The sequence below is a fragment of the Rhinopithecus roxellana genome, chromosome 6 (assembly GCF_007565055.1).
Source record: "Rhinopithecus roxellana isolate Shanxi Qingling chromosome 6, ASM756505v1, whole genome shotgun sequence".
Lineage (NCBI taxonomy): Eukaryota > Metazoa > Chordata > Mammalia > Primates > Cercopithecidae > Rhinopithecus > Rhinopithecus roxellana.
In genome coordinates, this window is record NC_044554.1 from 45355828 (window position 1) to 45481427 (window position 125600).

Genomic DNA, 125600 nt, shown 5'->3' on the forward strand with positions numbered 1-125600 from the left:
ACATGGATGAACCTTGAGGACATTATACTCAGTGAAATAAGCCAGTCTGAAAAAGACAAATATTATATGATTCCACTTATATGATGTCCCTAGATAAAGCAGTCAAACTCTTTTTTTTTTTTTTTTTTGAGACGGAGTCTTGCTCTGTCGCCCAGGCTGGAGTGCAGTGGCCGGATCTCAGCTCACTGCAAGCTCCGCCTCCCGGGTTCACGCTATTCTCCTGCCTCAGCCTCCCGAGTAGCTGGGACTACAGGCACCCGCCAGGTCGCCCGGCTAGTTTTTTGTATTTTTAGTAGAGACGGGGTTTCACCATGTTAGCCAGGATGGTCTTGATCTTCTGACCTCGTGATCCGCCCGTCTCGGCCTCCCAAAGTGCTGGGATTACAGGCTTGAGCCACCGCGCCCGGCCAAAGCAGTCAAACTCTTAATCTTTTTTTTTTTTTTTTTTTTTTTTTTGAGGCAAAGTCTCGCTCTGTCACCCAGGCTGTAGTGCAGTGGTGCAATCTCAGCTCACTGCAACCTCCGCCTCCCAGATTCAAGTGATTCTCCTGCCTCAGCCTCCCAAGTAGCTGGGATTACAGGCTACCGCACCCAACTAATTTTTGTATTTTTAGTAGAGATGGGGTTTCACCATATTGGTCAGGCTGGTCTCGAACTCCTGATCTCGTGATTTGCCTGCCTCAGCCTCCCAAAGTGCTGAGATTACAGGTGTGGGCCAGTAGTCAAACTCTTAGAAGCAGAATATACAGTGATGTTTACCAGGAGCTGGGAAGTAGGGGAACAGGGGAGTGGTGGCAGCTCAGTGGATACAGAGTTTCCATTTTTCTGGCTGAATAAATTATAGCGATCTCTCATTCAATAATGCACCAAGAGTTAACACTATTGTACTATACATACACTTAGAAATGGTTAAGATTATATATTTTATGGAATGTGATTTTTACCACAGTAATTAAAAAGAAGAGCCTGGCACAGTGCTGGCCATATAAAGGCTCAATAAATGTTTGCTGAAAATTAAAAAAGAAAAAAAAAGGCCAGGCGCGGCGGTTCACACCTGTAATCCCAGCACTTTGGGAGGCTGAGGTGGGAGAATTACTTGAGACCAGCAGTTCGAGACCAGCCTGGGCAACGTGGCAAAACCCTGTCTCTCAAAAAAAAGTATATTAAAAAAATTAGCCAGGCATGGTGGTGTATGCCTGTAGTACCAGCTACTTGGGAGACTGAGGTGGGAGGATCGCTTGAGCCTGGGAGGTCAAGGCTGCAGTGAGCTGAGACCGTGCCACTGCACTCCAGCCTGGGCAACAGAGAAGACCCTGTCACAACAGAAACAAAATCTTGAGTTGTCTAGTCCTGGCCTCCGCCTCAGAATATTTTTTTCCGAACATGTTAGTTTTTTGGGTTGGAAATGCTGGCTTGATTTCCTCCTTTTTGCCTTTTGAGTGTGTGCAATTTATGGTATAGCTGGGAAATGTCAAAGTCAAGACATCTGTAGGAAAATCACATCACTTAGCCCCATCTCCTGTCCCGGACGAGTCCTGTGTGTGCGGTTGGTGACAATGGCTTTGAGTCTGTCAACTCCAGACTGAGGTCAGCCCTACACACCCAGAGTTCCCAAAGCTGAAAACAGGCCTGCCCCAAACGGTACCCGCTAACATCTGGGGAGCCTTTTCAGCTTCCGGAGCACCCCTGTATGTGTTTGTCTTAGTTCAGGCCACCATCTCCACCTTACCAGGCATCCAGAACCTTCTCCACACTTTGCCAACAGAGTTCGTTTGCAGAATTGAGACCTTAGTTAAGGTTTGTTGAGGTTTGTGGTTTTGTTTTGTTTTGTTTTTTACAATCGTCTGTTCCCACCGACATTCCCTTGAGATATAAATAGAAAAAAAAAAAAAAAAAGAGGTTTCATGAGTAAGACAAGACATTTGAGCTACATCCACTTGATCCTTGAAAAGGAAATCTAAGAGGTTGTAACTATCACTTTTTCTAGCCTATATAAGGTAGGTCAGCAAGGTAGCAAAAGCCCATCTGTTGTTTTGCTCCTTCAGCTCTTTTTCCTGATTCTTCTTGGGGGGAACCTAAAACGGTGAGTAACTGGTGGGCCCACCAGACCCCAGACTCTTCTTCACTGCGTGCGGTGAGTAACTGGTGGGCCCACCAGACCCCAGACTCTTCTTCACTGCGTGCGGTGAGTAACTGGTGGGCCCACCAGACCGCAGACTCTTCTTCACTGCATGCATTCGTATTAGGCTTAGATGCTTAGACTCCTCTTTTCCCATGGCTTTGACACCTGGAAGGATTTTAATCTCTGGGAGATGGGCTTTTCCTCCATCTGCTTCCACCTTTCAGGACAGATAGCATGCCTTCTTCCGCAGAATGTCTGCAAGCGACCAAACTGTATCCCTTCCCACATGGAAATTGCAACACTGCATCTCTCAGGCTGGTGTAGGAAAATGCCAGTGCATTTGTAACATGGTTTGTAGCTGTCTGTGGAAATGACTGATTATGTCAGTATAATTTTTATAAGAAAACAATTGAATCCTTCTTTAGGTCATGTATTTTTGTTTTCATTTTTGGCATATATTCAAAAGAAGGCTCTGAGATAAAAAGGGCTGGGGTCTTTTTGGTATCTGGTTTTAATTTGGATATTCTGTCCTGTCACTTAATACAAAACCATGCTTATCACATTTTAAAAATTCTAGACAGGCCTGGTTCAGTGGCTTACGCCTGTAATCCCAGCAACTTGTGAGGCCGAGGTAGGCAGATCACCTGAGGTCAGGGGCTCGAGACCAGCCTGGCAAACATGGCGAAACCCCGTCTCTACTAAAAACACAAAAATTAGCCAGGTGTGATAGTGCGCACCTGTCATCCCAGCTACTAGGAAGGCTGAGGCAGGAGAATCACTTGAGCCCAGGAGGTGGAGGTTGCAGTGAGCAGAGATGGTGCCACTGCATTCCTGCCTGGGCAACAGAGTGAGACTCCATCTCAATTGGAAAAAAGAAAATCTAGACACACATGCAGTTTCAGTGGGCCTGAGAAGATGTGTTTCCCCTGGATATGCACATTCCTGCTTGTGGCTTATCGCATCTCGTTTATTCTGTGTGAGTAGGTAGAAAATGAGCATCACGGACGTGCTCAGTGCTGACGACATTGCAGCAGCCCTCCAGGAATGCCAAGGTAGAGGGGACGTGGGGCGGGATGGGATTTCCTCACAGCTTTGCACCTTCAACGAAGCAACACAAAATCAAAATGTAGGCCAGGCAGCCAGATGCAGTGGCTCACACCTGTAATCCCAGCACTTTGGGATGCCGAGGCGGGTGGATCACAAGGTCAGGAGTTGGAGACCAGCCTGGCCAAGATGGAAACCCCATCTCTACTAAAAATACAAAAAAATTAGCTGGGCGTGGTGGTAGGCACCTGTAATCCCAGCTACTCGGAAGGCTGAGGCAGAAAATTGCTTAACCCAGGAGGCGGAGGTTGCAGTGAGCTGAGATCGCGCCACTGCACTCCAGCCTGGGAGACAGAGCAAGACTCTGTCTCCAAAAAAAAAAAAAAAAAAAAAAAAAAAAAATGTGGACCAGGCATGGTGGCTCACATCTGTAATCCCAACACTTTTTGGAGGCCAGGGTGAGAGGACTGTTTGGGCCCAGGAGTTTGAGACCAGCCTGGGCAACATAGCAAGGCTCCATCTCTACAAAATAAAAATAAAAACTAGCAGGGCATGATGGCATGTGCCCGTGGTCCCAGCTACTCGGGAGACTGAGGTAGGAGGATCACTCAAGCCCAGGAGGTTGAGGCTGTGGTGAGCTATGATCACTACACTGCACTCCAGCCTGGACGACAGAGTGAAACTCTGTCTCTAAATAAATAAATAAATAAATAAATAAATAAATAAATAAATAAATAAGAGCTTGGCTGGAAAGTTCGTGGAATTGGAGAAGAAAACTACTATTTATTAGATAACTAAAATTATAGAGATCTGGGATCTGAGCACATAATTACACTTCTGTAAGACAAAAGAAACCTACAAAACATGAAAGCAAGAAATCACTGAAAGGCCAGGTGTGGTGCTCACGCCTGTAATCCCAGCACTTCCGGAGGCTGAGGCCAGTGGATCACTTAAGGTCAGGAGTTCAAGACCAATCTGGCCATCATGGCAAAAACCTGTCTCTATCCAAAATACAAAAATGAGCTGGGCATGGGGGTGCACGCCTGTAATGCCAGCTACTTGGGAGGCCGAGGCAGGAGAATCACTTGAACTCAGGAGACAGAGATTGCAGTGAGCCGAGATCATGCCACTGCACTCCAGCCTGGGTGACAGATGAGACTCTGTCTCAAAAAAAAAAAAAAGAAAGAAAAGAAAAAACAAGAGAAAGAAATCGCCAAAGGCCGTTTAGCCTGTTGAAATCCAGTGATTGCATTTCCCCTACCAATTAGACCAGGGATGTTGCGGGCTGGGCTACACCGCCTGTAAAGTGGGCCAGGGGGAGGGGGAGGCGCAGAGGAGAGGAGAACGGAAAAGGGAAATGGACAAAACCAGCTGGAGGAGGGAAGGCTGGGACAGAGGGGACATGGGATGCCATCACAGAGGCATCAAGTCTCGGCTGTCCCAAAATCTTGGACCAGTTGAGTATCCCCGTAGCTCAGGGATATTGTTGAAGTATTTCTAATCATCTGTGTTTTCAGTACCTTGGTCCCAATATAGAATGTGATCCAATGAGTGTCAGAATAACTCATTCTCTGTTCTTTAGACCCAGACACTTTTGAACCCCAAAAATTCTTCCAGACGTCAGGCCTCTCCAAGATGTCAGCCAGTCAGGTGAAGGACGTTTTCCGGTTCATAGACAACGACCAGAGCGGGTACCTGGATGAAGAAGAGCTTAAGTAAGCTTTGTCCTGAGTCTGTCTGGTACCCAGCACTGCTGGGTGGCCTTGGGGTGCAATGGGGGCCAGGATACTGAGTATTTCTTCAATGGCCAGCCTCAGTGTTGGTCATTCAGCCAAGCATCATTAAAGCAAAGGACATGAGTCAGTTGACCACACATCTACCCATGCAAAGCCCTCAACATGGGCAGTGAAGACTGCAGGTGCAAAGATTCTTTTTTTTTTTTTTTTTTTTTTTGAGATAGGGTCTTGCTGTGTCACCCAGGCTGGAGTGCAGTGGGGTGATCTCAGCTCCCTGCAGCCTCCGCCTTCCAAGTTCAAGTGGTTCTCATGCCTCAGTCTCCCAAGTAGCTGGGATTACAGGTGCATGCCACCACGTCCAGCTAATTTTTGTATTTTGAGTAGAGATGGGGTTTCACCATGTTGCCCAGGCTGGTCTCAAACTCCTGGCTTCAAGTGATCCTCCTGCCTTGGCCTCCCAAAGTGCTGGGATTACAGGTGTGAGCCACGGCGCCCAGCCGCAAAGATTCTTTGGTGTAAGGGATTTCCTTTGGGAAATGGACTTTAGAAAACTAAAACTTTGGCTAAACGTGGTGGCTCATGCCTGTAATTCCAGCTACTCAGAAGACTGAAGCACAAGAATCTCTTGAAATCAGGAGGCAGAGGTTACAGTGAGCCGAGATCATGCAGCTGCACTCCAGCTTGGGTGACAGAGACAGACTCTGTCTCAAATAAATAAATAAATAAAAATTAAAAACACTAAAAGCTTAAAAATGGGCCAGCCACTGTGGCTCACACTTACAATGCCAGCCCTTTGGGAGGCTGAGGTGGGCGGATTGCTTGAGTGAGCCCAGGAGTTCAAGACCAGTCTGGGCAACATGACAAAACCTTGTCTCTATAAAAAAATACAAATTTTGGCCGGGCATGGTGGCTCAAGCCTGTAATCCCAGCACTTTGGGAGGCTGAGATGGGTGGATCATGAGGTCAGGAGACCGAGACCATCCTGGCTAACACGGTGAAACCCCATCTCTACTAAAAAATGCAAAACAAAACAGAAAAACTAGCCGGGCGAGGTGGCGGGCACCTGTAGTCCCAACTACTTGGGAGGCTGAGGCAGGAGAATGGCGTAAACCCGGGAGGCGGAGCTTGCAGTGAGCTGAGATCCGGCCACTGCACTCCAGCCTGAGCAACAGAGTGACACTCCGTCTCAAAAAAAAAAAAGTACAAATGTTAGTGGGGCATGGTGGGGAGCACCTGTCGTCCCAGCTCCTTGGGAGGTTGAGGCAGAAGGATTGATTGAACCCAGGAAGTTGAGGCTGCAGTGAGCCATGATGATGTCACTGCCTTCCAGCCTGGGTAACAGAGCAAGACCCTGTCTCAAGAAAAACCCAAAAACCAAACCAAAACAAAAAAAACCCTTAAAAATGAAATGCCCACCATTGGTTTCTACAGCTTAAGGAAACCTCTGCTAAGACCTTGGCTAATTATTGCAAGTGCTGGAAACAGATGATTTACTTAAAGGAAAAACAAAAGTGTAAACACAGAGATGCATGATCTTTCAGAAAATCCCCATGGATCTTTATTATCCTGTAGGTTTTTCCTCCAGAAGTTTGAGAGTGGTGCCAGAGAACTGACCGAGTCAGAAACCAAGTCCTTGATGGCTGCTGCGGATAATGACGGAGATGGAAAAATTGGAGCAGAGGGTACGTCCACGCCTGTACGTAGCATAAAACACTCTAGCTCAGGAAGCATCCGTGAGAGCTTGGGCTGTGAGATCCAACCGATGTGGCTTAAAATCCCTTTCTTAACCTTACTGAGCCTCAGTCTTCTCATCTGTAAAATGGGACTAAAGTAAGGATGCAAATGATGTGTGTGAAAACCCTGGCATAATGCTCGGGAGGTGCTATAGAAGCTGGTCACACTGGTCATTGTCTAGGAGCTGCAAAATATCCTTCACCTGACTAGGGGACTAGCTAGCCACCTGGCCAATTATTTGCAAGATGCCATAATGCACCTGCATATAGCACAAGGAATTTCCACCAGTGGGGTTTGAACCTCTCAGAATAAGGGGAAGATTTACATCTTCAGACCAGGGTCCACTGGCATGCGTATGAAGGCCTCTTCGTTTTCAAGGGTTTAGACAAATATTTTTTATTGGACATTAGCCCGCCAAGTGGATAATATTAAACAGAGAACAAATAAGCCAACCTCATTTACTGCATCTTCCATAGGCAGAATCCTAGGTTTGAGCTTTAGAATACACTAGCACAGCTGTAGGACTATTTTCACTTGCTTTTGTCACGTTGCTAGCGTGCTTTTTAGCTATGTGCCTGCCAACTCAGCAGAACGTATGGTGGTCCTTCCGGTGGTGCCAATTTGAAATTTAAAACTGCTACATTAGATGCTTATTTAAAAAAAAAAAAAAAAACCCTGTTCAAAATTATACCACTATTGCTTACTACATGGGAGTTAATGCAGATAGATAGCTCATAAAAACAGATTAGGTAAGGGGGGGGTTGACTTATTTAAACATAACCATGGGCTGGGCGTGGTGGCTCAAGCCTGTAATTCCAGCACTTTGGGAGGCCAAGGCGGGCAGATCCCCTGAAGTCAGGAGTTCAAGACCAGACTGACCAACATGGTGAAACTCCGTCTCTATTAAAAATATTAAAAATTAGCCGTGCGTGGTGGTGCGCGTCTGTAATTCTAGCTACTCGGGAGGCTGAGGCAGGAGAATCGCTTGAACCCAAGAGACAGAGGTTGCAGTGAGCCGAGATCATACCATTGCACTCCAGCCTGGGCAACAACAGCGAAACTCTGTCTCAAAAAAAAAAAAGATAAACATAACCATGAAAGATTTCCAAATAAACAAAGTTTATCGATAAATATAAAGCAAATCCCCAGTTTTTTATATCAATCTGTAACATCCATACCTTGTTATTATTACTGTTATCCTTCTTTCAGTAACAGAAACTTGTGGAGGTAGGTTCAATGGAGGAGAGTCCGTTCAAAGTCCCACCCTATCAAATATATCCTAAAAATGCGATACCCAGCTACAGAATAGAGAAAGAAAACCTCCCCTTTCTGTCTGCAATTGACCAGACAACAAGTTAAATGTTCACAGATGGCCACAGGTAATTACACTGAATTCATTCATTCATTCAAAATGAACGAATAGAAGTGATGGGCTTGACAAGTTCTAATTCAAAGGCCTCTATCGCAAAGCTGAAGGTGTTTGTTAAATAAGATTATTCAGAGAAAGGGAACCCTGTGGACTCCCTGGAGATATAGTCATTGATACCCAGGTCTCCTCTCCTTCCCTCCCCTCTCCTTTTTTTGAGATGGAGTCTGGCTCTGTCATCCAGGCTGGAGTGCAATGGCACGATCTCAGCTCACTGCAACCTCCATCTCCCGGGTTCAAGCGATTCTCCTGTCTCAGCCTCCTGAGCAGCTCGGATTACAGGCACGCGCCACCACGCCCAGCTAAGTTTTGTATTTTTAGTAGAGACAGGGTTTCACCATTTTGGCCAGGATGGTTTCAATCTCATGACCTCATGATCCACCTGCCTCGGCCTCCCAAAGTGCTGGGATTACATGCGTGAGCCACCGCGCCCGGCCGGTTTTTCTTACTTTTGTCCCCTCCAAGGGGGCCATGCCCATCATCTGACAATTTTCTTCACTTCCTTCCCTCTTTGGAATTCTCATTGGCCACAGCATGTCTGTAAAGAACCAAGCCACCTCCACTGACCCTGTTCTCACCTCCTGTGTTCTAGAATTCCAGGAAATGGTGCACTCTTAAAAGCCCCAGTCTCTGGAGAAAAGAGAGAAAGGAATAATCACCTGGAAGGACTCCAAAGCCCTGGGAATGGGGAACCCCACATCCTACCCCTACCTAATTTGTTAATTTCCCCGGAAACCTTCTGCAGTTTGCTCATTGTTTCAGCGAGGTCATGAGAGAGTCACTCATGACTTTCTCCGTGGTGGATATGCCCTGACGACTTCTGTAAGCCCCCATCCCCCGACAGGCAATGCCTCTAAAAATCACCCAATAAAGGCAGGCTTCTCATATCTGCCGATGTGTGGGCGTGTTTTTTTCTCAGCAGGATATTCAAGCAAGCTGGGACCAAGGGCTTTTCGTCAGATTTCTGGTCCCATCAAGCTTGAAGTGGGCCACGCTGGTGTTACGCTTGAGCAAACAAGGAAATCAGGTTTTGGAGGATTTTTTTTTGGTTGTTTCTTTAAAGTTACAGATAAATGCCATTGTCAAGCTAGGATTTTTCTCAGCAACTCTTCTGAACACTGAAATTAATAGAAAGGGATTTTCGCCAGCATAAAATCACTCTTTTTTTTTTTTGAGATGGAGTCTCACTCTGTCACCCAGGCTGGAGTGCAGTGGCTCAATCTTGGCTCACTGCAACCTCTGCCTTCCGAGTTCTAGCTATTGTCCTGCCTCAGCCTTGCAAGTAGCTGGGATTACAGGCGCCCACCACCACACCTGGCTAATTTTTGTATTTTTAGTAGAGATGGGGTTTCTCCATGTTGGCCAGGCTGGTCTCAAACTCCTGACCTCAAGTGATCAGCCCACCTTGGCCTCCCAAAGTGCTGGGATTACAGGCGTGAGTCACTGCGCCCAGCCAATCACTCTTACCGGTGTGTTTTCTGCCATGCCTTAGTTAGAAAGCCACTTTGCTTTTAATTAAGACAAAACAGAATGCGTGTCTGTAGCGGTCTGTAAAGCTCAGGAGAGACTTGCGCTTCCAGGTTAGTACAAACGGACCCATTTCCTCTTTATTATATATTTATTTATTTTGAGACAAGATCAGGCTCCCTCGCCCAGACTGGAGTGCAGTGGCATGATCTCAGCTCACTGCAACCTCTGCCTCCTGGACTCAAACCATCCTCCCACCTCAGCTTCCTGAGTAGCTGGGACTACAGGCGTGAACCACCACACCTGGCTAACTTTTGTATTTTTGGTAGAGGTGAGGTTTTTGCTATGTTGCTTAGGCTGATCTCGAACTGCTGGGCTAAAGCGATCCTCCCACCTCAGCCTCCCAAAGTGTTGGGATAACAGGCGTGAGCCACCGCACCTGGCCTTACTTTTTATTGTTTATTTATTAGAGATGGTGGGGGAGGTTCTTGCTATGTTGCTCAGGTTGGTTTGGAACTGCTGGTCTCAAGTCATCCTCCCACTTCAGCCTCCCAAAGTGCTGGGATTGCAAGTGTGAGCCACCACAGACCCATTTTCAAGTCTTTTTTCTTCTTTTTTTTTGAGACAGTCTCACTCTGTCACCCAGGCTGGAGTGCGGTGGCGTGATCTCGGCTCACTGCAACCTCCGCCTCCTGGGTTCAAGCGATTCTCCTGCCTCATCCTCCCGAGTAGCTGGGATTACAGGTGCCTGCCACCACGTGGTGGCTAATTTTGTTTTGTTTTTTTTTTTTTTTTTGAGACGGAGTCTCGCTCTGTCGCCCAGGCTGGAGTGCAGTGGTGCGATCTCGGCTCACTGCAAGCTCCGCCTCCCGGGTTCACGCCATTCTCCTGCCTCAGCCTCCCGAGTAGCTGGGACTACAGGCGCCTGCCACCACGCCAGGCTAATTTTTTTTGTATTTTTTAGTAGAGATGGGGTTTCACCGTGTTAGCCAGGATGGTCTTGATCTCCTGACCTCGTGATCCGCCCGTCTCGGCCTCCCAAAGTGCTGGGATTACAGGCTTGAGCCACCGCTCCTGGCCTGCTAATTTTGTATTTTTAAAGACAGGGTTTCACCATGTTGGCCAGGCTGGTCTCGAACTCCTGATCGCAGGTGATCCATCCGCCCACCTAGGCTTCCCAAAAGATTCCAACCCAATCTTAGGTATGACAACCATACCTGGCCGCCGCCTCCTCCTCCTCCTCCTCCTCCTCCTCCTCCTCCTCCGCTCTCAAAAAAAAAAAAAAAAAAAAAAAAAAAGAGCGAGAGAGAGAGAGAGAGAAGCAAGCTCTCAGAGAGCCTCACCTGCTCTCACCCATCCTCTGACAGCTCCCCCTTCTCTTCCTCAGCCACTGGTTTCCTGGCTCTAAGGCGATTCACCTCAGCCCAGTACACCTAGACTCGCCTTCGCATTTGAGGCTAGCCTCCGGGGTTCTGTTACAGGGCTGTCATTAGGGCTGGGCAGTCTCAAGCCAGGAAATTCTCACCAGGCTGGTTTCCAGGTGGCACATTAAAGCTCTTCTCTCTGGCTAACCCTGCAAGTTGAAGACTCCTGGGAACAATTGAGGCATTTTCTGGAGAGCTTGTGTAAAAGCTCACACTTTTTACTAAACCCTCCAGCTCACAAGAGACCTTGGGGCTCTTCCAGATTGCTTCTGGCACACTAACTAGCTTAGTGGCTTTTGAACTCTGTTTTGCGGAGGGTCATGTTAAATGTAGTTCCTCAAAGTATGGGGCACATACTAGTAGGGGGCCTCAAGATGACTTTAGGGGGACAGGGACAAACTTTTGTTTGTTTATTTATTTATTTTACAGTATCACTCTCAGCATAGTGACTTTTTGTTTTGTTTTGTTTTTTTGAGATAGAGTCTCACTGTTGCCCAGGCTGGAGAGCAGTGGTTCACTGCAAACTTTGCCTCCTAGGTTCAAGCGATTCTGCTGCCTCAGCCTCCTGAGTAGCTGGGATTACAGGCATGCACCACCATGCCCAGCTAAGTTTTGTATTTTTAGTAGAGAAGGGGTTTCACCACGTTGGCCAGGCTGGTCTCGAACTCCTGACCTCAGGTGATCTGCCCACCTCGGCCTCCCAAAGTGCTGGGATGACAGGCATGAGCCACCACACCTGGCTGAGCCTTGATTCTTAAAACAATCCACATTTTGCCTTCACCGCCACACCATACACTGGTATATTCTGATCTGCTATTTTCTTTTCACTGCACCAGCCATCCCCAGCTAAGAATTCTTTGTCTCATCAACAGTTCTAAACGGGTGATTCTGTCATTCCATGGGGCTTCTGACCACCACAGACACCTCAGAGAAACAACGTGGATGATAACGCTTTTTTTTTTCTTTTTTTTTTTTTTTGAGACGGAGTCTCGCTCTGTCGCCCAGGCTGGAGTGCAGTGGCTGGATCTCAGCTCACTGCAAGCTCTGCCTCCCGGGTTCACGCCATTCTCCTGCCTCAGCCTCCTGAGTAGCTGGGACTACAGGGGGCCGCCACCTCACCCGGCTAGTTTTTTGTATTTTTTTTTAAGTAGAGACGGGGTTTCACCGTGTTAGCCAGGATGGTCTCGATCTCCTGACCTTGTGATCCGCCCGTCTCGGCCTCCCAAAGTGCTGGGATTACAGGCTTGAGCCACCGCGCCCGGCCGATAATGCTTTTTAAATCACAGTTGTGAGTTTTTCATGGACCAAGAACTCCTTACCCACTGCAGCTGCCAAGACAACCTCACCCTAATCTAGGTTAAGAGCGTGGATTTCTCTCACTCTTTTTTTTTTTTTTTTTTTGAGACGGAGTCTTGCTCTGCCACCCAGGCTGGAGTGCAGTGGCCGGATCTCAGCTCACTGCAAGCTCCGCCTCCCGGGTTTACGCCATTCTCCTGCCTCAGCCTCCCGAGTAGCTGGGACTACAGGCACCCGCCTCGTCGCCCGGCTAGTTTTTTGTATTTTTAAGTAGAGACAGGGTTTCACCATATTAGCCAGGATGGTCTCGATCTCCTGACCTCGTGATCCGCCCATCTCGGCTTCCCAAAGTGCTGGGATTACAGGCTTGAGCCACCGCGCCCGGCCTCACTCTCTTTTTTTTAAATAGAGACTGGGGGTGGGGGGGGTGTCTCACTATGTTGGCCAGGGTGGTCTTGAACTCCTGGCCTCAATCAGTCCTCCTACCTCGGCCTCTGAAAGTGCTGGGATTACAGGCATGAGCCATATGCCCAGCCTAATTTCTCTTATTTCTTTTCTGTCAATCAGGAGGGCACCTGAATAGGAAAAATGACTAAAGGGGGGGGGGGGGGTTATATGGAGCCCCCAGGGGACACTGTGTCATTAAGTCTTATATAGCAAGACCCATCTCTACAAAAATAAACTAGTGCCCCAAGAGGTTGCCTCCTAGTCACAGGTGGAATTAAATGCTCCAGGAGCGTTCCCCAAATCCAAACAACACAATTAAAAACTGCTGTGAGTAAAGCCAAGCTCATCAGGATTGGATTAGGTCAAGACTATTAGGCCTGACTGTCTCAGGGAAAATGCTTAGATGTATACAAAGGGATAAATACCCAGAAATTTTGTTTTTTTTTTCAGAGTCTCGCTCTGTTGCCCAGACTGGAGTGCAGTGGTATAATCTCAGCTCATGCAACCTCCACCTCCCAGGTTCAAGCAATTCTCTTGCCTCAGCTTCCCAAGAGCTGGGATTACAGGCGCGCACCACCACACCCAGCTAATTTTTGTATTTTTTGTAGACACGGGGTTTTGCCATGTTGGCCAGGCTGGTCTCAAACTCCTGGCCTCAACTGATCCACCCGCCTTGGCCTCCCAATGTGCTGGGATTACAGGCGTGAACCACTGCACCTGGCTGGATTTTCAATAGGTAGAATTATAGTTGGTTACTCATAAATTTTATTCATTCTACTGTTTCAAAAGTACAATGTAAATGGACTATTATTTTTGTCCATTTCAAATAACATTACACTACTTTTTCATTCTTCCGACCCAATCTTAGGGACTCATTTCAGAGTCTCTGTCAACAGCCAATAAGCAGCAATAATGAATCACTATCTCTAACACCCGAGAAGTGCCAGGTGGTACGCTTACATGAAACCTGATAATCTCATCTATACTCATACTGAATTTTAATTCTGTTATTTGGATTCTAAGCATGCTCTGCTGGGGTTGAGGGGGGATTTACTCCACCTGTGCATACAAGTAAAACTCTTTGGGGATTAGAAAACAATTTTTTAGAGATGGGGTCTTGCTGTGTTGCCCAGGCTGGAGTGTGGTGATGCAACCATAGGTTACTGCAGCCTCCAACTCCTGAGTTCAAGTGATTCTCCTGCCTTAGCCTCTCAAGTAACTGGGACTACAGGTGGTCACCACTGCACCCAGCTAAGTTTTGAATTTTTTGTAGAGATAGGGTCTTGCTATGTTGCCAGGGGTAGTCTGGAACTCCTAGCCTCAAGTGATCCTCCCACCTGAGCCTCCCAAAGTGCAGGGATCACAGGCATGAACCACCATGGCTGGCTTCTTTGCACATCTGAGCATATTCATTAATTAGTACATTTTTATTTAGTTGTTATTTTTCTTTTTTTTTTTTTTTTTTTTTTTTTTTTGAGACAGAGTATCGCTCTGCCCCCAGGCTGGAGTGCAGTGGCCGGATCTCAGCTCACTGCAAGCTCCGCCTCCCGGGTTCACGCCATTCTCCTGCCTCAGCCTCCCAGTAGCTGGGACTACAGGCGCCCGCCACCTCGCCCAGCTAATTTTTTTGTATTTTTAGTAGAGACGGGGTTTCACCGTGTTAGCCAGGATGGTTTCGATCTCCTGACCTCGTGATCCGCCCGTCTCGGCCTCCCAAAGTGCTGGGATTACAGGCTTGAGCCACCGCGCCCGGCCTAGTTGTTATTTTTCTAAGTTTGCATTTTGTTTAAAAAAATTAGCATTTCCAAGTCTTTGATGGGAAGTATAATTTGAAAATAATTTTTTTAAGTTACCCGAGTTGAGTCATTACATAAATTTCATACACATTTCCTATTCAACATGTATCTCACAATGAAAAGAATAAAAGGAGATGTAGTAAAATGGTAATACTAGTTATCGCCAGCTGGGAGGAATACAGAACAGTGAGAGAAGACTGGAGCCTTTATAAAAGTGCAGCATGGGCCAGGTGCATTGGCTCACGCCTCGCCTCCCAAAGTGCTGGGGGCTGAGGCAGCCAGATCACCTGAGGTCAGGAGTTAGAGACCAGCCTGGTCAACATGGTGAAACCCCGTCTCTGCTAAAAGTACAAAAATTAGCCAGGTGTGGTGGTAAGCACCTGTAATTCCAGCTACTTGGGAGGCTGAGGCAAGAGGGCAGGAGACTTGCTTGAACCCAGGAGGTGGTGGTTGCAGCAAGCCGAGATCACACCACTGCGACTCCAGCCTGGGTAACAGAGATTGACTCCATCTCAAAAAAAAAAAAAAAAAAAAACGTGGTAACTAGAGAAAATGAAGGAAAAAAGTCAAATTTTAAATTTTAAAAAGACCAGTCTGGACAACATAGGGAGACCCTGTCTCTACAAAAAAAAACTTAAAAATTAGCTGAGTGTGGTAGCATGCCCCTGTGGTCCCAGCTACTTGGGAGGCTGAGGATCCCTTGAGCCTGGAAGTTGAGGCCACAGTGAGCCATGATCATTCCAGTACATTCCAATCTGGGTGACAGAGCGAGACCCTGTCTCAAAAATAAATTAATAAAATAAAATAAAATAAATAAAATGAAAAGAGATGCAGAGTTTGCCCAATTATTATCACTAAACCAAAGTAGTAATAAATTTCTTTTTTTTTTTTTGAGACAGAGTCTCGCTCTGTTGCCCCCAGGCTGGAGTGCAGTGGCATGATCTCGGCTCACTGCAACCTCTGCCTCCCAGGTTAAAGTGATCTTCCCACCTCAGTTTCCCAACTAGCTGACATTATAAGCGCCCGCCACCATGTCCAGCTAATTTTTGTATGGTTACTTGAGATGAGGTTTCACCATATTGGCCAGACTGGTCTCAAACTCCCAGTCTCAGGTGATCCACCTGCCTCAGCCTCCCAAAGTGCTGGGATTACAGGCATCAGCCACTGTACCTGGCCCAAAGTAGTAATAAATTCTGATCTCAAAAAAATTCTTTCATGCCAAGAGTGTGTCCCACACGCAAATTAATGAAAGCTTGGCATGCCGTTCTGTTCCCAAAATTTCTATTCATTGTTTGACTCATTTGTATGTATTTTTATGTACTGAAGGAAAATGTTAAATATAACATACCCAAAATGAAAACAAAACTCTAGAGAAAATTATAACAATCCAGAAAAGGGATTGACAAACATACAGCCAACTTTATCTTTGTGCTTGCCTTCTCTATTTTTACCTAATTTGCAGATGACCACAGGTCTGCCTCAAGAGAGCTTGTTCTCAGCACCCAAACGATGCATGTCGACTTTGCTGTTGCTGAGACAGAGTTTCGCTCTTGTTGCCCAGGTCAGAGTGCAGTGGTGCAAGCTCGGCTCACTGCAACCGCCGCCTCCCGGGTTCAAGCGATTCTCCTGCCTCAGCGTCCTGAGTAGCTGGGATTACAGGCATGTGCCACCACGCCTGGCTAATTTTGTATTTTTAGTAGAGACGGGGTTTCTCCATGTTGGTCAGGCTGGTCCCCATCTCCCGACCTCAGGTGATTCGCCCACCTTGGCTTCCCAAAGCGCTGGGATTACAGGCGTGAGTCACCACGCCCGGGCATATGCTGACTTTGAAATGAAAGTCTATGGCCAGGTGTGGTGGCTCACATTTGTAATCCCAACACTTTGGAAGGCCAAGGTTCAAGGATCACTTAAGCCCAGGAGTTTGAGACTAGCTTGGGCAACATAGCAAGATCCTGTCTCTACAAAAAATGTAAAAGTTAGCTGGGTGTGGTGGCGCAGCTGTAGTCCCAGCCATTCAGGAGGACGCCTTGGGCCATGGAGGTGGAGGCTGCAGTGAGCTGTGATCGCACCACTGCACTCCAGTCTGGATGACAGACCAAGACCCTATCTCAAAAAAAAAAAAAAAAGAAAAGAAAATAAAAAAGAAAGAAATGAAGGTCTAGAATGCAACGTAGGTCACAGAGCTGAAAAAACAAGCATCCTGTTATTTTTCCCTAATTGCTTATAAAACAGGGCTGGAACTGTGGCTTTCATTTTGACTATTTTTACTTAATTATAATTTTGGCTTATAGTTTGGGAGAGTAGTTCATATTTTGGTAGAACATGATTTTTTTTTTTTGTTTTTGTTTCTGTTTTTGTTTTGAGATGGAGTCTTACTCTATCACCAGGCTGGAGTGCGGTGGCACAATTTCGGCTCACTGCAACCTCCACCTGCCAGGTTGGCAATTCTCCTACCTCAGCCTCCCAAGTAGCTGGGATTACAGGTGCCTACCACCACACCTGGATAATCTTTGCATTTTTAGTAGAGACGGGTTTCACCATGTTGGCCAGACTGGTCTTGAACCCCTGACCTCAGGTGATCCGCCCACCTTGGCCTCCCAAAGTGCTGGGATTACAGGCGTGAGCCACCGCGCCCATGCAGAACATGATCTTAAAACCAGTTTTGTGTGTTTGCTTTGGCAGCACGTATACTAAAATTGGAACAATACAGAGAGATTAGCATAAAAAAATAAAATTTTAAAAACCACCTTTGTGAATGTTTAGTGGTTGAGAATTATTAAAATACTTCAAACGTTATCTAGTATTTTGCTTCAGCATCTGTATATTATGAAGTATTTATAAGATTTTGTATTTACAAAATACTATGAAGTAGGATTTTATAAATACTTTTTTGTAAATACTATTTTGTAAGTACTACTAATTAGTAAATACTTCAGTAATTTGTAAATACTTTAGTATTTTATAAATACTAAGTATTTTAATATTTAGCACCACTACATAATTGCACAAATCTGTAATTAATTGGTATTTTGTAATAGTTATTTGCTAAGTACTGCTACTCAGTAAATATGTTAGCATTTTGTAAGTAGTCATTTGCTAAGTACTGCTACACAGTAAACACTTCCATATTTTGTAAATAGTCATTTGCTAAGTATGGCTCTTCAGTAATTGTTTTAGTATTTTGCAGGTAGTCATTTGCTAAGCACTGATACTCAGTAAATGCTTTAGTATTTTGTAAGTAGTTATTTACTAAGTAGTAGTACTTAGTAATGATGAGCACTCAGGAATCCAATTGCAAGCAAAAACGTATCTTATATCTCTTCTGCTCATGTTAAGGTATAGGGTTACTTTGCAAACACTAAGAAGACAGATGAAATTGGTATCACCAGGATGGTTTCCACCTGGCCTGTTAATTTATTCACTGGAAGGACTCTTCATTTGCATATGTTTTCACAGGTTTCAAAAAGTCAACTTTTTTTTGGTGGTGGGGGGATAGATTTTGACATTGTTTTCCTAAGGGTTCTACAATGAATGTAAATCTATTCACCTTAAATTATCATGTTTTTGAGACAGGGTCTTGCTCTGTTGCCCAGGCTGGCCTACAGGGGAGTGATCATGGCTCACTGCAGCCTCGACCTCCCGAGGCTCAGGTGATCCTCCCACCTCAGCCTCCTGAGTAGCTTGGACTAGAGGTGCATGCCACCATGCCCAGCTAAGGTTTTTTCGTTTCTTTCTTTCTTTTTACTTTTTTTTTTTTTTTTTTTTTGTAGAGATGGGGTCTCACAATGTCGCCCAGGCTGGTTTCCAACTCCCAGGCTCAAGCGATTTGCCTGCCTCAGCCTCCCAAAGTGCTAAGATTACTGGTGTGAGTCACTGTGCCTGGCTGTTAAATTATTCTTAAATCATAAAGTATTTCAAACATAAGGAGAATATTGAGCACCATAATACCTGTGCACCCGCCACCTCACTTTATCAAACCGTGGTATTACTTGTGTGATGGCTTTTTCATACATCAACTTGCTTAGGTTTTAGATATGTAGTTAGGGTGGGCCATGAGACAGTTGGCCTGGGACTTGAAGGGTGGCACGAAGCAGTAGCCATAGTACTTTACTCTTGGGAGGCCAGTGCTGGTGGCCATTCATCTGGCCAGGCTGGTCTCGAACTCCTGACCTCAGGTGATCCACCCACCTCGACCTCCCAAAGTGCTGGGATTACAGGAATGAGCCACCGTGCCCAGCCAAGACCTGCAATTCTTCACATGTATTACAGGATTACATAATTGTACAATATCTGACATTGACATCTAAAATTACATTCTTATATATAATATACATATATAAATATATATTTTCTAGTGCTTCTGCTTCTCCAATTGAACCATGACTGATAGAAATTGTGCCCATTTGAAATTTTTGAATAAAAAGGGTCACAATTGGGAGGCCGAGGCAGGTGGATCATGAAGTCAAGAGATTGAGACCATCCCGGCCAACATGATGAAACCCTGTCTCTACTAAAAATACAAAATTTAGCTGGGCAGAGTGGCGCGCACCTGTAGTCCCAGCTACTTGGGAGGCTGAGGCAGGGGAATCGCTTGAACCTGGGAGACGGAGGTTGCAGTGAACCAAGATCGCACCACTGCGCACTACAGCCTGGCCACAGAGTGAGACTCTGTCTCAAAAAAAAAAAAGTCACAAGGCTGGGCGTGGTGGCTCACACCTCTAATCCCAGCACTTTGGGAGGCCCAGGAAGGAGCATCACTTGAGCCCAGGAGTTTGAGACCAGCCTGGCCAACATGGAGAAACCCTATCTCAACCAAAATTGCAAAGAATGTGGGCATGGTGACGCACACCTGTGGTCTCAGCTCCTCAGGAGGCTGAGGCAGGAGGATCACTTGAGCCTGGGAGGCAGAGGTTGCAGTGAGCCAAGATCACTCCACTGCACTCCAGCCTGGGCGATAGAGTGAGAACGTGTCTCAGAAAAAAAACCACAAAACCGGATTTTTGAAGCTCCTTCACAAGTGATCCCAGGAGGAGATGGAAGTCAAGGACAATTTTAACTGCAGGAGAAAGATGTACCCTCACAGTAGAGGTCACCTCTGACTGACACAGTGTCTCTGGGCTCTAAATCAACAGAGAAAAGATTGGTCACTCCACTCACTGGTCTGATATTTCTGCTAACAGAATAGGATGAAGAGGCCCTTTGTCTCAGAGCTGTACGTTGCACCCAAACCTTTACCCTGCAGCTGCTTCTTAGAGCTCAATGCTGAGCGGAGTAGAGAACTCACTTGAATGTCAGATCAGCCTGTGGACTGAGCTCCATTCACAGGGTATGCAGTAGCTGAGCTCTGAAGGATGAAAGCCCATCTCTGACGTTTGTTGCCCCCTCCTCCCCATCCCCTGCCTCCTCCATTCATTCATTCAACACACATTTACTGTGTCCTGTGACACAGGCACTGTGTTAGACAACAGGAACCAGAAGATGACTCCAACAGAGTCCTGGCCTCAAGAAGTTCACTTTCCTTGACAGTAAGGAGGGCATGGCGGCCCGCACCTGTAGTCCCAGCTATATAGAAGGCAGAGGCAGGAGGATCGCTTGAGCCCAAGAGTTAGAGGCTGCAGTGAGCTATGATCATACCACTGCACTATAACCTGGGCAACAAAGCAAGACCCTGTCTCAAACCTATATATATATGTGTGTATATATGTGTGTGTGTGTGTGTATATGTGTGTGTATATAACGTATATGTATATGTATGTATATATGTGTGTGTGTGTATATATACACACACACACCCTTGATAGGGAAGAGACAGACATATGTGACAACCTATGTTCAGAACCACCTAGCCTGGAACTGCGGCTTTCTTTTTTTTTTTTTTGTAGACAGAGTCTCACTTTGTAGCCCAGGCTGGAGTGCAGTGGCACAATCTCAGCTCGCTACAAATTCCGACTCCCAGGTTCAAGTGATTCTCGTGCCTCTGCCTCCCAAGAAGCTGGGATTACAGGCGCTTGCCACCATGCTCGGCTAATTTTTGTATTTTTTTTTTTTTTTTTTTTTTTGGTAGAGATGGGGTTTCACCATGTTGGCCAGGCTGGTCTCAATCTCCTGACCTCAAGTGATCTGCCCGCCTCAGCCTCCTAAAGTGCTAGGATTACAGACATGAGCCACCGCACCCGGCCTATTTATTTATTTATTTAGTAGAGACAGTGTTTCACCATGGTGGGCCTCAGACTCCTGACTTCAAGTGATCTGCCAGCCTCGGCCTCCCAAAGTGCTGGGATTACAGACATGAGCCACCACACCCAGCCAAAACATGGATTTCTAATGGGATAATTTCAAGCACTAGAGCAAGCTAATTGGGAGAGTCAATGGCAAGGAGCAGTAGCAATCGTTTATGAAATCATGATGAGGTGCTGGCAGCTGATGCACACTCACAGTCCCACTTAATTCTTCAAGTGAAATTCCCACTTGGGAGGAATTTACTATGAGCCATTTTCCAAATAAGAGAGACAAGAGGGTCTCTACCTCTTCTTTGGTGCAAGGAGATTGGTGCAGTCGGTGAATGGCAGAAGTGGATATGCACCCAGATCTGCCTCAAGTCCAGATTCCAATTCATCACTTCCCTAAATGTGGTTTATTCTGCCAGGCTGGATAAGGGAAGTTGTTCTGCTTCCAAACTTAATATGTGACAGATGAGGCAACCTAAACCAAAGTCTTCTTGAGTTTGGCCAAACCATATGCTGCCAAGACTTGAATCCAAATAACCATAACAAGCCGCCCCAACTATGCCACAACCCACACAACTCAAAGGCAAGGGAATCCCAGGCGACGAGGTCCAGGAACAGGCACTCTGGGGAGTCTGCCACCTCTGATCCTGCTCCCGTGGCACACACAGTGCCCCATCTGCCTCCAGACCTGCGCTGAAGGAATGGGGGGAAGGGGCAAACTTTGTAAATGTGGGTGATCCAATGGTCACTTGAAGCCTCTCAAACAGGGACTCTGTAGATGATGTTAATGGGCCAAACGGAATGCACATCTGCCCCTAAATGTGTTTCTTTTCTTTTCTTTTCTTTTTTTTTTTTTTTTTTTTTTGAGACAGGGTCTTGCTCTGTTGCCCAGGCTGGAGTGTAGTGGTGCGATCTTGGCTCACCGTAACCTCTACCTTCTGGGTTCAAGTAACTCTCCTGCCTCAAGCCTCCCAAGTAGCTGGAACCACAGGCATGTGCCACCATGCCTGGCTAATTTTTTGTATTTTAGTAGAGAGGGCTGGTCTCGAACTCCTGGCCTCAAATGATTCACCTACCTTGGCCTCCTGAAGTGCTGGGATTACAGGCATGAGCCACCGTGCTCAGCCTTGTTTCTTTCTAAATGAGACTTACTTTGTGTCCTTACATTTCCTTCTACAAAAAAACTATGCCATGTGGGCACAGGAGCTTATGCCTATAATCCCAGCACTTGGAAAGCCCAAGGCCAGTGGATCACTTGAGCCCAGGAGACCAGCCTGGGTTAACATAGTGAGACCCCAGCTCTATGAAAAATTTAAAAATTAGCCAGCCATGGTGGCACGCACCTGTGGTCCCAGCTATTCCAGCGGCTGAGGCGGGAGGCTCACTTGAGCCCAGGAGTTCCAGGCTGCAGTGAGGTACGATCTGGCCACTGCACTCCAGCATGGGCAACAGAGCAAAGTGCTGTCTCAGAACAAAATACTTTTTAAATAAACTAAAAACTCAATGGGCCAGGTGTGGGTGGCTCATATCTGTAATCCCAGCACTTTGGGAGGCCAGGTGAGGCAGAATAGGGAATGAGGGTAAGGTTAACCTTAACCAAGGCTTAAGGCATAAACAAAAGAACAGCAGGTGCAGCCAGTTCTAGGCAAGATTAGGCAGTAGAGGCCACGTGCTCCGTGCTCATTCCCTCAATCAGACGCTGATTCAGTCAATCAGAGTGGGGTGGGGTGTCAGACTCTGATTGACGGGGGCGGGGGAGGGGGGGGGGGCGCAAGTCTCCACTGCAACCTCTGATTGGTCACAGGCCAATCCTTGAGAGGGTGTAACCAATTGGAGGCCTCTAACGGGCATCTAGGGGCGTTACCTAATTCTTGTAGCTTAATAAAAATCCTAATGAGGGCTATTGAGCAGTTTGCTCTATCCCGCTCCTGCTCTGTAAATTGTACTTTCACTTTAATAAATCTGTCTCCTCCTTACCCGGGTTTGTTTTGTTTTGTCTTTCGTTGCTTTGTTTTTTTGTTACTTTATTTGTGCATTTTGTTCAATTCTTTGTTCAACACGCCAAGAACCTGGACAATCCATGGTCAAGACCTTCCATCCAGTAACAGAGGCAGGAAGATCCCTTGATGCCAAGAGTTCGAGACCAGCCCATGCAACAAAGTGAGACCCGGTCTCTATTTTATTTATATATAAATATATATATATATATATATATATATATTTTATAACTATCTGGGCATGGTGGTGCATGCCTGTGGTCTCAGCTACTCCTCAGGCTGAGGTGGGAAGATCGCTTGAGCCCAGGAGTTGGAGGCTGCAGTGAGCTATGATGGCACCACTGCACTCCAACCTGGGTGCCAAAGCGAGATCCTGTCTCTTAAATTAAAAACAATACCACCAAAACAACAACAGGTTGGGCGGTGGTGTCTCACGCCTGTAATCGGAGCACTTTGGGAGACAGAAGTAGGAGACCATTTGAGGTCAGGAGTTCGAGAGCAGCCTGGGCAACACAGCGAGACTCCACCTCTACACAAAATAAAACTAGCCTTGGTGGCGCGCGCCTGTAATCCTAGCTACTTGGGAGGCTGAGGCAGGGGGATCGCTTGAGTCCCGTAGGTTGAGGCTGCAGTGAGCTGAGATCGCGCCACTACACTCCAGCCTGGATGACAAACTGAGACCCTATCAGAAAAAAAAAAAAAGTGCCCCGCTCAGTTTTTCCAGAAACGCGCAGCCCTCGCCTGTAGCCAGGAGAGAACGCCGCGAGCCAGCAAAACACAAACTCTGCCAGGAAACAGACAAGCCCACCCAGGGGTGCTAGAAGAGGACACTGCGCTGCGGGTTCTTCTTCCGGGCCGGCGGCGAGCGCTTCCGGGGCGGAGACGAGGGAGGCGGAAGTGTGGTGTCCTGGCAAGTGGCTGTTGTCTGTGGGCCGACCGTGGGAGGCTCCCGAGGTGGGGGCCGGGTCGTCATGGCTGCAGCGGCTGCCGGGGCCGGGAGCGGGCCCTGGGCTGCCCAGGAGAAGCAGTTCCCGCCCGCGCTGCTGAGTTTCTTCATCTACAACCCGCGCTTCGGGCCACGCGAAGGAGAGGTATGCGGAGTGGGCGGCGCGCGGGGTCAGCGGGCCCGAGGGGCGGGCGGCGTCCGTGCCCCCAGGGGAGGCGGTCCTGTGGATCTGCCCACCTCGAGCGGCACAGACCTAGCCTGCGTTGCGCCAGGTGTGAGTCCGGGCCAGGGACTGCGGCGGGGACCTGACAGCAGGCAGGGACCGCTTCAGGTCCTGGGTCCATGCCTGTCTATGGAATAAAGCCCCGTCGGGTCTATCACTCCACACCCCAGGTTGAGGCTCTTTGCGCTTTGCTTTGCGTCAGTTCTGGAAAATTAAAATTAACTTGGCTTTGTTAAGTGGTTAGTCCCCAGCTAGAAGCGTGGAAGCAGAGTGGCAGAAGCTAGCCCTCATGATGCAAGCCTGGAGGACCCTGTAAAAAGTTTTCGGCTAAATGAGGAAATAATTCCGGGAGGGTGTGTGTGTGTGGTTTTTCTGAGGTGGGACGGCGACTTTCTCAAAGGATGTCCAGAGCTGTGTTTTGTTACCAACAAGTAACAGTTTTTTTTTAGTCTGTCCAGGCTGGGCGCCGTGACTCACGCCTGTAATCCCAGCACTTTAGGAGGCCGAGATGGAACGATTGCTTGAGGCCAGGAGTTCCAGACCAGCCTGGGCAACATAGCAAGATCCCCATCTCTTACCCACCCCCGCAAAAAAAAAAAAAAAAAAATCGAAAAATGAGCCAGGTGTGGTGGTACGCACCTGTAGTTCCAGCTACTCAGGAGGCTGAGGCCAGAGGATCACTTGAGCCCGAGTGGTTGAGGCTGCAGGGAAGCTGTAATTGCGCCACTGCACTACAGCCTGGGCCACAGAGACCACATCTCCAGAAAAAGAAAAAGAAAAAACAAAACTTGTTAGTTCAAATGCCTTGGAACTGGCTGGATTTAATTTTCAGGGAGCTGTGTGTCTGCAGATGTGCACACCTTTGTTTCTTACAAGCATTGGTGTATTACAAATTAGCACTAGGAAAAACATTTAGAGACTGAGTTTTCGTAGAAATTACCTGGTGCTGCTTCAGATATAATGTGACCTATTGAATATCAAAACTGCCTTTCTGGCTGGTGGGCAGTATTTGCACATGGTGAGATAATTCCTGGTTTTCTTACTATTTTAAATAATAGAGACGAGGTCTCATTGTGTTGCCCAGGCTGGTCTTGAACTCCTGAGCTCGAGTTATCCTCCCGCCTTGGCCTCTCAAAGTGCTAGGATTACAATTCCTGTTTTTCTAAAACGTTTTTGTTTTGTTTTGTCATTAGCATGTGTGACACAAGAGGTCGACATTGAACTTAGTGTTTTCAGTAGCTAAGATGAAATGTTTATATTAATGTGCTTCTGTTTCTTCATGTTTCAGGAGGAAAATAAGATTTTATTTTATCATCCAAATGAGGTAGAAAAGAATGAAAAGATTAGAAATGTCGGATTGTGTGAAGCTATTGTACAGTTCACAAGGTAATAGCTTTAAGTGTGCCTTTTAGAGTTCAGTGAATTCTTAAAACTTCTGCTGGAGAATTGTCCCAAACATATTTTTTTTAACCTTTGTAGGACCTTTAGCCCATCAAAACCTGCAAAATCTTTACATACCCAGAAGAATAGACAGTTCTTCAATGAACCAGAAGAACATTTCTGGATGGTCATGGTATTTACATACACAGTGTATCTTTCTGAAATTGTACGGTGAAGTTAAGGGTGATCTTTACTATTCAGAATTTGGGAAAGTTCTCTGACTATTGCATCCAAGTAACATTAAAATAAAATTGGTTACAATTTTAAAGTCAAGTTCTTCCGGCTGGGCGCGGTGGCTCAAGCCTGTAATCCCAGCACTTTGGGAGGCCGAGACGGGCGGATCACGAGGTCAGGAGATCGAGACCATCCTGGCTAATACGGTGAAACCCTGTCTCTACTTAAAAATACAAAAAACTAGCCGGGCGACGAGGCGGGCGCCTGTAGTCCCAGCTACTCGGGAGGCCGAGGCAGGAGAATGGCGTAAACCCGGGAGGCGGAGCTTGCAGTGAGCTGAGATCTGGCCACTGCACTCCAGCCTGGGCGACACAGCGAGACTCCATCTCAAAAAAAAAAAAAAAAAAAAAGTCAAGTTCTTCCTATTTGCTTTATTTGTTCTTGGGGCTGTTTTAAGAAGTTATGTTTCTGATGCTATAGCATGTTCAAAGTTTTTAAATTAAGGCAAAATAAAAAACATGGTTTAATGAATTCATTGTATAATTTCAGTTTATCAAACTTTGTAGGTTGTTCGGAATCCTATAATTGAAAAACAGAGTAAAGATGGAAAACCAGTTATTGAATATCAAGAGGAGGAGTTGTTGGTAATGTGTCATTATTTATTTATTTATTTATTTTAGATGTATTACTGAGTATGTTGAATCCCTTAATTGGTCGTATTTAAACTCGGTGGCTTTTGCGGAAGTTTCTCGGGGTATATAGCAAAGGTTTATGTTTATCGTTGACATGAGCACAGTCTTTTTAAAATGTACATGCACCCTATCTCACTAATACCTTCTACTCTTCATCTACATTGAAAGCCCTCCTAAAGTAAGGCTTACTGATTCACAGATCAGAATTTAAACACTTCTGGCTGGGAACAGTGGTTCACACCTGTAATCCTAGTACTTTGGGAGGCCGAGGCGGGCAGATCACTTGAGGTCAGGGGTTCAAGACCAGCCTGGCCAATATGGCGGAACCCTGTCTCTACTAAAACTATAAAAATTGGCCAGGAATGGTGGTGCACACATCCCGGCTACTCAGGAGGCTTAGGCAGGAGAATCGCTTGAACCAGGGAAGCAAAGGTTACAGTGAGCCGAGATTGTACCACCGCGCTCCAGCCTAGACAACAGAGTGAGACTGCATCTCAAAAAAAAAAAAAAGTAAACACTTTTTTTCTGCACACAACTATTGTGGGACCAAGTTTATAAACATTATACCGTTTGGCCAAGAGTCAGTGGGACCAAGTTTGTAAACATTATACCGTTTGGCCAAGAGTCAGTGTAGCTTTGCCATGTATCCAATAGACATTGTTTTCCCTCGAATTGAGATCTGTGCTGTGTTTTTGCGTTTGCAGGACAAGGTTTGTAGTTCAGTGCTACAGCAGTGCTACAGCATGTACAAGGTAAGCCTGGCATTCGTTTTGAACTGAGTCCAACCAGTTACCCCTATTTATAGGCTCCAGCGTTGTTTAAAGAGAAATCTTGGCCGGGCGCGGTGGCTCAAGCCTGTAATCCCAGCACTTTGGGAGGCCGAGACGGGTGGATCACAAGGTCAGGAGATCGAGACCATCCTGGCTAACCGTATTAACGGTGAAACCCCGTCTCTACTAAAGAATACAAAAAACTAGCCGGGCGATGAGGCGGGTGCCTGTAGTCCCAGCTACTTGGGAGGCGGAGGCAGGAGAATGGCGTGAACCTGGGAGGCGGAGCTTGCAGTGAGCTGAGAGCCGGCCACTGCACTCCAGCCTGGGCGACTGAGCCAGACTCCGTCTCAAAAAAAAAAAAAAAGAGAAAAAAAAATAAAGAGAAATCTTTCAATGACTGCAAAGTGACTCTGTATTTGTCTTAGAGAAGAAAATAATGAGGCCTTGGAAACAGGTAGTGAGGTTTATGCCTACATTTATTCAGCAAGTATTGAACTCCCTTCTCTTTCTCAGCCTTGTAGTGGGAATGTGTCCCCATTGATGAAAAAGTGTGTCTCTGTCCTCAAGGAATGTACAGAATGCAGATAATTTTATGATTTAAACATTTCAGTGAGACAGGGCATAGTGTATCACACCTGTAATTTCAGCATTCTGGGAGGCTGAGGCGGGAGGATTGCTTGAGCCCAGGAGTTCAGAACCAGTCTGGGCAATATAGCAAGACCACATCTCTACAAAAAATTTCTGTAAAAGTTAGTCAGGTGTCATGGTGCATGCCTGTAGTCCCAGCTACTTGGGAGGTTGAGGTGGGAGGATCACTTGAGCCTGGGAGGTCGAGGCTGCAGTGAAGTGTGATTGCGCCACTGCACTCCAGCCTGAGTGACAGAACGAGATTCCGTCTCAAAAAAAAAAAAAAAGGATAAAAATGGTGATTCCATTCATTGAAAGAAAACTGAAAAATAAAAATTGGGGTGATATTATTTATGTAAATTGAAACTTCAGGGTGAGTTGAAATGTTTGAAAGATGCCTAGAGCAGTTAGGTGGTTTCATAAATGAGACAGCATCGCTTAACAGTATTTTTTGTAACTTACATTTTTAACTCAACTTTTCTCATGTAAATATTTTCTCTGTTGAAAAGAACTGGGAGATTTAATGAGCTGAATTAATAATCTAAAGGAAAAAAAGAACTTGTTCTACTGAAAAAGTGAGCATAGGAAATTGATTTTTTTTTCTGCCGTCTTTTACCTCATAGCTTTTTAATGGAACATTTCTGAAAGCCATGGAAGATGGAGGCGTCGAGCTTCTGAAAGAAAGATTAGAGAAATTCTTCCATCGGGTAAGTACTTTGAATTTCATTTATAACTTCAGTGAGCATTCAGCAGATTTTTAGAGAAATATGGACAGACAAATTTGTTTCTTACGTACAAAAAGCCCAGAACTTGAAAGTGGCAAAGAGCCTGAGACGGACCGTCGTAAAACTGGAGCAGCGAGGAACTGTGTGAGGTGAATGCTCTGGACCCTCCTCCAGCTGGAAGGCAGAGCTTCCTGCATTCGCCCGGGGCTCTTAAAGAGTCCTGGAGTCATCGTTTGGCCTCCTTGTGTTTTACCTGCGTCTGTTCTGGGCTTACTCAGCAGCCGTCTTTTGTGTGATGGATGAGTTGATAAGGAAAACGTGATATTGGAGTTGCACATTCTTAGGGATGGGCTCTGTTCACTAAACAGGCATAAGCTGTGTCGATGCAGGAAGAGTTACTGAGTTACTGGCTGTGGGCCTTTGTCAGATGAGTGATTAGGGACATTTGTCCCAAGTGCTGTTCTTCCATTGTGATTGAATTGTGCATATTTCACCCGACCTTGTCAAGCTCAGTTTATCTTTTTTTTTAAAAGGAAACAAAAGAGACAGGGTCTTGTCCTGGCTGTTTTGCCCAGGCTGGTCTCAAGCGGTCTTCCCTCCTCAGCCTCCCAAAGTGCTGGGGTTAAAGGCATGAGCCAACTCGCCCAGCCCAGTTTCCCTTGAAGAAGCAATTCTGTTTATTTTCTTCAGAAAATACCTTCTGTGTCTGTTGTTGAGTTCAACTTTTCTCTCTAAAATGGCTTTCATAGCTATTTTAGAATTTTTTATTTCTCTGAATTACTTCTTTGTTGTTTTGTCATTTTAATGACCACAATTATCCACTCGCATATTATCTCCTGGTTTCTGTTCTTGTCCTCATTGCTCTCTTACCCATCAACATATGGATACAACTCTTGTTCTGACTACATATCATTTACACCTGATTTTAGTATAAGATGGCACTCTCGGCTGGGCGTGGTGGCTCACACCTGTAATCCCAGCACTTTGGGAGGCCGAGGCAGGCAGATCATGAGGTCATGAGTTCAAGACCAGCCTGGCCAACATGGTGAAACCTCACCTCTACTAAAAATATAAAAAAAAACTAGCTGGCTGTGGTGGCGCATGCCTGTAATCCTAGCTGTTCTGGGGGCCGAGGCAGGAGAATCGCTTGAACCCAGGAGGCAGAAGTTGCAGTGAGCCAAGATCGCACCACTGCACTCCATCCTGGGCAACAGAGCAGGACTCCATCTCCAGGGGAAAGAAAGATGGCACTGTCTGTAGTATTAATGGATAGATCCCTCATTAGGTTAATCTAATTTGAAGGACACTACTATAAGGAATTAAATACCTTTTTCTTTTTTTTTTTGAGACAGTTTCACTCTTGTCACCCAGGCTGGAGTGCAGTGTGTGATCTTGGCTCACTGCAACCTTCATCTCCGAAGTTCAAGTGATTCTGCTGTCTCAGCCTCCCAAGTAGTTGGGATTACAGGCTACCACGCCCGGCTAATTTTGTATTTTTAGTAGAGACAGGGTTTCGCCATGTTGGCCAGGCTGTTCTCAAACAACTGACCTCGAATGATCTGCCTTCCTTGGCTTCCCGAAGTGCTGAAAGTGCTGGGATTGCAAGCGTGAGCCACCACGCCCAGCAAGGAATGAAATACTTTAAAGTGCTAGCTGGGCACAGTGGGTCATGCCTGTATTCCCAGTGCTTTGGGACACCTAGACATGAGAATCACAGAGGCTGGAAGTTCAAGACCAGCCTGGACAACATAGCAAGACCCTGTCTATACCCAAAAAATCAAAAATTTTGGGCTGGGTGCGGTAGCTCACGCCTGTAATCCCAGCACTTTGGGAGGCCGAGGCGGGTGGATCACGAGGTCAGGAGATCGAGACCATCCTAGCCAATATGGTGAAACCCTGTCTTTACTAAAAAATACAAAAAAGCTGTGTGTGGTGGCAGGTGCTTGTAGTCCCAGCTACTAGGGAGGCTGAGGCAGGAGAATGTCGTGAACCTGGGAGGCGGAGCTTTCAGTGAGCTGAGATTGCGCTACTGCACTCCAGCCTGGGTAACAGAGTGATACTCTGTCTCAAAAAAAAAAAAAAAAATTGGTCGGGCGCGGTGGCTCAAGTCTGTAGTCCCAGCACTTTGGGAGGCCGAGACGGGCGGATCACGAGGTCAGGAGATCGAGACCATCCTGGCTAACACGGTGAAACCCCGTCTCTACTAAAAAATACAAAAAACTAGCCGGGCGAGGTGGCGGGCGCCTGTAGTCCCAGCTACTCAGGAGGCTGAGGCAGGAGAATGGCATGAACCCAGGAGGCAGAGCTTGCAGTGAGCTGAGATCCGGCCACTGCACTCCAGCCTGGGCGACAGAGGGAGACTCCGTCTCAAAAAAAAAAAAAAAAAAAAAAAAAATTTAACTTTAAAAAGAGGTAAAACACAATACTGAATAAACATTAACTAGATATGTTTGAACTTTGTGTCTTGGAATTTGTACTGAGTTCACACTCGGTTACCCATGTCTTCGCCATGGCCTCATTGTTGCACTGTTTGCTAGTGTGTAATTGTAGCATAAATACGAGTCTGACATAAGATTATTCTCGGCCGGGCGCGGTGGCTCAAGCCTGTAATCTCAGCACTTTGGGAGGCCGAGACGGGCAGATCACGAGGTCAGGAGATTGAGACCATCCTGGCTAACACGGTGAAACCCCGTCTCTACTAAAAATACAAAAAAATCTAGACGGGCGAGGTGGCGGGCGCCTGTAGTCCCAGCTACTTGGGAGGCTGAGGCAGGAGAATGGCGTGAACCCGGGAGGCAGAGCTTGCAGTGAGCTGAGATCCGGCCACTGCACTCCAGCCCCGGCGACAGAGCAGGACTCCGTCTCAAAAAAAAAAAAAAAAAAAAAAAAAAAGATTTTTCTCAGTTATCAAGGAGCATTATATTCAGTGTACTCTTACTAAATTTTATGCCTTTTTTTCCACAGTATTTGCAAACTCTACATTTGCAGTCATGTGCCCTACTTGACATTTTTGGTGGAATCAGCTTCTTCCCATTGGATAAAATGACTTATTTGAAAATCCAGTCCTTTATTAATAGAATGGAGGAAAGCCTGAATATAGTCAAATACACTGCATTTCTCTATAACGATCAGCTCATCTGGTAGGTACACCCCGAGGCGTGGTATTAAAAGAAGAAATTGAGATAATAAAAACAGCAGTGACTGGATTGATGGCAGGTTGTCAAACAGGAACTTGCAGAGGGAGGCTGGGTAGGAAGCATCTTCATAGATATTGTCAAAATAAAGCAGTGATTATTTAAAGCAGAACTAGGGTGATTTGGGTTAAAATTTCAACGCAGAGGAGTTTAAAACTGGTTGCATGAAAGATGAAAGCCTGGGCGAAGTAGCTCATGCCTATAATCTTAGTACTTTGGGAGGCTGAGTCGGGCAGATCACTTGAGGTCAGGAGTTTGAGACCAGCCTGGCCAACATGCGGAAACCCCGTCTCTACCCAAAATACAAAACTTAGCTGGGCGTGTTGGCACATGCCTGTAGTCCCAGCTACTCGGGAGGCTGAGGCAGGAGAATCGCTTGAACCCGGGAGGCGGAGGTTGCAGTGAGCCAAGATAGTGTCACTACTCCAGCCTGGCAACAGAGAGAGACTCAGTCTCCAAAAAAAAAAAAGAAAATATTCCTATCAAGTAAGGTTTAGAATCCTATTTTTCTTTTGGAGTTTTTTCCAAAATGACAAATGTGAGAAGCGGAATTTTTGTAGCTTTTTTTTTTTTTTTTTTCTTATAGAGACAGGGTTATTGTGTTGGCTGGGCTGGTCTCAAGCTCCTGGCCTCAAGCGATCCACCTGCCTCAGCCTCCCAAAGTGCTGGGATTACAGGCATGAGCCACTGCACCTGCTTTCTTTTAAAGAAGCTAGATTTCTTTTTTTTTTTTTTTTTGAGACGGAGTCTCGCTCTGTCGCCCGGGCGGGAGTGCAGTGGCCGGATCTCAGCTCACTGCAAGCTCTGCCTCCCAGGTTTACACCATTCTCCTGCCTCAGCCTCCCGAGTAGCTGGGACTACAGGCGCCCGCCACCTTGCCCGGCTAGATTTTTGTATTTTTTAGTAGAGACGGGGTTTCACCGTGTTAGCCAGGATGGTCTCGATCTCCTGACCTCGTGATCCACCCGTCTCGGCCTCCCAAAGTGCTGGGATTACAGGCTTGAGCCACCGCGCCCGGCCAGAAGCTAGATTTCTTTTGTTAAATCCAAGAAATCCAAAGTGTTATACAAACCAGGAAATTACCTGCTATCGTGAAACTGTGTCCTGCAGTAGGAACAAGGTGGTCACAAGACTGCCCAGCATACGTGACCCCTCAGAGCTGGATGGCAACCGAGGCTGCGCACTTTTGGCCTACAGTAGGTGGACAGAAGCCGTGGAGGCATAGCAGGGAGTGGCTGGCCCTCCCGCAGCTGTTCCAGGACCCTCAGGTTTTATGTTCCCATTAACTATAGCCCACTTTCTTTTCTTTTTCTTTTTTTTTTTTTTTTTTTTTTTTTTTTTTTTTTTTTTTTTTTTGAGACAGAGTCTCACTCTCTTGCCCAGGCTGTAGTACAATGGCACGATCTTGCTTGGCTCACTGCAACCTCCACCTCCTGGGTTCAAGCGATTCTCCTGCCTCAGCCTCCTGAGTAGCTGGGATTACAGGCACATACCACCATGCCCAGCTGTTTTGTATTTTTAGTAGAGATGGGGTTTCACCATGTTGGCCAGGCTGGTCTTAAACTCCTGACCTCAGGTGATTTGCCTGGATTGGGCACCCAAAGTGCCTTGATTACAGGTATGAGCCCCCGCCCCTGGCCTAGCCCAGTTTCTTAATTAGGGGTGTGGCCATATTTTACTACTATAGCATGAGTTCAGCTAATAGAAACGGCCAGACTAGCTCCCCTGAAACTTATCTTCCCTGCCAAAATCTTGTAGCTCCATTTTAAGAAGAGAAACAAGTTACTGTAAAGAAATTTGAGGCCGGGCGCGGTGGCTCACGCCTGTAATCCCAGCACTTTGGGAGGCCGAGGCGGGCGGATCACGAGCTCAGGAGATCAAGACCATCCTGGCGAACACAGTGAAACCCTGTCTCTACTAAAAATACAAAAAAATTAGCTGGGCGAGGTGGCGGGCGCCTGTAGTCCCAGCTGCTCGGGAGGCTGAGGCAGGAGAATGGCGTGAGCCCGGGAGGCGGAGGTTGCAGTGAGCTGAGATGGTGCCACTGCACTCCAGCCTGGGCAACAGAGCGAGACTCCGTCTCAACAACAACAACAACAACAACAAATATTTGGATCCAATTAATAAACAACTTGGTGGATTTCCACATGAACTTTGTTACCTCCTAGGAAGACAACACAAATTTCTGGTGAAAATCCACCTACTTTTTTTTTTTTTTTTTTTTTTTGAGATGGAGTTGCTTTCTGTTGCCCAGGCTGGAGTGCAGTGGCATGATCTTGGCTTGCTGCAACCCCTGCCTTCTGGGTTCAAGCAATTCTCCTGCCTCAGCTTCCCGAGTAGCTGGGATTACATGCGTACCACAACACCCAGCTAATTGTAGAGATGGGGTTTCACCATGTTGGTCAGGCTGGTCTTGAACTCTGGACCTCAAGTGATTGGCCCGCCTCGGCCTCCCAAAGTGCTGGCATTACAGGCGTGAGCCACCGTGCCCATCCTCCACCTACTTTTTGATTGGACAAATTGTTTAGGAGGCAACCTTCCACTGTACCGACTCTGCTGTAGTTGCTTTCTGTGATACACACACGATGTTAGTAAAGTGAAACACTGCTGTGAAATGCAGGAGATGGGAGGATAGTTGTGCTTCTGCAGAGGGAGTGGCTCCTCCCCAGATGAAAATGACAGGAGGTGCTTGCAAGTTACATGCATCCACGGTGATAGGGAGATGTAGTGTGACAAGCCAGAATCCAGCAGCAGTGGCCCATGGCCTTGTCTCCACCGAAAAGAGAAGAGTAGCTGAGATTCTGATCTCTGGGATGGAACACAAGCCCTGCCATGGGTGCAAACTCCTGAGAGTGAGGAAGAATGAAAGAGCAGAGGGTCCTCCAGGAGCTCTTTCTGGGAGACCCTGGAGTGAGAGTGACGAGCAGGGTTGGCCCTTGGAAGCCTGGAGTCACAGGACAATCTGGTGCCCAGCTCCGGGGATCCTGTTGGCATCGTCGTCTTGGAATAGCATCCGAGGGGTAGAGCAGGGCACAGCTCTGGTGGCTGCATAGAACTCTTCTCTTGTCACCTCCAGTGTGCTCGTGGGGGAAAGGTCAGTCCCAGGAAGTAGCAACAAAAAGAACCTTCAAGAAAAATAGCATGTTACTCCAGGCGTGATCGCTTCCACCTGTCATCCCAGCACTTTGGGAGGCTGAGGCAGGAGGATCACCTGAGACCAGGAGTTCAGGAGAAGCCTGGGCAACATAGACTGTATCTCTACAAAAACAACAACAACAAAAAAATCAGCTGGGCACTGTGATGCGCACTTAACAGTCCCAACTACAGAGACTACAGGGGTTGAGGCCGGAGAATCACTTGAGCCCGGAAGTTTGAGGTTGCAGTGAGCTATGATAGCACCACTGTACTCCAGCCTGGGTGACAGAGCAAGAAGACCCTGTCTAAGAAAAAGAAAAAGAGCATGTTTTGACGGTATTGCTTATTACAAAGCTGTTATATTTAAATACCAAGAAAGACTTTTTTTTTTTTTTTTTTTGAGATGGAGTCTTGCTCTGCCGCCCAGGCTGGAGTGCAGTGGCCGGGTCTCAGCTCGCTGCAAGCTCCACCTCCCGGGTTCACACCATTCTCCTGCCTCAGCCTCCCGAGTAGCTGGGACTACAGGCGCCCGCCACCTCGCCTGGCTAGATTTTTGTATTTTTTAGTAGAGACGGGGTTTCACCGTGTTAGCCAGGATGGTCTCGATCTCCTGACCTCGTGATCTGCCCGTCTCGGCCTCCCAAAGTGCTGGGATTACAGGCTTGAGCCACCGCTCCTGGCCGAAAGACTTTTAAGCCAGGTGCAGTGGCACATCACCTATAGTCCCAGCTACTGGGGAGGAGGAGGCAGAAGGATTGCTTGAACCAGGAGTCACTTGGAGACCAGCAAGTAATGAGGCTCTGTCTCTACCAAAAAGGAGGAGAAAAAAGAATTTGTCACAAAGTAAATATTACCCTTAATGTATTTGCTTAGTATATTGTTTTGATTTTTTTTTTTTTTTTTTTTTTTTTTGAGACAGAGTCTCACTTGCTCAGTCGCCCAGGCTACAGTGATGTGGCGTGATCTCAGCTGACTTCAACCTCTGCCTCCCAGGTTCAAGCGATTCTCATGCCTCAGTCTCCCAAATAGCTGTGATTAGAGGTGCGTGCTATGAGGCCTAGCAAATTTTTGTGTTTTTTAGTAGAGCCAGTGTTTCGCCACGTTGGCCAGGCTGGTGTTGAACTCCTGACCTCAGGTGATCTGCCCACCTTGGCCTCCCAAAGTTGGGATTACAGGTGTGAGCCTCTGCGCCCGCCACCTTCCAGATACTTCAGTGATCTTGAATAGAAACCCCCCAGATCCAGCCTCACTGTCTGTCTTTCTCTCTTCTTTTAAAAAACCGATTCCAGAGTCTGATGCCTGCTAGTTTCTCTGCTTTTTCCATGTGCTGTTCCTTCCTGCCTCATTTCAGATCATATGGTTTACCTGAAAGCTTGTTTTTCTCCTCCTCTCCTTTTTCTACACCGAGATCCAGAGAATTAAAATCCACGTAACATTTCTGAGACCTAGGATCACGTTCCCTGTCTACAGCACACCCATATTTTCCCAGGGGACTAGGGGAGAGAATGTGGGGTTACCCTATAACCCAGGAAGCTAAGAGACATCTGCTCCTAAAATGAAACAGTGTGGCTTTGGAGATTTCCTGCATAATCCTACATGGAATTCAACCAGAGAGGCCGATCCCTTGTAACTTTTTATCTCAAATGGCTTGTAAAATACAAGACTATGTAGGAGTAGCCTTTTGCAGGTGGGGATGAAGTTCCAGTGCCTGGACTGCAGTTTAACTCTTCGCCTTCCTGAACTTGGCAGTCAGGAGGTAAGCCTACTAATACAATGTTAAAGAAGAAAGCACGGATAGTCCCAGCTACTCAGGATGCTGAGGTGGGAGGTTCGCTTGAGCCTAGGAATCAGAGGCTGCAGCGAGCTGTGGTCACACCACTGTAATCCAGCCTGGGCGAAGACGAGACTCATCTCTTGAAAAGTGAAAAAAGATGAGGCCAGGCACAGTGGCTCACATATGTAATCCCAGCACTTTAGGAGGCTGAGGCAGGAGCACTGCTTCAGTCCAGGAGTTTGAAACCAGCCTGGTGACATAGCAAGACCCCCATCTCTACATAAAGTAGAAAAATTAATTGGGCATGGTGGTGCACGCCTGTAGTCCCAGCTAGTCCGGAGGCTGAGATGGGAGGACCGCTTGAGCCCTGGAGGCCGAGGCTGCAGTGAACCGTGATTGCACCTCTGCACCCGGCCTGGGTGATAGAGCAAGATGTTGTCTCAAAAAAAATTTTTTTTTTTAAATAAAAAATGAGCTTTGGCCGGGCGCGGTGGCTCAAGCCTGTAATCCCAGCACTTTGGGAGGCCGAGACTGGTGGATTACGAGGTCAGGAGATCGAGACCATCCTGGCTAACACGGTGAAACCCTGTCTTTACTACAAAATACAAAAAAAAAAAAAAACTAGCCAGGCGAGGTGGCGGGCGCCTGTAGTCCCAGCTACTCTGGAGGCTGAGGCTAGGAGAATGGCATGAACCTGGGAGGCGGAGCTTGTAGTGAGCTGAGATCCGGCCACTGCACTCCAGCCTGGGCGACAGAGCGAGACTCCGCCTCAAAAAAAAAAAAAAAAAAAAAAACTTTCTCCAGAGCTTAAAATTTTTTGGAGAAGTTTGACAAAGTATACCACATAAATTCAGATTTACCTCAGTGCTAAGAATTATGTTAGGGAAAAGGAAACTCATTTTGATCTCAGGTAGAAAAATAGATTGTTTTGAGTTTTATGTAGCTTTAGACTTTAAAAAGTTAGAATTTATTCTGTGTCATTAAAAATGACTTGAAAAAAAAATTTTTTTTTAAATGAGCTTTATCACAGCAGTGGAAAGACTGAAGACAATTCCAAAACGTTTAACCCAGTGCTTTTCTGATGTTCCAGGAGTGGATTAGAACAAGACGACATGAGAATTTTGTACAAATACCTTACCACCTCCCTTTTTCCAAGGCACATCGAGCCCGAGGTATGATGGGGACCACAGCTGCACACACTTACTCACATCCAGGGGCACAGAGAGGGCGGGTGGAGTACAATGGTGGTGCGTGAGAGCGTTTCTGATTGTTGCTGATGTATATTTTGTCTTAGTATGATATTTATGTCATTGTGTATCAGTTAGCACAGAAAACCACAAGCAGCTCTCCACCAGTGTGTGACATTCAGATGTGATACAGAAAGCATCGTTTTGTGTGTGTGTGTTGGTTTTTTTTTGTGTTTTTGTTTGTTTTTTTGAGACGGAATCTCGAACTTTTGCCCGGGGTGGAGAGGCTCAAGCGATTCTCCTTGCCTCAGCCTCACAAGTAGCTGGGATTACAGGCGCTCGCCACCACGCCCAGCTAATTTTTTTGTATTTTTAGTAGAGACGGGTTTCACTATGTTGGCCAGGCTGGTCTCGAACTCCCGACCTCGTGATCTGCCCACCTTGGCCCTCCCAAGGTGCTGGGATTACAGGCATTAGCCATCGCCCCCAGTCCAGAAAGCATGTTTTTAAGAGGAGTGAGTCATTGAGTAGAGGAAAAATTGGATTTTATTTTACTTTTAATTTGTATGTTTTATTTATTTATTGAGACAGAGTTTTATTCTTGTTGCCCAGGCTGGAGTGCAATGGTGTAATCTCAGCTCACTGCAACTTCCACCTCCTGGATTCAAACAATTCTCCTGCCTCAGGCTCCCAAGTAGCTGAGATTACAGGCATCCGCCACCATGCCCAGCTAATTTTTGTATTTTTAGTAGAGACGGGGTTTCACCATCTTGGCCAGGCTGGGCTCAAACTCCTGATCTCAGGTGATTGACCCTCCTCAGCCTCCCAAAGTGCTGTGATTACAGGCGTGAGCTGCCGCTCCTGGCTGAAAAATTGGATTTTAGATCAGGTTCTAGGAACCTTTAAAATGCCAGTGATGTTGAAAACAGTTGACCTGTGTCGTCTTCTCCTCTATCAACATGAGACCTAATTTTCAGTAGATGTTTTAGTGCCTACCTGGCTTTCTACTCTAGTACTGAATTTCCCGGTTTTCTGCAGAGAACTTGTAAATGATATCGCTGTGTTCTCCCGAAAGTATTTTCAGAGCTTAACACACAAAAATCATTTGGCTCAGTTGAACTCACTCTCTCCGCTTGTTCGTTCCCTCTCTCTTGTCCTCCCTCTCTCAATTTTTTTTTTTTTTTTAGAGACAAGGTCTCACTGCGTTGACTCGTCTGGTCTCAAACTCCTGGGCTCAAGTGGTCCTCCCACCTCAAACTCCCAAGTAGCTGAGAATACAGGTGTATGCCACCACACCTGGCTCATTTTTTTTTTGTAGACATGGGATCTTGCCATGTTGCCCAGGCTGCTCTCAAACCCCTGGGCTCAAGTAATCTGCCTGCCTCGGCCTCCCAAAGTGCTGGGATTATAGGCATGAGCCACCTCACCTGGGCAAAAATTTAAAACGTAGCCAGGTGTGGTCCCACATGCCTGTATCTTGAGGCTGAGGTGGGAGGATTGCTTGAGCTCAGTTCAAGGCTACAGTGAGTCATTGTCATGCCACACTGCATTCCAGCCTGGGCAACAGAACAAGATCCTGTCTCTAAAAGAAAAAGACAAATGGCATGGAACCAACTCAGTAGATAATGAATGCTGCTTTTCAAAGCTTGGAAAATAAATAAAAAGTCTGATAAGTCATTCTCAACCTTACATTTATTTGCAGTTAGCAGGAAGGGGTTCTCCAGTAGCAGAAATGCCAGGAAATCGTCAGCACTGTGGAAGGCAGGGCTTCTGTTCTTTGACTTACGATACTGGGTTTTCCTTCTTCCTTTTCCTTTCTTTTTTTCTTGACTCAGAGTCTGGCTCTGTTACCCAGCCTGGAGTGCAGTGGCAAGATCTCGGCTCACTGCAACCTCTGCCTCCCAGGCTCAAGCGATTCTCATGCCTCAGCCTCCCCAGTAGCTGGAACCACAGGCCCAAGCCACTGTGCCTGGCTAATTCATTTTGTATTTTTAGTAGAGACACGGTTTCATCATGTTGGCCAGGCTGGTCTTGAACTCCTGACTTCAAGTGACCCACCTGCCTTGGCCTCTCAAAGTGCTGGGATTACAGGTGTGAGCCACCATGCCTGGCCTATTATCTTTTTGGTAAAGATAATATGGACGTTGAAATATCTTTGTGCCATCTAATTGACAGTAATCAACAAAGGAAAGTTTATTGTTTCCAATGAGTTAAAACTTACTTTAGCGTACTCCGCCTTTTTTTTTTTTTTGAGATGGAGTGTCTGTCGCCCAGGCTGGAGTGTGGAGTGCAGTGGCACGATCTCAGCTCACTATAGATGCCGCCTCCCGGGTTCAAGCAATTCCCCTGCCTCAGCCTCTCAAGTGGCTGGGATTACAGGTGCCCACCACCACGCCCAGCTAATTTTTGTATTTTCAGTAGAGACGAGGTTTTGCTATGTTGGCCAGGCTGCTCTTGAACTCCTGACTTAAGGTGATCCACCCACCTCGGCCTCCCAAAGTGCTGGGATTACAGGCGTGAGCCACCATGCCCGGCCAGCATATTCTGATACGGTGTTATCCAAATAGCACCTGGCATCGAAAGCAACTGGTGAATATTAAGTAGGAGTGTGTTCTGTTTCTAGATTCCTGATTCTAATTCACCTCATTGAATCAAGTCATGTCTGTTCTTGCTTTTAAGATTTCTTACCGGACCCTTGAACCTTAATGATCCAGATGCAAAATGCAGATTCCCCAAAATTTTTGTAAAGACAGATGACACTTATGAAGAGCTCCATTTAATTGTTTATAAGGTAACAACTTTTTTCCCTCCAGTGTTACTGATCAATACTGAAGTCGGTCTTTCTTGCACGTGTACATGAGTGCGTATGCAAACCTCTTAAATGTTTCTTGGAAAAGATTTTGGAGGTTCTGATTATGGTAAAACTCAAAATGGGTGTTCTTCCGGAGTAATAAGTTTATTTTCAGCTCCTTTTAAACAGTTTTGTTATTAGTGAAAGAGAAACTGTTGAAGATGGTGATTCATAAACGTGTGAAGTCCCACGTGCTCTCAAACCAAAGGCTTTCAGAGGTTGGTGCTGCCTGTTCTCGAAATGGCTCCGGATGGGGGCCATGGCCACATGTCTGTACATGTTGCTTTTGCTCTGATTTTAAGGCTATAGGCTTGCTAATTCCATAAGGATCGTATTTGTTTCTGTCAGGACATCATCTTGTAAGGATATGTACTCAGGTTGTGTTTCTAATTAAAGGCAGTTTTTGGTTCAAGAAAGAAGTCAGAGCAGGCGTATGTGCTTCTCTTCTTTACTGCCTGAGGCTGCGGAGAAGTTTTCATGCATAAAGGCTCAGAAATGATGCTGTCAGGGAACAGGAAGGAGCGGGGTGTGTCAGGATGAGGGAGTCCTGTCCCTCTCTGGAAGGTAGACGGGACTTGTCAGCCACGCCTGATGGAGGGCGGTGCCGGAACAGGCCTGGAATATGAGTGGCAACCCTGTGCTAAGGCAAAGGACCCCCACAGCCCTGCGGAAGCCCAGAGAAGCTCCTGACTTGGAGGAGGGGTCACCTGAGTTGTCAGAGTGGGGACTGGGCCTGGAAAGGTGGGGAAGTGAAGTGTGGCAGAGAGGCCAGTGAGCTTCCCCTTCCCCCATCCTTGCACAGATAGGCCCGCGGCTGAGCATCCATCCCTGGGTGACAAGTGAGGGTCTGTTTAAAGAAAGGAAACAGTCTGAAGAGACCCCGCGTGGCTAACGTGGATGTCTGACCCGAGAGTGAGGCCCTCATTCTGGCATTTCTGTCTCCCAGGCAGAACTGAGACCTTCATCCTGCACTCAGAGTGAAGCCTGGTGAGCCTTCTCGTTCCCTCATTGTTAACTATGGCTGTGAAAACAAAACTAGAGGTCTCAAAAGAAACAAAAATGATTCCAAGGACAGACAAGAACTTTAAAAAATTAATATCTACTAATTAGAAGAGTTGTGTCTATTAATATAAAATGGAAATGGGCCAGGTACAGTCCCAGCACTTTGGGAGGCCAAGGTGGATCGCTTGAGGCCAGGAGTTAGAGGCCAGCCTGGGCAACATAGTAAGACCCTGTGTCGACAGAAAAATGTTTAAAAATTAGCCAGGCATGGTATTGCTCATCTGTAGTCCCAGCTACTCAGGAGGCTGAGGCAGGAGAACCACTTGAGCCCAAGAGTTGGAGGCTGCAGTGAGCTATGATCACACCACTGCATTCTAGCCTGGGTGACACAATGAAACCCTGTCTCGAAAATAATGAAACTGGTATCAACAGTTTCATATCCAGCACCAGACGTTATGTGACAGTGGAAGAGAGACTTGCAGAGTTCTGAGAGAAAATGAATTTGAGCACAGAGTTCTTTGTCACGCCAAGCTGTCAACCACAGGTGAGACAAAAGACATTAGCCCAGGCACGGTGGCTCACGCCTGTAATCCCAACACTTTGGGAGGCCTGAGGTGGGCGGATCACTTGAGGTCTGGAGTTCGAGACCAGTCTGGCCAGCATGGGGAAACCCTGTCTCTACTAAAAATACAAAAAATTAGCCAGGCATGGTGGCACATGCCTGTAATCCCAGCTACTCTGGAGGCTGACGCAGGAGAATCACTTGTACCCAGGAGGCGGAGGTTGTAGTGAGCTGAGATTACGCCACTGCACTCTAGTCTGGGCAACAGAGCAGGACTCCGTCTCAAAAAAAAAAAAAAAAAACGTTAAATATGAAAAGCCTCAAGAAGTGTACCCTCATGCACCCTTCCTCAGGGTGTCACACAGGGTCATCCGTCAGCAGAATAAGTGAACAAACCAGAAAAGAACAGTTGGGATCCAGAGCAGTAGTTCTCACGCATGAGACGGTACAAGGAAATCTTGGGGTGATCAGGCTCTTAAGGTCTGGCGACACCCCAACCTCCAGCACCTCCATGACCGAGCAGGAGGAGGGAGGGCTCCAGGGTTCAAGCCGCCAAAGTAAAAAGATGTTTTGTTCATCACATGGCGTGCTTGAGAGAGTCAAAGTTGAGCTGCGACAGAGGCAGGGACGGGGAGATTCCAGGAAGAGCCTACAGAAAGATGTGGTCGAAAAAGCAAACCAAAATGTTGGAGGTGTAATTTAGAGCAGGAATTGGAGTAGGAAGAATGTCCATTTGTGGATCAGGCGAAAATTCGAGACCCCATCTCAAGAAAACAATCATTCCCCTTTGAATGACCCAGGTAATGACTCTGAAATCTCCATAAGCCTGGTGTGTAATATGCTTGTTGATTACATTTCTGTTTTTAGAGTCAATCTACAGACATAATTTGGGGTGTGATAATGGGATTGTGGCTGTGTTAAAGGGCCCTTATCTTTTTCTTAATGACTTTGAGATACAATGCACGTACCATACAACTCACCCTTCTACACTTAAAATGTACAATTTAGTGATTTCTAGTTGCAAGGTTCATGAGTCTGCAAGACCATCCTCACTTCTGACACCAGCTGCAAGTTTGGGAGTCCCCATGACCACCTTTAGGGTAAGAGTTCGCTAGAAGTACTTCAGGACTCAGAAAAGGCTTTCTACAGCAGTATGCCGGAGCCAAAGGTCATGTGTTCCAGAACCCCCAGTGGGTACCTGAAACCGGGGACAGTACCAAACCTTTCACATACTGTGTTTTTTCCTGTACATACATGCCTATGATAATGTTTAATTTATACATTCAGTACAGTAAGGTTAATAGCAATAATAAGGCCGGGCACAGTGGCTCACACCTGTAATCCCAGCACTTTGGGAGGCCAAGGCAGGCAGATCACTTGAGGCCAGGAACTTGAGGCCAGCCTGGCCAGCATGGTGAAACCCCGCCTCTACTACAAATACAAAAGTTAGCCAGGCATGATGGCATGCACGTGTAATCCAAGTTACTCAGGAGGCTGAGTCAGGAGAATCGCTTGAACCTGGGGGGCGGAGGTTGCAGTGAGCCAAGATAGTGCCATTGTGCTCTAGCCTGGACAACAGAGTGAGACCCCATCTCACAAAAAGTAATAGTAATCAGGATTGGACTATAACAATATGCTGCAATAAAAGTAATGAGAACGTGGTTTACTTCCCCCTTACCGCAGTATTTTATTACACTGTCGCTCACATGACTGAAACCACGGGAAGCAAAACCAGGGATAAGGAAGAATGTACGCACAGGAGTCTTTCCATTTGCTTTAGGTTTGTTTGGTTTTTTGGGTTTCTGGTTTTTTGGTTTTTGGTTTTTGTTTTTGAGATGGAGTCCCGCTCTGGTGTGAGCTTCCGGCTGTCCTCTCCCGTTGGGGTCATGTGGACAGCACAGTGCCTGTTTCCCCCATCGAGGATGTATGGCGGTCTCTATGGAGTACTGCCATCCAGGGAAGCTCACCTGAGCCTCAAGATCCAGAGTTTTTATTGGGGATTGGCCACAGAGACACAGCTGGGCCCGTGTGGCCGGCCTTAGTCTCCAGCCCTCCAGAGGTGGAGTGGGTGCTGTACAGGCTTGGGCTGTAAGGGATATTGGCCTGTAGTTTTGTTTTCTTGTGGTATCTTTGAGCAGTGCTGGCCCAATAGAAGGTGTTGGGAAGTGTTCCCTCCTATTTTTTTGGAAGACAGTGAAGCACTAGTGTTAATTCCTCTTTACATGTTTCGTAGACTTCACAGTCAAGCTCTCTGCATCTGGGCTTTTCTTTGTGGGAAGTTTTAAAGTTAATAACTGTGCGTAGCGTTCCATTATTGGAACACTAAGCTTGTGGGAGTTATTTATATCCTGCTGAAGGTCATCGCCAAGGTCTCATTTTTCACAGAAAAGATTTACAACCTCCAGCATAAATGGGTTAATCTCTTTACTTGTTAGAAGTTTGATTTTGTTTCTTCTTGAGTCGGCTTTGGTAGTTTGTGTCTTTCTAGGAATTTGTCCGATTCAATTTGATTTGTCGGCACGTGGGTTTTCATGGTATTATAGGTAAAGCCGGATACGCCTTCATTTTTCCTGTAAAGTCAGTAGTGATGTCTCCTCTTTCATTCCTGGTTTTAGTAATTTGAGTCTTCTCTGTTTGTTTCTTGTTCTACAGTCCAGCTGAAGGTTCCTCATACTTCTGGAATCTTCACAAGAAAAAAGGAAAAGGTTTTCAATGTTGGTCTTTTCAGAGAACTGACTTTTGGTTTCATTTATTTTCTCTGTGATTTTTCTCTATCGAGTTTGTTTCTGCTCTCATCTTTTAGTATTTCCTTCCATTTGCTTTAGGTTTCTTTGTTTTTGAGACAGTCCCGCTCTGTCACCCAGGCTGGAGTGCAGTGGCACAGTCTCGGCTCACTGCAACCTCTGCCTCCCAGGTTCACACAATTCTCTTGCCTCAGCCTCCTGAGTAGCTGGGATTATAGGCGCACACCACCACGCCCGGCTAATTTTTTTGTACTTTTAGTAGAGACGGGGTTTCGCCGTGTTAGGCTGGTCTCAAACTCCTGACCTCAGGTGATCCACCCGCCTCGGCCTCTCAAAGTGCTGGGATTACAGGTGTGAGCCACCGCACCCGGCCCCACTTGCTTTAGGTTTAGTTGACTCCTTTTGTCCAGGATCTTAAGACGAAAGGTCAGGTCACTGATTTGAGATCTTTCATCTCTGAGACAGGATCTCGCTCTTGGAAGTGGGAAGAGGTACTGGGGCAGGTGGGAATGTGATTTCAGGAGTGGAGGCCTGTGGCTGGTGGAAGGCGGCCAGCGGAGGAAATAGAATGGCTGTAAACCATAGAGGAGGAGGGGGGAAGGCAGATGAGGGGTCACACCCATCATGACATGAGCAGGAAGTCAATACGATGTCTAAAGAGGGTACGTTAAAGAGTTAGGATAAGCCCGTTGTCTAATAACAGGTTAAAGTGGTTGCTGGGGAGGAGGGCTCAGAGAAGGAAGTCTGTGGCTTTCATCGTCAGGCTTGATGTTCTGTTGAGCCTTTTTTTTTTTTTTTTTTTTTTTTTTGGAGACAGAGTCTCGCTGTGTCGCCCAGGCTGGAGTGCCGTGGCTCACTGCAAGCTCTGCCTCCCAGGTTCACACCATTCTCCTGCCTCAGCCTCCCGAGTAGCTGGGACTACAGGCGCCCGCCACCATGCCCGGCTAATTCTTTTGTATTTTTAGTAGAGACGGGGTTTCACTGTGTTAGCCAGGATGGTCTCAATCTCCTGACCTCGTGATCCACGCGCCTCAGCCTCCGAAAGTGCTGGGATTACAGGCGTGCGTGAGCCACCGCAGCCCGGCCTGTTGAGCCTTTTTTAACCATAATTGCTTTGATAAATTTTAAACATTTTTGGTTATCTGTGGTCCTGGTTGTTGTAGGTTGCTATGTCTAATGTCATAACTGTAATTATTTGCTATAATAAAGTGAAACAAGATGATATCCATTTGCTGTGTTTGTAAACTTGTGTCAGTGGAAATCATCACAGAATAATTGACAGTTTCTGCCAATTCTCTCTCTGGAATATACACGGAGAGACGAAAACAGTGAGCCCCTAAGTCCCCATCACACAAGTGAATAAGATTCTGGTTTTGTTGCCTCTCCGTGTTGTGTTGTTGGGTTTGCAAGAGCATTTTAAGTCCTCATGTCAGTCCCGGACACTTCCCTGTGCTCTCTGATGAGGACGTCTGTGGTCACCTCCCCACAGGCACTGTCACACCTGACAAGGTGCACAGCGCTCCCCTCGCATCACGGAATGGGCAGCCTGTGTCCAGATGGCTCTAGTTGACTGAAAAGCATCTTTTTACCGTTGATTTGGCCCTGTCGACTTTGAACAGATTGTGATTATGTGAAAGTCTCCTTTTTTCTACCATTTCATAACCTTAGGTTTGTTCTCTTCCCAGGCCATGAGTGCGGCTGTGTGCTTTATGATTGACGGTGGGTACGCGCCTTCGTCTCATTTCAGCCTAAGCTTTTTGTACTTTGCTGCGTCCTATTCTTAAATGATATGTTTTGGGGGTTTCAGTTGTTTGGGGGTTTTTTGTTTGAGATGGGGTTTCACTCTTGGAGCACAGTGGCACGATCGTAGCTCACTGTAGCCTTGACCACCTGCGTTCAAGTGATCTTCCCATCTGGGCCTCCCGGGTCACTGGGAGCTGCCAGCCCACACAGCCGCACCCAGCTAATGTTCTTGTTGTTGTTTAGACAGCGACTCGCTATGTTGCCCAGGCTAGTATCAAACTCCTGGGCTCAAGTGATCCCCCACCTTAGCCTCCGAAAGTGCTGGGATTTTGGGCATGAGCCCCCACACCCAGCCCATTAAATGATAAATGTGTTGTCGTCAGCAATGTAGAGGCACAGAGAGGAGCCTCTTCCCCATCTGGGACCTCCCTGGCTCCTGAACTAGCCATTGCTCCTATTTTTTAAGTCCTAGTTTTTCTACTTGTCAGCAGAATGTGGGCATCTTTCTGTGCCCTGCTGACCGCGAGCTGGAGACGGCAGTGGTACCTCTCTCGGGGGGCTCTGAGGATTGAATGAGGTCATGTGTGTGAAGCACCAAACAGCACCTGGCCCGTGAGTGCTACGTAATGTTTATTAAATAAACATACGACCTTCTGAGGCGTTTCTGGGGTCGGCAGCCACTTACCACCCCACAGGGTGCACCTCAGTCGCCTTTTCCCAGTGAGAGGTCTTTGCCTTTTTCCATCTGAAACGTAACCGGTTTTCCATCTTCTGTTTCTCCTGTATTTGAGGAGAAGGAGGGGCCTGAGCGTTTCATCATTTGCTTTCCCAGATCAGTGACGTTTTCGTTTGAATACAGTTGTTCAGCCTCGGACAGTCACATGAATCTTACCAGTATGTTTTGTCATGACTCGCCAGCCTCTATCCAGCCAACACTGGATTTTTGCCGAAGACTGGACAGCGTCGTTGGGCCCCAGCTCACGGTGCTGGCCTCTGACATCTGCGAGCAGTTTAACATCAACAAGAGGATGTCTGGGTTTGTACTTTGCTTTCTGTTCACGTTCATGCATTGAGCAGCTGTTAAAACACGCGTAGTTTTACTTCCAGATGTGGGTGGTGGTAACAGTCCTATGCTCTCGTGGGATCTAGAGAACGGTGATACGTGCCATTCAGGCCTGTCGGAAAGGGTCCTGGGGAAGCCGACCTGAGTTTTTCTGCCCCATGATGGTAGCTGGGGCTGGGTCTTCTGTTAAATACCTTCCCTCAGCTCCCTGCCGATTGGAACATCCCATTTCACTGGCCCCGATGGTGACGTTCACACGGGCAGTAGTCAGCATGGTTTTGGTGTGCACAGACTGAAAGCATTTTGCCTCTCGTTGTGTGAAAATGTAGGGGAAACTGGCTGGGACGTGGGGCACTGGGCCTGGGTACTCAATGTGGCAGCCTGAAGGGTCTACACTGAGTGGGAGAGGCAGGATTCGCTCCTCTAACTCTCAAGACACTGAAACGTCCTTGAATTCTTCCTCCCTAGCTTTTGAGACAAAGTCTCACTCTGTCGCCCAGGCTAGAGTATGCAGTGGCCTGATCTCAGCTCACTGCAGCCTCCGCCTCCCAGGTTCAAGCGATTCTCATGCCTCAGCCTCTCAAGTAGCTGGGATTACAGGAGTGTACCACCATGCCGGGCTAATTTTTATATTTTTAGTAGAGACAGGGTTTCACCATGTTGGCCAGGTTGGTGTTGAACTCCTGACCTCAAGTGATCCACCCGCCTCAGCTTCCCAAAGTGCTGGGATTACAGGTGTGAGCCACAGCACCCGGCCTTCCCTATCTTTTCTCAATATAAAATAGTTATTATAAAGTGAAAAGTGAGGTCATGGAAAGCCCTTTGCGAAGTTGAGTCCTGCTTTTACACATTGGGCTCTCTACACATTGGAGAAGTTACTAAAATGCTGTGCATTTCAGCATAACTCATGTTCTTAGTGTTCATACGTTGTTTTTTTTGGGTTTTCTTTGAGAGGGAGTCTCGCTCGGTCGCCCAGGCTAGGGTACAATGGCATGATCTCGGCTCACTGCAACCTCCGCCCTCCCAGGCTCAAGCGATTCTCTTGCCTCAGCCTCCTGAGTAGCTGGGTGCCATCATGCCTGGGTAATTTTTTATTTTTGTAGAGATGGGGTTTTGCCATGTTGGCCAGGCTGGTCTTGAACTCTTGACCTCAGGTGATCCACCAACCTCGATCTTCCAAAGTGCTGGGATTACAGGCATGAGCCACTGCGCCTGGCCAATAGCTTACATCTGGACAGTGCTGCTGAATCATTGAATTCTTTGGCCGTGAAAATACCAGGTTTTCCTTTGTGAAGGAGGCATAGTGAGTTAAATCGGTTTGGATCACGCAGGTTATCAACTAACAGATGGAAAGTGACAAAGTGTAGTGACCACAGAGAACGCGTCACCTGTTGTTTTTTTGTGGGTTTTTGGAGACAGGGTCTCCTGGTGTCGCCCATGCTGGAGTGCAGTGGCGCAATCATGGCTCACTGCAGCCTTGACCTCCCACGCTCTAAGTGATCCTCCCACCTCAGCCTCCCGCTGTAGAGCTAGGACTACAGGTGTGGGCCACCACGCCTGGCTAAGTTTTGTATTTTTTGGTAGAGACAGGGTTTCGCCATGTTGCCCAGGCTGGTCTTGAACTACTGGGCTCAGGCAATCCTCCCTCCTTGGCCTCCCAAAGTGCTGGGATTACAGGCATGAGCCACCGCGCCTGGCCGCACAGAGTGTTTTGAGGATGATAGAAGCTTACACCCGATTTAACTTCCTTGTCTATGCAGACGACTCAATTGGCAACTCCTTCCAGTTTTTCTTGTCATTATACTTTCCTTAGCCTTAGGGAGCTACTGAAAACAAATTCTGGTTTTATAAAAAGTTTCTTTTCATGTTCCTGGAAACTAAATCCTCCACGTTCGTTCTTTGCCTAGATGTAGAGTATTTCAGTAGTACCCCACTTGTCCGGAGGTCGGATTTCCGGCACCCCCAGCCCTCCAGAACATGCTAACCCCGAAGCAAGCAGAGGAGGCTTCTGAGCCCGGGGCGGGGCTGTGCTCAGGCTCCATCCCAGGCCCCAGGGTGTGCAGTGAGGGGAGGGGAGGGGCCCTGGGAGGGGTGAGGCTCAGCTTTTCCCACTAGGTCCCCGAGGAGGTCACAGACGCTGACCTGGGAGGCAGTGTCATAGCATTGCCTAGTCAGTTTAAGAAATTAAAAGGCGTATCCCATTTAAAATGTTCATTAGACTGCAGTGGAAAAGGCGACTGCGTTTCACAATGATTTCCACTGGGGATGACAGGAGGAAAAGCTTTGTTACATACATATTGTCATAGGCTTCGGTCACGAGGCAGGTTAATTTCCATGGGACGCTCCTTCCCCACACTGGGGGAGGAATGAGATGTTACTCTCCTAACGCAGGGGTTGGCAGCCTTTTACGGTAAAGGACCAAATAAGAAGCATTTCAGACGTCCCAGGCTGTATGTAGATGTATGTGTTACAACCACTCAACTGTCATTTTGACAGGAAAGCAGACAACACATGAATGCGTGGCAATGGCGATGTTCCCGTTAAACTTTGTTTAGAAAAAGAGGGCCGGGACGGGCGGATCACAAGGTCAGATCGAGACCAGCCGGGCCAACATGGTGAAACCATGTCTCTATTAAAAATGCAAAGCTTAGCTGGGCGTGGTGGCGTGTGCCTGTAATCCCAGCTACTCAGGAGGCTGAGGCAGGAGAATCGCTTGAACCCAGGAGGCGGAGGTTGCAGTGAACCGAGATTGCGTCACTGCACTCCAGCCTGGGTGACAGTGAGACTCCATCTCAAAAAAATTTTATAAAAAGAATCTAGTTGTATCTTTTGGTTACATCCATCCAGGGTGTTACCGTCTTTGTGACATGTTTGTACAGATCTGAGAAAGAACCCCAGTTTAACCGTCTTTGTGACATGTTTGTACAGGTCTGAGAAAGAATCCCAGTTGAAGTTTATTTACTTCAACCACATGAATCTGGCCGAGAAGAGCACAGTTCACATGAGGAAAACGCCCAGTGTGTCACTCACTTCCGTGCACCCGGATTTAATGAAGATTCTCGGTGACATCAACAGTGACTTCACCAGGTGATTCCAGTCACTTCTCCAATCAGGTGTCCCCTTTCTAAGAAAAGACAAGACATGGAAAGTCCCTTCAAAGCCAAATGACCCAGAGCCCTTTCCATGGGGTTGAAGTTTGAACTTCATGGGCGCCACTTCCAAACACACTCAGGAGCCCCTTAGTCACCGGTTCCCTCACACGGGACTCCCTGAGCCTTTTCAATGCCACGTGCGCCTGTTCCATTTCCTGTTCTTGTTTTGGAATGCTTGCTTGCCCAGTCCAGCCATATGAGTAACGAACGGCGCCTTCTGAAACTCTCCTCTTGCAGAGTGGATGAGGATGAGGAGATCATCGTGAAGGCCATGATTACTGGGTTGTTGGAAAGAAGTCGGATCGGCGGGAGCTCTACGTTATTTTGAATCAAAAAAATGCAAACCTGATTGAAGTAAATGGTAAGTAGGATTTGGTATTTCAGGAGAATTTTAATGCTGCTGATATGGAAAGGTTGTTTTTTCACTGTATTAAACCTGGTTAAAAAATAGAAACATGAGAAATAGAACAAATGTCTGCTGAGATTCTAAGCAGGTGCCTCTCCTCAACATTTGGTCCATTTTCTCTTCCTTGGAAAACTGACAAGACTTTCCTGTAGCACAGGAAATTTGACAATGGCCCAAAGAAAATTATTTTCTACAATGCTAAAAAAAAAAAAAGAAAAGAAAAAAGTAACTTTACTGTGTATTAAGAAATGTCCCCTTTTTGGAGACAGGGTCTCACTTTGTCACACAGACTGGAGTGCAGTGGTGCGTTCATAGCTCACCACAGCCTCCAACTCCTAGGCTCAAGCGGTCCTCCCACCTCAGCCTCTCGAGTAGCTGAGCCCACAGGCATGTGTCATCAAGTACCCGCCAATTTTTTTTTTTTTTTTTTGAGACTGAGTCTTGCTCTGTTGCCCAGGCTGGGCTCAAACTCCAGGCCTCAAGCGATCCTCCAGCCTCCCAAAGAGCTGGGATTACAGGCGGGAGCCACCTTGCCTAGCCCCAAATGTCCTTTTTTAATATCTTTTGTAGGGAGAAGCTGCCAGGTTCATGTAGCTGTTTACAATGATCCCTCTGTACACTGGCAGAATAAGGCATTTTCTTCTGCCTTCCTGCCAAAGCGGCCAGCCATGCCCACCGCACGGGGTGACCCGGCAGCTGCTCTGCTGACAGCTCGGCTGCCCTAGAGAGAGGGGACCGCACCTCGGCAGAGCTGCCCCCTTGGGCAATGCCCCACATGTACACTGTGGAAATTCAGTGTCAGTGTCTTTTTTTTCCCCTTGTATCTTCTCGAGCATACATTTTTCTATTATTAACACTTGCATTAGTAATTGTGTGCATTAGAAACATCAGTTAATACAAGCCTGATCTAAACTGAATTCGATAAGATCAAAATCCTGACACGTCTGTGGGGCGCTGGGTCTGCAGCTCAGGGTCGCTGTCAGTTTCTCTGTTGTTCCATCAGTTCTCCCAGGATGACAACAGCGCCAGCCTTGTGCTTCTAACTCCCTCCCCGGGTGTCCTGGGCACTTTGCTTGCAGTTCCTCAGGCCGGGCGACAGTGTTACATGCTCAAAACTGCTGCGGCCTGGTAGGTTTCTTAGGTGGTTTTCTCCCCTCTTGTGAACATTTCTTGGCTGGGCACAGTGGTTCACGCCTGCAGTCCCAGCACTTTGGGAGGCCAAGGTGGGCGGATCACCTGAGGTTAGGAGTTCAAGACCAGCCTGGCAAAACCCTGTCGCTACCCAAAAGTACAAAAATTAGCCGGGTGTGGTGGTGTGCACCTGTTGTCCCATATACTTGGGAGGTGGAGGCTGCAATGAGCCAGGATCACACCAGTACACTCCAGCCTGGGTGACAGAGCAAAACTCTGTCTCAAAAAAAAAAAAAAAAAAAAAATTCTTGCCTAGTCTTCTGGGATTTAAGGTCAAAATCAATGCAAATATCTATTCCTAATTTTACCCAAGTAGAATTTAATTATAGATCATGTAACCTTTTAAGCAAGTGCCTCTTCCTTCCTCACTGTTGTCCGTCCTATTTGCAGAAGAGTTCAAGAAACTTTGTGCAACGCAGTTCAACAACATCTTCTTCTTGGATTGACTGATGACTCACCGAAAGCGTATTTGAAAAACACCCGGCAAACATTTGGTCATATGCAAGTTACTGGTCATATGACGGACCGCATTCAGGACAAGGGAAAAGCAATACTTGCTTTGAAGAATCACATTTCTACTCGGTCTCCTGATCTCCTGAAGTTTTTAGATTTTAAATATTTATGTGGAATCAAAGGTAGTTGACTATCATTCTATTCTTTTGACATTATGTGAATATTTTACTGGAAAATAAGATTAATAAATTGTTAAAGTTTTTAAAATTCTGGTTTTATGTTGAGTCTCCTGCTGCCTATTTGTAGATCACACCAGCCACCAGGTCCGTGACCCAGGCTGCAATGCAGTGGCTCACAGCACCCTCAATCTCCTGGGCTCACTGCAATCCTCCCGCCTCAGCCTCCCAAGAAGCTAGAACCACAGGTACACACCACCATGCTCGGCTAATTTTTTAATATTGCAGAGATGGGGTCTCACTATATTACCCTGGCTGGTCTCAAACTCCCATAATCCAGCCATGTAGGAAACCTGAGATGCAGTGGGCCAGGCGGTATTTTAAAACACTGCAACGAGTGCAATGCTGAGCACTGTAACGCTCAGGAAATCTTACCGCACGTGCTGCCCTAAGCCTCTGTGTATGTCCTCGGGGCTCGCTACTGCTGCTGCTTCTTGCTGGTGATGGTCTTGCTGGACGGGGAAATGGTCACGTCCTCCTTGGGAGGGTCCAGTATGAGATAAGAGGATGACACGTCCACCGGCTCCTTCATCACCGTGATGTCCACCTCAGTCTTGTCTCTTGGCTTCTTCCTCTCTCAAGATAAAGATATTCAGCCTGAAAGCAAACATGAGAAGGTGGGAGCATTTTTCAATCCCCCTTGAAACCGCAAACCCAGTTTGATGCTATTTATAGTATACAGCCCTTCAGACCTGCATTTCAGCAGCCTGTTAAACAAAACTAAGCTGCTACACTTTGCCTGAAATAACTGATGCCATGTCCCCACAGTCCAAAGGAAACTTTTCATGGATCTATGAAAAGAAAAATTTTTTTTTTGAGACAAGAGTTTCATTCTTGTTGCCCAGGCTGGAGTGCAATGGTGCAATCTCAGCTCACTGCAACTTCTGCCTCCCGAGTTCAAGTGATTCTCCTGCCTCAGCCTCCTGAGTAGTGGGATTACAGGCTTCCACCACCACGCCCAGCTAATATTCTGTATTTTTAGTAGAGATGGGTTTCACCAGGTTGGCCAGGCTGGTCTCAAACTCCTGACCTCAGGTGATCCACCTACCTCAGCCTCCCAAAGTTACATATGTGTGCATGTGTGTATGTGTGTATATATACACATATATATGTGTGTATGTGTATATATAATATTATATATAATTTTGAGATAGGGTCTTGCTGTGTTGCCCAGGCTGGAGTGCAGTGGCACAAACACATCACTGCAGCCTCAACTCCCAGGCTCAAGCAATCCTCCTGCCTCAGCATCCAAAGTAGCTGGGACTATAGGTGCCTGCCACCACATCTGGCTAATTTCTGTATTTTTTGTAGAGATGAGGTTTTGCTGTATTACCCAGGCTGGTCTCAAACTCAAGCGATTCCCCTGCCTTGGTTCCCCAAAGTGCTGGGGTTACAGGCATGCGCCATGATGCCCAGCCCGTTTGGGGATTTTATGGAGGGTCCAATATGTAGACCCGATTAAGTCACTGACTATCAGTTATTGAACTCAAGCTCCAGCCCCTCTTTCTTCCTGGGAGGTTGGGCTGGAGCTGAAAGTCCCAATCCGCTAATCTCCTGGTTGATTCCCTGGCAACCAGCTCCAACAAGAAGCTATCAAGGGCCCCTCCCCTGGCCTCCAGTCATCTCATCATACAAAAGCCAGTCATTACCCCGAGAGTCCACAGCTTTTGAAGCTTTTGGGGCAAGAACCAGAAAATGGCTGCGTGCAGTGACTCACCCCTGTGATCCCAGCACTTTGGGAGGCCAAGGTGGGCGGATCACTTGAGGTCAGGAGTTCGAGACCAGCGTGGACAAGCTGGTGAAACCCTGTCTCTACTAAAAATACAAAAATTAGCCAGGCGTGGTGGTGCATGCTTGTAATCCCAGAAGTTTCAGAGAATGAGGCGGGTGGATCACTTGAGGCCAGAAGTGCTAGACCAGGCTGGCCAATACAGTGAAACCCTGTCTCTACTAAAAATACAAAGATTGGCCAGGTGTGGCAGTGCGCACCTGTAATCCCAGCTGCTTGGGAGGCCGAGGCAGGAGAATCACTTGAACCCAGGAGGCAGAGCTTTCAGTGAGTCAAGATTGTGCCACTGCACTCGAGCCTGGGCAACAGAGCAAGATTTTGTCTCAAAACCACACACACACACACCCACACACATCCACACCCACAAACACGCACCCACACACCCACCCCCACACATCCCCCCCACACACACCCCCCCAAACACACATCCCACACACACCCAGAGAGTGAACTTTTAGGTACCCAGCCCCACGCCCATTGTGGATGTGAAGGCTTCTCCACGCTGGGACTGGGAATGCAAACTCCTCCCAGCCCTGCGTGAGTCCTTGAGGTTCCTCCCCTTCTTCCGGCGGCCCTTCCCTGAGGTCCCAGCTGTTCCCTCACATGCGTGCGCACTCAGCTGGCGGCTCAAGGCCAGCCTTCTGCCCGTCTCTGGAGCTTGCTGTCCCTCTTCACAGCACACTTTCCTCCGGGGAACAAAATTCTACCTTTGCCTCCCCACATGACCGGAGTGTGCGAAGCTACCGTGAGCTGAGCAAGAAGGATCGGCTTTAGTAAGTTTGAAGCCGAGCCTCTATGATCTCTAAATCACACTCCCAAACTATTGGTCAAAAGGGAGCAGTGATTCCCTTGGAGCATGACATGAACGTTCAGGTTCCAGTGTATTCTTAGTAGAGACGGGGTTTCACCATGGTTGGCCAGGCTGGTCTCGAATTCCTGACCTCAAGTGATCCGCCCACCCTGGCCTCCCAAAGTGCTGAGATTACAGGCGTGAGCCATCGTGCCTGGCCTGGGTGTCCGTCCTTGTAAGCAAGCCCTGGGGACCTGTTTAGCATCCCACGCACACTCAGGAACTGTTCCCCGACAGATCTGCTCCTGAGCAGGCTGTCCACTCTTAGAAACACTGGATCCATGTAACAAAGCATCTCCTATAAAATACCTCTGATTTCCTTTTGAGATGGAGTCTCGCTCTGTCGCCCAGGCTGGAGTGCAGTGGCACGATCTTGGCTCACTGCAAGCTCCACCTCTTACGTTCATGCCATTCTCCTGCCTCAGCCTCCTGAGTAGCTGGGACTACAGTCACCTGCCACGATGCCTGGTTAATTTTGTGTGTGTGTGTGTATATATATATATATATATTTTTTTTTTTTTTTAAATTAGAGACTGGGTTTCACCGTGTTAGCCAGGATGGTCTCGATCTCCTGACCTCATGATCTGCTGGCCTCAGCCTCCCAAAGTGCTGGGATTACAGGCGTGAGCCAACACGCCCGGCCAATACCTCTGATTTTCTCATGTGTGGTCTAGTGGCCCACCCAGCATGTCGGTATGCACTGTGACCTTCATTATGAAATCTCTGCTGTGGCTAGGAGTCCACTTTCTGGGTCATGGCCAGGAAACTCACTTTCCCAAACTTAAAAAAAATCTGTACACACTTCCAAAATGTGAAAAAGACATCTTGGCCGGGCGCGGTGGCTCATACCTCTAATCCCAGCACTTTGGGAGGCCGAGGCGGGAGGATCAGTTGAGCTCAGGAGCTTGAGACCAGCCTGGGCAACATGGCAAACCCCATCTCTACAAAAAAATACAAAAAGGCCAGACACAGTGGCTCAGGCCTGTAATCCTAGCACTTTGGGAGGCTGAAGCGGGTGGATCAACTGAAGTCAGGAGTTCAAGACCAGCCTGGTCAACATGGCGAAACCCCGTCTCTACTAAAATATAAGGAATTAGCCAGGTGTGGTGGCACATGCCCGTAATCCCGGCTACTTGGGAGGCTGAGGCATGAGAATCATTTGAATCCAGGAGGCAGAGGTGGCAGTGACCTGAGATTGTGCCACTGCACTCCAGCCTGGGCAACACAGTGAGACTCTATCTCAAAAAAAAAAAAAAAAAAAATTAGCTGGGTGTGGTGGCACAAGCCTGTAGTCCTGGTTACTCAGGAGGCTGAGGTGGGAGGAGCATGTGAGCTCAGGAGGCCAAGGCTGCAGTTAGCCGTGACTGCACCACTGCACTCAAGCCTGGATGACAGAATGAATTCTTGTCTCAAAATACATAAAATAAAATTTCAAAAGGAAAAAGGAAAGACTTCTTAAATTACTTTCTGGAAGGGTTAGTAAAACCAAGATAGTTTTGATGATGGTTTAACCATTCCAGAATAAAGTCATTCCTTGCTCTGTCTTTTTTTTGAGATGGAGTCTCGCTCTGTCGCCCAGGCTGGAGTACGGTGGTGCGATCTCAGCTTACTGCAAGCTCCGCCTCCTGGGTTCACGCCATTCTCCTGCCTCGGCCTCCCGAGTAGCTGGGTCTACAGGCGCCGCCACCACACTTGGCTAATTTTTTTGTATTTTTAGTAGAGACGGGGTTTCACCGTGTTAGCTTGGATGGTCTCAATCTCCTGACCTCGTGATCCGCCCACCTCGGCCTCCCAAAGTGCTGGGATTACAGGCGTGAGCCACCACGCCCGGCCCTCCTTGCTCTGTAATTCTAAGATTACCTAATTCTAAGACATTGTGTGTTACCTGATTGAGTATTGTATAAATAGTTTCATGTTTATTTCCAGACACATCATCAGTTGGAACATTTGCATAGGATTTAGTCATTTGGTCAGTAACACATACGAACGCAAAGCTTAAGAGAGCTTCAAAGAATTCCAGGAAAACCAGCTGAAATAAAAGAAAACACAGAGAGTTTCCATCATTCTGACACACCTGGAGACAGAGCATTGATGGATTGGCGTTCATTATTTCCTGACATCTGAATACGCACACGTTTGCACATGCACAGACATGCAGACACGTGCACAAATACACACACATGCACAGACACGCACACAGACACACACACACACACACATATTCTGTACTTGTGTTCAGACTGCTTTCAATCAAATCTTGGTTCTTAGACTGGTCACAGTGGCTCACATCTGTAATCTCAGCACATTAGGAGGCTGAGGCAGGAGGATCGTTTGAGCCCAGGAGTTTGAGACCAGCCTGGGCAACACAGTGAGACCCGTTCTGTACAAAAAGTTGTTTTTAAAAAATCAGCTCAAGGCCGGGTGTGGTGGCTCACGCCTGTAATCCCAGCACTTTGGGAGGCCAAGGCAGGCGGATCACGAGGTCAGGAAATCAAGACCACCCTGGCTAACATGGTGAAACTCCATCTCTACTAAAAAAATACAAAAAAAAAAAAAAAAAAATTAGCCAGGAGTGGTGGCGGTGCCTGTAGTCCCAGCTACTCGGGAGGCTGAGGCAGGAGAATGGCGTGAACCTGGGAGGCAGAGCTTGCAGTGAGCCAAGATTGCGCCACTACACTCCAGCCTGGGCGACAGAGCAAGACTCTGTCTCTAAAAAAAAAAGAAGTGTCAACGAAAAGGCTAATGAAAAAAAGAAAAAAAATCTTACTTCTTTGTTCTTGGTATCCATGGCAAAACCAACAGCCTGAATTGGATCTGTACCGTTTGTGACGGCTCTTTACAAACCTCAGGTTCAAAGTTGCTGTCAATTCCATCATATATGAAAGGATTATCCTCTGCTGTGACTTCCATAAATGTAGCTACTGTTAATTCTTTATTTAGTCCTGTAAGAAAGAAAATCAAACCATAACTGCCTATAATTGTAAACAGCTATATATTTTAATGTCAATTTATATCAACACATTAAGAAAGTGTACCAGAAATTAATATCTTTTTTCTTTTTTTTGAGAGACGGAATCTCACTCTGTCACCCAGGCTGCTGTGCAGTGGTGCAATCTCAGCTCACTGCAACCTCCACCTCCTGGGTTCAAGTGATTGTCCTGCTTCAGCCTCCCAAGTAGCTGGGACTACAGGTGCACAACACCACGTCCAGCTAATTTTTGTATTTTTTAGTAGAGATGGGGTTTCACTATATGTTGGCCAGGCTGGTCTCAAACTCCTGACCTCAAGTGATCCACCTCCCTCGGCCTCCCAAAGGGCTGGGATTACAGGCATGAGACATTGCACCCAGCCATAAATTAATATTTTAAAGACCGATAATTTTGAAAAGCATTCTGGATTAACATTGGTATGTACGGCCAGGCATGGTAGCTCACACCTGTAATCCCAGAACCTTGTGAGGCTGAGGTGGGAGGATCACTTGAGCCCAGGCATTGGGGGATCAGCCTGGGCAACATAGCAAGACCCTGTCTCTACAAAAATTAAAAATGTAGGCTGAGCATGGTGGTGCATGCCTGCAGTCCCAGCCACTCAGGAGGCTGAGGTGGGAGGATCACTGAAGTCCAGGAGTTTGAGGCCACAGTGAACTGTGATCACAACACTGCACTCCAGCCTGGGTGACAGAGCAAGACCCTGTCTCAAACACACACATACATACACACACACACACACACAATTTACCTCTCTATCCCTTCTCGAGTACCTCCAATATAACAGTATTTTTTGGCACAGAACACGATATAGAACATGGGAGAACAGAACACAGTCCAGGTGTGAAGTATGAACACAATGCTGTAGGCTGAAAAGCACCTGGGGAAACAACGTACTGCACAACAAAACCGGTTTTACCACAGAATAACTGACATGAAGAAGAGTTACGCTCTTCGCATTGGTTAAAGTCACAGTTTCCAAGAACCTATCAATAATCAATAATGTTAAGTGGGCCGGGCACGGTGGCTCACACCTGTAATCCCAGCACTTTGGGAGGCCGAGGCAGGTGGATCACGAGGTCAAGAGATCGAGACCATCCTGGCCAACATGGGGAAACCCCAGCTCTACTAAAAATACAAAATAATTAGCTGGGTGTGGCGGGTGCCTGTAATCCCAGCTACTCGGGAGGCTGAGGCAGGGGAATCACTTGAGCCCAGGAGGCAGAGGTTGCAGTGAGCTCAGATCGCACTACTGTACTCCAGCCTGGGTGACAGAGCAAGCCTCCGTCTCGATAATAATAATGTTAAGTGAGGACTTACTGTACTCAAATGTTCAGGTTTCAATATTTTTTTAAAAAAATCACTCATATCAATCATCCTCGGTAACATGGTGAAACCCTGTCTCTACTAAAAATACAAAAATTAGCCGGGTGTGGTGGCAGGCACCTATAATCCCAGCTAGTCGGGAGGCTAACGCAGGGGAATCACATGAGCCCGGGAGGTGGAGGTTGCGGTGAGTTGAGATCGCGCCACCGCACTCCAGCCTGGCTACAGAGTAAGACTCTGTCTCAAAAAAAAAAAAAAAAAAAAAAAATTAAAAAAAAAAAGTTAAGTGAGGACTTACTGTACTCAAATGTTCAGGTTTCAATATTTTAAAAAAAATCACTCATACCGACCAGCCTGGGCAACATGGTGAAACCCCATCTCTACTAAAAATATAAAAATTAGCCTGGGATGGTGGCAGGTGCCTGTAATCCCAGCTACTTGGGAGGCTGAGGCAGGAAAATCACTTGAACCAGGAGGAAGAGGTTGCAGTGAGCCGAGATCATGCCACTGCAGTCCAGTCTGGGAGACAGAGCAAGACTCCGCCTCCAAAAAAAAAAGCAAAAAAACAAAACACACAAAAACACACTCATACTAAGAACCAGGAAGATCTAAAACTGAATGAAAAAAGACAGTCCAGAGATGCCATCACCAAGATGACAGGGATGTTACAACTGACTGACGGAGACTGTAAGACAGTCATCACAAAAACGCTTCAATGAGGCTGGGTGCGGCGGCTCATGCCTCTAATCCTAGCACTGTGGGAGGCCGAGATGTGTGGATCACCTGAGCTCAGGAGTTTGAGACCAACCTGGGCAACATGGTGAAACCGTCTCTACTAGCTGGGTGTGGTGGCGTGCTCCTGTAATCCCAGCTACTCAGGAGGCTGAGGCAGAAGAATCACTTCAACCCAGGAGGCGGAGGTTGCAGTGAGCCAAGATCATGTCACTGCACTCCAGCCTGAGCGACAGAGCAAGACTCTGTAAAAAATAAAATAAAATAAAATAAAATAAATAAAATAAAATAAAAACTTCAATGGGCAATTGCAAACATGCTTGAAACAAACGAAAAACTGAAAAGGGCAAAGTGTAATGGCTCACTCCTGTGATCTCAGCACTTCAGGAGACCCAGGCAAGAGGACTACTTGAGCCCAGGAGTTCAAGATCAGCCTGGGCAACATGGCAGTAACACATCTGTACAAAAAATAGAAAAATTAGCTGGGTATGTTGGCACACATGTAGTCCCAGCTACTCAGGAGGCTGAGCTGGGAGGATCGCTTGAACCCAGGAGGTGAAGGCTGCCGGGAGCCAAGATTGCACCACCGCACTCCAGCCTGGGTGACAGAGCGAGACCCTCACTCAAAACAACAAACTATTTTCCCACAGTTACACACTAGGTTACCATCCATTTTTCTTATGTATACAACGTTACGAAATTTGTAAAGACTCTTTATTAGCATTAGTATTTGATTCTGTTTAATCATTTGTGTTCCCACAAGTACAAATTAAAAGTATCATGGAACAGGCCAGGCACAGTGGCTCATGCCTGTAATCCCAGCACTTTGGGAGACCGACGCGGGCGGGATCACGAGGTCAAGAGATCGAGACCATCCTTGCTAACACGGTGAAACCCCGCCTCTACTAAAAATACAAAAATCAGCTTAGTATGGTCATGCATGCCTGTAGTCCCAGCTACTCGGGAGGCTGAGGCAGGAGAATTGCTTGAACCCAGGAGGCGGAGGTTGCAGTGAGCCAAGATCACGCCACTGTACTCCAGCCTGGCGAAAGAGCGAGACTCTGTCTTTAAAAAAAAAAAAAGTACCATGGAACAGAAACAACCAATAGTATGAGAACACTGTATAAATAAGATGTTGTCACTATTTTCCCAAGTAATAACTTTTAAAAATTCCATTTTCAATAAACTATAATTGTTTTAAATGACATTCATCTTCCCCACTTCCTTTTTTTTTTTTTTTTTTTGAGACAGAGTTTTGCTCTTGTTACCTAGACTGGAGTGCAGTGGCACGATTTCAGCTCATTGCAACCTCTGCCTCCTGGGTTCAAGCAATTTTCCTGCCTCAGCCTCCCAAGTAGCTGGGATTACAGGCTCCCGCCACCACACCTGGCTAATTTTTTTTGTATTTTTAGTAGAAATGGGGTTTCACAGTGTTGGCCAGGCTGGTCTCAAACTCCTGACCTCAGGTGATCCACCCGCCTCAGCCTTCCAAAGTCCTTCCTTTGTATAAAGATTTCAGTTGACTTTATTGCTATTCTAGGATCAGGCAACATTTTGGTCCATCAAACAGAGTAAGGTGTTCCTCCGTTTTCCCTTTTTGTTTTTTGGGGGATTTTTTTTGGGACAGGGCCTCCCTCTGTCAACCAGGCTGGAATACAGTGGCATGATCACAGCTTACTATAGCCTCCCAAGTAGTTGGGACTACAGGTGTGCACTACCATGCCCGGCTATGTTTTGTTCATTTTTTGTAGAGAGGGGGATCTCACTGTGTTGCCCAGGCTGGTCTTGAATTCCTAAGCTCAGGTCATCCTCCTGCCTCGGTCTCCCAAAGTGCTGGAATTACAGGCATGCAGCACTGCGCTTGGCCCCATGTTTAAATGGCCGGAGCTGCGTGAATAAAGATATTGCAGGCCAGTCAGGCGCGGTGGCTCACGCCTGCAATCCCGGCACTTAGGGAGGCCGAGGCAGGTGGATCACCTGAGGTCAGGAGTTTGAGACCAGCCTGGGCAACATGGTGAAAACCCGTCTCTACTAAAAATACAAAAATTAGCCAGGCATGATGGTAGGCACCTGTAATCCCAGCTTCTTAGGAGGCTGAGGCAGGAGAATTGCTTGAACCCAGGAGGTGGAGGTTGCAGTGAGCCAAGATCGCCTCATTGCACTCCAGCCTGAGTGACAACAGCAACACTCTGTCTCAAAAAAAAAAAAAAAAAAAAAAAAAAAAAAAATATATATATATATATATATATATTTTAAGACAATGGCCCATGGCATATATAAATTTATATGGCCAAGCTGGTCTTGAACTCCTTGATCTCAGGTGATCCACCCGCCTCAGCCTCCCAAAGTACTGGGATTGCAGTATATATATATATATATATATATATATATATGCCATGGGCCATTGTTATAGGCCATAGGCCATTGTCTTGCCCTAATCTGTGAGCACATTGGGCAGGTGACGGCCATTTCTGTTCCTTCCGCTACCACAGACCACTGTTCTGCCAAGAGACTCCATAAACATTTAATGGTCCTGAAAATCCAGCCCAGATCGTCACCTGATTATTTGCATGTCATAGCTGGAATATCTTGCCTCTCTTTAATTAAAATCAAAGTGACTGTAAATAGAAAGCCAGTATTGAACTTAGGTGGTTACTTTCAGCATCCAGAGGAAGTGTCTCATCTTCATTGTAGGCTCATGGGGAGGCGCTGCGCGGGGTCTGCAGTAAGCTAGATAGATCTCCCAGCACTTATTCATGTAATTCATAGAGTAGAGCGTCCGCTGTTGCTCACAAAATAAATTGCCTAAAAATACAACGGTCGAAAAATGATTACAGACTTCTATTTTGAGAAAAAAAACAGCAGTAAATACAATCCTATTGTTTTTGGTTTTTTCCGAGACAGAGTCTTGCTGTCACTCAGGCTGCAGTGCTGTGGCACGATCTTGGCTCACTGCAACCTCCGCCCCCCAGGCTCAAGCGATTCTCCTGCCTCAGCCTCCCGAGTAGCTGGGATTAGAGGCATGCACCACCACGCCTGGCTAATTTTTTGTGTTTTTAGTAGAGACAGGGTTTTGCCATGTTGGCCAGGCTGGTCTTGAACTCCTTGACCTCAGGTGATCCGCCTGCCTCAGCCTCCCAAAGTGCTGGGATTGCAGGAGTGAGCCACTGCACCCCCAGCCCAGATTTATATTTTGAGGAAAAAAAAAAATGGGCCCGTAAATCAAATCCTATTGGTTTTGTATTTACCTTTTATCTGGCAGGCATTTGGATGAATGTTCTCCATCATCAGTTTTGTAAAACACAAGAAGAGCGATGGGCTTCTCTTTCTGTGATAATGATCAAAAGATACGATAATTACTTCTCCAAAAGAGGGAAATTAATTCCCTTCTCCTTGAGCACAGGCTAGACTTAATAATTTGTTTCTAATGTATAAAGTATAGAAAGGGAAGGCCGGAGTCAGTGGCTCACACCTACAATCCCAGCATTTTGGGAGGCCAAGGCGGGCAGATCACTCGAGTTCACGAGTTCAAGACCAGCCTGGCCAACACGGTGAAATCCCATCTCTACTAAAAATGCAAAAAATTGGCTGGGCTTGGTGGCGTACACCTGCAATTCCAGCTACTTGGGAGGCTGAGGCTGAGGCAGGAGAATCACTGGAACCCGGGAGGTGGAGGTTGCAGTGAGCCAAGATTGCACCACTGCACTCCAGCCTGGGTGACAGAGCAAGACTCCATCTCAAAAAAATAAATACAAAAATAAGTCTTTTTTACAAAAAGATATAAAACCACTTTTGCTGTAAGAAAGACAAAAAATTGTGACATAAGAAAGAAAAGTTGGTTGTGATTATTTGTTTCTGCATTAAAAACCCCAAGAGATATTTGCAGTATTGACCTGACTCGGATATGAAGGGTTTTCAAAGCTTTGATCTAGTGTCTCACGGCTTTGTGGTTCATATTTGTGGAAAGGTTGTGTTCTGAGTCCTTCATTTCAAGGGTATGTTAAAAAAAAAAAAAAAGACTGCTGAGGCTGGGCACGGTGGCTCACACCTGTAATCCCAGCACTTTGAGAGGCTGAGGCAGGTGGATCGCCTGAGGTCAGGAGTTCGAAACCAGCCTGGCCAACATGGTGAAACCCCATCTCTACTAAAAATACAACAACAACAACAACAAATTGCCAGGCATGGTGGCACACGCCTGTCATCCCAGCTACCCAGGAGCCTTGCTTGAACCTGGGAGGCAGAGGTTGCAGTGAGTCAAGATTGTGCCACTGCACTCCAGCCTGGGCAACAGAGCAAGACTCCGTTTCCAAAAAATAAAAATGACTGCTGAAGAAAAGAGGGCTTTATGACAATAGTACAATCTAGCCATGCTCCGTCCCCCAACGAGGGTCCAGAAATAGTACTGACTGGAACTCTTCGTGATAAGTGTGGTATGCCAAAGGCAGGAGGTAATTAAAAAATGTTCTCAGAAGTATTGTTGTAAATGGAGAATGGATTTCTTCAACTGGTATGTCATTAGTGGCTAAAATAAGAAAATTGGAGAGGATGTCTGATATTTGCTCGAACCTTCCATATTATTTGTTCCTGGTATACAATTTGAGGAACTGAATATGAGAGAGTACTTATTTCAAAATGCTCTGAACATGTATAAGCATCCAACTAAAAATTTAAAACTCTGTGAAAGCCAGGCGCAGTGGCTCACGCCTGTAATCCCAGCACTTTGGGAAGCTGAAGCAGGCAAATTGCCTGAGGTCAGGAGTTTGAGACCAGCCTGGGCAACATGGTCAAACCGTCTTTCTACCAAAAATACAAAAAATTAGCCAGGTGTGGTGGTGCACACCGGTAATTCCAGCTACTCGGGAGACTGAGGCAGAAGAATTGCTGGAACCCAGGAGGCAGGACTTGCAGTGAGCCAAGATTGAGTCACTGCACTCCAGCCTGGCAACAGAGCGAGACTTCGTCTAAAAAAAAAAAAAAAGTCAATCTGGTTCCTTTACAAGACGAGACATCTTGTCCCAATGTTTTCCACAGTAGTCTGAGACAATCTGATGAATGCTGCTAATTCTGAATGTATTTTAAGTATGTTTCAAACACTAAACTTTGACGTAAATGGGCAATTTTTCTAATACTTTATTTTTCAAGTGGATAATTTGAAGCCTGCAGCTCTGCCTCCCAGAATTTGGCTGAAAGAAGTCAAACTTCCAAAGTTGTTAAAATGTATCACTTCAACTTCCTAATTTGAAATCAAGACCAATCCTAAGACTACTTAGGGCCTTTTCTAGACTCTTCCAAGCCACTGCTGATTCTCCCCCCTTTTTTTTTTTTTTTTTTTTTGGAGAGTGGAGTCTCACTCTGTTGCCCAGGCCTGAGTGCAGTGGCGCAATCTCAGCTCACTGCAACCTCCGCCTCGCAAGTTCAAGCGATTCTTCTGCCTCAGCCTCCCGAGTAGCTGGGACTACAGGCATGTACCACCACACCCAGCTAATTTTTTGTATTTTTGGTAGAGACGGGGTTTCACCGTGTTAGCCAGGATGGTCTCAAACTCCTGATCTCATGGTCTGCCCGCCTTGGCCTCTCAAAGGGCCGATTACAGGCGTGAGCCACTGCGCCCAGCCTTTTTTTTTTTTTTTTTTGGTTGCTGAGACAGAGTCTCACTCTGTCACCCAGGATGGAAATCTTGGCTCACTGCAACCTCCACCTCCTAGGTTCAAGTGATTCTACTCCTGCCTCAACCTCCCACTAAGTAGCTGGGAATACAGGCATGTACCACCACACCTGGCTAATTTTTGTGTTTTTAGTAGAGACGGAGTTTTACCACATTGGCCAGGCTGGTCTCAAACTCCTGGACTCAAGTGATCCACCTCGGCCTTCCAAAGAGCTGGGATTACAGGCGTGAGCCACAAGGCCTGGCCGTCTCCCCAACTCTGACCTGACAATTCAGTGCTTTTTTACTGTAGATCGGTGGTCGGGGGAGAGGGAGGCAAACTTTCTGTAAAGGGCCGGAGAGTAAGTATTTTAGGCTTGGTGGACCAGACAGTCTGCATCACAACCCCTCCGCAGTGGTGCTTTGGGGTAAAGCAGTCACAAACGTGTGAGCAAATGGGCGTGTCTGTGTTCCAGTAAAGCATGATTTAGGGGAACAGGGGCGGACTGGATTTCACCCTGGGACCATGCATGGCTGGCCCTGCTTTTGTAGGTGACCTCGTACTGTTGCTGTTACGTCACGACACTGTCTCTTCAAGTACATCGTAATCACAGGGGAACAAGACCACGTGCTGATTTCTGCAACACTCTTCTCCCATCCTGGGCCTTCACCACTCCCTCCGCATTTCCAACTGCTTTCCAGGTGACACTGTGACACTGTCCTTTAAACCAGCGGTCCCCAACCTTTTTGGCATCAGGGACCGATTTTGTGGAAGACAATTTTTCCATGAATGGTGGGAAGGGGTGGGGGGACTGTTGGTTTCAGGATGATTCAAGCGCATTTGAATTACTGCACACTTTATTTCGATTAGGATGACATTGTAATACATAATGAAACAATTCTACAACTCACCATCATGTAGACTCAGTGGGGGCCTGAGCTTGTTTTCCTACAACTAGACGGCCCCATCTGGGGGTGACGGGAGACAGCGACAGATCATCAGGCATTAGATTCTCTTAAGCAGCGTGCGACCTACATCCCTCGCGTGCCAGTTCACAGGAGGATTTGCGCTCCTGTGAGAATCTAATGCCCACTGATCTGCAGGAGGTAATGCCAGCGATGGGGAATGGTTGTAAAAACAGATGAAGGTAGGCTGGGTGCGGTGGCTCATGCCTGTAATCCCAGCACTTTGGGAGGCCGAGGCAGGTGGATCATCTGAGGTCAGGAGTTTGAGACCAGCCTAATCAACATGGAAAAACCCCATTTCTACTAAAAAACACAAAAATTAGCTGGGCATAGTGGCCCATGCCTGTAATCCCGGCTACTCAGGAGGCTGAGGCAGGAGAGTCACTTGAACCCAGGAAGCGGAGGTTGTGGTGAGCCGAGATCATGCCACTGCACCCCAGCCTGGGCAACAAGAGCGAAACTCTGTCTCAAAACAAAAGAAAACAAAAAAAAAAAAGATGAAGGTTCACTTGCTTGCCCATGGCTCACCTTCCACTATGCAGCCTGTTTCCTAACAGGCCACAGACCAGTACTGATCCATGGCCTGGGGATTGGGGACCCCTGCCTTTTGTGTGTGTGTGTGTGTGTGTGTGTGTGTGTGTGTGTGTGTGTGTGTGATGGAGTCTTGCCCTGTCGCCCAGGCTGGAGTGTAATGTCATGATCTCGGCTCACTGCAACCTCCGCCTCCCGGGTCCAAGCGATCCTCCCGCCTCAGCCTCCTAAATGGCTGGGATTACAGGCGTGCACCACCATGCCTGGACAATTTTTTGTATCTTTTAGTAGAGACGGGGTTTCACCATGTTGGTTAGGCTGGTCTCAAACTCCTGACCTTGTGATCCGCCTGCCTTGGCCTCCCAAAGTGCTGGGATTACAGGCATGAGCCACTGCACCCAGCCTGGACCCCTGCTTTAAACCAAAAGATGTGAAGGATCTGGAATACTCACCACTTAATATCCTGTCCATATCAGCAAGAGTTAGTCTGTGGTGATGAAATTTGCAATCTTTTAGAAATCTCCAGAAGTGAAGCTTTATCAGAAAGGTATTATCCAGAGAGTGGTCACATCCCAGGCTGCTATAAAAGCTGTAGATTCTTCTTAATTCTGTAATATTTCTTAACACAGCATATTCTACCTGAAAGGAAGAAAGTCATGCGTGGATTAAGAATAAAAGATGGCTGAGCACGGTGGCTCAAGCCTGTAATCCCAGCACTTTGGGAGGCCGAGGCAGATCACCTGAGGTCAGTAGTTCCAGATCAGCCTGGCCACCATGATGAAACCCCATCTCTACTAAAAATACAAAATTAGCTGGGCCTGGTGCCGGGCACCTATAATACCAGCTACACAGGAGGCTGAGGCAGGAGAATTGCTTGAACCCGGGAGGAGGAGGTTGCAGTGAGCCAAAATCACGTCACTGCACTCCAGCCTGGGCATCAAGAGTGAGACTGTCTCAAAATAAATAAATAAAATTTAAAAATTATAAAAAGAACAGTCAGGCATGGTGGCTCACACCTGTAATCCCAGCACTTTGGGAGGCCGAGACGGGCAGATCATGAGGTCAGGAGATCGAGACCATCCTGGCTAATACGGTGAAACCCCGTCTCTACTAAAAAATACAAAAAACTAGCCGGGCGACGAGGCGGGCGCCTGTAGTCCCAGCTACTCAGGAGGCTGAGACAGGAGAATGGTGTGAACCCGGGAGGCGGAGCTTGCAGTGAGCTGAGAGCCGGCCACTGCACTCCAGCCTGGGCGGCAGAGCAAGACTCCGTCTCAAAAAAAAAAAAAAAAAAAAAGTTATCTGGAAAACAGACTTCCTTTCACACGGCATGTGCTGGCTTCCTCTCTCAGTGGCGGCAACAAAATTCTACTGTCTGCAGATCCTTATTCCTCATCAGCACATGTGCAAAAATCCTCAACAAAATAAGTGGAATCCAGCGATATATAAAGAATAGTAGCCATGCGTGCTGGCTCATGCCTGTCATCCCAGCACCTTGTGAGGCCAAGGCGGGAGGATCGCTTGAGCCTGGGAACTCGAGACCAGCCTGTGCAACATAGTGAGACCGTGTCTCAACTGAAAATTAAAAATTAAAGAAATTAACCAGGCACAGTGGCGAGTGCCCATATAGTCCCAGCTACACAGGAAGCTGAGGCGGGAGGATTGCTCGAGCCCAGAAGGTCAAGACTGCAGTGAGCTGAGATCGCACCACTTCACTCCAGCCAGGGTGACACAGCAAGACCCAAGCTCAAAAAAAAAAAAAAACAAACAAACAAAAACAAACAAACAAAAAAACAAAGATAATACAGCAATACCAAGTAGCGTTTAGCCTAGAATTGCAAAGCTGGTTCACGTTTGAAAAATCAATCAGTGTAATTCACACTACTGACAGACTGGAGATGAACCAAATGATTCTATCAGCTGAAGCATTTCACAGAATTTAACATCCATTCATGATAAGCACCCTCAGCAAATCAGGAATAGAAAGGAATCCCTCAGCCTGATCAACAGCATGTACGAAACATGCAACTCACACCACATGTAGGGCTGAAAGTCTGAAAGAAGCAAAATTGCATGTGCGGTGGCTCATGCCTGTAATCCCAGCACTTTGGGAGGCCGAGGTGGAAGGATCACCTGAGGTCAGGAGTTGGAGACCAGCCTGGGCAACACGGTGAAACTCCATCTCCACTAAAAATACAAAAAATAGCCAGGCTTGGTGGTGCGTGCCTGTAATCCCAGCTACTCAGGAGGCTGAGGCAGGAGAATCGCTTGAACCCAAAAGCCAAGATCATGCCATTGCACTCCAGCCTGGGCAACAAGAGGGAAACTCCGTCTCAAAAAAAAAAAAAAAAAAGCAACAATATTCGTGCTTGTTGCTTTACTCACCTCCCTCTGTCACATTTCACCTTTTAGGATTTTCCCCAGATCCTTGATGCCCTTAAGCTGCTCCAAATTCCCCACACAGGCAGCCCTGCCCTCTGCACAGCGTCCTGTTCTCCAGAACCACTCACCCCATGCCCTACCCTCTTCAATGAGACACTCAGAGAACGTGAAGAACAGGATTCGGGGTCCCAAGGGAGACAGGCAGCCCTGCCCTCTGCACAGCGTCCTGTTCTCCAGAACCACTCACCCCATGCCCTACCCTCTTCAGTGAGACACTCAGAGAATGTGAAGAACAGGATTTGGGGTCCCAAGGGAGACAGGCAGCCCTGCCCTCTGCACAGCGTCCTGTTCTCCAGAACCACTCACCCCATGCCCTACCCTCTTCAATGAGACACTCAGAGAACGCAAAGAACAGGATTTGGGGTCCTAAGGGAGACAGGAAGCCCTGCCTGGGCGGCTTCAGGCATCTGTTACGCTGAGCATTAATTCCTGCTTTTGAAAACGCAGTTCAATTGAATAAACATGTATCGTCTGCCCGATCTAAAGCACTGTTCTAGGCTGGGCGTGGTGGCTCACACCCATCACCCTGCGCTTTGGGAGGCCGAGGCGGGCGGATCACCTGAGGTCAGGAGTTCCAGACCAGCCTGGCCAATATGGTGAAACCCCGTCTCTACCAAAATACAAAAAAATAGCCAGGTGTGGTGGCGCACGCCTGTAATCCCAGCTACTCGGGAGGCTGTGGTGGGGGAATTGCTTGGACCCAGGAGGCAGAGGTGGCAGGCAGCAGAGATTGCGCCATAGCACTCCAGCCTGGGTGACAGAGCAAAACTCGGTCACAAAAAAAAAAAAAAAAAAAAACATTCAACACGTGACAGCAGTCACCAGCTGTATTTCTCCAGGATGCCACTGATACCAATAAAAAAGATTTTACCTGCTTCTTTTCTTCAGGTCGGGCTGCCTCAGGGTACATGTCCAGGAGCAAATTTAGATCCAGCTCAATGCTCGACCCCAACACAGAATGACTTTCACTGCCATCAAGCTTTCTGATCAGTTCTAATGAAGGAAGGCAAATACAGGGGATAATTACGGTTTGTTTGGTGTTTTTGTTTTGTTTTGTTTGTGTTTTTGTTTTGAGACAGGGCCTCACTCTGTCGCCCAGGCTGGAGTGCAGTGGCATGATCTCAGCTCACTGCAACCTCTGCCTCCCAGTCTCAAGCGATCCTCCCGCCTCACCCTCCCGAGTAGCTGGGACTACAGACATGCACCGTCACGGCCCAGCTCATTTTTGTACTTTTTGTAGACACAGCGTTTCACCATGTTGCCCAGGCTGGTCTCAAACTCCTGAGCCCAGGTGATCCCCCTGCCTTGGCCTCCCAAAGTGCTGGGATTACAGGCATGGGCCACTGCACCCATCCTTGGAGATAACTATGAAAAGCAATGTTAAAATTTCTCAGTGTTATGTCACAATGATTTTCTACCAAAATGTGATACAAGAATATTCCAAAAACCTACTAAGAATGCAGGCTGGGCACAGTGGCTCATGCCTGTAATCCCAGCACTTTGGGAGGCCGAGACGGGCGGATCACGAGGTCAGGAGATCGAGACCATCCTGGCTAACACGGTGAAACCCCGTCTCTACTAAAAAAATACAGAAAACTAGCCGGGCGTGGTGGCAGGTGCCTGTAATCCCAGCTACTCGGGAGGTTGAGGCAGGAGAATGGCGTAAACCCGGGAGGTGGAGCTTGCAGCGAGCTGAGATCTGGCCACTGCACTCCAGCCTGGGCGACAGAGCGAGACTCCGTCTCAAAAAAAAAAAAGAAAAAAAAAAATTAGCTAGGCATGGTGGTGCACATCTGTATTCCCAGCTATAGGCGAGGCTGAAGTGGGAGGATCACTGGAGCCCAGGAGTCTGAGGCTGTAGTGACAGAGCGAGACTTTGTCTCAAATTTTTTTTCTTTTTTTTTTTTTTTTTGAGACGGAGTCTGGCTCTGTCACCCAGGCTTGAGTGCAGTGGCCGGATCTCAGCTCACTGCAAGCTCCGCCTCCCAGGTTTACGCCATTCTCCTGCCTCAGCCTCCCGAGTAGCTGGGATTACAGGCACCTGCCACCACTCCCGGCTAATTTTTTGTATGTTTTAGTAGAGACAGGGTTTCACCGTGTTAGCCAGGATGGTCTCGATCTCCTGACCTCGTGATCCGCCCGTCTCGGCCTCCTAAAGTGCTGGGATTACAGGCTTGAGCCACCGCGCCCGGCCAAATTTTTTTTTAGAAAGGGTGTTGCTCACAGGTAACTTCTGTTTTCTGAAGCGTTCAGTGTATTTTCATGAGGGGAGACCGTGGATAAAAACAGGCCAATTTTATTTCAACAGGTGAATGCTTCCTACCGGCACTCCTGGACAATCTTTGGGCAACTCCTGGAGACAGGTCTAGGCAGCTGATGAATTCAACTTCAAGATCTGGAAACCCGGCTATGTGGTCATTGGAGAATGCGCCTTCGTACACACGCCCGTTCTTGAAAGTTAATCGGCCCTGCAGACACAAAAACAACTTTGTGCAGTTTAGGAAAAGTTTTCTTAGAAAAACAGTGGTAAGGCCGGGTACAGTGGCTCACACCTGTAATCCCAGCACTTTGGGAGGCCGAGGCAGGCGGATCACAAGGTCAGGAGTTCGAGATCAGACTGGCCAACATGGTGAAACCCCATCGCTACTAAAAATACAAAAATTAGCCAGGTGTGGTGGCGTGTACTATAGTCCCAGCTACTCGGGAGGCTGAGGCAGGAGAATCACTTGAACCCAGGAGGCGGAGGTTCCAGTGAGCCGAGATCACATCACTGCACTCCAGCCTGGGTGACAGAGAGTCTGCCTCAAAAAAGGAAAGAAGGAGGAAAGGAAAGGAAAGGAAAGAAGAAGAGAAGGAAAGAAAAGAAGAAGGGAAGGAAAGGAAAGCAAAGCAAAGCATGAGTAAATGTACCTTGATAGTTTTCTCAAGGGTTTGGAGCTTTTCGTTTGTTTTGAAAATACAGCACTTACTCCACATACAGTCAGGCTCCTGGGTCTCATGCACTGTATAAGTTCTCTCTCTTTTTCCTTCTTCTATTCCTCCTCCTCCCCTCTCTCTATCTCCCCCACAATCTTTCTCCAATTTTAAGCACCTCTAGGCCACAGAATGTGTCTTATTAAACTAGGCTAGTGACCAGCAGAATGCCCATCACACAATAGAGAGTCCCTGATTTCTTTCTTTCTTTTTTTTTTTTTTTTGTGAGACGGAGCCTCGCTGTCACCCAGGCTGGAGTGCCGTAGCACGATCTTGGCTTACTGTAACCTCCACCTCCTGGGTTCAAGCTATTCTCCTTCCTCAGTCTCCCAAGAGGCTGGGATTACAGGTGCCCACTACCACGCCTGGCTAACTTTTGTAATTTTAGTAAAGATGGGGTTTCACCATGTTGGCCAGGCTGGTCTTGAACTCCTGACCTCAAGTGTCTGTCCACCTCAGCCTCCCAAAGTGCTGGGATTACAGGCGTGAGCCACCATGCCCGGCCAAGACTCCCTGAGATTTGTCAAACCCAGGTCAATAGTCAGTTACCGATTCAGAAGTGGGCAAATGACCCTATTTGGCTCTGTGAAATGAAAGACCCTTTTAGAGAGCTTCTATCAAAAGTTCCTCCTTTTCTTCTACTTAGTATGGTATGCGGATGTGAAGGCTGGAACCACAGCAGCCGACTTCCAATCACGAAGGAGGAAAAACACAAGGGTGAAAGTGACATGGTGGGAGATACTATGGATACATGGAAGAGAAATTCTGACAGCAATGAGTTGCTGAAGCCTACATTATTCTGTATTACACATGGCAGACAACACTAGACTGTCAGTTGCGAACCAAAACCACCATCACACATGCACACACACACACACACCAAAAAAACCAAATAACCACTAAATACACAGGAAATCATTGACCATTGAAAATATTTTGCCAGGCACAGTGGCTCATGCCTGTAATCCCAGCACTTTTGGAGGCCGAGATGGGTGGATCACGAGGTCAGGAGATTGAGACCATCCTGGCTAACACGGTGAAACCCCGTCTCTACTAAAAAATACAAAAAAGTAGCTGGGCGACGCGGCAGGTGCCTATAGTCCCAGCTACTCGGGAGGCTGAGGCAGGAGAATGGTGTAAACCCAGGAGGCGGAGCTTGCAGTGAGCTGTGATCCAGCCACTGCACTCCAGCTTGGACAGCAGAGCGAGGCTCCGTCTCAAAAAAAAAACAAACAAACAAACAAAAAAAGAAATTAAGATGGTAAATCTTATGTGTACTTTACCACAATCAAAAAGACATCTAGAGCGCCTATATTTACAACATAGACAAAATAGACTTCAGAGAAATGAAAATTACCAGGGTTGGCCAGTGTGGTTGGTGGCTCACACCTGTAATCCCAGCACTCTGGGAGGCTGAGGTGGGCAGATCACTTGAGGTCAGGAGTTCGAGACCAGCCTGGCCAACATGAGGAAACCCTGTCTCTACTAAAAATACAAAAATCAGCCAGGCGTAGTGGCCTGCACCTGTAATCGCAGCTACTCATGAGGCCAAGGAAGGAGAATCACTTGAACCTGGGAAGCAGAGGTTGCAGTGAGCTGAGATCGCACCAATGTACTCCAGCCTGGGCGACAGAGCAAGACTGCGTCTCAGAAAGAAAGAAAATTAGCAGGGTTAATAGGAAATTACGTGATGACCAAAAGAGCCAGAGCACCAATGCATAATGACCCTCCACGTGTGTGCCCCGAACAACAAACTTCAAATATATGAAGCAAAACTGACAGAACTGAAAGCGGAAATAGACAAATCTGCAATTATACTGGGACATGTCAACGGCTTTACATAATTTCAATGGCTTTACATCGTTGTTTGAAATGTGATCTTCCCAGGTCTGTACTCACCGTGCCATGTTTCTTATTGGAAACCCATTCTCCGTCGTACACGACTCCACTGGCGTAATAAAACCTGCCACATCTGTGACGATGTCCGTCTATAAACTCCCCTATGTATTCATTTCTCAAGGGATACTGGGAACTGGGGATTCTCTTTAGAAACCATGTGTGTGTTCCAAAGCCATTCTGAAAAGAAAGCAGACGGCCGTCAGACATGCGCAAAGCAGTTTCTCTCTTGACCCGAACCCCCTCAAAATTAGGATAAACACAATGAAAACTGCAAAGGGCGAAGAACTTGGACTCTGGAGTTGCACAGACTTGGGTTCAATTTCAGCTCAGCTGCTTATTAATGAGTCTTTCGAACTAAGGCAGATGATTTAAGCCTTCTAAGTTCCTCATCCGTAAAACAGAAACAACACCTGCCCTTCAGCTTAGATACAAAGGAGTTCGAAACCAGCCTGGCCAACATAGTGAAACCCCATCTCTACTAAAAATACAAAAAAAAAAAAAAAAAAAAAAAAAATTAGCCGGGCCTTGGTGGTGGGCGCCTGTAATCTCAGCTACTCCAGAGGCTGAGGCAGGAGAATTGCTTGAACCCAGGAGGTGGAGGCTGCAGTGAGCTGAGATCACGCCACTGCACTCCAGCCTGGGCGACAGAGCAAGACTCTGTCTCTAAAAACAAACAGGCTGGGTTTGGTGGCTCATGCCTGTAATCCTAGCACCTTAGGAGGCTGAGGCATGCAGATCATTTGAGGTCAGGAGTTCGAATCCAACCTGGTCAACATGGTGAAACTCCATCCCTACTAAAAATACAAAAACAACAATTAGTCAGGTCATAGTGGCGGGTGCCTGTAATCTCAGCTACTCCAGAGGTTGAGGCAGGAGAACTGCTTGAACCTGGGAGGTGGAGGCTGCAGTGAGCCGAGATTGCATCACTGCACTCCAGCCTGGGCGACAGAGAGAGAGAGACTCCGTCTCAAAAAAAAAAAAAAAAAAAAACCCAAAAAGACATAATACATGTGTTGAGAATCGGTGGATCGTCCGCCTCTGGGTATGAACTGCTCCCCCGCCCGGGCGTACCTGGAGGCCCCTTTCCCACCGCCCGGTGTGCTCTTCATTGGCGGTCAGCCACCTCATCCTCCCCTCCCCGTGGCGCATGTTGTCTTCCCACTGGCCTTCGTATATATTTCCAGATTTATGACTAGGATGAAAGAAACCGAAGAAAAACAATCAGTTACCTCCTACACAACGTTTACCTTTAAGACATTCTTTTAAACACTCCCCTTGATCTCCTTTGAAGAAATCCACCCCTTGTACCTATACAATCTTCTCTGTATTTAAATTCAGGCCAGGCACGGTGGCTCACGCCTGGAATCCCAGCACTTTGGGAGGCCGAGGCTGGAGGATCACCTGAGGTCAGGAGTTCGAGACCAACCTGACCAGTAAGGAGAAACCCCGTCTATCCTAAAAATACAAAATTAACCAGGCGTGGTGGCGCATGCTTGTAATCCCAGCTACTCGGGAGGCTAAGGCAGGAGAATCGCTTGAACCCAGGAGGTGGAGGTTGCGGTGAGCTGAGGTTGCACCATTGCACTCCAGCTTGGGCGACAAGAGTGAAACTCCATCTCAAAAACAAAAACAAAAAACAAAAATTAGCCGGGCATGGTGGTGGGCACCTGTAATCCCAGCTACTCGGGAGGCTGAGGCAGGAGAATCGCTTGAACTCAGAAGGTGGAGGTTGCAATGAGCCAAGATCATGCCACTGCACTCGAGCCTGGGCAACAGAATGAGACTGTCAAATAAATAGATAGGTAGGTAGGCAGATAGATAGATCAATAGATAGGCAGGCATGAGGTCCTAAGGGAGCATGAGTCACTTTATTACACCTTCTGACTAATAAGGTGACAAAGTGGGTAAGAGCCAGGTTTTTAAAATCTTTTAATTATTCCCTATTGTATCATGATTAGTTAATATTTGGCCAGTTTTTGAGATGGGATCTCACTGTGTCACTCAGGCTGGAGTGCAGTGGTACAATCATGGCGGGAGAATTGCTTAAACCCAGAAGGTGGAGGTTGCAGTAAGCCGAGATGGCACCACTGCACTCCAGCCTGGGTGACAGAGCAAGATTGCATCTCAAAAAAAAAAAAAAGAAAAAAAATTCACTCTGCTTAGAGAGAAAACGTTCTGTGCAACTTTTGCACCTTACTTTTTTTTTTTTTTTTTTGAGACGGAGTCTCGCTCTGTTGCCCAGGCTGGAGTGCAGTGGCTGGATCTCAGCTCACTGCAAGCTCCACCTCCCAGGTTTATGCCATTCTCCTGCCTCAGCCTCCCGAGTAGCTGGGACTACAGGTGCCCGCCACCTCGCCCGGCTAGTTTTTTGTATTTGTTAGTAGAGACGGGGTTTCACTGTGTTAGCCACGATGGTCTCGATCTCCTGACCTCGTGATCCACCCGTCTCGGCCTCCCAAAGTGCTGGGATTACAGGCTTGACCCACCGCGCCCAGCCTGCACCTTACTTTTGAATATCCAAACTGAACATGTTTTGGGCCCACAAACACTTCTTTGCCCACACCCCAAGCGCAGCCATGGTCATACCTACCATCTTATTCCCCAGCCCTTTTTGATGTTTTGCACCCAGTCTCCCTCATACCAACACGTACCCTCTTGATTGTAATAAATGGAGCCCTGAAACAAATAATATCATCTTTAAAACTATCAAACCTCACGACACAAACGCTTTGTCAAATGTTTAAGGATATCAACTTAAAAACTAGAACCTACACAGAGGTCAATGCCATATGTAAGCAAGACATATAACCCGTTATTTTTCTGTTTTGCTGTCAAGAAAGTGGGAAAACTGCTGCACAAGGGGAAATGAGATAATGTCATGAATCAATTTCTCCTTAATAAAGTGCCTTATTGGCTAGGCATGGTGGCTCACGTCTGTAACCCCAGCACTTTGGGAGGCCGAGGTGGGCGGATCACAAGGTCAGGAGTTCGAGACCGGCCTGGCCAACATGGTGAAACCCTGTCTCTACTAAAAATACAAAAATTACCAGGGTGTGGTGGCACATGCCTGTAATCCCAGCTACTTGGGAGGCTGAGGCAGGAGAATCACTTGAACCTGGGAGGCAGAGGTTGCAGTGAGTCCAGATCGTGCCACACTGCACTCCAGCCTGGGTAATAGACCGAGACTCCGACTCAAAATAAAATAAAATAAAATAAAAAATGCCATATTAAGGCACAGAATGACTGCACTCATCATATTCAAGTCTATTCATTATATCCAGTAACTATAAGTCAATTAAGTACCTAAAGAAATCCTGTCTGTTGCCACTTGGAGTGAACAGTTGAGCCTTCCATGTAACGGAAGGTCACTCTCTCTTAGGCACCAGAACCATCGTTGTTTTACCCATTTGGACATCCTACTCATTTTACTGCCTTCGAGTATAAGTGAGCATAGTGTACCCTTTGATCTACATTGAAAAGCCTCAAAAGGCTTTTTCACAGGTTTATCTGTGTGTGAGAGAGACAGAAACAGAGAGAGAATTTTTCTATCTTCTCTCTCACGATCAGGCAAACTCATTCCTTCCTGCAGCCATTCAGATGCTGCTGTCTGGAAGTCACCATGCCCAGTCCCTCCAATATGTCTCAAGCAATCTGCTGTAAGCTAAAACACACACACACACACACACAAAACAACACAACTCAATAAACAGCCATTCAGATGCTGCTGTCTGGAAGTCACCATGCCCAATCCCTCCAATACATCTCAAGCAATCTTCTGTAAGCTAAAACACGCACACACACACACACACAACAACAACACAACTCAATAAATAGCCATTCAGATGCTGCTGTCTGGAAGTCACCGTGCCCAGTCCCTCCAATAGGTCTCAAGCAATCTGCTGTAAGCTAAAACACACACACACACACACACACACACACCACCACCACCACCACCACCACCACAACTCAATAAACAGCCTGTTAAAGCCTGCATATGTCCACGCACAGTGGCGCATGCCTGTAATCCCAGCACTTTGGGAGGCCGACGCGGGTGGATCACTTGAGGTCAGGAGTTGGAGACCACCCTGGCTAACATGGCAAAACCCCGTCTCTACTAAAAATACAAAAACTAGCTGGGCATGGTGGTGCACACCTGCAGTCCCAGTTACTTGGGAGACTGAGGCAAGAGAATTGCTTGAACCCAGGAGGCGGAGCTTGCAGTGAACTGAGATGGAGCCACTGCACTCCAGCCTGGGCAACAGAGCGAGGCTCCGTCTCAAAAAAAAAATAATAATAATAAAATGGTTAATTTACGTAATGTGAATTTCACCTTAATAAACAAAAAGTGAATATGCCCTGGACAGCGCCGCCAGCCCATACCCGCTTCTCTCTCCATGTGGCCGCCCAGCCCCTCCCTTGCTCTCCACACGGCCACCCCATCCCCTTTCTGCCCCGCCCCCCACCCCGCCTTGCCCCCCATGGCCGACTCCCCCCAGTGGCTGCCCATCTTCCCTGCCCTCCACGGGGCCGCGCCGCTCGCCCGTGGCTGCCCATCCCCCCACCCCGTCACTCCCGCCCCCTCCCCCGCCCTCCACGGGGCCGCCCCGCCCCGCCCGCCCCGCCCACCTTCCCGTGCCGCCTGCCATTGCACCAGTGGCCGATGTAGGATGCGGGCTGGGTGCTGCACTTGAACATCCCGAACCCGTTCCTCATGCCGTTGACCACTTCGCCTTCGTACATGCTGCCGTCCGGCCACGTGTACACGCCGTGGTTCATCGGGACATTCTTCACAAAGTCACCCTGAAGCAGAACGGCCATGGGGTGACAGAAGGAAGAGTTGGGGGTGGGGGCGGGAATCCCTAGTCCTGTGGGCGGTTCCAGGAGCTGCCTGACCTCTGATTCTGTTCTTGCCTCTCCTGTGGACACGCATTGAACATCCCCTCGCATTCTCTCTCTTCCTGGTCTGCATTTCCCATCCTCTCTCATCCGACCCGACCACTGGGCGGAAGCTCAGGCAGGAGGAAATATCTGGGAGGCTGCAGGTCGACCGAGCTCGAAGGAGCGAGCAGGTGAGGTTGGAAAGTGCTGGCTTCCAATCCTGACCCGGGGAACTTCAGATTCTTAGAACTCACCTTGGCAGGGCGCAGTGGCTCACGCCTGTAATCACAGCACTTTGGGAGACCAAGGTGGGAGGATTGCTTGAGGCCAGGAATTTGAGGCCAGCCTGGGCAACTGAGGGAGACCCTGTCTCTAGAAAAATATTTGTTTTTGTTCTTATTTTTCAGACAGAGTCTCACTCTGTTGCCCAGGCTGGAGTGCAATGGTGCCATCTTGGCTCACTGCAACCTCTGCCTCCCATTTTCAAGCAATTCTCCTGCCTCAGCCTCTCAAGTAGCTGGGATTACAGGCACCCACCACCACACCCTGCTAATTTTTTTTGTATTTTTAGTAGAGACGGAGTTTTGCCATGTTGGCCAGGCTGGTCTCAAACTTCTGACCTCAGGTGTTCCACCTGCCTCAGCCTCCCAAAGTGCTGGGATTAACAGGCGTGAGCCATCATGCCTGGCTTTTTTTTTTTTTTTTTTTTTTTTTTTTTGAGACAGGGTCTCACTCTGTCACCTAGGCTGGAGTGCAGCGGCGCAATCACAGCTCACTGCAGCCTTGACCTCCCAGGCTCAAGTGATCCTCCCACCACGCCCCCCAAATAGCTGAGACTACAGGTGTGTATGCCACAAGCCTCACTAATTTTTAAATATTTTGTGGAGATGGGGTTTCTCTATGTTGCCCAGGCTGGTCTGGTCTCAAACTCCCAGCCTCAAGTGATCCTCCCACCTTGGCCTCCCAAGTAGCTGGGACTACAGGTGCATGCCACCAAGGTGCAGTGGTGCACGCCTATAATTCCAGCACTTTGGGGGTGCTGAGGTGAGAGGATCTGTTGAGCCCAGGAGGTTGAGGCTGCAGTGAACTATGACCACTGCATTCCAGCCTGGGTGACAAAGCAAGATCCTGTGTCTAATGGAAAAAAAAAAAGGAGGTGAATTCACTGTTCCCTCCAGGCTTAATGATGACTGGGGCAGTTCCTCTTTCTTTTTCCTTTTTTTTTCCCCCCAAGAGGGAGTATTGCTCTTGTTGCCCAGGCTGAGTGCGACGGTGCAGTCTCGGCTCACTGCAAACTCTGCCTCCCAGGTTTAAGCAATTCTTCTACCTTAGCCTCCCGAGTAGCTGGGATTACAGGCGCCCACCACCACGCCCAGCACATTTTTGTAGTTTCAGTAGAGACAGTTTCACCATATTGGCCAGGCTGCTCTCAAACTCCTGACCTCAGGTGATCTGCCTGCCTCGGCCTCCCAAAGTGTTGGGATTACAGGCATGAGCCACTGCGCCCGGTCAGAAAATCCTTCTTTCTGCCACAGGTCATCAAAATATTCTGTAAACAAGTCAGTCAACAGCCTGCCCCAGGGGCAACTGCTAGGGAACCCGCTCTGCCCAGGACATCTGAGTGGACAGCAGGCAGCATGCTGCACACCACCCAGCAGCGTCGGATCCTCTTCCAGGAACCTGAACTCCCTGGAGGCAGCCAAGTCAGCAGACAAAAGAGGACAGCACAGCCTGGCCTGATCACTAGCCAGGACCCATGAGGCCAGCCGGCCTCTCTCTGAGGATGCTTCTAGGAGACCCCGAGTCCTGCCCAGAAGCCCCCGACTGGGCTGGAGTGGGGATCTGTGCCTGCAAAAATGACCCCCCCACCTGCCGAGAGTTTCCCGCGACAATGAGGCACGGGGGGGTTCTTGGTAAATTACCATTTAAAGACCAGAAATTGGCCTGGTGCGTGGCTCACACCTGTAATCCCTGCACTTTGGGAGGCTGAGGTGGGCAGATCACCTGAAGTCAGGGGTTTGAGACCAGCCTGGCCAACATGGCAAAACCCTGTCTCTACTAAAAATACAAAAATTAGCCTGGCGTGGTGGCGCGCGTCTGTAATCCCAGCTACTCTGGAGCGAGGCAGGAGAATTGCTTGAACCCAGGAGGTGGAGGTTGCAGTGAGCCGAGATCCCGCCACTGCACTCCAGCCTGGGCGACAGAGCGAGACTCTGTCTCAAAAATAAAATAAAATAAATAGAATAAAATAAGGACGAGAAACCTTGCATGTCAGTCGCTGTCGCATGGGAAGGGAGCTGGCATGAATCCAAGGTGGGGGCCCAATCCTCAGGCTCCCCTGGAACTTGGAGATCCTCCTCGCCCCGCCAGTGAGGGTCAGTCCCTCCCTCTCTCTCCCTGCTCCTCTCACCGCCCAGCTGCAGTTGGCTTCCCAGCCCAAACTTGACTCCGTTTCCATCATTGCCTGGGTGTTATTTGAATAAGTGCATTATGCGCATGTGTTTTAGATGTCATCATTACCATTTATAAACACCATCTGTTAGCAACTCTGCATTTGGGAATTTTAGAATAGCATTTCAGGCGCTCACTCACTTTGTGGGTGGGAATTGAGCCTGGTACAATCCCTTGGAGAACAATTTGGTCCTTGCAATCAGTTTAAAAATACATATTCTCAACCCCGCAAGACAGGTGAAATGAAAGCCACATAATGGAATACACGCAGCCAGTAAAAACAGATCTGCATCCATGGATATGGTTTGATCTCAAAATTAAAGGTACAGGCCAGGTGCGGTGGCTCACGCCTACAATCCCCAACACTTTGGGAGGCCGAGGTGGGAGGATCGCTTAAGCCCAGGAGTTCAAGACCAGCCTGGGCAACACAGCAAGACACTGTCTCTACAAAAAAAAAAAAAAAAAAAAGTAAAAATAAATTAGCCAGGCACTGTGGAGCACACCTGTAGTCTCAGCTACTCAGCAGGCTGAGCCGAGAGGATCGCTTGAGCCTGGGAGTTTGAGGCTGCTGTGAGTCATGATCTCACCACTGCACTTCAGCCTGGGTGACACAGCAAGACCCCACGTCAGACTAAGTAAATGTGCCAAAGAGAGTGTGTAATAAACTGTGTGTGTTTGTGAAAAGCAAGACAGGCTACAGAAGGTCCAGGCTGCCGTGAGTCATGATTGCACCACTGTACTCCAGCCTGGGCAACAGAGCAAGACCCTATCTCCAAAAAAAAAAGTAGGACAAGCTGCATACATGTTTGTGTGCTCTCTGTGCTGAGAAGGCGTGGAATACCTCTAGAACACACAAACCAGTAACAATTCCTCCTGGGTTCGGTGTAGTCATGAGTTACTAGATCCTCTGGTTCTGTGAATTTTTCTTAACCCATCTGCTGAATTACATCTACGAAAACAGGCTGTTCAATTGTGGGAAACTGATTGTTCCATCCAACAATCACAGTTTAGAACTATAACTGGTTATATGCCTCACCTCGTATTTTAATCCATCGGCCCAAATATAAGTCCCTTGTCCATGCATGAGTCCTTCTGAAAACATACCCTTCAAAACAAAGCAACGACAAATGCTTAGAATGCAGTTGACATATATATATATATTTGAGATGAGGTCTGGTTCTGTCACCCAGGCTGGAGTGCAGTGGTATGATCATAGCTCACTGCAGCCTCGACCTCCCAGGCTCCAGCAATCCTCCCACTTCAGCCTCCCGAGTAGCTGGGACTACAGGCATCCACCACCATGCCCAGCTAGTTTTTGTATTTTTTGTAGAGACGGGATTTCACCGTGTTGGCCAGGCTGGTCTTGAAATCCTGAGCTCAAACAACACGCCCAACTTGGCCTCCCAAAGTGCTGGGATTATAGGCAGGAGCCACCGTGCCTGGCCGGCAGCTGACGATGGTCTCCCACAGCTGCCTTATCCCAGTTTCCCGTGTGTGAAGATGCTTGTCTGCGCACTCAGCAGCAGCTGTGTCCTACTGAGTCCTACTTTGAGCTGGCTCCACGCTGGGATCCATCCTTCTCTAAAAAGGATCTAAGAGGGCCTCATCTTCATGACCTAAGGATGACCTCAGCTACAAAACTGTGTTCTCAACTGGGTGCGGGGGCTCACACCTGCAATCCCAGCATTTTAGGAGTCTGAGGCAGGAGGATCACTTGTGCCCAGGAGTTCAAGACCAGCCCTGGCAACACAGCAAGTCCTTGTCTCTACCAAAAAGAAAAAAAAAAAAAATTTAGCCAGGCGTAGGTAGCTCACGCCTGTACTCCCAGCTATTCAAGAGGCTGAGGAGGGAGGATCGTTTGACTCCGGGAGGTCAAGGCCGCAATGAGCTATGATCACACCACTGCACTCCAGCTTTGGTGACTGCGTGAGACCCTGTCTCAAGAAATAATAAAAGGCCGGGCGCCGTGGCTCAAGCCTGTAATCCCAGCACTTTGGGAGGCCGAGACGGGTGGATCATGAGGTCAGGAGATCGAGACCATCCTGGCTAACATGGTGAAACCCCGTCTCTACTAAAAATACAAAAAACTAGCCGGGCGAGGTGGCGGGCGCCTGTAGTCCCAGCTACTTCGGAGGCTGAGGCAGGAGAATGGCGTAAACCCAGGAGGCGGAGCTTGCAGTGAGCTGAGGTCCGGCCACTGCACTCCAGCCCGGGCGACAGAGCAAGACTCCGTCTCAAAAAAAAAAAAAAAAAGAAAGAAATAATAAAATAAAATAATCAGGAAAAGAAAGAAATCTAAAATAACTTGTATTATACTGAGCATTATTTTTACCTTAAATAGGTAATCAGGGTTCAGAATAATATCAGCACGAAGAGCTTCCAATTTCTTTTGAAGCATCAGTGGATTTTACTGAAGATTTGCAAATCTCGGACCATCACCCCACACCTTCCTCCCCCTCCTGCAGGTTCTCAAATGCACAACTCACACGAAGGTACAACCGCCTTGAAAGACTGTGAAGCCTTTTCCCTCATACAGCCCACGAACTTTCTCCCCTTCATAGCTACAGAGAAATAAAGGGAATTCAAGGTAATGAATAATGTGAATACACCCAGGTGACAGTGGGTTAAAATATATAACTATGTAATGGGAAGAATGAAGTCAGGAAAAACACACACACACACACACACACACACACACACATAGCTAGAAAGTAGAATAGGTTACTAGCGGTTTGAAGGCGGGGTGAGGAATGAAGGAGTTTGGGGTTTTTTTGTTTTGTTTTTTTGGGTTTTTTTTTTTTTTTTTTTTTTTTTTTTTGAAATGGAGTCTCTGTCGCCTGGGCTGGATGGAGTGCAGTGGCGTGATTTCGGTTCACTGCAACCTCCGCCTCCCGGGTTCAAGTGATTCTCCCACCTCAGCCTCCTGAGTAGCTGGGATTATAGGAATATGTCACCATGCCTAGTGAATTACTGTGTTTTCAGTAGAGACGGGGTTTCACCCTGTTGGCCAGACTGGTCTCAAACTCCTGATCTCAAGTGATCCGCCCACCTCAGCCTCCCAAAGTGCTTGGATTCCAGGCTTGAACCACTGGACCTGGCCTGGAGTTACTATTTAATAGATGGTCGTAGCACACTGTGAATGTACTTAATGCCATTGAATTGCACACTTAAAATAATTAAGATAGTATATTTTGTTATATATGTTTCACCACAATAAACTCTCTCTCTCTATATATATATATGCTATGGGGCTCTAGTTTGCTACTTGAGTGATGGGCTTACTAGAAGCCCAAATCTCAGCATCACATAACATACCCTTGGAACCTGCACATGTAACCCCCTAAATCTAAAATAAAATAAAATTTTAAATACATACAGTTACCTTCAGGCCAGGCACAGTGGCTTATGTCTGTAATCTCAGCACTTTGAGAGGCTGAGGCAAGTGGCTCACCTGAGGTCAGGAGTTCGAGACCAGCCTGGCCAACATGGTGAACCGCCCCCCCCCACATCTCTACTAAAAGTACAAAAATTAGCTGGGTGTGGTGGCGGGCGCCTGTAATCTCAGCTACTCAGGAGGCTGAGGCAGGAGAATTGCTTGACCGTGGGAGGCGGAGGTTGCAGTGAGCCAAGATTGCACCACTGCACTCCAGCCTGAACCACAGAGTGAAACTGCATCTCAAAATAAAATAAAATACACCGCCTGACTGGCAGTGTTGTACCCTATGGCACCCCCATTAAAATCACCTCTCCACGATGAGTTTGGTCAGAATGGACTCTTCGTATTGGGTGGCATCTTCATTCTGCTGAACGTTTCGGGGGTCTTTTTTGGGTTTCACTTCGTTAAGCTGCATTCCCAGCAATGGGACGCCAGCTGGGGACATCTCTTGCCTAGTGGTGTTGCCATCTTGTTTGGAAAAGTCTAGATTATCAGAGAGAGATGAGGGAGAGGGGGCCGACTTCTCCCCTCTTTTGTCTGCTTTTTTCTTTTCTTTCACCATTGCCTTGGGAAGATCCAATGGTTACTTGAATCAAATGATTCCTTTGGTTCAGAGCTGCTTATTTCAAAGCACTGATGAGTTTTATCTGAAAAATAAAAATTACATCTCCAAACACTTGGGGTTTTCACTTGTAGTTAAAATTTTAGTTTTACAACACAATGTCATTATCATTCTCCTGCCAAAGTCTGAAAAATTAGTTACCAGGGCCAGGTGTGGCAGCTCACACCTGCAATCTCAGCACTTTGGGGAGGCTGAGGCGGGAGGATCATGTGAGTCCAGGAGGTCGAGATTAGCCTAGGCAACGTAGTGAGACGCCCCCTCTCTATAAAAATAAAAATAAATGAGCCAGGCGTGGTGGCACAGGCCTGTAGTCCCAGCGACTAGGGAGGCTCAGGTGGGAGGACTGCTTGAGCCTGGGAGGTCGAGAGATCACACCACTGCACTCCAGTCTAACAGAGCAAGACTCTGTCTCAAAAATCATAATAATTACAAGTTTCAAGCACCATCAGTTTATAAATATACAACCTCAACACTGCATTGGTTGTTCCCAAACTTTTTTTATTTTTGAGACAGAGTCTCACTCTGTCACCCAGCTTGGAGCACAGTGGCACAATCACGGCTCACTGCAGTCTCAACCTCCCAGGCTCAGGTGATCCTTCCACCTCAGCCTCCCAAGTAGCTGGGACCACAGGCATGCATCACCACACCTGGCTAATTTTTTTGTAGAGACAGGGTCTTGCTATGTTGCCTTGGCTGGTCTGGAACTCCTGAGCTCAAGCAGTCTGGCTGTCTCAGCCTCCCAAAGTGCTGGGATTATAGGTGTGAGCCACTGCACCTGGCCCTAAAAATTATTTAAGTTGGAACCATTGTCTAGCATGGTTTCTTGAAAGGTATCCCTACACATGAAAAAGGCTACTTAACCTCTCAGGTCTTGCGTGCAGCCAATTCACACTTTAAAAGCCCCTCTCCCGCCGGGTGGTGACTCACGCCTGTAATCCCAGCACTTTGGGAGGCTGAGGCGGGCAGATCACGATGTCAGGAGATCAAGACCACCCTGGCTAACACGGTGAAACCCCGTCTCTACTAAAAATACAAAAAATTAGCCAGGCAAGGTGGCACATGCCTGTAATCCCAGCTATTCAGGAGGCTGAGGCAGGAGAATTTCTTGAACCCGGGAGGTGGAGGTTGCAGTGAGCCGAGATCATGCCATTGCACTCTAGCCTGGGCAACAGAGTGAGACTCTGTCTCAAAAAAAAAAAAAAAAAAAAAGAGCCCCTCCTTATAGGTCAGCATTGTAAAGTGTGCAAGAGCTGGATTCAGGGTCCTGCATTATCCATTACCAGTTCTGTGGTTTTTTGCACGGGCTGGAGTGCAGTGTCGCGATCTTAGCTCACTGCAACCTCTGCCTCCTGGGTTCACACCATTCTCCTGCCTCAGCCTCCTGAGTAGCTGGGACTACAGGCACCTGCCACCACGCCCCGCTAATTTTTTTTGTACTTTTAGTAGAGACAGGGTTTCACCGTGTTAGCCAGGATGGTCTTGATTTCCTGACCTGGTGATCCGCCTGCCTCAGACTCCCAAAGTGCTGGGATTACAGGCGTGAGCCACCAGGCGTGGGCGCCTGGCCCAGTACTGTGTTTGGGTTGTTTTTTTTTTTTTTTTTTTCCAGACAGAGTCTAGCCCTGTCATCCAGGCTGGAGTGCAGTGGCAAGATCTCAGCTCACTGCAACCTCCGCCTCCTGGGTTCAAGTGATTCTCCTGCTTCAGCTTCTCGAGTAGCTGGGATTATAAGCGCCTGCTACCACACTCAGTTAATTTTATTTTTAGTAGAGATGGGTCTCACTGCATTGGTCAGGCTGGTCTTGAACTCCCAACCTTGTGATCTGCCCACCTTGGCCTCCCAAAGTGCTGGGATTACAAGTGTGTGCCACCGCGCCCCACCGTTTTTTTGTTTTTGTTTTTGTTTTTGTTTTGAGACGGGAGTCTTGCTACATTTTGCCCAGGCTGGTTTTAAACTCCTGGCCTCAAGCAATCTTCCCACCTCCTCCTCCCAAAGTGCTAGGATTGCAGGCATGAGCCACTGAGCTCGGTCAAGTGCTGTGTTCTAAAGCAAGTTGCCTAATCTCCTCTGCCTCACAAATAGAAATAACAGTACCTTGTATCATAAGAATTAAATGGGCCGGGCGCGGTGGCTCAAGCCTGCAATCCCAGCACTTTGGGAGGCCGAGGCGGGCGGATCACGAGGTCAGGAGTTCGAGACCATCCTGGCTAACATGGTGAAACCTCGTCTCTACTAAAAAATACAAAAAACTAGCCGGGCGCGTTGGCGGGCGCCTGTAATCCCAGCTACTTGGGAGGCTGAGGCAGGAGAATGGCGTGAACCCAGGAGGTGGAGCTTGCAGTGAGCTGAGATCCGGCCACTGCACTCCAGCCTGGGTGACAGAGCAAGACTCCGTCTCAAAAAAAAAAAAAAAAAAAAAAGAATTAAATGGGTGACACACAGAAAAATCCCTAAGTACAGGGTACAGAGCAAAGTCAATAAATTGAGTGATTATCTCGTCCCTTTCCTGTTTTCAAACTTGAAATCACTGGTTTCCTACTCCCTCTAGCACTGCCATCGATTGAGCCCCTCTCATATGCCAGACAAGCAAGGAACCTGTGCTGGAGTTGCGTTTCCAGTGCATCGTTGCTTGAGCTGTATTTCCAGCGCGCCCTTGCTCGAGCTCCGTTTCCAGCGCATATCTTTGCTTGCCTGGCATATGAGCTGCGGTGCAGGGTTTCAAAGTCATAGTTTTCATGGTTTCCCTAATCTGGCCCCACCAAAAGCACCCTGGTCCATCAGGCAGGATGCATAGGTGAGCCATGTGGTGAAGGCCAGGTCTGGTCCCTTTTCGTAGGCCCGACGGGTGCAGTGGGTCCTTCTTGCCCTCTTCTTCCTGGATGCCATCCTCTGGCCACCCCACCCTCCAGCTGAACCCACCTCCAGCCTTCTCTCTTCCTCCATTATTTATTTATTGAAACAGGGTCTCGCTCTGTCACCCAGGCTGGAGTGCAGTGGTGTTATCTCGGCTCACTGCCACCTCCGCCTCCCGGGTTGAAGTTATTCTCCTGCGTTAGCCTCCCAAATAGCTGGGATTACAGGCACCCGCCACCACTCCTGGCTAATTTTTGTATTTTCAGTAGAGACGGGGTTTCACCATGTTGGCCAGGCTAGTCTCAGACTCCTAACCTCAGGTGATCCTCCCGCCTCGGCCTCCCAAAAGTGCTGGGATTACAGGCGTGAGCCACCGCGCCCAGCCAACCTTTCTCTCTTCCTTCAAACGCTACCTTGCTCCTTCACACCCCCGACCACTGTCTCAGCGAAGCCGCCCCGGGTCACCTAGCCCAAGCTGCTCTCACCTCTAAATTGAGAGGGGCCTTTACTACGAGCTTTTCGGTCCTCTGTCAGTGACCTACAAATAAGTGAACTACAAATCAAGCCAATTTCGTTTCTCAGTGCGTGTTTCCTAATGTTTCCTCTGTTCTCCTGGGCTTAAGGAGAGGCCATCTCGTGTATCTACGGTGAGGCGGGAAGAACGGGCTCCCTGCACTGGTCGGCCCGGCCTAGGCCCTCCTCGCCCATCACGCAAGTGCTCGGGTCCTGGGAGGCCGCGTCAGTCCGGCCGGGAAGGAGCAGGACCCGGTCGCCACCGCTGTCCCGGCTACGCATGACCGCGGCCTGGGGCGCTCACCTCGCTCCAGGAGCCCAGAGACCTCGCCGGGCTCGGGAGAGATGTTGCAGGGCTCTCAGAGTCCCAGATCCCGCTCTGGTCTCCAGGCAAAAGCGGACGCCGCCTGGCCCACCTAGTGCTCTTAAAGGGGCCGCGCACCAGAGTTAAGCAGGTGTCCCGCCCTTGCTGGTCCTGAAGGCCAGGGGGTAAGGCTGGGCGCTGGAGGCAGCAGGTCAGGGGTTTCCCAGCTCTGCTAACTGCTTCATCATAAAATAGGAGTAACGCAGACATTAGTTTTCCCATTGCTGCCATAAACAAATTACCAAAAATTTAGTGGTTTGAAGCAACACAAATTTATTATCCTACAGTCTGTAAATCAGGCCCACAGTGCTGGTTCCTTCCAGAGGCTCCGGGGAAGCGTCCGTTTCCTTGCCTTTTCCAGCTTTTCCAGAAGCGGTCCCCAACCTTTTGGCACCAGAGACCGGTTTCGCAGAAGACAATTTTTCCACGGATGGGGGTAGGGGATGGTTTCAGGATGATTCAAGCGTGTTGCATTTACTGTGCACTTTATTTCTATTATTTTTACATTGTAACATATAATTAAATAATTCTACAACTCACCATCATAGACTCAGTGGAAGCCTGAGTTTGTTTTCCTACAACTAGACGGTCCCATCTGGGGGTGACAGGAGACAGTGACAGATCATCAGGCACCAGATTCTCTTAAGGAGTGTGCGACCTACATCCCTCGCGTGTGCAGTTCACAACAGGGTTTGTGCTCCTATGAGAATCTAATGCCCACCGCTGATATGACAGGAGGTGGCGCTCAGGTGGTAATACCAGCCATGGGGAGGGGATCTAACTACAGATGAAGTTTCGCTGGCTTCCCCGCCCCTAACCTGCTGTGCACCCTGGTTCCTAACGGGCCATGGACCACTACTGGTCTGTGGCCGGAGTGCTGGAATCCCTGTTCTAGAGGCTGCTTGCAATCCTTGACGAGTGGTACCTCCTTCCATCTCCAATACCAGCAAGGCCACCTCTCTCTGGCCAGCAGGGAAAGGTCTCCACCTTCAAAGGACTCACCCAATGGACTGGGCCCAACCAGACAATCCAGGATAATCTCTCTACTGCAAGATCCTTAACTCGGCCAGGAAATATGGCTCATACCTGTAATCTCAGCACGTTGGGAGGCCGGGGCAGGTGGATCACCTGAGGTCAGGAGCTCGAGACCAGCCCAGCCAGCATGCAACATGGTGAAACCCTGTCTCTACTAAAAATACAAACATTAGCCAGCTGTCATTGTGGGCACCTGTAATCCCAGCTACTCTGGAGGCTGAGATGGGAGAATCACTTGAACCTGGGAGGCACAGGCTGCAGTGAGCTGAGATCACGCTATTGTACTCAAGCCTGGGCAACAGGAGCGAAACTTAAAAAAAAAAAAAAAAAAAAAAATTATTCACTCAATCACACCTGCCGAGTCCCTTCTGCCATGTGAGGCAGCCTGGTCACAGGTCCTGGGGATTAGGACACAGCTGTGTTGGGGGGCTGTTATCCTGCCACAGCTGCCAGTCTGCAGAGTTCGTAAGTGCGATCCCGCAGACGCCAGCACAGTGCCAGACACGACGGCACAGTTACTACTGTACTGCCTCCTCCATCCAAGGGATTCTGAAGCAGGAAGGGGAGCCCTCTCTTCCTTGAAGCCCAGTCTGGGGAAGGGGTGGGGCAGCAGGGGGAGTCACATCCGTCCTCACTGGGCCCCCAAGAGGACATCTTTTCTTCCATTTTCAGCCCAGTTCAAACAGGACAAGGTTCCATGAAAACGACTTGAAAAGACAGACAGGGATTCTTATATTCCCCGAACCACTCAAGGTCAGTAACTGGAATGTTCTACAGTTCACACCCTGAGGAAACCAAATCACAGCATCAGATTATGGGAAAATCGAACTCTTTTTGTTCCCCTGCGAGGACAGCACTTTGTTACCTTGGCCGCACAGAGGAATGTTGAAAAATAGTGACCCCGTCCCATCCAGTCATTTTCTTCCAGTCGGGCAGAGAATCCCCCTTGTTTAAAAATTTAATGGGAATCAGGCCTGAGAATCACTAACCTAAAAGGACCTTAATTTTAAATTTATGAAAGTAAAGATGAATTTAATTACTAAGGGTTGAAAGTTATAGACTAAACTATGTCCAGCCAGAGCAGAGGGCTGAGTGACTTCCACAGTGGTTTGTTTTGTTTTGTTTTGAGACGGAGTCTTGTTCTATCCCCCAGGGTGGAGTACAATGGTGCGATCTCGGCTCACTACAACCTCCGTCTCCCTGGTTCAGGAGATTCTCCTGCCTCAGCCTCCCGAGTAGCTGGCTGGTCTCGAACTCTCGACCTCAGGTGATCCACCTGCCTCAGCCTCCCAAAGTGCTGGGATCACAGGCATGAGCCACCACGCCCGGCCCAAGTGTTCTTATTTTTATAAAATATGTTCCTGACTGGACACACACGCACACACACACACACACACACACACACACACACGAGTGCATGCAGAGAAAAAAACGATTTTGCAAGTAGCGCTCCATCTGGTTTGAAAAGGTTCTCAAGATCACTTTTAAATGGGTCTGATGTGTATTTTTTTTTAAGTAGCAGGTTCATTTGAAAACAAAAAAGGTGAGTGAAGACCCTGTCTTTCAAAACATAAAAATCTGCAATAAAACCGATGATTCCATACAGCGACTACTGTCAGTTCTGCGAAATGACACCCAGGTTGGCAATGTGTCTCATGGTTGGCCTTCCATGGGGACAGTTCCAGGGGTGGCCCATCTCCCCCATGTGGGTGATCAGTTTCTTCATCTCGCTTGTATTAAGAGCAGTTCCAATCATCACCTGAGGACGAGACACAATGGTTCAACGTTTTAATCGTTTTTTTTGACATCAGAATGGCAGCTCTTCAGAAGCACTGTTCTCTAAAATGAGACTGGACAAGATTACAGCTCAAAAACCACCTTCCCTGAAAAACCTGCCCTCACAGAAGCCGAGGTTCTAGATCTCAGCCCTCCTTTCTGTGACATCAAGCCTCTTGTGGCTGCTTCAAGGTGGCACCGCCTCCACTCCAGACGCGACCACACCTGTCCCGAACGCAGCCACTCTCAGCGGCCACCCTGCCCTCTCACCCTGGCAGGTGCAGCAGCCTCCTGGCTGGGCTCCCCGCCCCACTGCAAGCCCTCCAAGCCGCTCTCCACCCAGCAGCCAGTAATTACGTCTAAAGCGCGGTCAGGTCATGTCGTTCCGCTCCAGCGGCTTCCCCCTCACCTGAATAAAAGCCCCCGTCTGTCCCTGACTTGGCCCTCACTGGGCTGTGCCTGCACCCCCACCTCCAAGCACGAATGCCTCCCTTCCTCACCCCAGCTGCACTGCTACTCCCTTCCTCTTGCACAGGTCCATCAATCAAACACCTGCCTCGGGGCCGTGGCACTCCTGGGACCCTCTCCCCCAGTGGGTGCAGGCGTCACTCCCCCTCTGTTGAGCTCCACCCTGCTGCCCTGGCAGGGTACTCCAGCCCTGGCCCTGCTGCCTCCCTACCATGGGTCCTCCGACAGGAAGGAGAAGAGACAAGCCTGAAGCCCTCTGTCGCCTCCCTTCTTCCTGCAGCACCCTAAGGGCTCGCCATGTGCCAAGCACAGTCGGAAAGCAGCGACAGCAGTGACAGCAGGGTTCCACCAGGTCGGAGGAGGACAGATAATCAACAAGTCAACAGAGAACCAAGACAGATGGCGCCCAGGACAGGGGGCCTGCCCCGGTGTGGGGAGGGGGTGAAGGGTGAAGGTGGCAAACCCAGGTAGAGAGGAGGGTAGGGAGAAAGGGTGTAAGGCGGGGAGGAGACTGGGCGAGTGTGGAACTGGAAGGCGCTACATGGCTGGAAGCATGGTAGGGAGGAGATGGGGCTGGAAGGGTGGGCAGGCAGTGACAACACCGGAGACAGAGGAGTAGGCCAGGGCGGGAGGGAAGGAGCAGCCTGTGGTTCCCTGAGTCACACTAAAGACTCAGGACGTCAAAACTGACCAGCTATGAGCTCAGCTCCACACTCTCACTCACAGACGTCAAGACTGCAAGGTTCGCATTAGGTTTTTTTTTTTTTTTTTTTTTTTTTTTTTTTTTTTTTTGCGAGGCAGGGGATGGTGGGGAGACTCTGTTGCCGAGGCTGGAGTACAGCAGTGTGATCTCGGCTCACTGCACCTCCGCCTCCCAGATTCAAGCAATTCTCCCGCTTCGGCCTCCCGAGTAGCTGGGATTATAGGCACCCGCCACCACGCCCAGCTAATTTTTGTACTTTTAGTTGGGGTGGGGTTTCACTATGTTGGCCAGGCTGGTTTCAAATTCCTGACCCCAGGTAATCAACCCACTTCCGCCTTCCAAAGTGCTGGGATTACAGGTGTGAGTCACCACGCCCAGCCCATATTAGGTCTTTATCAAAGAAACACTGTGGCTAGAACTCAGACTCTGGGTCCTCTTCTAATTAAACTCTGCCTTTGAGTCATTTCATCTCATCTCATGGCTGTAAGTTACACCTGATGCTCCCACAGCAGGCTCCATCCCACCCACTCCCCATGTGGCCTCCAGCTGCTGCTCTCCCCAGCTGTCGCAGTCAAGGCACCCCTTCCAGTCTGTTCTCTCTCCAAAGCTGCAATCATGGGACTCCTCGTCTGTTCTCTCCAGTGGCTCCCGCCACACACAGCACAGACCCCCAGGGTCTAGGCATGACCGGCAATACTCCACGTGGCTGTCCTCTGGTCGCCGCTCTGCTCACTCCCCTCCCCTCTCCAGGGACACAATCGGCCTCTGGCTTCAGTCTTGCTACTTCCTCCACTTGGAAAGTTCTTACCCAAGAGGGCTCCAGCCTACTTTTTATTTGAGACAAGGTCTTACTTTGTCACCCAGGCTGGAGTGCAGTTGTGTGCTCTTGACTCACTGCAACCTCGACCTCCCGGGCTCAAGTGATCCTCCCACCTCAGCCTCCTGAGTAGCTGCTGACTACAGGCACCCGCCACCACGCCTGGCTAATCTTTTAATTTCCCCACCTTTTACATGGCAGCTGAGATGCCACCTGCCCAGATGCTGTTCCCTGACCACCATCTCACCTGGTCACCATGTTTTTCTGTAGTCATTTCCTGTCCCAAAATGCTGTTTTAGGCTGGGCGTGGTGGCTCATGCCTGTAATCCCAGCGCTTTGGGAGGCCTAAGTGGGCGGATGACGAGGTCAGGAGATCAAGACCAGCCTGACAAACATGGTGAAACCCAGTCTCTATTAAAAATATAAAAATTAGCCAGGTGCGGTGGCACGTGCCTGTAGCCCCAGCTATTCGAGAGGCTGAGGCAGGCGAATCGCTTGAACCCGGGAGGTGGAGGTTGCAGTGAGCTGAGATCACGCCACCGCACTCCAGCCCGGTAGCAGAGCAAGACTCTGTCTCAAAAACAAACAAAAGCGGCCGGGCGCGGTGGCTCAAGCCTGTAATCCCAGCACTTTGGGAGGCCGAGACGGGCGGATCACGAGGTCAGGAGATCAAGACCATCCTGGCTAATACGGTGAAACCCCGTCTCTACTAAAAAATACAAAAAACTAGCCGGGCGACGAGGCGGGTGCCTGTAGTCCCAGCTACTCGGGAGGCTGAGACAGGAGAATGGCGTGAACCCGGGAGGTGGAGCTTGCAGTGAGCTGAGAGCCGGCCACTGCACTCCAGCCTGGCCGGCAGAGCAAGACTCCATCTCAAAAACAAACAAACAAACAAACAAACAAAAGCGCTGTTTGAATCTCTTGGCTGTGCTCACTGGCATCTAATGGGTGTCGTTTATTTGTGGTGATGTCTGTCTCTCCCCACTGTCCGCTCCACAGGGGCAGGGGCTGCAGCCGCCTTGTTACCCCTGTGTCCCCAGCACCTGGAGCAGGGCAGGCCCCACAGCAGGGGCTCAAGGAGCATCTGCTGAATAAGTAAAGGAATGGCATCCTGGCCTTTCCCAATGGCCAGCTGATAGAGTCACTTTTCTTGGACATCAGGCTAATCCCCACTGCAGGCGTAGCCCCTGCTGCCACCTTCCACCATCAACCGGAGCAGCGGCAGTGGTGCCACGTGCAACGACAACCACAGCACCCCGTGAAGCACCCGCTGCCTCGATGACTCTGAAGAACCTTATCTAATGTCACCGAGTCCTGGCAGCAGCAAACCTTTATCTACCAGTGTTGTTAGGACCCATAAGGTCCATAGACGAACAAGGTGCCTCAACCACTAACTGCGCTGGAGTCAACGAAAGCTCAGATAGAATACTGGCCGGGCACAGTGGCTCATGCCTGTAATTCCAGCACTTTGGGAGGCTGAGGCAAGGGGCAAAAGGAGACCATGTTTCTACAGAAAATTTAAAAATTAGCTGGGCATGGTGGTACGTGCCTGTAGTCACAACTACTCGGAAGACAGAGGCAGGAGTATCACTTCAGCCTGGGAGGTCAAGGCTACAGTGAGCTGTGATTGCACCACTACACTCCAGCCTGGGAGACTGTTTTTTCTTTTTTTTTTTTCTTTGAGACGGAGTCTCACTCTGCTGCCCAGGCTGGAGTGCAGTGGTGTGAACTCGGCTCACTGCAAACTCCGCCTCCCGGGTTCATGCCATTCTCCTGCCTCAGCCTCCTGAGTAGCTGGGACTACAGGTGCCCGTCACCATGCCCGGCTAACTTTTTGTATTTTTAGTAGAGACGGGGTTTCACCGTGTTAGCCAGGATGGTCTCGATCTCCTGAACTTGTGATCCTCCTGCCTTGGCCTCCCAAAGTGCTGGGATTAGAGGCTTGAGCCACTGCACCTGGCTAGGGATACTGTTTAACAGAGGTAACAAAAGTGCAATAATTATGAGTTCAAGGTCCCAGAGAACGCAGACTACATAGATGCTCAGCTACGATGTTCCACGTAGCTCTGTGTAAAATGACCCCTGGCAATCACAAAGGCGTTTAACAGCCTTGACCAAATCAGGAGCTGGGCTGAGACCTTCCTCAGACCGCAAGCTTGAGCTGCTGACAGCCAGGCTTTCTTTCCTTACCGACTTCCGACAGGCTCTGGAGGCAAACATCTGCTTGACTCTGGCCGGCCGGCACATGACTCCAGGGCTGTCGCTTAGCATAAAGATCAGTTCATCGATGTCCTGGGGTCCGAAGGTCTAGTTTTTACTAGTTGGCAAGGAAATCAATTTAGCCCTTTCAGTGACTGGAGCTAAAAGAATACAATTTTGAGAAAAACTCATGACTTGAGAGACACGTTTCACTTGAAAGCTACTTAGAATGAACATCTGAGGCCGGGCGCGGTGGCTCATGCCTGTAATCCCAGCACTTTGGGAGGCCGAGGCAGGCAAATCATGAGGTCAGGAGATGGAGACCATCCTGGCTAACACGGTGAAACCCCGGCTCCAGTTAAAATACAAAAAAAAAAAAATTAGCTGGACGTGGTGGTGTATGCTGGTAATCCTAGCTACTCGGGAAGCTGAGGCAGGAGCATCACCTGAACCAGGGAGTCAGAGGTTGCAGTGAGCCAGGATCGCGCCGCTGCACTCCAGCCTCGTGACAGAGAGCGACTCCGTCTCAAAAAAAAATCTGCTCTATGAATACTTAAGGAAAAATACATATATACATATACACATATAGACACACATATAAACTATTAAACCTCTTTTTTGAGATGGAGTGTCGCTCTGTTGCCCAGACTGGAGTGCAGTGGTGCGATCTCAGCTCACTGCAACCTCTGTCTCCCAGGTTCAAGCGATTCTCCTACCTCAGCCTCCTGAGTAGCTGGGACTACAGGCACGCACCGTCAAGACCAGGTAATTTTTTTATTTTTAATAGAGACGACGTTTCACCATGTTGGCCAGGCTGGTCTTGAACTCCTGACCTCAAGTTATCCACCCGCCTCAGCCTCCCAAAGTGCTGGGAATACAGGCGTGAGCCACCGCGCCCAGCCTACTTCATTCTTTTTAATGGCCGCATAGGAAGTCACTGCACGGATGTACGGTAATTTTTCTGTCAAATTCCTGACTAAAGCACATTTCGGTTGTTTCCAATTTCAATCGTGCAAAGCTGCAGCAAAGACTTCTGTGCACAAACCTACTCATCTGTGGGTGCATGTCTGGGAGACAGACGCTAGAGGGAGAATCACATATGTACTTTTTGATGGGAAATCTGTGAAAATGCACACTCCCGCCGATGGTGTCTAAGAGTACCTTTGGCCAATACTGGATATCAATCCTTCTAATCTCTGCCAGGCCGACCACTGGGTCCTTTGCTGGGTGGCTTCAACATCTAATGTCATTAGATACTATCTTAGTAAATCCGGACAAAAGACAGACACCACCCCTAACCTTCACACGAGAAACTGACACTGTCACTCTCAGTCCCACACAAGTAAACCCGATGAAAACGGATTTTCCACAGTATCAGTGCTGTGACTACAAGAAATGACTGTTAAAGCAGACTTTTTTTTTTTTTTTTTTTTTTGAGACGGAGTCTCGCTGTGTCACCCAAGCTGGAGTGCAGTGGCCGGATCTCAGCTCACTGCAAGCTCCACCTCCCGGGTTCACGCCATTCTCCTGCCTCAGCCTCCCAAGTAGCTGGGACTACAGGTGCCCGCCACCTCACCCAGCTAGTTTTTTGCATTTTTTAGTAGAGACGGGGTTTCACTGTGTTAGCCAGGATGGTCTCGATCTCCTGACCTCGTGATCCGCCCGTCTCGGCCTCCCAAAGTGCTGGGATTACAGGCTTGAGCCACCACACCCGGCCAAAGCAGACGTTTTAAAGCAGACTCTGTTAAACCATGGATGTTTATCTGGTTCTCACCTGGCGGCCTGAGCTGAGGATGAAAGGAGCTGAGATTAGGCCGGGCACGGGGACTCACGCCTGTAATCCCAGCACTTTGGGAGGCCAAGGTGGGCAGATCATTTAAGGATGGGAGTTCAAGACCAGCCTGGCCAACATGGTGAAACCCCATCTCTACTAAAAATTAAAAAATTAGCCGGGCATGGTGGTGGGAACTTGTACTCCCAGCTACTTGGGAAACTAAGGCAGAAGAATCGCTTAAACCTAGAAGGCAGAGGTTGCAGTGAGCTGAGATTGTACCAGTGCACTCCAACCTGGGTGAAAGAGCGAGACTCTGTCTCAAAAAAAAAATAAAGGAGCTAATATTGTTGTTTCTTTCTATAAGTGCTCCAGGAAGACCCGGTCCCATGTCACCATGCTCGTCACCATCACAATCAACCACAGGGGACAGTCTGGTGAACTGTGAGACCTCCACACGGCATGGATTACTGAGCCCACGTTTCCTACTGTGGGGGGCTCCACACAGAGCTCAAATCCAAGTCATAACCAAACCAATCCCCAAACCTTATCTTCGAGGGTCTGTCTCCTGGTACCAATCCCGTATCAGTCAGAATATAATCAAGAGACAAAAACCATACCAGTGATTTTAACAGGGATTCTGTTTTTTTTTTTAAAAGACAGGATCTTGCTCTGTCACCCAGGCTACAGTACAATGGCATGATCATAGCTCACTGCAGCCTCAAACTCCTGGGCTCAAGTGAGCCTCCTGCCTCAGCCTCCTGAGTACCTGGGACTACAGACGTGCAGCAGTGCACTTGGCTTTTTTTTTTTTTGAGACGGAGTCTGGCTCTGTTGCCCAGGCTGGAGTGCAGTGGTGCGATCTCAGCTCACTGCAAGCTCCGCCTCCCGGGTTCACGCCATTCTCCTGCCTCAGCCTCCTGAGTAGCTGGGACTACAGGCGCCCGCTACCGTGCCCGGCTAATTTTTTGTATTTTTAGTAGAGACGGGGTTTCACCGTGGTCTCGATCTCCCGACCTAGTGATCCGCCCACCTCGGCCTCCCAAAGTGCTGGGATTACAGGCGTGAGCCACCGCGCCCGGCATTTTTTAAGAGATGGGGTCTCATTATATTGCCCAGGCTGGTCTCAAACTCCTAGCCTCAAGTGATTCTCCTGCCTCAGCCTCCCAAAGTGCTGGAATTACAAGGTGTGCATCACCATGCCAGGCCTGAGGAGGAAAAATGTATAATAAAGCATTACACAAACTAGTAAAACGTGGTTAACTACTATGCTAATTAATACAGGAATGGAAAATGCTACTACCTCTAGGGGAGAGGGAGAGTCCTCAGAAAAGGAACTCTTCTTTTTTTCTTTTTCTTTCTTTTTTTTTTTTTTTTTGAGATAGAGTTCGCTCTTGTTGCCCAGGCTGGAGTGCAATGGTGCAATCTCGGCTCGCCACAACCTCCGCCTCCCAGGTTCAAGCGATTCTCCTGCCTCAGCCTCCTGAGTAGCTGGGATTACAGGCGTGCACCACCACATCCCGCTAATTTTGCATTTTTAGTAGAGACAAGGTTTCTCCATGTTGGTCAGGCTGGTCTCGAACTCCCGACCTCAGGTGATCCGCCTGCCTCCGCCTCCCAAAGTGCTGAGATTACAGGTGTGAGCCACCGTGCCTGGCAGAAAAGGAACTCTTGTAAGAGGCCCCTCCCCACTCAGGCTGAGTTTCAGACCTCCTTGGAGCAGGAGTGGCTGCAGCCTGCTGGATGGAGAGAAGCTGCCAGAGTGAGTGATGATGCAGGAACTCCTGCACCGCAGGAGGGAAGGGAAAGGACATCCCAGAAGCATCCCAGATACCAGCACAAATGCCACCTCCCCGGTGCCAATCCCAGGCTCTCCCGGGAATTGTCTGAATATGCCCTGGTTCCCAGTACACAGATAATCTGTTCAAAAGCTGGTGCTGGCCTAAAAGACCCAAGTCTTCCATGTCTTTGGAGTCTATGTCCTGCCACAGAGAACAGTATCTGGCCAGGCGCAGATGCTGTAATTAAAACTGTGCACTACCGTGCCCGGCCAATTTTATTGTAGAGACAGGGTCTCCCTATGTTGCCCAGGCTGGTCTTGAACTCCGGGGCTCAAGTGATCCTCCCTCCTCGGCTTGGCTTCCCAAAGTGCTGGGATTACAGGCAAGAGCCACCACACCCAGCTTCAAAATACTCTTAAGAAAAAACTTTGCCTGGCCAGGGGCAGTGGCTTACATCTGTAATCCTAGCACTTTCAGAGGCCGAGGTGGGTGGATCACCTGAAGTCAGGAGTTCGAGACCAGCCTGGCCAAAGTGGTGAAACCCGGTTTCCACCAAAAATACAAAAATTAGCCAAGCATGGTGGTGCGCACCTGTAATCCCAGCTACTCAGGAGGCTGAAGCAGGAGAATTGCTTGAACCCGGGAGGTGAGGGCTGCAGTGAGCCGAGATCGCGCCACTGCACTCCAGCCTGGGCGACAGAGCGAGACTCTGTCTCACAAAAATAAAAAATAAAATAAATAAAAATTTAAAATAAAAGTAAAAAAGTAAAAAATCAAAACGTTACCTTATCTCTTTTCTTAGTTCATCTTCGGCTGCTTGATTTTCTCCAGGGCAAATCTTTGCCCTAAACTTCCTATAATTCTGTTCATCTTCACTTTGCTGTGTTTCACGATGTAACTGCTTTATTTGTTTAGCTAAAGAATTCATAGAAAAGTCCAGGGCCACAACCTTCTTATTCACTTTTTTTTTTTTTTTGAGATGGAGTCTCGCTCTGTCGCCCAGGCTGGAGTGCAGTGGCGCAATCTCGGCTCACTGCAAGCTCCGCCTCCCAGGTTCACGCCATTCTCCTGCCTCAGCCTCCCGAGTAGCTGGGTCTACAGGCGCCGGCCACCACGCCCGGCTGATTTTTTTGTATATTTAGTAGAGACGGGGTTTCACCATGTTAGCCAGGATGGTCTCGATCTCCTGACCTCGTGATCCACCCGCCTTGACCTCCCAAAGTGCTGGGATTTACAGGCTTAAGCCACCGCACCTGGTCCCTTCTTATTAATTTTAATGGCTACATCAACCTGAGAGGCTGACACATTCTGAGTATTTACTAACTTCTGACGAATGTCAGAATTGGAAAGAATTTCTTCTTTTTTGAAACGCTTTGTGTTTGGGGATGCGAGATCAGTTGGCTGAAGCGAAACTCGAAATTCACACCCTGTGTCTACCTGGTTTGGATGGCAGTCCACATCTGAAAAAGAGTCATCCGTTTCAGGCGCTTTCTCATGTGAGTCCGCATGTTCCTGCGAGCCCCTGTCCTCTGGGGAGCTGGCCGCACACTCGCTGCTGCAGTGGCTGCCCGTGTCTGGGATGCTGAACCCCTCAGAATCCACGGAAGTGCTGCCATGCCCCAAATCCTTCACCTCCGCTCCGTCCGTAGGGTCCCTGGGTCCCTGACTGGAACTCGCTGCCTCTTTCTGAGGTCTCAGGAAGCCTCTGTCAGAGACCGCATCTGAAGTGCTAGAAGATGGCACACCCCTTTTCTGTCCTAGAGGGCTCCTTCTTGCTTCTGGAGTCTTCGGGCTGTGAGGCTTGTTCTGTGTTGTGTGACGAAGAGAAAAGGCCTCTCGCAGTCTGGAAATGGACACGTCCCTTTTTTCTTCTCGAGTCCTTAATGAAGGGGAATGATCCTGCTTTTCTACCAGGGGCTTCTCCAAATCCGCTGCATGCATTTTTACTAAGTTACCTAAGCAAACGTGAATGGAGAAGAGGGTCAGGGACTATCCTGAAATGGTGAGAGGACGTGCTTATGTGAACAGACACTTCACAAAAGAGGAGATCCGCATGCTAATTACACAGACAAACACGGTTCAATGTTCAAAATAAAACTATAATATGGGCCAGGTGTGGTGGCTCACGCCTGTTATCCCAGCACTTTGGGAGGCCAAGGCAGGTGGAGCACATGAGGCTAGGAGTTCGAGACCAGTCTGGACAACATGGCGAAACCCTGTTTCTACGAAAAATACAAAAATTAGCCCGGTGAGGTGGGGCACATCTGTAATCCCAGCTACCTGGGAAGCTGAGGCACAAGAATCCCTTTAGCCCGGGAGGCAGAGGTTGCAGTGAGCCAGATGCTGCCACTGCTCTCCAGCCTGGGTGACAGAGCGAGACTGTCTCAAAAAAAAAACCAAAAACCAAAAACCAAACCAAAACAAAAAAACCCAACACAATATGATGTGGCCATATACTCACCAGAATGGGCAAAATCAAAAAACAACAAATTCTCACAAAGATCGGGATCAAGTGGAATGACTGAATACCTCTGGTAGGAATGAACCCGGTACAGCTGCTTTGAAAAGCTCTCTGGGAATACCTCCTAAATCTGAATGTATGCACACCTGCAACCCAGCATAGCTACTCCTATCAGAAGTGCCTATCGGCCGGGTACAGTGGCTCACGCCTGTAATCCTAGCCCTTTGAGGTCAGGAGTTCAAGACCAGCCTGGCCAACATGATGAAACCTCGTCTCTGCTAACAACACAAAAAACATTAGCAGGGCACAGTGGAATACACTTATAATCCCAGCTACTATGGAGGATGAGAATGAGGCAGGAGAATCACTTGAACCTGGAAGGCGGGGGTTGCAGTGACCCAAGATCACTCCACTGCACTCCAGCCTGGGTGACAGAGCGAGACTCCCTCTCAAAAAAAAAAAAAAAAAAAAAGAACTACCTATGAATGCTCGTCAAAACGCGTGGATAAGGATGTTCATGACAGCATTCTTCATTATAGCCCCAAACTGGAAACAATTCAAATATTCACAAATTATGGTATCTGACTGTAATGGAACACGGTATAGCCAACGAAAAAACAAATTTTGCCGCATGACTTGGGTGAATCTCACAAACAAAATAATGAGAGAAAGAAACAAATCACAGAAAAGGACAGACTGAATAACCTCAAATTAAAAACAGATTAAACTATACTGTTACGGTTTGTTTTTTTGTTTGTTTGTTTTGAGATGGAGTCTGGCTCTGTCGCCCAGGCTGGAGTGCGGTGGTGCGATCTTGGCTCACTGCAAGCTCCGCCTCCCAGGTTCACACCATTCTCCTGCCTCAGCCTCCCAAGTAGCTGGGACTACAGGCGCCCACCAGCACGCCCGGCTAAGTTTTTGTATTTTTAGTAGAGACGGGGTTTCACCGGGTTAGCCAGGATGGTCTTGAACTCCTGACCTTAACTTATCCGTTCACCTCAGCCTCCCAAAGTGCTGGGATTACAGGACATGGATGGTGAAACCCTGAGCAAGACCCTGTCTCAAAAAAACAAACAAACAAATTTACATGACCATAAAATGTTATCTCATTCCGGTCAGAGTAGAGCTGTATAATTTCATTTTATTCTTTTTTTTTTTGGTTTGAGACAGAGTCTCGCTCTGTCGCCCAGGCTGGAGTGCAGTGGCGCGATCTCGGCTCACTGCAAGCTCTGCCTCCCAGGTTCACACCATTCTCCTGCCTCAGCCTCCCAAGTAGCTGGGACTACAGTCACCTGCCACCACGCCTGGCTAATTTTTTGTATTTTGTTTAGTAGAGATGGGGTTTCACCATGTTAGCCAGGATGGTCTTGATCTCCTGACCTTGTGATCTGCCCGCCTTGGCCTCCCAAAGTGCTGGGATTACAGGCGTGAGTCACCACACCCGGCTTCATTTTATTCTTTGAGGCATTAGTCACTAGTTGTACTGAAATGCCAATGGAACTTACCTGAATCAACAGAAATGTTAAGAACAACAAATGGATACTGATGTCGATTATACATGTGGTAGACCTCGTTCACAAGTCTGGAGACCTGCACAAAATACAAGGAGTAGAAAAGAATAAATGACAAATGTTCCCGGCCCCCCACATTCTAACAACATACTATTCTAACCAACCAGCATGTTCTTAGAAGGGAATTTTTTTTGTTTGACTGAGACAAGGTCTCGCCTTGTCACAGGCTGGAGTACAGTGGAGCAATCATGGCTCACTGCAGCCTCAACCCCCCAGGCTCAAGTCATCTTCCTGCCTCAGCCTGCCATGTAGCTTGGACTACAGGCAGGATTTCTTTTTTCTTTTTTCTTTTTTTTGAGATGGGGTCTCACTCTTGTTACCCAGACTGGAGTGTAATGGTGTGATCTTGGCTCACTGCAACCTCCACCTTCAGGGCTCAAGTGATTATCCTGACAGCCTCCAGAGTAGCTGGGATTACAGGCACACGCCACCACAACCAGATAATTCTCGTATTTTTAGTACAGAGAGGGTTTCACCACGTTGGCCAGGCTGGTCTCGAACTCCTGATCTCAGTTGATCCGCCCACCTTGGCCTCCCAAAGTGCTAGGATTATAGGCGTGAGTCACTACACCTGGCCTAACGATACATCTTTTAACAGCTTTACTGAGATATGACTAACATGGAATAAACTACATAAATTTAAAGTCTGGAATTTCACAAATTTTGACATATACACAAACACCTGTGAAACTATCCCCACAATCAAGATAATGAATATATCCATCACCAAAAGTTTCCTCACAACTCATGAAGTGATATTTCGCTAATCATAGATCCCTAAAACTGAATCTTTTTCCAACCTAAAGTTACTCTACGAGAAATTCTAGTGAAATGTGGGCACAGCTTAAATATTCATAAAACACATTCAATGTACACAGAAACATATTTATGACATTAAGATGTCATTAGAAATAAACCAAAAATCACATTAATTATTAATAGTTATAATTAATTTAAATAATTATAATATAATATAAATAATAATTATGAATCCATCACACTACAGGTCAAAAAATTTAGAAGTTCAAGCACATCTGGCAGATTACAAGCAAATTCTAAAGCATCATTAAAAAACAGGGGCCAGGAGCGGTGGCTCATGCCTGTAATCCCAGCACTTTGGGAGGCCGAGGGATTGCCTGAGCTCAGGAGTTCTCGAACAGTGAAACCCCATCCCTACTCAAATACAAAAAATTAGCCGGGCATAGCAGCATGCACCTGTAATCCCAGCTACTCAGGAGGCTGAAGCAGGAGAATTGCTTGAACCTGGGAGGTGGAGGTTGCAGTGAGCCGAGATCGAGTCACTGCACTCCAGCCTGGGCGACAGAGCGAGACTCTGTCTCAAAGAAAAAGAGAAACAGAAAATATTACTGAGGTACAATGTTGTGCTGTAATCATATCAAGATGATCGGTTTACATTTGAGGCAGAAGCAATCTGAACCCTTATTTTCCTAGGAAAATAGAAAGAAGAGAAAATATAGAAATCTATAGAAAATATAGAAACCATGTAATCAGTCTATACTGAACAGTGACACAGAATGTTATAAAATGTTTAGTTTCCTCAAATAGTTTTAGTTTTTACAATAATAAATATACTGGTAATTAACAAGTGTTTATATATTTATGTATATATACACACAACATATATAATATATATATTCACATACAAACACACGTATATGCAATTTAAAAAACTATACACAGAGGCCAGGTGCGGTGGTTCATGCCTGTAATCCCAGCACTTTGGTAGGCCAAGGCAGGCAGATCACGAGGTCAGGAGTTCAAGATCATCCTGGCCACATGGTGAAATCCCATCTCTACTAAAGGTACAAAAAATTAGCCAGGTGTAGTGGTGCGCACCTGTAATCCCAGCTACTTGGGAGTCTGAGGCAGGAGAATCACTTGAACCCAGGAGGTGGAGGTTGCAGCGAGCCAAGATCGCACCATTGCACTCCACCCTAGGCAACAGAGCAAGACTCTGTCTCAAAAAAACCAAACGAACAAACAAACAAACAAACAAAACTGTACACAGATAGATACGCTCCTTGACTCATGATAGGGTTATGCCCTGATAAACCCATAAGTTGAAAATATTGTATGTCAAAAATGCCTTTGTGATAACCTACCTCAGCCTTGCCTCAGAATACTTACATTACTCTATAGGCAAAATAACACAACACCTATTTTATAATAAAATGTTGAATATCTTCTGTAATTTATTGAATACTATACTAAAAAAAAAATGGTTACATAGGTATTTGAAGGATGGTATTTAAGGCAAAAATAACTTTTGCAACAAGGTAAAGTAGTAGAAAAATACAGATTTTTTTGAGACACAGTCTCACTCTGTCACCCAGGCTGCAGTGCAGTGGCACAATCTCGGCTCACTGCAACCTCCGTTTCCCAGGTTCAAGCGATTCTCCTGCCTCAGCCTCCCATGTAGCTGGGATTACAGGTGTGGGCTACCACGCCTGGGTATTTTTTGTATTTTAGTAGAGACGAGGTTTTGTTATGTTGGCCAGGCTGGTCTCGAACTCCTGGTCTCAAGCAATCCACCCACCTCGGCCTCCCAAAGTGATGGGATGGCAGACATGAGCCACTGTGCCCAGCCAGAAAAATCTTCAGTTGAAACATCTTAAGTTGGGGGCCATCTGCGGTAGACTTCTGTAAATGCCCAAAATAAGATAACATTAAAGCCATGTTTCTCAAAGTCCTGAGTTCCATGGTATCTGCCTATTATCAGAAAAAAAGTTATCCATTAAAAGTCAAAGGCATAAAGGATAAACTAATACAAAAAAATTGTAAATACCTTTGCTGGGTCATAAGGCCGCTGGCTGATAAACAAAAACTGTCCGTCTGTTGAACTCCTTCCAACTCCAGGCGCGCATTGTGAAATGAAACCTAAGATGCTATTCAACATTAATATGGTGAGGACAGGATTCCAGAGTGAAAAGGATTAGAAACACGATCACATGGCACATTCTTAAAGTGAAATGAAAACAAAACCCCAGGTGACGAAAGCGTCACTATTGCAGTGCATGGGTATCTGTGCTCCAAATCTTGATGAGTCATCAAAGAACCAGACCTCCTGGAATGCTCTGAAGCTCCTACAGTCAACCAATGCACCACAGGCGATGCAGTGGGTCCAACACTGATGTGCTGCAGCTCTCCTTACCCCTCCTGATAAATCCTCCGTAAGAGGAGTGGGTCTCGCTTCAAATGCATGCTCAGAACCTCCGTACTGCCGCCCCCGGTTTGTCAATGAAGTCTAACCACTTGTGCTCAGGATTCTGCCCACATTCCCTCCCCTTTCACAATCTCCCAGTTAGGAAGCTTGTATCTCTCGTCTTGGTAAAGCGCTTGCTTCACGAGACCCACCCCGGGACACAGGCGTTTCCGGAAGAACACCACCTTCACACGAAGACACGAAGCTCCGTGTTTACAATCTCAGCCATAGGCCAAAAGCAAGTCGAGGAAGAATAAGAAATATAGATCTAGACACAAAAAACAAACAAAAAGAAATAGAGATCTTAGGCTGGGTGCGGTGGCTCACGTCTGAAATCCCAGAGCCTTGGGAGGCCAAGGTGGGCAGATCACCTGAGGTCAGGAGTTCAAGACCAGCCTGGGCAACAAGATGAAACCCCCATCTCCACTAAAAATACAAAAAATCAGCTGGGCATGGTGGTGCACACCTGTAGTCGCAGCTTCTCGGGAGGCTGAAGCAGGAGTATCGCTTAAACCCGGCAGGTGGAGGTTGCAGTGAGCCAAGATCATGGAACTGACCTCCAGCCTAGGCAACAGAGTGAGACTCTATCTCCAAAAAAAAATATATATATATATATACACACACACACACACACACACAGATACATATTTATATATATATATAGATATTGTACATATCTATATATATTTTTATATACCCATCTATATATATTTATATATATCTATATGTATACATATAGATATATAAAATAGAGAGATTTCTCTTTTTACAGGACCAATCCTATTTATGGAAGTGTCTATTTTCTTATACTAAAACTAATGACACTAAACTGCCTTCATCACTGGCCAGAAAAGTCAAAATCATTTAAAATGATAAAATAATTTAAAAGTTAGTCTAACTAAACAGAGCCTTAAAGAAGACTAACTCAACAGAAAACCACCTGAAATGTACCAGTTACTAGGAACATGGTTTGAACTGAGTAACTGAGTCCTTTGTATAAATCATCTTTCTTAGCAATAGCACTGCTCACAGTTTTATAAAGGACATAAAAAACTATTATCCCTAGCCAGGCGCGGTGGCTCACGCCTGTAATCCCAGCACTTTGGGACGCCAAGGTAAGCGGATCATGTGAGGTCAGGAGTTGGAGACCAGCCTGGTCAACATGGAGAAACCCGTCTCTACTAAAAATACAAAATTAGCCAAGCGTGGTGGTGCGTGCCTTTAGTCCCAGCTACTCAGGTGGCTGAGGCAGGAGAACTGCTTGAACTCAGGAGGCAGAGGTTGCAGTGAGTCAAGATAGCGCCATTGCACTCCAGCCTGGGCAACAGAGTGAGACTCCGTCTCTTTTTTTTTTTTTTTTTTGAGACGGAGTCTCGCTCTGCCGCCCAGGCTGGAGTGCAGTGGCCGGGTCTCACCTCACTGCAAGCTCCGCCTCCTGGGTTTACGCCATTCTCCTGCCTCAGCCTCCCAAGCAGCTGGGACTACAGGCGCCCGCCACGTCGCCCGGCTAGTTTTTTGTATTTTTTAGTAGAGACGGGGTTTCATCATGTTAGCCAGGATGGTCTCCATCTCCTGACCTCGTGATCCGCCCGTCTCGGCCTCCCAAAGTGCTGGGATTACAGGCTTGAGCCACCGCGCCCGGCCGAGACTCCGTCTCTTAAAAAGAAAACCAAAAAAAAAAAAAGACATGAAACTATTAGCCGTGGCCGGGCGCGGTGGCTCAAGCCTGTAATCCCAGCACTTTGGGAGGCCGAGATGGGCGGATCACGAGGTCAGGAGATCGAGACCATCCTGGCTAATACGGTGAAACCCTGTCTCTACTTAAAAATACAAAAAACTAGCCGGGCGACGAGGCGGGCGCCTGTAGTCCCAGCTACTCGGGAGGCTGAGGCAGGAGAATGGCCGGAACCCGGGAGGTGGAGCTTGCAGTGAGCTGACATCCGGCCACTGAACTCCAGCCTGGGCGACAGAGCCAGACACCGTCTCAAAAAAAAAAAAAAAAAGAAACTATTAGCCCTAAAATCACTATCCTAAAAAAAAAAAAAAAAAAAAAAAAAAAAAACTCTCAGGATAAAATCTTCAATTGTAGTTCTCTTGCCAGCAATACTTACTAAAAAAGATTATGCAGAGCATCCAAACAGCTCAGACCTTACTCTTCACACACGGAGTCACTAGGGGGCAGCTGAACAAAAGGAATAAGGCTTTGCAACTAAAACAAATTCACATTTACTTCCTAATAAAGGCAGAGTGGACTTGTTTTCTTTCCTAGTCAAGCTATCCACATTACGAGCACAAAAAAATTAAAAGAATCTTTTTTTCATTTTGGTTTTTGAGACAGGGTCTCCCTCTATTGCCCAGGCTGGAGTGCAATGGCTCAGTCATACCTCACTGCAGCATCAAACTCGCGGGTTCAAGCCATCTTTCTGCCCAGCCTCCCGAGTGAGCAGCTGGGACTACATTAACATTCATTAACTTCAATTATACACAAATGCAAATATTACACCCTAATATGCAATAGTACGTATGATATATATATGACATATGTATTTCAATTACACACAAGGACATATATACAGTGTGTGTATATACATACACACACACGCACACACACACACACACACACACACACACACACACGTATTTATGCCTCAGTCTTCTTGGTCCAAAAGTCAGGATTTTACTTAACAGGGAAAAACTACATATCTCTCACTAAGATCAAGAACAAGGTATTAATAATAAAATGCTCATTATCTACAATTAGAGAAAACAATTAGAGGAATATAAGAAAAAGTAAAAGTGCTCGGGCACGGTGGCTCACACCTGTAATCCCAATACTTTGGGAGGCCGAGGTGGGCAGATCACCTGAGGTCAGGAGTTCAAGACCAGCCTGGACAACATGGTGAAACCCCATCTCTATTTAAAAAAAAAACAAAAAATATTAGTTGTATTATTAAGGTCAACTTAATAATACAAAGATATCAGTTACCCTAAATTACTTTATAATTATGCAATCTCAATAAAAATACCAAAAAGCTTTTTCCTGAAACTAGATAAGCTGACACTACAGTTCACATGAGGTGGAAGAAAATCAAAAACAGCTCAGGGAAAAACACCATTTGGACATGGATAAAAGTGAATCCAGGCCTTGAGACCATCCTGGCTAACATGGTGAAACCCCGTCTCTACTAAACAAAATACAAAAATTAGCCGGGCGTGGTGGCGGGTGCCTGTAGTCCCAGCTACTCCGGAGGCTAAGGCAGGAGAATGGTGTGAACCCAGGAGGTGGAGCTTGCAGTGAGCCAGGCACTCCAGCCTGGGTGACAGACCAAGACTCCGTCTCAAAAAAAAAAAAAAAAACACTGGGTCCAGGCCAGGCATGAGTCCCAGGACTCTGGAAAGCTGAGGCAGAAGGATCGCTGGAGGCCAGGAGTTTGAGATCAGCCTAAGCAATCCAGTGAGAATACATCTCTAGGCCGGGAGCAGTGGCTCACACCTGTAATCCTAGCACTTTGGGGGGCCGAGGCGGGCAGACTGCCTGAGCTCAGGAGTTCAAGACCAGCCTGGGTGACACGGTGAAACCCAGTCTCTACTAAAATACAAAAAAAAATTAGCCGGGTGTCGCAGCGTGCACCTGTAGTCCCAGCTACGCAGGAGGCTGAGGCAGGAGGATTGTGTGAGCCCAGGAGATTGAGGCTGCAGTGAGTTGTGATCACCTCTCTACACTCTAGCCTGGGTGACAGAGCAAGACCCTATCTCAAAAAAAGAAAAAAAGAAACAAAACAAAACAGACTTCATCATTTAAAGACAAACAGAAATACTTACAGATGAATCTCTTCAAAAGCCAAGAAAAGAGAGACTCCATGGAGAAAATATCAGTTTGGAAGTAACAGATGTCAAAGGCAGACAAAAGGTCCTGTGAGGCAGGGCTAGGAAATGCCCGCTGGATTTGACTGCAATTAAATCACCAGTAATGTTTACTGGCTGACTCAGCAACGTGAAAAGGACAAAACTAAAACGCTGAGAACTGAAATGAGAAACAGAAATAGGAAATCTTCACAAGAGAGTAACTGCATTGCTTGCTGTGCAACCCAAACAGAAAGAAGAACAAGTATTTGAAGGATGATCACGTCATTCATTCCCCCATGATCTAGGACTCAACAGTAAAAACAGAATTCTGTCTACTTGGACCACAGAATTTCCGTCCCTGGAAAAATGATATGCACCAAGTTCTCCTTGGGCAGCAGGCCCTCTGCTTACATAAGCACCAAGAATAAGCTAAGTTACGGTAATGTAATGGTTGTTATCAGGAAAACTATCCATAATTATATCAACTTGAATGAAGAAATTTTTCCAAGTCCTAGAAAATCTTTTAAATCCACAAGTAACAAAATTGGTTTCTCCTTATAATCAATGCAAACGATGTCATGGAGGGTGACAATGCAAACCATGTCACGGATGGTGATATGGTTTTGGTTTGTGTCGCCACCCAAATCTCATGTTCAATTGTATTCCCCATTGTTGGAGGTGGGGCCTGGTGGGAGGTGACTGGATCATGGGGGCAATTTCCCTCTTGGTGCTGTTCTCCTGAAACTGAGTGAGTTATCACAACACGTGGTTGTTTAAAAGTGTGTAGCGCCTCCCCCTCCCTCTTCCTCCTGCTCTGGTGATGGCAGATGTACCCGCTTTCCCTTCGCCTTCCCCGTGACTGTAAGTGTCCTGAGGCCTCCCCAGCCACGCTTCCTATGACAGAGCCTGCAGGCGGGAGGCAATTCAACCTCTTCTCTTTATAAATTACCCAGTCTCGGTTATTTCTCTATAGCAGTGTGAGAATGGACTAATGCAAATAGCATTTTCCTTTTGTGACGACTGCCAAGAATATCAGCCCTGGGTGCAGCTCAATTTCAACAGCCTTAAAATATACTACCCATACATATAAGCTTCACAAATCATTTTTGGTGCTAATCTGCCACACTCACTACATTTTACAGGATAATGTCTAGTTCCACATTCCCATTTTAAAGTATGAATCCTGGCTGGGCACGGTGGCTCATGCCTGTAATCCCGGCATTTTGGAAGGCTGAGGCGGGGTCACCTGAGGTCAGGAGTTTGAGACCAGCCTGGCCAACATGATGAAACCCTGTTTCTTCTAAAAATACAAAAAATTAGCTGGGCATGGTGGCACACGCCTGTAATCCCAGCTACTTGGGAGGCTGAGGCAGGAGAATCGCTTGAACCCAGGAGGTGGAGGCTGCAGTGAAACGAGGTCATGCCACTGCACTGCAGCCTGGGCAACAGAGCAAGACCCCATCTCAAAAAAAAAAAGAAAAAAAAAGCATGAATTCTTACAAACCTCTGAAAATGCATCATAAAATAAAGTAGTGGAACATATACATAAGCAGGAAAACTCACCTGCAATGTGTTCATTTTCTGCTGCTCTTGGAAACGTGCAGAGACTGTGGCTGGTAGACCTAGAGGGGGAGAAGCAGGTCATTGAAGTCATAAGTGCTCTGGCTTGCAAAGGCAGGAATCTCCTGCGTAAGAACCACAAAAGAAAGCTCAATAGGCTGACACCCTGTGAACACTCAGCCTGCAAACACTCAGAAGGGCCTATAAGAGTGATACAGGGTTTCGCCATGTTGGCCAGGTTGGTCTCGAATTCTGGCCTCAAGTGATCCGCCTGCCTCGGCCAACACGGCAAAATCCCCTCTCTACTTAAAAACAACAAAATAATTAGCCAGGCATAGTGTCACATGCCTGTAGTCCCAGCTACTCAGGAAGCTGAGGCACTAGAATCCTTTGAACCTGGGAGGTAGAGGTTGCAGTGAGCCGAGACCACGCTGCTGCACTCCAGACTGGGTGAGAGACACTGTCTCAACACACACACACACACACACACACACACACACACACACAAGAGTGATAGGGAAGCATGCACTTGTAACTTTGTAACTCTAAGATAATCAGGTAGTAATTAGACAAGTTAGACTCTCATGGGTAACATGACTCCTTTTACAATCTGCCATCATCAAATACAACGTGCAAAAAGAAAAAAAAAATCCCATCATACGGCTCATGTTTCTTGTGGTTTGTTGAGACAGGGTCTCAATGTGGCACCCAGGCTGGAGTGCAGTGTTGCATTCACAGCTCACTGCAGCCTCAACCTGCTGGGCTCCATCGATCCTCCCACCTCAGCCTCCTGAGTAGTTGGGACCACAGGTGCATCCCAGCATGTGTGGCTACTTTTGTATGTTTTGTAGAGTCAGGGTCTCCCTATGTTGCCTAGGCTGGTCTCTAAATCCTGGTCTCAAGGGATACTCTTGCCCTAGCCCCAAAAAGTGCTGGGATTACAGGTGTGAGCCACTGCATTCGCCCGCATTTCCTTATTGCCTCTTTAAACTGCTTAAAATCAAAAAAGCCATAGGAATTGAGTATGTGAGCCCTCAGAAATGAACGTGTATAAAATATGGTTTTGTTTCTAAATTATCTAACTGAATTTGGTTATTGCTGCACCTAATAATCGTCTATTAAGAAAACTAGGATACGGGAGAAAGAACACTGGCCTGGGAGATAAGACTCCTGAGTTCTACTATGAGCACCTCTACCCACAAAGCTGGTGACCTGGTCAAGTCGTCCACCTAAGGCCCAGTCTCTTCCCCTAGCAACTGAGGCAGCAAGAGAGAATCCCTGCAGACTGTTCCTGCATTACTACGATTTTCCAGGGCAGATCTAAGGGGGGAATCAGCAGATACTTAAATGAGAGAACAGAGGTGCTGACAGACGTTTAGGAGCGGTCGAAATCTGGAGCACGGAGAGGAGGAGGAAGAGCTGTTAGGGGTTAGTGGGGAGTGGAGACGACATCCGCAGCTGAGGCTGGTGACACCCTCCACGTCCCCGTAAGCCTCCTCCTCCCAGATCTTCCCATGCAGCGCCTGTTTGGTGCAGCCAGACCCTGTCCTCAAACCCAAACACCCGTCTCTCCTGCAAGCGATCGGGACCCTCCCCCTGCCCCACACTCTAAGGTCCCCAACACACGGTGACTTCACCCAGGCCCTTCTCGCTCCGAGCCCGAAAACCCAAGACCTACCCTCCTGGAGCTCGGCAGCCTCTGCCCCACGGCTCCCGAGAGTCCGGGGCGGGCCTGCTGTCGCGCGTCTGCTCTCGAGGTCCCCTCCTCTCCACCTCACCAAGGCTGTTGTGCACCTGAGGGGCCCGGGCCGGGTCTAGGGGCAAATCCAGGCGGGTGTCCTTCCCGCGGCCCAGATCCGCCTCCCTGGGGCTCAGCATACAGCGGCGGCCTGGGCGGCCGCCAAGGACACACACAGGCCAGGCCCGGGTCCCGCCGCCCCTTCGCCTCCGCCACCTCCGCCACCTCCCTCCCGGTCCCTCTGGCCCCAGCGCCGCCGGCTCCGGGGTTCACGCTCCGGGGTCCCCGCTCGAGCCTGCCTCCGGCCGCGCGAACCCTGGCCGGCACAGTTCCGCGCCCGTCTAGGTGCTGGCCCTGGCGGTCAGCGTCCAGCTCCGCAGGCTCCGTGATTCCCGTCCACTGGAGCCAAAGCCTGGGAACCAGAGCAAGCGGTGACCCGAGGACGCACAGGAAGCGAGGGCAGTGCGGCGGTGGCGGCGGCGCGCATGCGCGAACATGCACACAGAGAAAGGTGCACAAGCGGGGGAGTGCACCGGAAGTCCGCCTCCCAGGGCCAGCCGCTGGTCCCAGGACAAGTACCGGACTCTATTTCCCATGAGCCTATGCGCTCCTCAAGTTTAGGGGCTGTTTTAAATGTCTCTACCACGCCTAAAGGTTAAGAAGCTCCAGGCTATGAGCTTTGGCAGCCCTGAACCCGGGACTGAACTTCGCATTTGTCTTTACTCCCTTTTAGGGTCAAGTCCAGGGCTGCCTGACTGGGTCCTGGAGGCCAAGGCCTCTGGGTTAGAATCGAGTTTCCCATAAGGAGAAGGAAAGGAAAGGGAGTATCATGGTCACTGCGCTGAAATGCTAAAAGAAGTTTCACTCAAATACTAGGACAGGATAAATGTCCAGCGATGCTTTCCAAGGAAGAAAAAGAAAATAGAATTTGTGGATGGTCGCGATGGCTCACGCCTGTAATCCCAGCACTTTGGAGGCTAAGGAGGGCGGATTGCGAGGTCAAGAGATAGAGACCAGCCTGGCCAATATGGTGAAACCGTGTCTCTACTAAAAATACAAAAATTAACCAGGTGTGGTGGCTCGCGCCTGTAATCCCACCTACTCGGGAGGCTGAAGCAGGAGAATCGCTTGAACGCGGGAGGCGGAGGTTGCAGTGAGCTGAGATCGCGCCACTGCACTCCAGCCTGGCGATGGAGCGAGACAACGTAGCTTTTCTAGATCACACAGCGAATGCCTGAAAACTGTAGAGAAATCAGGAAATACACACCCAAATCGAACAAGGAAAAGAGATGCCTGTGATCTTACCTTCCCCAGGAGGATTATGTTTAGGATTAGGTTATGTTGACCAAAAAGAGTCAAAGTCTGTAAAGAGTTTTATTCTGGGCCTATTTGAGTGACCATGGCTGGTGACACAGCCTCAGGGGGTCCGGAGAACGTGAGCCCAAAGTGGTTGGGTTACAGCTTGGTTTTACACATCTCAGGGAGACAGCAGTTACAGGCAAAGACATAAATCAATAATGGGAGGTATACATTGGGTCAGCCAGGAAAGGCTTTCAGGTCACTAGTAGATTCAAAGATTGGCAGTTGGTTCAGAGTTAAGCGTTGGCTGAAGAGTTGGAAGACTACATAAAGAAATGGGCCATTGCAGTGGCTCATGCCTGTAATCCCAGCATTTTGGGAGAGGGAGCTGGGAGGATCCCTTGAGGCCAGGAGTTCAAGGACAGCCTGGGCAACAGAGCAAGACCCCCACCTCTACAAAAAAGAAATTATCCAGGTGTGGTGGTGCCTGCCTGTAGTCCCAGCTACTCAGGAGGCTGAGATGGGAGGATCGCTTGAGCCTGGGAAGTTGAGGCTACAGTGAGCCATGATGGTGCCACTGCACTCTAGCTTGGGCAACAGAGAAGAAAAGAAAGAATGAAAGAGAGAAAGAGAGAGAGAGGAAGGAAGGAAGGAAGGAAGGAAGGGAGGGAGGGAGGGAGGGAGGGAAAAGAAGGAGGAAAAGAAAAGAGGAAAGAAAAGCTTGAGTTAAGATAATGAGGATTGTAGAAACCAAGGTTCTTGTTATGTAGGTGAAGCCTCAGAACAGGCTTCAGAGAGAATAGATGATAAATATCTCTTATTGGATCTTAAAAGGTGTCAGACTCTCCAGAAGAGACCTGGAGTCTTTTCTGTAAGGGAAGGAGATTCTCTACAGAATGCAAATATCCCCTAAAGAGATGGCTTTGCAGGACTATTTTAAAGTGTTTCAAAGAAAATATATTATGGGGTAAAATACTATGATTCCCTTTAAGGACTGCTATCTGTCACGCGATGCTATCTCAGAGTCTGTTGAAGTTGGGTATCTTACTGATACAAAGAGGTTGTTTTGTCAGTCTTATGATCTGTATTCTAATGCTAATGTTGGTCAGCTGTGCCTAAATTCTGACGGGAGGAGAGTATGACAAGGTATGTCTGACCCTCTCCTTCCTGTCATGACCTGAATTAGGTTTTCATGTTTATTTTGGATCCTGTTGGCCAACAGCGGAGTCCAGTCAGTCAGTTGTGGGGGTTAGAATTTTATTTTTGGTTGACAATTAAAATGTTAATTTTCAAAAATAGGATCATAAGGACAATGATTCATCACAATTTTTTGGTGAAATCTAACAGTGTTCCTGCCCAGTTGTTTCATAAAAACTGGTAAGGAAAAGACTAAAAATAAATTCTTCTGAGACCAGGCATAGTGGCTCACACCTGTAATCCCAGCACTTTGGGAGGCCGAGGTGGGCAGATCATGAGGTCAGGAGATCAAGACCATCCTGGCCAACATGGTGAAACCCCGTCTCTACTAAAACACAAAAAATTAGCTGGGTGTGGTGGTGTGCCCCTGTAGTCCCAGCTACTTGGAAGGCTGAGGCAGGGGAATCACTTGAACCGGAGAGGTGGAGATTGCAGTGAGCCAAGATCACTCCACTACACTCCAGCCTGGCGACAGAGCTAGACTCCATCAATCAAGCAATCAATCAATTCTTCTGTTAACCTAGAATATTCTCTCCACAAATTCAGAAATAAAGAAAACAATTTTATTATTGAATAAACATTAAACCAGACTGTGATGCCCATCACAGGTGATCCATTAATGAGATGCAAAGAGAAATAAAGCTTCCTTTTTTTTTTTTTTTTTTTTTGATACAGAGTCTCACTCTGTTGCCCATGCTGGAGTGCAGTGGTGCAATCTCAGCTCACTGCAACCTCTGCCTCCCTGGTTTAAGTGATTCTCCTGCCTCCCCGGTTTAAGTGATTCTCCTGCCTCAGCCTCCCAAGTAACTGGGACTACAGGTGCATGCCACCACGCCTCGCTAATTTTTTGTATTTTTAGTAGAGACAGGGTCTCGTCATGTTAGCTAGGATGGTCTTGAAATCCTGACCTCCTAATTCGCTCGCATAGGCCTCCCAAAGTGCTGGAATTATAGGCATGAGCCATGGTGCCTGGCCAAAGCCTCCTTTTTATATAGCCTGGTAGATACAATCCATTGCATACACACTCTCAAGATAAACAGTAACTCATCCTCATGTAAAAGGACTTGATATGCATTTTTTTTTTTTTTTTTTTTTTTGAGACAGGGTCTCATTCTGTCATCCAGGCTGGACTGTAGTGGTGTGATCTTGGCTCACTGTAACCTCCATCTCCTGGGTTCAAGTGATTCTTGTGCCTACACCTCCCAAGTAGCTGGAATTACAGACATGTGCCATCATGCCCAGTTAATATTGGTATTTTAGTAGAGAAAGAGTTTCGCCATATTGGCTAGGCTGGACTCAAACTCCTTCTTTTGATTTCTGTGTGGTTTCAAGTGATCCGCCTGTCTCAGCCTCTCACAACGTGCTGGGATTACAGGTGTGAGCCACTGTGCCTGGCCTGCTATGCATTCTTAAACGCTCATTCTAAATTCACCTGGAAATCAAGGTGGCCATCCATGCTAGTTAATTACCTGTATCCGATGAAAAAATAAAACTTCTCGTATCTCCTTGACAAGCAGGTAGTAACAGCTCAAGGTGCCTAGGCTAAACTCCCTAGGCAACAGGAGGATAGGGACACTATCTTCCTCGAGTATTACATTTCAAAGACAAGACTCTCAGGCTCTTGAGAAAAAAAAATCCTGGGTTGTGGCCGGGCGCCATGGCTCATGCCTGTAATCCCAGCACTTTGGGAGGCCAAGGCAGGTAGATCACCTGAGGTCAGGAGTTCAAGACCAGCCAGACCAGCAAGGTAAAACCCTGTCTCTAATAAAAATACAAAATTAGCCAGGCATGGTGGCAGGCGCCTGTAGTCTCAGCTACTCAGGAGGTTGAGATGGGAGAATTGCTTGAACCCAGGAAGTGGAGGTTGCAGTGAGCCAAGATCGTACCACTGTACTCCAGCCTGGATGACAGGTGAGATTATGTCTCAAAAAAAAAAAAAAAAAAAATTCCTGGGTTGTAACTGGGTTGTAATGTTGGCAAGAAGTTCATTTACCTTTTTAAAAGATTTAGATACATATCAAAGGCACAAAAGTTATTTATATTAGAAGGTTTATCAAGGAAATACTCTTTAAAAAGGAGAGGAGAGGCCAGGCACAGTGGCTCACGCCTGTAATCCCAGCACTTTGGGAGGCCGAGGTGGGTGGATCATGAGGTCAGGACATGGAGACCATCCTGACTAACACAGTGAAACGCCACCTCTACTAAAAATACAAAAAAAAAAAAAAAAAAAAAATTAGCCGGGCGTGGTGGCGGGCGCGTGTAGTCCCAGGTACTCAGGAGGCTGAGGCAGGAGAACCGTGTGAACCCGGGAGGCGGAGCTTGCAGTGAACCCAGATCACACCACTGCACTCCAACCTGGGTGACTGAGCAAGACTCCATCTCAAAAAAAGAAAAAAAAAAAGGAGAGGAGAAAAGGTTAATTTACTTTTTGGCCGAATCCATACAGTGAGGGCTGGGCACAGCGGCTCACATCTGTAGTCCCAGCACTTTGGGAGGCCAAGGCAGGCGGATTGCTTGAGACCAGGAGTTCGAGACCAGCCTGGGCAACATGGCGTAACCCCATCTGTACTACAAGTACAAAAATTAGCTGGGCATGGTGGTTTGCGCCTATTGTCCCAGCTGCTCTGGAGACTGAGGCATGAGAACCGCTTGAAAGTGGGAGGCAGAGGTTGCAGTGAGCCGAGATTGAGCCATTAAAATCCACTCTGGACAATAAGAGCGAGACTCTGTCTCAAAAAATAAAAATAAATAAATAAATAAAAAAACAAAGAGCCTCTTTTCCATCTTCCCGCAGAGTTGTCTACAGTAATTTCATTCGCTTTTTTCCTTAGAGTTTCCTGGGTTTCTGGGTCCCAGAAGGGGAAGTTCTCTTCAAGGTACAGAAACCACGACTCCTCAGAGAACCGCAGAGACCGCAGCATGACCAGAGTTCGGTCAGGTGCTGGGAGGCTGCTGGGCTGAGACTCGGGCTGACCTTCCGCTGCAGGTCGACTTATTCCCATCGGCACCAAAGCGGCTGGAGGGGGTCATCCAACAGCAAAGGAAGTGGGGGCACAGCTTGGAGGCTGTTTCAGAAGGTCCCACTGAGCCGAGGACTCAAGGCCTGGCCACAGCCCTCCTAAGTGAGGCCCAGATCATATTTCACCACGCTCAGAAACCCTTGTCTGCTCATTTCAGTCCACAGTGACTTTGCTTTATGATCTCTCTTGCACTGTCCAACCCAGAAAGTTCCAAACCTGAATGGATTCCAGTGATGGAGTTAAAGCGGGCCCCACCTCAGTTTCTGAGCTACGATCAATAGGGCTGGGCCCCAGCATCTATATCTTAATGTTCCTCCATGTCATCCCGAAAGGCTGGTATTTGCAAATCCTTTTGGGGAGTGAAGGGTTTTCTAGAGACAGGCCTCACTCTGATGCCCAGCCTGGAATGCAGTGGTGGGATCACAGCTCACTGCAGCCTTGAACTCCTGGCCTCAAGAAATCCTCTCACCTTGGCCAACCAAAGTGTTGGGATTACAGGAGTGACCACTGTGTCCGGCCAGGAAAGCCCTTCTGTTTCACTTGAATGATATTTCAGCAGCATACCTACAGCCATTGTCATATTAAACTGCATCACTGCAGGAAAAGAAAAGGTCAGAGGTGGCTGTTTTGCTTTTTTTCTGAATGTATCAGACCAAATCTGGGCTAGCCCTTTTTTTTTTTTTTTTTTTTTTTTTTTTTTATTGAGATGGTGTCTCGCTCTGTCACTCAGGCTGGAGTGCAGTGGCGCAATCTTGGCTCACTGCAACCTCTGCCTTCCAGGTTCAAGCAATTCTCCTGCCTCAGCCTCCCAAGTAGCTGGGATTACAGATGTGGACCCCCACACCCAGCTAATTTTTTCTGTATTTTTAGTAGAGACAGATTTCAACATGTTGGCCAGGCTGGTCTCCAACTTCTGACCTCTGGTGATCTGTCTGCCTCGGCTTCTTAAAGTGGTAGGACTATAGGCATGAGCCACCGTGCCTGGTTTGCCCATTTTTTGACAATGTGTCAACATCATGTAAGATGGGCACTGCCTCACTGTAGTGTGTCTAGACAAGGTGGCCAGAAGAGAGAGGAATATGCAAACCAGGCTTGAAGATGAGTTAAATCAGAGCTTTTCATTCCATGAAAGAGAAATTTTAATGGGGTCAGAACATTGATCTTCTAATCTTTGAAAGCCTTTTAACTAGGAGAGAGACAGCAAACTGTTTTGTTGTAGAAAGACCCACCCAGCTCTGACGGTTTAGAGGGTCATGAATGCAAATTTGAATTCTAGAAAAGCAGAGCTTCCTAACAATGGGACTTCCACAGCACTGGGATCTGCTTCCTCGTTCAGTTTGTGCCTTTCCCATGAGCCAGAGACTTCCAGGAGAGCCGCAGCCCATTAGGAAGCCGTGTGGGACTCACTCACAGGTTATGTTTTTTCAGACGGAGTTTTGCTCTTGTTGCCCAGGCTGCCGTGCAATGATGCGATCTTGACTCGCTGCAACCTCCGCACCCCGAGTTCAAGTGATTCTCCAGCCCAGCACTCCTGAGTAGCTGGGATACAGGCACCCGCCACCATACCTGGCTAATTTTTTGTATTTTTACTAGAGATGGGGTTTCACCATGTTGGCCGGGCTGGGCTCAAACTCCTGACCTCAAGTGATCCACCCCCTTTTGGCCTCCCAAAGTGCTGGGATTAGAGGCATGAGCCACTGAGGCTGGCCAGGAACCCCCAGGTTTTTCGGATGGTCTCTGAATGTCATGCAAGTCTTTTTTTTTTTTTTTTAATCAAAAAAAATTTTTTTGACACAACGTCTTGCTGTGTTGCCCAGACTGGAGTGTGGTGGCCAGATCATAGCTTACTGCAGCTTCCAACTCCTGGGCTCAAGCCATCTTCCTGTCGCGTGATTCTCCCAAGTAGTTGGAACACAGGTGCCAACCACCACACCTGGCTAATTTGGTTTGGTTTTGTTTTTTTAGAGATGGGGATCTTACTATCTTGCCTACACTGGTCTCGAACTGCTGGCCTCAGGTAATCTTCCTCCTTTGGCCACCCAAAGTGCTGGGATTGCAAGCACGAGCCACTGCACACAGCTGAGATTTTTCGATTTAGTCTTTTTGTACATGTGATATTTTATTCATAGAATCCATAAACGGTAGGGAAATTTCTGAGTTCAGAGCAATACATATGATAGAAAACGTGATGTATAAACTAGAATTTCTTAGCCGAACTGGAGGGGCTGGCTTTAGGTAATCCATGGACTCCCTGAAACTGGGGACGCCAGTGGAAATATGTGTGAGCTCATGGGCAGATTCCTACGATTTTCAGGCCTCAAAATGTCTTAGGACGGCAGGATGCGTGTACCCCCAGTACAGAATCTCGGACAGTGAATGTCAGTGAACATTTGGCAGAAAAGCTCTGACAAATTGAGTGCTCTCATGTGACTTTTTCATGGAGTCAATGTTCCTGGGATCTCTTGTACATGATCATCTCACTCTTGTCAGGTTTCGTTTCTGCTTCCCCTAGTTCTTTCCCACCCTGTTCTCTCCCACCACACTGGACTCTGAAATGGGCATCTACAGAGAAGAGGAGACCCCAACATGCTTCAGGCTTTGAGTGGAGAGGACACAGCCTCTGCTGGGACAGGGAACAGAGGGATACAGAGACACTGAAGATGCTTGTGGACAGTGGTCTGAGGTCGGGACAGTGGCAGGAGACACCATTCACCCAGGATCTCCGGGACAAGAGATCAGCCTGGCAGTTACATGTGTTTTTCTTCAAACTGGTTGCCAGGTTGGAATGGCCAATGACATCAGAGATTCCAACCTTCCCGATTGGAGGGACCGGACTCCGTTGGCGCCTGGGAGCTGAGGTGGACAACAGCATCTTCTCAGAGCTGTTCGCCACTCCTGACTTCTCCCAGCCTCGAGAATTCATAACACACTCTTCTGGCTCCTAGCAGAGTCCAGAAGAAGGCCTTGGACAGAACAGAGACTAGGTTGCGTGGGATGGAACAGATTTTGGGAAAGATCACGACCCTGCTCCCCGAGGACAAGGAGGAGAGCCCCCAACCGAACACCTCAGGGTACCCCCTCCAGGAGGTAGTGGATGATGAAGTGTCGGGACCATCAGGTGAGGGGACTGGAGGAAGAAGAGGTGGGGATAGGATTGACTAACTCGAAGCAAGGGAGCTGGGTGCGGTGGCTCACGCCTGTAACCCCAACACTTTGGGAAGCCAAGGCGGGCAGATGACCTGAGGTCAGGAGTTCAAGACCAGCCTGGCCAACATGGTGAAACCCCATTTCTACTAAAAGTACAAAAATTAGCGAGGCGGTAATGGTGTGTGCCTGTAATCCCAGCTACTTGGAAGGTTGAGACAAGAGAATTGCTTGAGCCTGGGAGGAAGAGATTGTAGTGAGCCGAGATTGCGCTACTACACTCCAGTCTGTGTGAAAGAGTGAGACGCTGTCTCAAAAAAAAAAAAAAAAAAGGGTTAGAGGTCAGGAAGGAGAACCTGAGAAGGGTGTGTGGGAAGAATGGAGAAACTCAGGCCAGGTGCAGTGGCTAACACCTGTAATCCCAGCACTTTGGGAGGTCAAGGCAGGAGGAACACTTGAGGCCAGGAGTTTGAGATCAGCCTGGCCAAGATGGTGAAACCCCATCTCTACTAAAAATACAAAATTGAGCTGGGCATTATGGCAGGCACCTGTAATCCCAGCTACCAGAGAAGCAGAGGCAGGAGAATAACTGGAATCCGGGAGATGGATGTTGCAGTGAGCTGAGATTGCACCACTACACTCCAGCCTGGGTGACAAAGCAAGATTCTCTCTCGAAACAAAGAAAAAAAAAAAAAAAGGAGGGACTCAGAGAGCAGGGACTAGGGACGAGAAACATGAGGATGTGTCTGAGGACGAGAGACGGAAGAATGGGGAGGAGAAGGAGTGGCACATGGGGTTTGTTGAGCAAAGGAGAAAGTCAGAAAGATGGCTTGTGAGAGAAGCCAGCAGTCCTACAAGGCTGGGGAGGATTGGAGAGTACCTTTGGGGTTTGGGGTCGGGAGTTTTAGGTGATCGGGGAGGATGGAGAGTTGGTTTGCGGTTTTGGTTGGGGTCTAAGGTGATCAGTTTGCAGAAGCATCTACACGGTGGGTCTGGTTATTTACTCAGCACCTGGGGTAGATTCCAGCCCCTCATGTAGGTCCCTTTGCTGGAAAAGAAAGAGGAGTGGTTGGACCCACTCTCTAGGTAGGAGCCAGAGAAGGAGCTCTGCCCCCTGAGACTGAGAGGACCCTGGGTGGTGGAGACGCTGGTGTGCTCTCAAGACTGAAGCCTCTGGAAGCGATGGCGAGTGTCGGTCCTCCGTTGCCTCCCCGAGAACCACGAGGCCTTCAATAGCCAGCTTGGTAGGAGGACACCCCAGAGAGCACCTCCAATCCTGTTCCTCTAAAAAAGAGGAAATTTCCAATAACCACTCTTTTCCAATGGGAAAAATATGCCCCTAGTGGGTGAGCTCTCCATGGAGGAGGACTTGGAAGTGATCACTCATGAGAGACGCTTAGGAGAAGATAGAGGATTAGGCTAGACATGATAAAGGTGGGTGCTTGGGATAAGAAACCTTGGTTTCGGCTGGGCACGGTGGCTCACGCCAGTAATCCCAGCACTTTGGGAGGCTGAGGTGGGCGGATTACGAGGTCAGGAGATAGAGACCATCCTGGCTAACACGGTGAAACCCCGTCTCTACTAAAAATACAAAAACTTAGCCAGCCGTGGTGGCAGGTGCCTGTAGTCCCAGCTACTCGGGAGGCTGAGGCAGGAGAATGGCGTGAACCCAGGAGGCGGAGCTTGCAGTGAGCCGAGATCGCGCCACTGAACTCCAGCCTGGGC

At 47.9% G+C, this 125600-nt stretch overlaps 4 protein-coding genes, 1 long non-coding RNA gene and 1 pseudogene across 9 annotated transcripts in view; 3 read left to right on the top strand and 3 right to left on the bottom strand.

Moving 5' to 3' along the window:
* Positions 1 to 3019: 3019 nt before the first annotated feature.
* OCM2 (oncomodulin 2) lies at positions 3020 to 8948 on the top strand. The gene is made up of 4 exons (XM_030933175.1): positions 3020 to 3174; positions 4749 to 4881; positions 6475 to 6584; positions 8655 to 8948. Exons 1-4 carry the CDS (start codon positions 3114 to 3116, stop codon positions 8678 to 8680), a joined length of 330 nt encoding a protein of 109 aa, XP_030789035.1. The 5' UTR covers positions 3020 to 3113; the 3' UTR covers positions 8681 to 8948.
* Positions 8949 to 23608: 14660 nt separating this feature from the next.
* Positions 23609 to 53040, top strand: LOC104665009 (annotated as a pseudogene).
* A 387-nt stretch (positions 53041 to 53427) lies between these two features.
* LOC115898163 (radial spoke head 10 homolog B2-like) lies at positions 53428 to 86475 on the bottom strand. The gene is made up of 16 exons (XM_030931978.1): positions 86222 to 86475; positions 84966 to 85038; positions 83514 to 83582; positions 79775 to 79948; positions 77739 to 77824; positions 76220 to 76340; positions 75149 to 75325; positions 72600 to 72744; positions 71148 to 71269; positions 68287 to 68473; positions 65101 to 65215; positions 63942 to 64021; positions 63350 to 63498; positions 58493 to 58636; positions 57534 to 57677; positions 53428 to 53583 (listed from the first exon to the last, which is right to left on the bottom strand). Exons 1-16 carry the CDS (start codon positions 86473 to 86475, stop codon positions 53428 to 53430), a joined length of 2196 nt encoding a protein of 731 aa, XP_030787838.1.
* A 4048-nt stretch (positions 86476 to 90523) lies between these two features.
* On the bottom strand, positions 90524 to 101871 carry LOC115898364. The gene is made up of 4 exons (XR_004058092.1): positions 101602 to 101871; positions 97256 to 97425; positions 92609 to 93060; positions 90524 to 91394 (listed from the first exon to the last, which is right to left on the bottom strand). It is a non-coding gene; the product is annotated as an uncharacterized LOC115898364 (long non-coding RNA).
* Positions 101872 to 101971: 100 nt separating this feature from the next.
* Positions 101972 to 115656, bottom strand: LOC104659229 (protein PMS2CL-like). 5 transcript variants are annotated; one of them, XM_030933195.1, is made up of 7 exons: positions 115156 to 115656; positions 113481 to 113539; positions 111894 to 112095; positions 107655 to 107754; positions 107406 to 107509; positions 104783 to 104867; positions 101972 to 102771 (listed from the first exon to the last, which is right to left on the bottom strand). In XM_030933195.1, the coding sequence occupies exons 5-7, from the start codon at positions 107436 to 107438 to the stop codon at positions 102056 to 102058; spliced, it is 834 nt and encodes a 277-aa protein (XP_030789055.1). In that variant the 5' UTR covers positions 107439 to 107509; positions 107655 to 107754; positions 111894 to 112095; positions 113481 to 113539; positions 115156 to 115656; the 3' UTR covers positions 101972 to 102055. The 5 variants fall into 5 exon arrangements, with proteins under 5 accessions (XP_030789055.1, XP_030789054.1, XP_030789056.1 ...); XM_030933194.1 differs by lacking the exon at positions 111894 to 112095; XM_030933196.1 differs by lacking the exons at positions 107406 to 107509; positions 111894 to 112095.
* Positions 115657 to 123725: 8069 nt separating this feature from the next.
* The window catches only part of ACTL6B (actin like 6B), a 7149-nt gene continuing 5274 nt past the window's right edge, over positions 123726 to 125600 (top strand). Inside the window, exon 1 of the mRNA XM_030931979.1 lies at positions 123726 to 123849. Coding sequence (XP_030787839.1) covers positions 123726 to 123849 — 124 coding nt within the window. The remainder of the gene's footprint in view (positions 123850 to 125600) is intronic.

What these genes read in the sequence shown, in the direction of transcription:
- OCM2 (XM_030933175.1), top strand. Translation starts at nt 3,114, where the DNA reads ATGAGCATCACGGACGTGCTCAGTGCTGACGACATTGCAGCAGCCCTC. An exon ending in CTGGATGAAGAAGAGCTTAA is followed by an intron (nt 4,882 to 6,474) that starts GTAAGCTTTGTC and finishes ATTATCCTGTAG; the next exon opens with GTTTTTCCTCCAGAAGTTTG. An exon ending in TGGAAAAATTGGAGCAGAGG is followed by an intron (nt 6,585 to 8,654) that starts GTACGTCCACGC and finishes CCTGTGTTCTAG; the next exon opens with AATTCCAGGAAATGGTGCAC.
- LOC115898163 (XM_030931978.1), bottom strand. Translation starts at nt 86,475, where the DNA reads ATGGTGAAAGAAAAGAAAAAAGCAGACAAAAGAGGGGAGAAGTCGGCC. An exon ending in CCAATAAGAAACATGGCACG is followed by an intron (nt 72,745 to 75,148) that starts GTGAGTACAGAC and finishes TTGTGTCTGCAG; the next exon opens with GGCCGATTAACTTTCAAGAA. An exon ending in ACTTATCACGAAGAGTTCCA is followed by an intron (nt 64,022 to 65,100) that starts GTCAGTACTATT and finishes TCATTATCACAG; the next exon opens with AAAGAGAAGCCCATCGCTCT.
- LOC104659229 (XM_030933194.1), bottom strand. Translation starts at nt 107,438, where the DNA reads ATGTCTGCCATCCCATCACTTTGGGAGGCCGAG. An exon ending in CATCACTTTGGGAGGCCGAG is followed by an intron (nt 104,868 to 107,405) that starts GTGGGTGGATTG and finishes TATTTTGTGCAG; the next exon opens with GTCTCCAGACTTGTGAACGA. An exon ending in TAACATTTCTGTTGATTCAG is followed by an intron (nt 102,772 to 104,782) that starts GTAAGTTCCATT and finishes ACGTTTGCTTAG; the next exon opens with GTAACTTAGTAAAAATGCAT.